The sequence below is a fragment of the Pistacia vera genome, unplaced genomic scaffold, assembly GCF_008641045.1.
Source record: "Pistacia vera cultivar Batoury unplaced genomic scaffold, PisVer_v2 Contig188, whole genome shotgun sequence".
In the NCBI taxonomy this organism is placed as follows: domain Eukaryota; kingdom Viridiplantae; phylum Streptophyta; class Magnoliopsida; order Sapindales; family Anacardiaceae; genus Pistacia; species Pistacia vera.
Window position 1 is genome coordinate 393,255 of NW_022195981.1, and position 141,926 is coordinate 535,180.

Below are 141,926 nucleotides of genomic sequence, written 5' to 3' on the forward strand. Positions count from 1 at the left end.
GTCTATTTGTATCAATTTTTGTTCAAGGAGCTTCAAGTTTCCAAAATAGCATCAAACTACTGTCCTTAATTTATGTAGTTTTCTTCCATTTGTTTAACTATTGTCACTGTGCTTAAATCTTACACTTATACTCACTTTATTACATGATTTGATATGTCAATATCTATCACAAAGTTCCGAAAATTAGTCCGAGCTCCTCGATGTTTTTTTGGGTAATCAACTGTTTACCCTGTTCAAAATACACTACTGTATTTGAATCAGTTCTTTTCTTACCTCTTTGAGGAGCAACTATTAATGTGGTGAGATATCTGATCCATGTGGGAAAGATTATTCATTGTTCTAAAAGCATGAGTCTCTGTTCTCATTTATGTGGGAATTTCTAAGTGGGGCTCACAAATGGCATCTGCATATATAATTATTTGGAACAGGTGTGGAGAATTTTCTTTGGTTTAACAAAGTAATGTATTCAATTTGATGTATATGGGCAGAGTTCAAGTTGAGTTTGAAAAGAAATGAGCAGTAGTACATCTTTTATGTGAAAGTACAAATCTCCCTTTCATTAAAGAATTTGGGTCAATTAAATTATTGGATAATGATGTGAAATTGAAGCACTTTTTTCTAATCATCCAAACAGCCTGGTCTTTTCAGAACCCTAAGGATTCCTAGAAAGAACTAGAACCCCTTTTGGCTTCAGGATACCTTGTTCAATTTGCTCCAAATTTGTGTTTGGAAATTGCTTTTGTCAAGGGTGTTTGTTCATTCTGTTTCCATTGATGATGATGAGGATGTGAAGTCATAAATGTGATGAAGCTCATTTATTTAAAGAAACAAAATTTAGGCTCAAGTCTTTTTGTGTGTATTTAATATGAGCCAAAATAGAGAAAAAAGCCTCACCCTTTCAATCTGTCATATATCTTCTCTTTCTGAATTCTTTCTGAGTAGAAAAGATTTGGGGCTTAAAAGCATGTGGTTTCCTTCTAATTCTCTTTTTTTTTCCTCCGCCAGGTCATTTTGGATGTTGTAGAGAACATATGTAGCAACAATGACTAAATCAACCTCAAGAGCCAGATTTGAAGCTTCATCAACAAATCCAGCTTCTTCAAATCAAAGCAATGCTCCACAACCTCACAGCATAGGTGGCAGCAAGTATATTAAGTTTTACGCTGTCATTAGGGCAAACATCTAACCTTAATTTTATCATTTAAACTGCAAGGTCACAGCCTCTTTAAATAGTGGAACTTTGAACCAGCAAAGTCAATTAATGAGAAGGTAATTCACTTTTTCGTAATTACCCTTTAATTTTTGTTAAGCTCTCAATCCTATTGTTCAATTGCCTGTCATTGTTTCCTATAGAATTGCATTTTACACTTGTTTTATTGTATTGCTGATGTCAACTCTTTTATGAGCCTCGGAATTTTGTAGTGATTATTTCATATGTATGTGAATGAATGTTGGGTAATTTCCCAATATCAGTTATCCTCAATCTTTGAGTTACACTCTTTGATAACATTTCTCTAATGGTTCAAAACCCTAGAAAAATGAAAATTTGTGTTTGCTTATTAGCTTGCCCGATACAAAGGTCTTACGTCTACCACAATGACATGGTCTATCATGTTTTTCTACAGACATCACTCCATCAGATCCAATGGCCTATATTTTTCACAACATCAAATTACATTTCATCGGTCTTATCTATATGATCTTGTCCATAATATATTTGACTATCCTACTGAGACTAAATCAATTTAAAAAATCATTTTTGAAAAAAATTAGATAATTCTAGTTGAAATATGGCCATCCTTTCGTGATGATGCTCTGTGGGAACTCTTTCCTTCAAACTACACTTTGAAATTACTCCAAGCTAAACAAACATGCATACGTTCCATCACTGCTCATTTCAATGCCACTTCAGATTATCCAGGATAGTGGTATCCAGACTCACGGCCAGATATTGCGCAAGAAGAAGAGCTTCAGCAGTCTCGTAATTACTATCTTCATAAATCTAGGCGACAACAGTACATGCATGCAGCAAGTACCTCTGCAAAGCGGACATCTCAGTTTCCAGACATTTCTTCAGATACTTATCCAGATACATCTCCTCGACAAATCCATGCTGACTGGATTCAATTAATGGGTTGTCTCGATTTCTAGGATAAAGACTCGTGGCACGTTACAAACCTTTCAAACGATTAAAGCTCTGTGTGTCTTAAAATAAAAGTTGTGTCTTTTATGTAAAATAGTCATGGACTAAATGGCAGTTTGCCAACTCAATGTAATATATTTCGTATGAATTGTATAAGTCAAGTATCGTAGGCAAATAGTTGTAACCAAAAAAAAAAAAAAGTCAAAAAGTCTAGTCATGTATTAAATGATTCATTTATGAGTCTTGCAAGCAATATATTATCAATAAAGCTACGGGCACCGAAAATTTTATACTAAAAATGTGTATTGGCCTACGTGTATGTGTGACTCACACCAACAGTCAGACGTCTGATTTTTTTATAAATATTTTTCTAGTGAACGCCCGTCCATGGTATATGGATGATCGTTCACTCACATGGACTCCCGTCCATATTATATGGACGAGGGTCCATATGTCATGGACAGGCGCCCCCATTTAAAGGACGTCTGTCCATAATTAAAATACAATAAAAAAATTTTATAAATATTAGGGACGGTCGTTCATCCGTTATGGACGGCCGTCCCATTATTTTGGACGGGCGCCTGCAAATAAGGGACGTCTGTCCTTAACAAAAATATGAAAATAAAAATAAAAATAAAAAACTTTGGGGACAACCGTCCATAAATTTTGGACGACCGTCCCTTACGTTAGGACGGCCCGTCCATACTTTTAAAAAAAAAAAAATTCTAAACCTTTTCTTCTTCGTCTTCATTCCCCATCTCTTCTCTTTTTCTTTGTCTTCATTCCCCATCTCCTCTCTTCTTCTTGTCCAGTCCAGTGTTATTGAGATGTTACAGATATATGTATAAATCTTTAACCAAAAAAATAAAAATAAAAATAAAAATAAAACCTCGTTCTGGTTCTGGGTACACTACACAGCAAAGTATCGAATTTGAAGAGAATAAAGTGAAGGAGAATAGCAAACTAATGAGACCTCTTGATAGTTTCTTTTAGTTTTTATCCCAAGTTCAACGCCAAATGCCAAAGGAAAAGGAACCCAATACAAATACAAAGCTTTGAGTTGAGCCTAAACATATTGAATGGACAATAAAAATGAAAACTTTCGTTTACTTAATATTACTGCTTCTTACCCACCCACACCCAACTCTGGATCCATGGGAAATGGAGTAAACACTAAAAAGCGACTGAGAAAGGAAAAGAAAAGGTTTTTGCTACTCAAAATATCAAAATTCACCATTTTTATACGTGCTCTTTATGGAAAAACAAGGAGCAGGAAGTGTTTTGCTGAAGAAAAGGCGACATGGAAAAACAAGGAGCAGGAAGTCTTGGCAGACTGCTCGTTCTTTCTTGAAGATGAAGACGCAGCAGTGGCTGCTGTAACAACTGCTATGGCAGTAGCCATTGCAGCCACTGAAACAGCAGCGTGGAGCTGCGCATTTTGGGCTCTGCTTTCTTCTTTCTTCTTCTCCTGAAACGCGCTTTTCATATTTTTTAAAAGAAGAAGAGGTTTAGAATTTTTTTTTTTTTTTTTTTTTTTTAAAAGTATGGACGTTAGTCCAAATGTAATATTTTTTTTTTAAGTTTTTATTTTCATATTTTGGTTAAGGACGGGCGTCCCTTATTTGCGGGCGTCCGTCCAAAATAAAGGGACGACCGTCCATAACGGATGAATGGCCGTCCCTAATGTTTATAAATTTTTTTTATTGTATTTTAATTATTGACGGGCGTCCTTTAAATAGGAGCGTCCGTCCATATAATATGGACGGCAGTCCATGTGAGTGAACGGTCATCCATATGCCATGGATGGGTATTCACTAGAAAAATATTTATAAAAAAATCAAGCGTCTGATTGTTGGTGTGAGTCACGCGTACACATAGACTGATACACATTTTCGGTATAAAATTTTTAGTGTCCGTAACTTTATTGATATATTATACTTCTCCGTAAATAAATGCTTTTACCTTCTCATAGGGAGGAGGGGGCATTGTGAAAAACTCTTATATATTTCTCTTGCTTTATTCTCTTATCAACAATCTCTCACTTCTTCCTTGCATATTTTCTTTGCACAACTTTACCATAGTTCTTCCCTATTTCTTTCATCCTTCAAAACCTTCCCGGGCATTCACAAGAGACAAAACTGTAGCCAATTATAATTTCTAGAATTTCACGAGCAAAGGCAGTAGTGGCTTGGTCCACATTCTTTTGTCTTTGTCAATAAAGTGCTTCTTTCAATTCTATAAAAATTTCTATTAGCAGACAACAAATATCAATCACTCATTAGAGCAGCTAATAAAAGCCAAAACATGAAGTAGATTGGATAGGATGGACTGGGTAACACATGTAACACATTATAATGTCAAATTGTCAATGAATGTACAAAAAGGCGATGATAAAAGTCCACTCTATCCAAAATTTTCACATATGATTCGGCCCCTGAGTTACAATCCCAGTCTGTAGCCTCACGAGATTAATTCAATGGCAAACCCAAATTTAAGGATGTGAAATCTTTTCACTTAATCAATAATGCATTTGATTTTTTAGTTATTTTATCAAATACTTTATATGCTGATTCATATTTTCAAAGTACTTCACATACAAAACATATATCTAAATCCCTTCATTTATTTTTTTCATAATTCATACAAACTTCAACTCTTTAAACTCTTCTAACTGCATCAATGGCAAGTATGCAACAACACAACAAGGCATAAAAATCTTATATATGACACACACAGGGCGAGTGACAGAAGAAAATCAAGTGAAGAAATATACGTTGTACCTTAGTGAAAGAAAAAGATGGAGTGAAGCCGTTGCCTTGTTCAAGTTTTTCAATTGAGAGAGAACGACAAAGATGAAGATAAACGATGGAAAATTTGTTTTCCCTATAATTTGATTGAAGTTTTTATATATGACAGCAAAATTACATAAACTCTCCACTCTTTAATGTCATTTTATATCAGTTTTTGTTCCGGACTTCAGTTCTGGTTCCTGCAAGAACCAGAACCGGAACCGCACAATATCGGTTCTAGTTTTTTTGAATTAGAACCTACCCATTGACAATCTGTTTCGAGAAGGAACTAGAACCAAACTCCGTGTCCTCGTCGGTTCCGGTTCTGATTGGTTTTTTTGAACACCCCTACCCACAAGTACCTATTATCTATTAATGTGAGAAAACAATCTCTTTCAAAGGGGATTGTCTCTTTCCAACTTCTATTCTCGATTTAGAATTTTTATATGCATAAATAAAAGGTATATTCGGTATTATCGATTTAATTTTAAGAGTAAGTTGTATTAGAACCCATTTTGAAACTATATAAAGCTCCACAAACACTTCATTTAAAAATTATAAAATTTATTTAGTTTTTACTTATTACAAGCATGCTTTCCATAAATATCCTTCATTTTAATTATTTTTTTAAAAGTAGATGTACATTTACTTATACTAAACAACTCGTAAATAAAATCACGATGTATTAAATGACATCAAATATCTGAATGAATAATATAATAAAATTCTCTATAGCCATGCTAGTGGGATCAGACTAATTTTATTATTATAAGAAGATTATAACTTAATAAAGGTGTAGTTACAAAAATTATTATTTTGACATAATTATCCTTAATGTAAGTGGTATAGAGGTAAAATATGCACAGAAATACAAAAAGTTTTGTATCAACAAGCTCTAAATATGATTGAAAACCTATAAATATTTTGACTTCAACAAAAAAGTGTCAATGCTAATAAGTTATTTTGTACTTGTACGTATATGAATGTGGAGGCAATATTTTTTGTAAGATATAGATAATTATTACTATATAAAGACAATTTCTTTAAAACTGAACTTAAAAAAATTATAACTTTATTATAATGTATAATTGGCTTAAATTGGGATCATAATTTTTTATAATTATATGCAGTAGCAGATCTAAAAATTTCTGTTAGGATGGACCAAAATAAAAACTAATTGCATATAATATTCATATTCTATTTTTCTAGTCGAAATTGTCACAAAAAGAAAAAAAAAATTGAGGGTAGACCACTAACTCTGCATCTGTCATTGACTATATAATAATTATTCTTATATAAAGTATGACTATAAAAATGTTTTATTGTTCATGATATTATATGTGTGTGATATTGCATTACAATGTAACAAAATCTGACTCCGTTTGGTTCATTATTATATAGTTTTTAAAATAATCTTTTGAAAAAGGTAAAATTGAGCGGGTATTACGATGTAGAATTTAAAAATTAATAAAAATATTCTCTATGTTTGTTTATTTACTAAACATGCCTATAATAAAATATTAAAAGTTAATAAAAACACTTCTAACTCATCTATTAAATACGGACAGTCGACCATCATTGTCAAAGGATGATCGGAGTGATTTTGTAATTTCTAAAAAAATATTTGAAAGTATTTAATTAAATTAATAAATTTAAGAGGTTTAAAAGAAATTAAAAAGTATAGAATAATATTTTAAAAATAATATTGGGTGCGTTTGGTTTAGTATTTTGGATAGAATTTTAGGGATAGTATTGAGTTATTGGATATGGGAGTATTACGAGGTAAATTTTAAAAATTTGTAAAAAAGCCCTTAGGTTTACTAATTTAACTAAAGACACTAACATATAAAATGACAAAAACACTCCCACCACCTGCAATGTCAGATTCCAGCCACCACCGCCGGAATCTGGCCGAAAAATTTCGTTACGGCACAGACTAGTCGGATCTGTGCCGTAACACGTCGTTATGGCCTTTTCCGGCCAGATCCATGGTGGATCTGGCCGGAAAAGGCCAGATCTACAGTTTGTTATGGCCGTTGACGGCCGAAAAAGGCCAAACGAGGGCCATCTTTGGCCGTCAGCGACGACCAAAGATGTGGCCGTCGTTTTCGGTCAACGACGGCCATTTCTTTGGCCGTCGCTGACGGCCAGATCTGGCCTTACCACGGATCTGGCCGGAAAAGGCCACAGCGGTGAACTTCTGGCCATTTCTGGTCGGAAGTTAGGCCGTTGTACAGATTTCGGCTATCACCGATGGTGGTTTCTGGAATCTGACAAGTTGGGTTGATGGGGGTGTTTTTGTTAATTTTTAAACTTTTTTTAGGGGGTATTTAGTGAAATTAATAACCTTATGGGGTTAAAATGTAATTAAAAAAAGATAATATTTTTAGAATATTATACTAAACATTATTTGGAGGATAGGATCCAGAATAGGGATAAAAATATTAAACCAAACATGCAGAATATTTTACTGTTTAACTACAAACAAGCCTAAATTGATAGGAGATAATGTGACGTGGATGAACCCCACATCCACGTTTATCGATGAACCCCACATCCACGTTTAATTAAATTATAGACCTAGTACTGATTGTAACTTGTGATTCTGTGAACGTACGAAAGGAAAAGACAGAGAAGACCCTTCATCATCCTTCAATCCTGAGAGGATCTCCTTCACTTAGCCTAATCAAACTCGCGGTTGTGATTTGTTAAAGAAATGAGCGTTAACTATCAATGCCAACAATCAACTTCCCCATAAAGTAAAATGACGACAGGGAAGACCACCCCAGCTTTTAATTTGTACTGTGGGAAACTGTTTTGCATGCCAAATAAGTGGAAATAAGTGCCAATAGCATAAAAATGCAAATTTTCAGAAATTGGAAACAGATTATTACAGTACAGGACTAACCAAGTTGTCATTTTTATGTATAAATTAGCGTTAAACATTTGAACATTGTCACATTGTGGCAGAAACTAAACTACAGTCACAAACTCAACTCTCTCCTGTCTTTGCTTTGTTCAGAGCTTGTTTTGAACAATTATGATGGCTCTCAAGTGGGGCTTTCCTCCTCCTGCTCATCATGCCACTGCAATGGCAAAGAAATCTGGGAGTTTAAGGGCTGGTCTTACGAAGGTGGTGGTGAGTGACGGTGGGGGTTGCGGTGGTGGTGGTGGGTTTCCGTCGTTTCTTCCGAAAGAGGTTGAGAAAATTAAAGACCCTTTTGCTAGAAGTTTGGCTCAGAGGATTCAGAGACTCCCTGTACAGGTTTACTGCTAGTCTAATCTTCAATTTTCCTTCTTTTGCTTCTGCATTTCACTGTGCTTGAAATGCATGTTATTGTTTATTTAATTTCTTTATGTGGGAGATGGAATTAAAGTTTTTAACGTTTGGAATGTGATTTATTCTTTTTTTAAATCTATTTTTTGTTGAAAGAAATTAGAGATGCCCTTCAATTGAAGGTGTAGAACTTGAAGATGACACGTGGGAGTGATGTACTATGAACAAGGGTGGATTTTAGGTCAAGCACATTGTGATTTCAAGATCCTTTGATAGTACAAACAATAGGAATGAGAAAATCCATTACGATTGTACATGCTTGTGAGTTTGGTCAGTTCTTTAAACATGGAAGTTCTGGTTCTGACTGTGTGCTTTAATTTTGCTGCCCTGTAATATTATTAGTCTCTTAGTCTACTTACTATGTGGTACTTATGTGGCTTGCTTGTGTACAGCAGACTGAATTTTCAGGAAGTTGCATAATGAGTAGTTGCGTGAAACCAAGGATAAAAAATGAAACAAGTCCGGTTATTCTCTTGCATTCTTTTGACAGGTTTGTGATATACACAACCTATACTATGATTACAATCATCTTATTTCCAGCTGAACCTGGTTCAATATGTTGTATCACTCAGCTCTTGTTTAGAATGGAGAAGCGCATACCCCTTGCTTGAGGAGGCTGGTTTGGAGGCTTGGGCTGTTGATGTTCTGGGATGGGGATTCTCTGACTTAGGTTCATCAACCTGTCTTGACTAGTTTCTGGATTCAACTATGTTAATATCTTTTAGGTCTATGTCGGAAGTGTGAAATGATGCTAATTTTTTTTTTCTTTGTGCTTTATTTTTTACCTTTCTTCCCCCAACAAGAGAGGCTTCCACCATGTGATGCTGCTTCAAAGCGCTGTCACCTCTATCAGGTATCTTGATTGATTCTTTATCCCAGCTTTAAGTTTGCCAAAAACAACTAGCCAATGTAATATGCCAGACTAAACTTTTCATGATTAATGGTGGCAGTTTGATTTCTTTTGTTAAGATTGGAGATTGATTTTTCCTTAATGAAATTTTAGCTCTGGAAGTCCTACATTAAAAGGCCAATTGTTCTAGTTGGACCCAGTCTTGGTGCTGCTGTAGCAATTGACTTTGCAGTGAACTATCCTGAAGCTGTAAGCGTTTCATCTTTTCAATTCATTTTCATGCCTATGTACATAAAAAGATTTAGACTTTAGACATTCTGATCTCTCAAAATTGCTGCTTTAATTCCAACTTATGTACTCACTTTTGCTTCCAGCTTTTTACCCTCAAGTACAGAGTACTTGGTCAATAATGTTTATGTTAAAAAGTTATTTCCTAATACAGGTTGAAAAGATGGTTTTGATTAACCCCAGTGTTTATGCAGAAGGCACGGGTAACCTTGCAAAATTACCTAAGATAGTGGCCTATGCTGGGGTAAGTCTCCACATTTAGTGATTCAATTAACTTTGACATTTTGGTTTATATAGTAGAACGGCGGGGTCAGAAAAAACACCTAATTGCAAAGCATATGTTACAAAAAGGAATAAGAAAAAAGTAAAATGAAAGAGGTTATAGAAACTGAAGCAAGGAACACCTAACTAACAGAGTGGCCTGACAGTAACATGATCTTTAAAATTAAACAAATACATAGAATATTGTACCTCCTAATAACCATTAAACTGTTTACAATTTATCGTTTCCTTATTTAATAGTCCACTTGCATGAATCAGATGTATAATGGTGATGCAGGATGCTTTTTAGGAAACACTGTATTTATACTAACACCAGGAGTTGCTGTTCTATCTTTAAATTTGGTAGACTTTGTTGTCACATTTTACATAACCAAGGTGGCACTAGTTATAGGACAAAGAAGGATGCTTCTGTACCAGAAGATGATGTTGCTCTGTCATATGTCCAGCATTTTTTTTGTGATTTATCAGATTTACTCATTATTGAACTTATGCCGCCTAACTGTTTTATTAAACTTTATGAATCAGGTTTCTTTGTTGAAGAGCATTCCACTGCGCCTTTATGCTAATATATTAACCTTCAATGGCATCCCATTATCTAAAGGGTTAGATTGGACTAATGTAAGTCAATTTTTTCTTGTCAAGACAGATGATTTTCTTTAAGGGTTGTGCTGAGAATTTCAATGCCAACAAGTTGAGCTAAGTCAAATACTTGGGCACATTTGAGGTTGGCTCAAACTGATTGCTTAGCTTTAAACTTGGCTCAAGTTTGATTGAGCTTGAAAAAGAAAGCTCAAGGTCAATTCATGTTAGGTTGGTGAAGTATTTGAGTCAATTTGGGCTCAACTTTGGGCTTCAATGATATATAGTTTCTGTTCAAATTTTTCACTGAGAAGATCTTTTTTATGGTTCATAACATAAATTTACTATATTAATATTTATACAATTTATGACATAAATCAACTTGCATGTAAAGTATTTATAATGCATATAATATATGTAGATATAAATTTGTTTTATGATATAAAGTACTCTTAACTTATGAGCTAAATGACTGATAGCTTCTAGAGTCTTTGAAGTTTAAGCTGAAAAACTGGATGAGCCTAATCCTGAGATTGGGTCTGGTTCAACTGTTGAACGAATAGAACCAAATCAAATTCTTATCAAACTAAACTCCAATCTTGGGATAGATACTTGGTTTAAGATTACACATTTTTGAATTTATTTTGGTTTAATCGAAAGTCTTTCTGCAAGGTTTCATGAGGTGAAATCTAATAGATGTTTTATTCTTGTATGAAATTCTAGGTAGGTCGCCTACATTGCCACCTCCCTTGGTGGAAAGATGCAACTGTTGACTTCATGATTAGTGGAGGCTATAACGTAGTTTCACAAATTAAACAGGTATGGAAATGCTATTTTTTTTTTCCAACTATGTAGACTGAAATGTCAAGGATGGAATCCCGCTCCCCGAGAGGCAGTATATAACATCAATTCCCTTTAATATAGTCACATGTGGATTCATGACAGTTGATTATATTTGACATTGTGTATTTGATAGTGTGTCTTCCATTTGGTACTTATCATCATTGGTCAGCGGTGTGCTCAGTCTTAGCTTCTTAGGTTGGACATCCAAGTAGCTGAGATGTTATGCATTTTGGAAGCCATGAAAAATTCTGGTCTAGTTTTTTCTTTTGACAATTTGGACAATGGAGGGCTAAATTTCTATAACACTAGTCCGCCAATGTTCAGTATAATTTGGATTTTGATAGACACCCGTCCTCAAAATTAGCATTGACAGAAAATATGTTTCGGAGTGGTATTTGGGTCTTTACATGTTATTTATATTTTGATTCTACAGGTAAGGCAGAAAGTACTTATCATATGCAGTGAGCAAGATCTGATTGTCGATAAACAGCTCGCAATGGTATGTTTCAAGCTTTTTGCTTCCTACTCATTCTATTCTAACTTCTATGATACTCTTCAAGACAAAAAGACCATACAACAAACCCCAAATCATTCTGTTCTAACATGCTCATTTTCCAAACAAAAGATCCCACTTCTATTCACTTGCACCGATACTAAATATATATTTGTTGAATATGCATATATAATCACTTGCGGAAACTTCAATTCTGGTTTGTCATGTGACCTCTCACTGATCTCATGTCCAAGTGAAAGATAAAGTAGAGGCTCATAGTCAACAAAAATACTCATTATAAAAGTTTAACTATAATGCATTTGCCCTTTCTAGATTGTGCTATAAGCTTGGTTTAAGCAGTTGATCAAACGTCTTCGTTGGCTAGGAGTGTGTATACGCTGAAACACATAATTTAGTTACAGTTTCTGATATGTTTCTTTAAACATGCTGTAGAGGCTGGAAAGTGAGCTGCCGAATGCAATTATACGGAAAATACCAGATTGCGGTCATCTCCCCCATGTTGAAAAGCCAAACCATGTCGCAAAGTTGATTGCAGCTTTTGCCAGGTGATTCGACTCTTGCTGACAGAGAAAGCATCCCAGATGTGCTAAACCTAAGGCTCCTAACTTGCTAAGTGCTAACAGGCCATTATAGGTATCAAATGCTGTTGTTGTTAACTTGTTACTAATGAGTAAAAGAAATGATCAGTAGACTCTGTATATATAAACGCATCAGGGTTTAGAGTGATCTGATTCTATCAACTATCAAATTAATGTAATTTATTTTATAATTAGGGTCTCTCTGCCACGATTACTTAACAAAAATAAAGTATCATATATGAAATCAACTTTTCTGTTTCTCCTCTCTCATACACTTTCTCGGGAAAATATTCAACTCTTTCTCAAATTCTCCCTTTCCGTAATTCAATTCAGAAGATTATAATGAACTTAAATGGATTAGACTGAATTTAGAATGTATAGTTGAGAGAGAGTGTTTTTAAGCTAATGGGTACACGGTAAAGATACTAAAATACAAAAGATTTATTTATTTAGATATATATTATGTATGAAAAGTTTTTAAAAAAGTAATTTTAATGTATTAAAATAAATTTTTTGTCTTATAATGTTTATAAGATATATGTTAAAGAAAATCGCGTTTTAAATAACCTGTAGAACAATATTATATTTATAATTGAATTATATAACTAAACAAGAAATAAAAGATAAAATAATTATTTTATATAATTTTTATTTGTATGATTTAGTTGTAAACTAACGTTATCATGTGTAACGTGTAGTATTACTTTTTATTATTAATATTTCTAAATCTTTTATTTTTGAGGCCTGCCCAAAATGATGATCCATTACGCCTGATTTTCTGGGCCAGGCCTTGCTTCGAACTAAAACCCTAGTTTCCCTTACATTTTCTTCTCCTTTCCAGTAAAACCCTAGCTCAGATTTTAGTACTTATTCTGCACATCAATTCAACGACAAGAAAAAAATAAAAAAATAAAAAAAATTAGCAAAGCAATGGAGCTGAACATAGCAACAGACGATCAAAATGAAGAAAATTTGAGGCGTGTTCAAGTTCGCTTCATAACAAAGCTAAAACCTTCACTGAAAGTACCTAACACTTCAGTTGCTATCCCTTCTAATCTCACTCGCTTCGGCCTCTCCTCTGTTGTAAACAACTTGCTTCAATCAGGTATTTTCGTGTTCCTATCCTTTAAAAACTTAGTGAGTTTTTTTAGTTTCTAATTGTTGTTTTTATGTCTTGTTCAGTGAATTCTGAGTGGCAATCTCAGCCCTTAGATTTTTTGATCAATGGCGAGCTCATTCGCATGTCGCTTGAACAGTTTCTTCTGGCCAAGGGCATTTCTGCGGTACTTTTTGATATATATATATGTTTAAATTTTAGTTTTGGTAATAGATGTTTTTTATTGATGCTTAGATGGTTTATTAATCATAATTGTCTGACATGATTAATAGACGGGTGTGGACTTCTGTGTCATTTTTAAAATTTAGACGAACAATTCTCCTTTAATGTTGTAAAGTGCTAAAGGTTTAGCATGTTAGACAATTATGACTAACAAAGCAATCTGGGGCGTAATATGTTCACAGTGCTACTAAATTTGATCTTCTTTATTCAAATTTTTAGACTTGTTGTTTGTGTCAAGTTACTTATTAAAATACCGATTTTTTTAAGTACTCTTATTAAAGCTTACAAGAACTTGAGGGTTTTGAAATTCTTCAAAAGTTTCTTGGAGGTATTCCTAGTTTTGGAATTAGAAGGGTTTGTCGATAAGAAGAGTAAACTTGAAGGAAGTGAATGTGATTTTCTGTGGTTACTATGATGAATGATTAATTAGAATCTATGACCAACTACAGGAGAAGATATTGGAAATTGAATACATAAAGGCGGTGGTTCCACAGAAGGAGGAAGGGCCTTCTTTACATGATGATTGGGTTAGTGCAGTTGATGGCTCTAATCCTGGGTATGTATGTGAATGTGTGCATTGTGCAATATATTTGCTGAGAGTTGAAAAAGTTTTGGGGTTACTGTATAGATGGATAGAAATTAGAGGAACTATGAATATTGGTTGCTTTTACTCTTATCTCTTTCATTTAATGATTTTGGTTCTACAAACTCAATATAATCCATGTTAGTGTTAGCTAAACATATTTCTTAGGAGAAATACTACCAAAAATATCATGAATTTGTTATAGTCTTAGTCATTGTGCTTGGTATTTATATTTTTACTGTTCAAACTACCAAAACGGACCCTGTTCTGGTCTTGTTTACATGGAGCCCTCCTTGAAAAAATGAAACCCAAATTATCAAGAGTTGTCTGACTTCAAAATGTTTTATTGGAGTTTCTATGAAGAACAGAGGTAGTTCCATGGTTTTATTATATCTCACTTGGCACGTAAATTAGATTTTGTTGAGACACTTTAATTATTTCCCTTTGTGTTGCTTCATTTTACCAATAAAACATATGTATCTGATAGCTGCACAAATTTGTCATTTTGCAGGTTCATCTTGACCGGTTCCTATGATTGTTTGGGAAGGTAAATGTTTTTGAAGTTTTTGCCTAAAACTTTTATCTACATCCGCACTTCAATATGCTTTATTGTATCTTATTTAGTTGTAAGGAAGTCAATGCCTGCTGGTATTTCAGCCATTTGATTTTTGAATTGTAATTCTTTATAGGGTATGGAAAAACACTGGATCATGTACACATATACTGGAAGGACACAGTGGTGCATTATCTTCCATTAGAATCATTAATTCAGATGGTATGACAGTATTGACCATCTTTAACATGCTTAATGCTTATTGTTTAATAGTCTGGCTATTTTTACCCTGAAAGATGACCACTATTGGGCTTTTGATTTTTAGCTATGCTTGCTGCCTACTTTAAACATCATTTATTTTTAAGTCCTGAAGCACCCATTTATGATGGCTATTCATATTTGACCTTTTATCTTATTCTTAAGTTAGCAGCTATTGTTTTTTCTTCCTAAATGTTTTTAACCTCAATATGTTTTGCCAGTCTCAAAAAAGGTATTTGGCAGATGTTGAACAGTAAAGTAATTTATATAACCTGTCAAAGGTGTCAAGAAGGGTGTAGAAAAGTACATTTTCGTAGGGTATTATGGAATAATTGGACTTTTCTCCCTAGTCATATAATTTTATTTTGTTGGGCAGTTTTGAGATTCCACACTTCGTAATTCATATCGTATAGATGTTGTACAGATGTTTGATCTGCTAAGCTAAATTACCTGAAAATTTCCAATGTTCAAAATGGTGTTTTAGTTGTAAAAAGACCAAATTAGAATACCTCTTCATCTTACCTAGTCCATGCTTTATTGTTGATTCTGTCTATGGTCATGTCCAAGTATTATAGGTGCATATGTAATTATCTTCATCTTTGTTTCTATATTGGTTAGTTTACTGTTGTAAATGCAGGTATGACAGATGTCACTGTTGCCACTGCTTCAAAAGATCGGACTGCGAGATTGTGGAAGGTAAGTGGAAGAAACTAGTGATTTTAAGTGAAAATTCAGTTCTCAGGCTGATTATTATATTCTCTTTCCTGTAAAAGTTTGATGCAGAGGAGGTTATTAATCATCCTAAGAAGATACAGGCATTCAAAATTTTGCGGGGGCATAAAGCATCTGTACAGAGCATCGCTCCAAAGACTTCAGGAGACATGGTCTGGCTGTTTTTGCTGAATTGTATTTTCATTGATGTAAGTTGCATGGTTGAATAGCCATTAAGCTGATTGCTTCCATCTCTTTTGTTTACATACGCTTAGGTTTGTTCAGGCTCCTGGGATTGTACAATCAATTTATGGCGGACAAATAAGTCCAATGCGGAAGGTGATCAAGTGTCAATCAAGAAAAGAAAAGTGAATAATCAAGCTGATGAATCTCAGTTGGAGGTATACATCATTTTCACTCCCTTTTGGGTGCATTTGAATTTATGAAGTCTCTGAAAAGTTTTTACCTTGTTGTTTCTCAAGGCTCATGGTGCACAATCCTCCTTTAGCAAGGTTCACTGAGAACATGGTTAAAGTTGTAGCACAAAACCAATGATAAATTCAAAGTTTCATTTTTATTAATTTCTTTAATCTCTTACTGCTTACATGAGGATTAGTTGATGATGTTGTACAAAAAATGAAATTTAACATGGATTCTGTGTAAGACAATGGACACTTTTTCAATTGATATGTCTAGCTGAAATTAAACATCTTGTTCTATGGGAAAGCCAAGTGCCCCTGTAACAATTGATAAATTAAAATTTTCAATTTCAAGAGCTATTAAGGATTTTTTAAGTTTCATCTCTTTTTTAAACCTTTTATCTTTTGGCTCTGTAATTTAGAGAGCTTATTTCTCTTCTTACATTCTTTTTTCAAGTCTTTGTGACCTTAAGTTGAGGCTTAATTATTGTATCTTTTTTCCCTAGTCATCTCTGTTGATATATAAATGAAATTTCATTTCATGTAGGCAGAAGCTGTGTCAACACTTGTGGGCCATACACAATGTGTATCATCTGTGGTTTGGCCAGAACATGAAACAATCTATTCTGCATCTTGGGATCATTCTGTTAGGAGATGGGATGTTGAGACGGGCAAAGATCTTTCAGATATAGTAAGTCAGAATTACCTTTTAACCTTATCATTGGATAGAGAATACATACAACCTTTTCAACAACACATGTTTTCTTCTTTATCTTCCATTCGAGAATGGAGTTCAAGTAGCTCATATTAAGGTTTAACTGTTAAGATTTTTTTTTTTTTCATGCTTCCATTCAAGACATGGAGCTAGAGTTATCCTTTCAAGTTTAAATGATAAATTCTCCTTCTTGCTCAGTTCTGTGGGAAAGTTCTTCATTGCATTGATGTTGGAGGTGAAGGTTCTGCCCTCATTGCTGCTGGTGGTTCTGACCCAATTCTTAGGATCTGGGATCCTCGTAAACCTGGTCTGATTCTCTCGTTCTCTCTAACACACTCTCTCTCTCTCATATATTTGCATCTTACATGTTCTTTGTTGTTTTGTAGGAACATCTGCTCCTGTGTTTCAGTTCTCATCTCACAGTTCTTGGATTTCTGCTTGCAAGTGGCACAATAAATCCTCGTTCCATTTAATTTCTGCATCCTATGATGGGAAAGTTATGTTGTGGGATCTGAGAACTGCGGTATGTATCATCCTGTCTTCAGGTATTCATTAATATATTCTAAATACTGTATAATATATGTATGTTTTTCTGTTGTAGTGGCCTCTCGCTGTCATTGATTCTCACAAAGACAAGGTATAATATTAACTTTCCATGTAGTTCTTTCTGGTTCTCATGTGAATACAAGCATGTATTGACTTAGCAGCCGTGCCGTGTTTTAGGTATTAAGTGCTGATTGGTGGAGAGGTGACAGTGTAGTCAGTGGTGGCGCAGACTCTAAGCTTTGCATTTCTTCCGGAATTTATATACAGTGAGGTAAAATATCTCTTAACAAATTCCTTTAAATTTGTTTTGAAGGTCAATTTCAGTTCCATCTCCTTCTAGGTATACTTACTTGAAATAAGCTGACATCTCTTTTGTTTTAGTTTTCAAGGGAAAAGTGAGATAATTGATCTTCACATGGAGGAGGGATAACTTTTACAGAATGTGAATGGTATTGCATATAGCATCTTTTTTGGTTAAGAAGATCGACATTCAGCATGTTCCATCTTAGCCGTGTTATTACCTCAAGGCATGATATGGAGATGGATGCATACTGTTCATGTATTAAGCGGGAGGTCAGTTGCAAGTCTATGTTGTATCAATTTTGTTCAAGGAGCTTCAAGTTTCCAAAATAGCATCAAACTACTGTCCTTAATTTATGTAGTTTTCTTCCATTTGTTTAACTATGATCACTGTGCTTAAATCTTACACTTATACCTCACTTTATTACATGATTTGATATGTCAATATCTATCACAAAGTTCCGAAAATTAGTCCGAGCTCCTCGATGTTTTCTTTGGGTAATCAACTGTTTACCCTGTTCAAAAATACACTACTGTATTTGAATCAGTTCTTGTTCTTACCTCTTTTGAGGAGCAACTATTAGATGGGGTGAGATATTCTGATCCATTGTGGGAAAGATTATTCATTGTTCTAAAAGCATGAAGTCTCTGTTCTCATTTATGTGGGAATTTCTAAGTGGGGCTCACAAATGGCATCTGCATATAAATAATATTTGGAACATGGTGTGGAGAATTTTCTTTTGGTTTAACAGGAAGATAAATGTACTTGAATGATGATGTATATGGGCAGAGTTCAAGTTGAGTTTGAAAAAGAAATGAAGCAGTAAGTACATCTTTTATGTGAAAGTACAAATCTCCCTTTCATTAAAGAATTTTGGGTCAATTAAATGATTGGGATAATGATGTGAAATTGAAGGCAACTTTTTTCTAATCATCCAAACATGACTGGTCTTTTCAGAACCCTAAGGATTCCTAGAAAAGGACTAGAACCCCTTTTGGCTTCAGGATACCTTGTTCAATTTGCATCCAAATTTGTGTTTGGAAATTGCTTTTGTCAAAGGGGGTTTTGTTCATTCTGTTTCCATTGATGATGATGATGATGATGATGGTGAAGTCATAAATGTGATGAAAGCTCATTTATTTAAAGAAACGAAAATTAGGCTCAAGTCTTTTTGTTGTATTTAATATGAGCCATAAATAAGAGAAAAAAGCCTCAAGCCTTTCAATCTGTCATATATGATATGTCTCTTCTGAATTCATTTCTGAGTAGAAAAAGATTTGGGGCTTTAAAAGCATGTGGTTTCCTTCTAAATTCTCTTCCCCAGGTCGTTATTTTTGTCACTTTCCAAAAAGACTTTTTGAGTCAAAGTTTTATAGCTCAAACACCAAAGTTCCTTCGCTTTCTTTCTCAATGTGTCATGTCATCTAGTGTTAGTTTCTGTGAATATTATATATATATAAAGTAACTGAAATTTGCAGTTTATGTCACCTTTGTAGTATTATACCAATGAGCGATCCTCTGGTTTTTTAGGTATATCCATAAAAAGGGCGAAGGATGTCACCCAAAAATCAAAATACAAAAAGAATCACCCTGAAGAAGAAAAGGTCATAAAAATCAAATTATTTCTTTTTTGTCAAACTTATACTTAATTCTAACTTTACCTTTCTCTTTTCCTTTCATTTCACTTTTATATGATAATAAAAATAGAAAGGCCATGATGGACTATATATATACACTCAAGTGTGGAAGTTTTGAAAATTTTGATATGTGAATAAAAAATCACCGATCTATCAACAACTTCACAAAAATATAACTCAAAGGCAACATCAGTTGTTAATCGTCAATTTGCAATTAAAAACTTTAGGATATCCAATGTTTGTGTATATATTCGTCTGCTTGTATGTGTGTGTGTGTATATATATATATATATATATATATATATATAAAACTGATGTATTTAAAAACATGCATGATAACTAGACATGCTTTCTGGTCAGCCTTGAACCTTAATAACTGATTGATTATATCATCAATAACTCCTTGTTCCATTTTCTTTAAAGAGTTGTAAAGTTGAAAATCCTATTTGATGAAAGAAGAAAATAATTTGGGTGTGTAGAGCTGACTAATAAAGAAACAATGAATGAAAGAGAATGGATACCCGCTTGTACCAAACTGAATTTTCGGTTCAGTTCAAAACAAGCTCAACCACCAAACGGTTCGATTTGGTTCAACTAATTGCTTGATTCGGATTTGGTTTGATTCAGAAAAACACCAAACCGTTTTGAGTACTTGGTTTTGCATACTCTAGTAATTACTTATAGAACTTTTGTAATAAAGTAATAAGTAGTGTCAACTTTAAATATTTTTTTCATTCTTTTACTTATAATTATTTTTTTTAAACAAAAGCTCACTAGAATTATTTAATATTTTTGAAAATATTTTTTAAACATATTTCTTGCTTTAAAAAGTAGGTAGGATATACAACTTCCTATTTCTATCCCTGTACTTGTTTTATTATGTGAAGTAAAAAAATACCAAATAAAATACAAAGTTATTTAGATCAAAATCCCAAAAATATTTAAAAAAATATAAAGAAATCCAGTTAAAAGACAAAAAACTCAAAATATATAAAAAAACCCCTCCAAAAAGTAACTTAAATTTAAAGTGTGCACAACCCCACGCGTAACCAAAAGCGCGTGGAATCCGCATATCCCCCATCTACTTTTGTTACCAAGCAAAGATAATAAACAACTACGTGTACATCCTCCTTAAATGCCAACTGTCCATTTAGACTTGACTTACTGTGTATTATAAAATACTTATTGGTAAAACATTTTCAAAATTTTTTTCCCTTTAAATATTTCTCATAAATAAATAATATTAAATACATAAAAATATTAATAAAAAATATTTCCAAAAACTTTCTGACAAATAATAATTTTTCACAAAAATATCTAACAAATACCTCTAAAACATAATATGAATCGACGGTTGTAGTTTCTACAATATACGGCATACCAACACTTGAGAAGCACTAAAACATTACCACTTTCCGGACCAAATCGGAGCTAACTCCCAGCCTGAGGTTGGTAGTAGTACTTTATTGATATTATATTTATTTTATAATTCTGAAAAAAACTCGTTGAAATAAAAATAAAAACAAACATATTTCCTTTTATGACAGTGAGTCGATCCCTTTATCTTCGGTTCTTGTCTGAAAATCTCATTTTGTTCACCTTAGAGAGAAACCAAACCAAGCCATTACTGGTATTATTATTCATTATTATATATTTAATTTATTTTTGATTTTGTGTATTAATTAGTTTTAATTAAACAAAAACAAGAACTCTAAGTAATTACAGTATTTATTTTTATTTTTCTTTCTTTTATTGTTTTGATCAAAAGGCCATCAAAACGACACGGCGTGTTAAGTGGTAGCTTGTGCTCTCCCTCTGCTCTAGCTCTTGAACAAAGACCCTAAAATTCTCTGTCTTCAGATCACACTCTCACCACTTTCTTGCTCGTGTGCTTGCTTTGGAGCTCCTGTTTTGTTGGTAAATTTCAAGTCTTGAGCTTGTCCCTGAGGTTAATTAGCTTGAAATGAGTGATGGTAGTGTAATTATGCGTGCTTGCTTTTAATTCTGCTTAAATAAGCTTCTGAGGTTTCTGTGAGAATGGGTTGGGTTTTTTTTTTTTTTGTCTTAAACTTGAGGTCTTGGTGGGTGGGTGAGTTAAATTTTGGTGCTTGTTTTAGGGTTTTGAAGGTAAGGATTTGGCCTGGTTTAGTGTGGAATTGTTTGTTATTTATGCACTGAATTGTTAGTTTGATGGGTTTTTCTTCTCCTTCTCTTTCTCCTTTTTTTTTCTTTTCTTTTTTGAATTGCTTATTTGTTCTCTTAAGCTTTGAAGCTCAGATGAGTGTTGGATGCCCTATTTTGTTTCTTTGTTTTTTCTAGTTTTGTATTTGTTTTTTGGTCCAATATTGAGGCAGGTTTTATTTTTGTTATTTGGGTATTCCTTGAACTGTAGATTTTTTTGCAGAGTGTTTGTCTAGGATTTAGTTGGAGATATTTTAGAAGTGTTGGTTAATTATGCATTGACTTGTTAGGTCGTGGGAATTGATTAAAGAAAATGAAATTTCCGAACTTGTAAAGTTTTTGTTTCAGATAATGCTGCCTAAATTGTTATAATGCACAACATTTCTAATTTGAAGAAAAAAATCAACACTAGTTTGGCAATTCATTTTTTGTTAAAGCTGCACAATATGTTGAACTCCTGTTGGTTGATTTTGTGGACTGCTAACCATACTTCAAGCATTTGCCATGACCTGCGTGTTTCTATTTGTTTCCATGCTTCTGCTTTTGTAGACTTCTTTTGTTAGTTAAGCCCTATGAAAGATTTACATACTTATTGTAGAACTTTTAAGACATTATTTATAGTCTTGTTCATCATTAAATCATTGTTGTGCGGGATGATATCTTGAGGAGTGGTACACTAAACTAAACCTATGTATTTTTCTTTTGCATATAAAGCTCCTTTTAGCGTAATGTAAAGCAGTGGTTCGACCCAGAATGATCTTATACATGGATAGGCCTGCTTTCCAAAAAACAAGTAGCTGAAATAACATTAGTGGGTGGTTATTTAATGCCTGGTGAAGAAGTTGAAGACGGGATCCGCAATCTATTCGAACTAGATAACTCTTCCCAGGGACAGCATTTTTCCCACGCTGTCAATGGAAACTGGTCAGTGCTTGATGATAATCTGTGGGTTGGAAAACAAAGGCATAGTGTGGCACCTCTGAACTTCAATCTGAAGAACTACGGAGTACAAAAATTAGGTATCAATGGTTTTCAGTTCATATATATATATATTTTTTACATTTTTGTATGCATCCTCTGTTGGCCTAGTGATAATTGCTCAGGTTCTTGTGCTAGTGCAGAGTGGGAATGTTCTCCCTTCTATCTTGAAATGGGCAGAGAGTTACCTGTCTTATCGTGAAACAGTAGTTGTTCATTGTATTTTGAAACAAACTTTTCAGGCTTTACGAAACTAATAGCAGGCTAATACTGTATATGTTATGGTATTTACAGATTCTGTGAGAGGACGCAGTGGTGAGTCAGTAAGTGTGCCGTATAAGCCGAATTATACAAAATTGACTCCAATACCTGAGAATAACCGAAGTCACTCCAGAAACTACCAGTTGAATACCAATGGATCCTTTCTTGGAAACCAGGGTTTCCAGACAGGGCAGAATCAACCTGTTTTTAATGATCAGCATAATTTAATTTTGAGGGGCTTGTCTATTGTTAAATCACAGCAAGAATATGAGTCTGGGACTGACAGTCCCACCCTAACAGCAAATTCTGAAAGGTCAGAGATTACTGAAGTTTCCACCGATTTTAACTTTCTTAGAGGGCAACAACAACTTGCAAAGGACCATCAACCAGGAACTGTACAGCCTGTTCCAATGCAGCAACCTGGTTTTAGTGACATGCAGTTATTGCAGCAGCACATGATGTTCAAGCAATTGCAAGAACTTCAAAGGCAGCAGCAACTTCAGCAGTTAGGAGATGTGCGGCAACAGAATCCATTAAACCAGCTTCCAGCAATTTCTAAACAGGTTGCTGGGGGTCAGTTCTCACCACTCAATGGAACACCTATTAATGATGCATCTCAAATGTTTATGAACTGGGTACAGAGTGGTGCATCCTCTGGTACGCAAGGAGTAGCTAATAGACTCATGTTTTCAGCTGAGCAAGGTCAATCTCTGCGTTCAATGGGCCTTGTCTCTCAGCCGGTTGAGGGATCTTTATATGGTACTCCTGTTGCTACCGCGAAAGGTAATATGGGTCAATATTCCCACATCCAAGGAATACCCCAAGCACAGAAGCCCACGGTGCAGTCATCAGGTTTCAGTAACTCCTTTTTGAGAGATCAATTTACTGTTTCTCCAGACCAGGCTTCCATGACACAAGGGGCTTTCATGTCCAACCAGGGGTTTTCAGGGAAAAACATGTTTGCACAAGTTCCCAATCCGGGTTTAAATAGTGGAATTTTGTCAGGAAACCTCCAGGAAGCTAATTCACCACAATCAAATTCATCAATGAAAGAACTTAATGGAAGGCAAGAGCAAACTGTTTGGCCTGCAATGCAGCAAAAAACAACACAACATGGTCCTAATCAGGGTTTGGTACCCCTAGACCCAATGGAAGAGAAGATATTGTACAATATGGATGAAAACATATGGGATGCTTCTTTTGGAAGACGCAGCGACATGGGTACTGCTGGTTTTGGCAATATGATGGAGAACACGGATTTATCAAATTCATTTCCATCATTGCAGAGTGGGAGCTGGAGTGCTCTTATGCAGTCTGCAGTAGCAGAAGCTTCAAGCAGTGATACTGGGATGCAGGAGGAGTGGAGTGGCTTGACTTTCCAGAATACGGAACAGTCAACTGATAATCAGCTTTCGAATTTCATGGAAGGTGACAACCAACAGACAGGTTGGGTTGATAACAACTTGCCGAGTGCCTCCTCCTTTACTTCAAAACCGTTGCACATGTTTAATGATTCCAATATGAGCTCTAGCTTCCCTGGCTTTCAGCATCAAGGCATCCAATTTTCAGGTGAACAGAGAGAGGGTTTGCGCCAGAATGGTGAATCCATGGAGAAGTCTCCTAAGGTCACTGGTGAATGGGTGGACTGTAATCCTCAACAGAAGCCATCTGTTGAAGGTAGTCAACAGGTCCAATCATTTATGCATTTAAATAATGCATGGGCAGGCCAGATTAATGAGCGCTCAGAAGGTGATGTGCAGCAGCAGAGAATGGCGTCACATATTAACTTATCTGCTGTACCAAATACTGTCAAGTCCCACCAGGCGACCAGTCAACAGATCTTGCAGAATAATCAATCTGATTACATGCGACATGCTGATATATCTGTTGCCAAAAGGGAAAAAGAGAGCATGGGAAAGGGCCCTCAACAAATAAGCAATGGCCCTCATGTCTATAGTAACTCCTATGATGGAGAAGCTGAAACTTATGAGAAGCAGAAGAGCTACTACCCTAGGGAGAATTCTAATGGCAGCTTCAACTCCAAAGGATTGAGTGGTAGTGAGCAAGGGCATGCGTCACAGTTCCAGTTTCTTGGTAATGTTTCCAGCAATGCCATGGGCTTGGAGCAGGTAAATATTTCTTTGGTGGACAGATCTATTAATTGTTTTNACTCAGGTTCTTGTGCTAGTGCAGAGTGGGAATGTTCTCCCTTCTATCTTGAAATGGGCAGAGAGTTACCTGTCTTATCGTGAAACAGTAGTTGTTCATTGTATTTTGAAACAAACTTTTCAGGCTTTACGAAACTAATAGCAGGCTAATACTGTATATGTTATGGTATTTACAGATTCTGTGAGAGGACGCAGTAGTGAGTCTGTAAGTGTGCCATATAAGCCGAATTATACAAAATTGACTCCAATACCTGAGAATAACCGAAGTCACTCCAGAAACTACCAGTTGAATACCAATGGATCCTTTCTTGGAAACCAGGGTTTCCAGACAGGGCAGAATCAACCAGTTTTTAATGATCAGCATAATTTAATTTTGAGGGGCTTGTCTATTGTTAAATCACAGCAAGAATATGAGTCTGGGACTGACAGTCCCACCCTAACAGCAAATTCTGAAAGGTCAGAGATTACTGAAGTTTCCACCGATTTTAACTTTCTTAGAGGGCAACAACAACTTGCAAAGGACCATCAACCAGGAACTGTACAGCCTGTTCCAATGCAGCAACCTGGTTTTAGTGACATGCAGTTATTGCAGCAGCACATGATGTTCAAGCAATTGCAAGAACTTCAAAGGCAGCAGCAACTTCAGCAGTTAGGAGATGTGCGGCAACAGAATCCATTAAACCAGCTTCCAGCAATTTCTAAACAGGTTGCTGGGGGTCAGTTCTCACCACTCAATGGAACACCTATTAATGATGCATCTCAAATGTTTATGAACTGGGTACAGAGTGGTGCATCCTCTGGTACGCAAGGAGTAGCTAATAGACTCATGTTTTCAGCTGAGCAAGGTCAATCTCTGCGTTCAATGGGCCTTGTCTCTCAGCCGGTTGAGGGATCTTTATATGGTACTCCTGTTGCTACCGCAAAAGGTAATATGGGTCAATATTCCCACATCCAAGGAATACCCCAAGCACAGAAGCCCACGGTACAGTCATCAGGTTTCAGTAACTCCTTTTTGAGAGATCAATTTACTGTTTCTCCAGACCAGGCTTCCATGACACAAGGGGCTTTCATGTCCAACCAGGGGTTTTCAGGGAAAAACATGTTTGAACAAGTTCCCAATCCGGGTTTAAATAGTGGAATTTTGTCAGGAAACCTCCAGGAAGCTAATTCACCACAATCAAATTCATCAATGAAAGAACTTAATGGAAGGCAAGAGCAAACTGTTTGGCCTGCAATGCAGCAAAAAACAACACAACATGGTCCTAATCAGGGTTTGGTACCCCTAGACCCAATGGAAGAGAAGATATTGTACAATATGGATGAAAACATATGGGATGCTTCTTTTGGAAGACGCAGCGACATGGGTACTGCTGGTTTTGGCAATATGATGGAGAACACGGATTTATCAAATTCATTTCCATCATTGCAGAGTGGGAGCTGGAGTGCTCTTATGCAGTCTGCAGTAGCAGAAGCTTCAAGCAGTGATACTGGGATGCAGGAGGAGTGGAGTGGCTTGACTTTCCAGAATACGGAACAGTCAACTGATAATCAGCTTTCGAATTTCATGGAAGGTGACAACCAACAGACAGGTTGGGTTGATAACAACTTGCCGAGTGCCTCCTCCTTTACTTCAAAACCGTTGCATATGTTTAATGATTCCAATATGAGCTCTAGCTTCCCTGGCTTTCAGCATCAAGGCATCCAATTTTCAGGTGAACAGAGAGAGGGTTTGCGCCAGAATGGTGAATCCATGGAGAAGTCTCCTAAGGTCACTGGTGAATGGGTGGACTGTAATCCTCAACAGAAGCCATCTGTTGAAGGTAGTCAACAGGTCCAATCATTTATGCATTTAAATAATGCATGGGCAGGCCAGATTAATGAGCGCTCAGAAGGTGATATGCAGCAGCAGAGAATGGCGTCACATATTAACTTATCTGCTGTACCAGATACTGTCAAGTCCCATCAGGCGACCAGTCAACAGATCTTGCAGAATAATCAATCTGATTACATGCGACATGCTGATATATCTGTTGCCAAAAGGGAAAAAGAGAGCATGGCAAAGGGCCCTCAACAAATAAGCAATGGCCCTCATGTCTATAGTAACTCCTATGATGGAGAAGCTGAAACTTATGAGAAGCAGAAGAGCTACTACCCTAGGGAGAATTCTAATGGCAGCTTCAACTCCAAAGGATTGAGTGGTAGTGAGCAAGGGCATGCGTCACAGTTCCAGTTTCTTGGTAATGTTTCCAGCAATGCCATGGGCTTGGAGCAGGTAAATATTTCTTTGGTGGACAGATCTATTAATTGTTTTCTTTTGAAGCATTATTGACTAGTAATTTAACTTGTCTACTTTTACAGGCGCATTTAGCTCATGTGCAAGGGAACTCAAGAGCGTCAGAGGAGTTACCTTCTGGAGGTGATCTTAGATCACTTGGCTCTGGTGGTTCAAATATTGCTGCTCAGGCAAGGTAGTCAATTATATTAAATTATGACAAAGTGAACCATACATCTGCTCTTAGTAATAGTTATGCATACCGTGTGTCATCTGGCTTTTTGTCTGAAAACCTTTGCTTTTTAGATCAGTCATCGCTTAGAAATCTATATAGGCCTTCGCTTAGAAATCTAAATAGGTATTAGCATTATTGTCTTCTTGTTTTTCAGCAGAACTTGTTAAGTGATCTTTTCAGTGTTTGTGGATAATAATGTTCATATATAACATTTATTTAACTGCATATTAACATTTATACTTTCTTGTAATTTTTGATAGACTTAACCATGAGAGTCAAAATATGCTTGAGCTTCTGAACAAGGTTGACCAATCAAGAGAAGATGGCACTACAACACATTTTGGTTCTGCTGATGGTAATTCAATGACCAAGGTACCTGAAAATGAAGTGCATACATCTGGTGCTCAACTGTATAATCTGTCCTCTACTTCTCAGGGGTTTGGTTTGAGGTTGGGCCCTCCTTCTCAAAGGCTGACCAACTCAAGCCATCTCCTCTCTGCTCATAGTTCACCTCAGGCAATAAGTTATCAAAATTTAAGGCAAGCCAATTCTGACTTAAAAGAGAAAAACCAGACCTGGGTAGCTTCCCCATCTTCCTTTCAGACTTTTCCTCCTACTCATGAATTGTCGCCAAGGGCACATTGGGAGGATAAAGCTAGTGCTTCGGGACAAACAGGAACCTCCTCGTATTTGACTATGCAAGGAAACTCTAATGCGGCGTATGCTTCCAGTCCTTCATATATGAGAAATCAGCCTCAGATGCAATTCATGTCTAGCGCAGCTGTATCATCCCAAGCTTCACAAGCAACATTGGCAAACACCACTAGCAGATACCAACTTCTTAACCGTGTTGCTTCTCATGATACCCCTCGACAGATTTACACCAATCCCTTGGGCCAGCAATTTCCAGTTTTGGAAGCTCTGCCTGTATCTCAGCCATCGGTTATGACTGGCATATCTCAGCAGGGCGAGAGTTCAGCAAGACCGCACAATGTATGGACAAATGTAACAATTCAGAGGCAGCCTCCTGTTCCTTCCTCCATGGATCCATCAAATAATAGCATGATTAGCTCCCCAAAAGGAGAATATGGATCACCTGAATTTGGTGCTTCCGAGCAGCAGGTATCATCTGAGACACTTGACGCTTCACAGGCAGCTGGTTCACTGCATGGGCTGAAGCCTTCACCAAAGCATGTCTCAGATTCAAATGCTCTTCTCTCTGGCTCTTTATTGGTTCGTTCTAACCAGCAGGCTTTTGACAGAGAAAAGAACGAAGATAGTCATGCCCTCACTGCTTCTGAAGGAAATTTGGTATCTGTTGGTCAATCTTTGGAATCATCCCCCCAAATTCCTCAGAAGTATTCCCTAATGGGCCAATTGCAGGCAGTGAAAAACATTGAGAATGATCCAAGTAGGAGGGTGGGACAATATGAGTATAATCCGAAGTTTGGAAATCTCGTGGATAGTGGACAGGGTGCAGGGGTACAACCAAATTCCTTTCCGTCTAGGGATACCAATATGATGAGCCTCCAAGATCGACCTTCTACCGAGATGGCAAAGCTCGGTCAAAGTGATTCTCAGAATCAACCTGGAAGCAATGTGGCATCTAATGTTACTGAACATAGCCAGGTTAATCTGCGTATGGCGCCCTCATGGTTTAATAAGTATGGAACTTTGCAGAATGGGCAGATGCTATCGCCGTATGATGCCAGACTTGCAAAAATGGCCGCAGGCCAGCTCTCTCTTGTAAAGCCTCCTCACAATATGCACATTCAAGCCTCTGTGCAGCGAGTAGATGCCACCGATGCTAGTCAAGGTGGTACCGTAATACCAAGTGCACATGCCACCTTGGTAGGAGCAGACCACTCCTTGGGTCCTTCTGTGTTGCCTTCAGACATCGCAAATCAAAGTATGGCTATTACAAGACCAAAGAAGCGCAAAATAGTGACACCTGAGGTTCTCCCATGGCACAAAGAAGTGACACAAGGTTCCCAGAGGCTTCAAAATATGAGGTATCTTCAATTTAATTGAAGTTATATCATTTAGTCTTCGGCTGCCAATGATGGATAGATAGGAAAGAAATTTTTAAGATTAAAAACTAATTTATGGCCGAAGTTTTAAATTACATATTAATTCCTTGATCTCCTAAGTGACTGAACTCAGCGATATGCTTTACTCTTCTGCCATTCTGTATCAAAATTTGAATGCAATAGAACTCGATCAACCATACACCTTTTCCTTGGTTTATTTTGTTTTTGCTTTTCCCCTTTAGATATTCAATCACTGCTTTCTTCTCTGTTCATCCAACCATTGCCTAAAACATATTTGCTTTGCAGCATGGCAGAAGAACACTGGGCGCAAGCCACAAATCGGTTGATTGAGAAGGTGTGTCTCTAGCATAAAGCAGCTTACCAAGAAAGTTATTCTTCAATACATTGCCGTAGATATTTGAGAAAGGGGTTCTAATTTGTCTTTTCTACTGGCAGATGCAAGATGAGGTAGATATTCTTGAAGATGTGCCACCAGTGTTTCGATCAAAGAGAAGGCTTGTCTTGACAACACAGCTTATGCAACAATTGCTTCGTCCTGCTCCAGAATCCATTCTCTCAGCAGATGTGGCTTCACACTATGATAGCGTAATATATTCTGTTTCAAGATTAGCCCTTGGGGATGCATGCAGTCTCACTTACTATCCAAGAAATGACTTGCTTGAGTTCATGGACGACAGTAGCATGTGAGTGTGGTTTTCCGGGAGCTGTTTTATCTTAAGATTTGATTCTTATCTAATAGGAAGATAATGTACAATGTGGACAATAGCATTCTATCACTTAATCTCTTATATTTATTCTAGAGATGGATAAATCTTGTTTCATTGATAAACTTTATGAAAATGATTTGTACCTGGGAATAGGTTATGGTTTCACTTAAGAAATATTTTGACTTTCTGAAAACTAATTTGTTTCATAAAAATTTGCTCAGGATTTCTGAGAAGCTTGATACATCTGAGGGAACTTTTGACCAGCAATTTTCAGAAGTCGTTGAAAAGTTAACTGCTAGAGTGAAGAAGCTTGAAAATGACTTCCAAAGGTATGAAACAAATTTTGGATTTCATTGAAAGATTTTATTATTTTTTTTGCTTCTCTTCATTGTTGCCCTACATTTTTGTTTCTCTTGCAAAAAAAGCAAAAGAAAAAAATAATAAATTGATTGTGAAATTATTGGCAATTGTCTAGTGTCTTTGTGATGACCAGAATTACGACTCTATATTATCTTCAATTTTATATCAATTTGTGTGGCTATGATCAAGTAAAAGATCACATGATGTAGACTTGCAGAAATCTATTTTCGTTTTTATATGGACATAAATTTTTATTTATAATTATATTTGCGTGTGTAATAAAACATGCATCCAAATAATCTTTCCACCTGCTCTCCCTTTTTCCTAAATGATAAATAAGTAATTAGTTGGTGAAAATCTTACTGAGGATGTTACAAACACCTTTGTTGTACCTGTGCCAATATTGACAAAGATGCAGTAAGTCAATGAAGTATTTGCCTGATGATGTTCTTTAGATTTATCCACTTGATGTTGATGCAGAGTGGAAAAGGCAGCATCTATAGTGGACATAAGAGTCGAATGTCAGGAGTTGGAGAGGTTTGCTGTCATCAACCGTTTTGCCAAGTTTCATATACGAGGACAAGCTGATATCTCTGGCACCTCATTATCCTCTGTCACACCAAAACCATTTCCCCAGAGATATGTCACTGCACTTCCGATGCCCAGAAAACTTCCCGAAGGCTTACAATGTGTTTCACTGTGATTATCAATTGCTTGATCTCCTTATATCAGTATTCCATATCCTCATCGACACATCTATGATCTCTCTGCACTAACCTATATACTGGCATCCAAGAAAGAAGAGGAATGAAAGATGGAAACTGGACAGGTCAACCTTATAAGTGAGGCATTCAATCATTTTGATTGAGGCCGATTGTGGTCATTTTTGGGAAAGTATATATTGTTTCTTGTATATTTTCATGAACTTCCAAGGAGAATAGGAGTTTTTTGAAGTATCTTTTGGAAAATGAAGAGGGTCATTAGCATGGATGTGTTTTTAGCTCTTTTAAGTTGTTACATAAATTAGTAAAATATTTAGCACAAGTAATTAATGGCTGTTTTCATGTACTTTTGGCTACCTTGCTTTCTCCATTTTGTTCTTTTTGTGCTAACCCCTTTTTCAGGTTTGAGCTATAAAAAACTGGAAACAGGAGAAGTGACTTCTTGCAGAATCATGAAAGGTACATATCTATTGTAATTTAATAATCTGGGTAATGTTTTAACAGGAGCTTCCACTGAGAGAACTAGAGGTCCTAAATGCTTCTCTGACTTGAGCATTTACATTAAAAAGATCTGTTTCTCCTCTCACGTGCTTGTGTCATTACCTTGACTTGCATTTTATTGGGGGATGCAAAAGATCTCTTTGAAAAGGAAGTGGAAGCTTCTATCTATTGACAACTCGTTAATCCTTTGTTTTGTCTGAAAAGTACAAGTGATTTGAGACATTGATTCTGTCGTCCCTCCATGTCACAAAAAGTGTAAGGGTATTTATTATTATTACATTATGAATGAGTACAGGACAAGAAAAGTCGTTTTATGGTTGGAAGGATTCTAAGCACTACCACTACTTGATTGTCCCTCAATTCTTTCCTTTTAAAAAAATTGACAGAAAACACCAGTGACACGTCACTTGTTTTGATACTCTTAATAACAAACCAAGCCAAAGCCAAACCTGCTTCTATTTTATTCTGTGGCTACCCTTGTCAGTATCAGTATCAGTATCAGTATCAGTATCTGTTCCATTATGATTGAGAAAGTGATGTGAGAACCAAAAGAAAGCTGAAAATTCCACCCTGAGAGTAGAATAAAGAAGAAAGAAACAAAATCAGTCAATTTATCATAAATAAATATGACTACTTTGTGGGGTTGGTTTGGCTATCTATACGAGGATATATGATTGGTGGGGGTGTGTTTGTTTTCATTATCTAGACTTTCCCAAGAAAATTTTATACAAATTCCAACTCACAAACTTTAACTTTCTTGTTTAATTCCAGCATCATCCCCACGTGGGGTTGCACTTTTTATTTTTGGGGGGTTTTGCTCATAAAAATTGGGTCCCAAAAGATCTCTAAAATCAACCTGGTTGTGGTGGTCAGCCCCATTGAAGAGGAGGGGCAGCCTTGCTGGTCTTTGATTTTGATATTATACTGTATTTTTGATAATTCTCTGGCTGTGGCCTGTGTGGTCCTATGATGACTACAATTTTTTTTCCCATGTAACTGAAAGAGGACTTTTCATCTTCTCAAAAGCCATACAGGAGATATCGGACCAATGGAGCCAAATTAGGGAAAAAGGGATATTCTTATTAGAATCTTTGCCTCTCTTTTAATGCTTTTCATTAAATAAGGAAAAACCAGCAAATTGAATTGGCATATTTACCATCTTTATCCCTTCTGAGTATCTGTCTTGTCAAATCCAACTTCATCTATTATTTTATTAAAAATTGAAAAAGGTGAATTTGATACACACAAGGACTCCAAACTCCCAATTGTCTCAGGACAATAAGTGGTCATTATAAATATGCCACCTTTCTAACCAAGGGGCTAAAAACGAAACCCTATCGATACAACACATCATCAAGATTCAAAGAATGGATTTTGATTACTGTTTTGAGTGCAAAAAGAACACTGACATTGTTATAGATCACAGGCAAGGAGACAGAGTTTGTACCGAATGTGGTTTAGTTCTTGAAGCTTGTGGCATTGACGAGACTGCAGAATGGAGAAACTTTAACGATGACAACAATGACAAAGATCCTAACCGTGTTGGCAGTGTAATGAGCCCGCTTCTAAATCATGGCAATCAGCTCGTTACACTTATCTCTAATCCCCACAAGATTGCTGATCATTCTGGGGATGTTTTGTTTTCCAAAAGGTTGCATAATCCGGATAAAAATTTGGTTAAAGGGTTAGACATCATTGCCTCAATGGCTGATAGTTTAGGTCTGGTTGCGACGATCAAGAACCGGGCTGATGAGATATATGTGAAAGTAGAGGAACATAAATTGTGCAGAGGAAAGAAGCTGAATGCAATCTTGGCTGCTTGTTTGTTCATTGCTTGCAGAGAAAGTAAGCTCTCGCGGACGCTGAAGGAATTGAGCACTGTGGCAGATGGAGTGAAAGTGAAGGAGATTAACAAGGCAATTGAGGTTATAAAGAAGCAGCTTGAGGTTCACATGGGTGGCGTGGCGACGGTGGAGCTTGTAAGGAGGTTTTGCAGCAATCTTGGGATGAAAAATCAGGGTGTTGTGGCAGTACAAGAAGCTGTGACAAATGCTGAGGAGTTTGATATAAGGAGGACTCCAAAATCTGTTCTTGCCGCAATTATTTACATGATTACACAGCTTTCAGGTGATAAAAAGTCTTTGAAAGATATCTCAGTGAGTGCTGAAGTTGCAGAATTGACAATCAAGAAATCTTATAACGATCTTTATCCTTATGCTACAAGGTTCATACCCCATTGGTATGCAAAGGAAGAAGACATTAAGAAGCTTTGTCTCCTTTGAGATTGTGCAGCAAATAATTGTAAATTGGTCAGGTTTAATTGGATTTGAGACTATATATTCATGTCATGAATATAAATAAGGCATCTTTTGTCTCTTCAGAAAATTGCGCAAGTCCCGAATAGGAGTCAGGGTAACCTAAGGCCTTAGCCCAAACTCAGAAGGCAATACATGAAAGGGCCCAGTTTTAGAAAAGTCCATACCCTAAAAGAACATGGATCTACAACTTTATTTATGGGTAGTTTTAGTAAACCCCCATGAGTGTAACGATATACAATGATCACTCTCAAATATCGAAAATAGGAGGGTAAACCCCCTTGTTTTTACGGATTGTTGTCAATGGTATAATTTATTCTAGGTTTATTTTGTGCATCAAGTGCAATTATAAACGATGCCCTCGATATTGACTACTTAACAAAACAATCTATCAATATTGGGGTTATTCAACTCCAAGTGGTTGGCTTGACAGTTAAGAAGGTTTGCTTCCTTAATTGATTTTTTGGATTCAAACTACCTTAGGGTCACCTACCATATTTGTGACTAATCTTAAAATATTAGGTTTGTAGAGTGTTCAATGGAGGGCTTGTAGAGTATTCAATAAGTCCTAAGGATTAGTTGAAGTGTACGCAAGTGACACAATGAGTTAGCGCAACAACAAGGCTAATACTCGACTATACTGTTAGAATTGATAAACAAATCTTAATCATAGAAACTTAAGTCTTAAAGTCTAAAATAAGGTCTGAATAATCATTGAATAATATCTAAAACAAATAATAAGTTTATATAGGATGACAACCAAACCCTAACAAGACTCCCCATAAAAAAGGGAAATAAAATCCAAATTAATTAAAACAAGAAAATCCTAAATAAAATAGGAAAAAACGCTTATAAAACTAAAACGGTGGATTTTGACCTCCAAAACGACCTTTAACTAGATAAAGCTGGTTGCAACATGGTCAGGCTTGAAACGAGCTTTTCGTTGATATATTACGACCCTTGTAACTCCTCGGGATCAAAAGTTATGGCCGTTTTAAGTTAACATGTCTATTTAGAACTTTTGGGTCTTACATTTGGGCTTTTGACGCGCAACCCTTTCCAAGAATTCTTTTGCTAGACGTTCTACGTCAACAAGTTAGCTCAGATACCTCGTTCATAAAAATTAAAAAAAAAAAAAAAATTAAAAAATTGGGGTTATTCTCCTATTTTTGATACTTAGGGTGATCCTATTAATTTCACAATACCTGTTGGGGTTCGCTAAAATTGCCCCAATATTTATAGTAGAAAATATTAAAATAATTCACTTGTTTGTGATGAATAAAAGATAAAATAAATAGATAAGGTTGAAATATTATTGCTCAAGTTTTTTATATTTTTTTGAGTTGTTTATCCTTGTTAATCCAATGTGTAAAACTTATTCAGGAATGGTTATAACTAATTTTAATGACGACTTTGAAACCTTATTAAATCAGTTCTGTACATCAAGACACTATGTAACCAAATAATAATAAGAACCCAGAAGAATATTGAAAGGCGTAAAATTGCTGCCCATATACAGACAACTGTCTGCTCACGTTCCATTCAAAATTCATGTATTTCATTATAAAATAAAGAACCGCATGGAAATGATCAGTGCAATCAGAAAAAATCAAGTTAGTTCACATTAACATCATTTATTATGTATCAAGACGATAAGTTTACATTAAAATAAGGTGAAAAGACCAGAATATTTAATCCTGAAGATATTTCAACCGTTGCATGAGTATGAGTGTATGACAGATAATATAATTTAAGCATATAGAAAGCTAGTAAATCCAAAAAGGGACCATCAATAAAACAATAGGAAAACTAGTTGATTCCAGCTTTAAGATTCCATCAAAATTGAACAAACATGAAGTGTGGATCATTCTTGTTGCAGAAATTGCATGGAAAATGAATGAAACTAGAATGGGAAATCCACATGTTCTGGTCATTCCTTATCCTGCACAAGGTCATGTAATTCCTCTAATGGAGCTTTCACAATGTCTGGCCAATCATGGCTTCAGAGTTACATTTGTGAACACAGAATATAATCACAAGCTCGTCAAGAATGCACTGTCAGCAAAGGAAGATATGTGGGGTCAAATTCATCTTGTTTCTGTCCCAGATGGGTTGGAATCATTGGAGGATAGGAATAAGCCTGGAAAGATTTCAGAGGCAATATTGAGAGTTATGCCAAGAAATGTAGAGAGGCTCATTGAGAAGATTCATGGATCAGCTATTGACAAAATCAGTTGTGTTCTTGCTGATCAAAGTATTGGTTGGGCCTTGGAAATTGCAGAGAAGATGGGAATCAAGAGAGCGGCTTTCTGTCCTGCTGCAGCTGCACTTTTGGTCTTGAGTTTGAGCATACCAAAGCTCATTGATGATGGAATTATTGATTGTGAAGGTGAGTACCTCCATCACTAAGTTTTCCAAAATCTGTGTATGAACTAGCTCACTTCATATAACTGCTATCTCTACATTTGAGTCAGTTTACATAAATCTCATATCCTATATCGTTAGCAAATGAGTTTAGGATTCAGTTTATAAAACTTAGATCCGCCCAATTAAGTAGATGCGTAAATGATGCTTGCATGAAACTAAGAAACAAATATGTGCGAGCATGACCCCAAAGAGGACAATATCTACTTATTTGAACCCAAAGTATTGTATGATAACATAGTAGACTCCTCACGAGAATGTGAGGTCCTAAGTTGTGAACCCCAATAGCCAAAACGAACCAATTCAGACCATATTGTAGTAGTTTTACGCACACAATCATTTATTTGGCCTTGGAAGAACCCCTTAGTACAATTTTGAAGATTTGATCTTTTCTTTGCAGGAACTCCCACAAAAAAGCAGATAATTAAGTTGTCACCAACCATGCCTGATATGAACACAGCAAACTTTGTATGGGCCAGCATTGGCAATAAGAATGCACAGAAGAATATTTTTGAACTCATGGTCAATAACAACAGGTCTTTGAAATTAACAGACTGGCTGCTTTGCAACTCAATTTATGAACTTGAGGCTGCAGCATTCTCCTTGGCTCCGGAGATCCTGCCCATAGGCCCCCTTTTGGTTAGTACCCGGCTTGGAGACACAGCAGGAAATTTCTGGCCTGAGGATTCCACTTGTTTGAAATGGCTGGATGAACAACCACCAAAATCAGTCATATACATTGCATTTGGTAGCATGACAGTTTTTGATCCAATCCAATTTCAGGAATTAGCTATGGGGCTTGAAATATGTAACAGGAAATTCCTGTGGGTTGTGAGGCCTGATGTTATAGAAAAAATAAATGATGCCTCCACAGAATCATTTCAGGAAAGAGCTGCCACTCATGGGAAGATAGTTAGTTGGGTACCTCAACAGAAGGTTTTGAGACATCCTTCAATTGCTTGCTTCATAAGTCACTGCGGATGGAACTCCACCATGGAAGGTGTAAGCAATGGTGTCCCTTTCTTGTGCTGGCCTTATTTCGCTGATCAGTTCCTCAACCGCAGCTACATTTGTGATGTGTGGAAGGTTGGATTGGGATTTACTCGAGACGCGAAAGGGATCATCACACGAGATGAAATCAAGAGTAAGGTGGAGCAACTACTAGAGAATGAAGAGTATAAAGAAAAGGCCTTGAAACTCAAGGAAATGGTGTTGAACAACATCGAGGAAGGGGGTGAATCTTATAAAAATTTTAAGAATTTCATTGAATGGTTAAAGACATAAGTGAATTCTCCACGTAAATTTTCAAACTTGAATTTGTACCTGACTTCTTTGAATAACCATTAAATGAAGAAAATAATGCGAACTGAAAAGGGTGTTCAAAATATTAGTTTCCATTGCTAAGCTAAGAAAGGTGCCCAAGATATATTCAATAAGTCAAAATTATCACATATGCAGAGATGAAAATAATTTAGAATATAAAGAAGCTGTTAAAGTTGTTGGAATATGACCATATGCCATGTATATTTTTTTTCATTGATTTAAGTCATGGTTGTAGGAATAAAAAAATAAGTGATGGACTACACCAAGGGCATTACTATAATGATTTAAATCTGGGATATCATCCATGGAAATGAGTTATGTAATTCTCTAAACCTCACTGAAGAAGGCGGTTAGGGGATATTACGATTACTTAGCTAACCAGTTTTTTCTGCCAGAGAACATGATGTTTGAAAGGTGAACTGAACTTGTACCCAACAGAAAAGTTATATATATAAACATTCATAAAAACATTCTCATTAGATTAAAACCAAAGCAGAATGCCATGAAACATGCTCAAAAACTTCACATGCTAAGTGATTTCAAATTAATTCTGCAGAATTCTAATTAATTGCTCTTCAAGGTTCTATGATTATGATGTACACCATGTATAAATATGTACATCGAAAAGTTCAAAATTTCTAGGAGCTCTTGGAGTTGGAGAGTAAACATATATAATAAAATTAGTAACTGTTATCAGTGTGGTGTCCCTGTTGGTTTGGAGTGCCGAATTGTGCAAAGAAAGAAAAACCAGAAGAGTACAAACTGCATACATTCCATTAAGGAAACCAAAAACATAATATAAAACTTCACCAGCTCACTGTTACAACTACTACAGCAGTGAACTTTTTACATGATTAAAGCTAAACCACACAATTTGAACAAATGTAATACAATTAAGAGACATAAAGACTCACATTCAGCTGCATTCACCTAAATACATCATAACACAAAAGGGTTATCCAGCTGCCCCTAAGCTACCGCTTCCAGCATAGCACAATGCACTTCTCTTCATTGGCGCCAAAAATTAACTTCAAACTTCAGTCCTTGAACATTGTATTTCTAGCAAAGCATCATGACTTCATCACTCCTCCTTGATGCTTTTGCTGGAAAAATCAAGTTTTAGCCTTAAGTCTTCAAACTTGGCTTTGGACAAGGCTTTATTCATAATGTCTGCAACTTGATTTTCTCCTCTGCAGTGCACCAAACTGACTTCCCCACATTGTTCAACTTCCCTCACGGCATGATACTTAATCTTAATGTGTTTGGTTCTGCCGTAGAGTACAAGATTTTTGGCTATGGCTACAGAAGACTGATTATCACACAAAATCAGTGTTGGACTTCCCTGAACTTGCTGCAAATCATTCAGAATTTTCCTTAGCCATACAGCTTGGTTTACTGCTACTGCTGCAGAGATGTACTCTGCTTCAGCAGTGGACTGAGCTACAATCTCTTGCTTCTTTGATAGCCAACAAACTGCACCTGTGTTTATGTAAAACACATAACTAGAGGTGCTCTTCAGGTCATCCAGGGAACCACCCCAGTCACTGTCAATATACCCCAGCAGCTTCAAGTTTTCTGATTTCTTAAACCAGATGCCCAACATGGTGCTTCCTCTCACATACCTCATGACTCTCTTGGATGCTTTAAAATGCAGCTCACTTGGGTTACTCATGAACCTGGAAAGGTAGCTTGCAGTGAACATGAGATCAGGCCTAGTGGTTGTGAGATACTGCAGACAACCTACCAGACTTCTGTATTTCCCTCATCCACTCTATCTACACCATCTTCTTTACTCAGTTTCAGGTTGGGAACCAGTGGGGTATCTACTGGTTTGCAACTTTCCATGCCAAATTTCATCAGTATCTTAGTTGCATACCTCCACTGGCACATGAAAATTCCATTTGGAGACTAACTTATCTCCATGCCAAGAAAGTAAGTCATCGGCCCCAAGTCTGTCATTTCAAACTCATTTTGCATGGCTGTCTTGAATTGATTCAGTTTTTTAGAATTGCTTCCACTAATCAGCAGGTCATCAACATATAAAGAAACCACAATCAATCCACTTTCAATCTTCCCAACATAGAGTGTGCGTTCATTATGACTCCTAGTGTATCCTAGATTGCATAAGTGGTCATTTATCCGGTTGTACCAGGCTCTAGGAGCCTTCTTTAGGCCATACAAAGCCTTTCTCAGTAGATACACTTGGTCCTCTTTTCTTTTAACCTTATAGCCTTCCGGCTGCTCCACATATATCTCCTCTATAATCCAGCCATTCAAGAATGCTGATTTAACATCCAACTAGAAAATTTTCCAGTCAAATTGAGCTGCAAGTGCAAGTAATAGTCTGATGGTGTCATGCCTGGCTACAGGAGCAAAAGTGTCAAAAAAATCAATCCCTTGCTACTGTGCAAAACCTTTAACCACAAGTCTTGCCTTATGTTTATGGACTGATCCATCAGGGTTAACTTTCAGCTTGTAAATCCATTTCACTTGGATCACCTTCCTTTTTTCTGGTCTGTCTACCAATTTCTAGGTGTTGTTCTTCTCTATCATGGAAAGCTCCTCCTGCATTGCAGCCTTCCATACTTCTGACTTTGCAACTTCATTGTAATTTTGGGGTTCAACCATAGCCACATTACATCTTTCATACACTTCAGCTAAGGATCTAGTTCCTCTCACTGAAGGTTCTTCCTCTTCATCAGAATTTGCCTCTCGGATCAGCTCCCCTCTTGTCTCTTCCTGCCTTGGCTTAATTCCCTCATCTATTCTCTTCTCTTCCCAATTCCAAATTGCAGTTTCATCCACCTTTACATCCCTTGTAATCACAATTTTCTTAGACTCAGGGATGTAAACTCTGTAACCTTTGGATTGACTACTCCAACTTAGTTCTCTTGCTTGCTGGAACCATGACATAACATATAATCCTAAATATCCTCAGGTTGCCTACTGCTGGTTTAATTCCACTCCAGGCTTCAACTGGAGTTTGGTTCTTGACTGCTTTAGTTGGCAGTCTGTTTAGGAGATAAACTCCTGTATTGATAGCCTCAACCCATAACTTCTTGGGGAGATTCTTCTTTGCCATCATACATCTTGCCATCTCTATGATGGTTCTGTTTCTCTTTTCCCTAACCCCATTCTGCTATAGGGTGTAAGGAGTAGTAAACTGGTGCTGAATTCCAGCTTCTTCGCAGATTGAACCGAATTAACTTGATGTGTATTCTGTCCTATTGTCACTCCTTATGGCTTTGATCATTGTCCCAGCTTGATTCTCCACCAGTAGCTTGAATTTTCTAAATATATCAACTACTTCATTTTTCTGCTTCAGGAAATATACACAGGCCATCCTGGATAAGTCATCAATAAATAGTATAAAGTACCTACTTCCATTCAGAGATTCAATCTTCATAGGACCACACACATCTGTGTGGATCAACTGCAATTTGTCATTGGCTCTCTAGGCTTGGTTTGATGGAAATGATGGTCTGCTGAGTTTGCCAAGTTGGCAGGCTGTGCAGAGATTCTTCTTTTCTTCTATTTCAGGTAAGTCTAGGACCATGTCTCTACTCCTAAGTTCTTTGAGACCTAAGTAGTGGAAATGGCCAAGTCTTTTGTGCCAAAGTTCAGACTCTTCAGACCTACTGGTCAGTGCATAATTTTCAGACTTTTTCCACTCTACCGGGAAGCTCTTTCCCAACATTCTCACATTCATCAGCTCATTTCCCTCACTGTCTAGTATGATGCATGATTGGTTTTGAAAATGCAAGGTATAATTCTTTTCTAGCATTTGTACTACACTCAATAAGTTTTGTGTAATTTCTGGTACATATAAAACACTTGAGATAACTTTGGTACCTGATTGTGTTAGGACAGCAACATCTCCAATTCCTTTGGCCTCCACATATTCTCCATTCCCAATTTTGACTCTGGAGCTGTAAGTCTTGTCTTACCTAATGAAATTCTGTAAATTGGCTGCCATGTGGTTGGTGCAGCCACTGTCTATCAAACACACTTCACTGCTGGTCTGAACTATATAACATGAAGCTACAAACAATTGTTCAGACTCACTGCCATGCTGTTGATCCTCTGCAGATTGAGCTTGCTGTGGTGGCTGTGTACTTTTGTTCTTGCACACCTTCTCAATGTGGCCAAATTGTTTGCAGACCCTACATTGGATCCCAGGCCTAAACCAATACCTGTTTTCTGAGTGACCCTTCTTCTTGTAGTGAGGACATGGTGGATAGCTCCTTGTTCCACTAGGTTTTCCCCATTGTCCACTGGTTTTTTCTTTCCCTTTCTTGTCTCCGGCATACCTTCTATTATTCCCCTGCACATTCCTTCCTTTTTGAGCTGCCATCATAGCACCTTCATTAGCATCCTCCTGCCTCATTAATCTTCTTGGTTCTTGAACCTGCAGTGCATGGACTAACTCAGTGAGGTTGATTTGTGACAGGTCCTTGGAGTCTTCTAGAGAGGAAATCTTGGATTCAAACCTCTCGGGTAAGCTTACTAGCACCTTCTCAACAATCACTTTATCACTCATTTCTACTCCAAGTAGCCCGATCTTATTAACCATCCTCATAAGCCTATCCACATATTCTTTCACTTTCTCAACTTCCTGCATTCTCAACATCTCAAATTCTTTCCTCAAGTTCATCACTTGCATGTTCCTTGTTGTATCACTTCCTGTGAACTCCTCTCTCAGCTTATCCCATGCTTTTTTTGCTGTTTCACATGCCATTATCCTTGTAAACACAAGTTCTATCACTGCCGAATGTACGTGAGATAGAGCCCTTGGAGCCTTTGACATTTCTTCTTCATACAACCTCATTTGATTCAGAGTGGGGTTTGGACCCAGCTGTGGAGGTTGTTTCTCTTCCTCAACATACTGCTAGAGCCCCTGCCCTCTTAGATAGACTTTCATTCTAACAGTCCAAATATGGTATTGCTCACCATTGAACACTGGCGATGAAAGGGAGGCCGACTGACCTGCCATGAACACAGGTTATAGTTTGGGACAGAGTTGTTCTTTAAGGAGGCTAGAGGTTGATGATGATTCAAGGTCAGTTTTTTTAGTTTATATGGAGGTTTGGTGAGATGGCTCTGATACCATTTTGTTGGTTTGGAGTGCCGAATTGTGCAAAGAAAGAAAAACCAGAAGAGTACAAACTACATACATTCCATTAAGCAAACCAAATACATAATATAATACTTCACCAGCTCACTGTTACAACTACTACAGCAGTGAACTTTTTACATGATTAAAGCTAAACCACACAATTTGAACAAATGTAATGCAATTAAGAGACATAAAGCCTCACATTCAGCTGCATTCACCTAAATACATCATAACACAAAAGGGTTATCCAGCTGCCCCTAAGCTACTGCTTCCAGCACAGTACAATGCACTTCTCTTCATTGGCACCAAAAATTAACTTCAAACTTCAGTCCTTGAACATTGCATTTCCAGCAAAGCATCATGACTTCATCAGTCCCAGTTAAAAGCTTATAAATGGCCTATTTTCCAAATTCAGACCTGAAACTGGAATGGATGTTCAGAATATTTTCATGGCTGAGTTCTAAAAGCTACAGAATCTGTATTAAGATATTCAACTTCCATATATATACATAACTGAAGGTTGTTTACAATATTAAAGTGTTTAACTAATTGCATTTTTTAAACATAGAATCTAATATGAATTAGCCTCCACTGCCAACAAGACAAAGCCTTTCTGTAAAAGCAAAAACCAACATATGGTATAATCCAACATAGATCAAGTACTGTAGTGTTTCACTTATTAGATTTTTTAGACAGAAAGAATCTAACATAAACTAGCCTCCACTGTCAACAAGACAAAATATTTCTTCCAAACATGAGCCGACATAAGAGATAAGTGAAGCTTACTTTGAATTTCGGTTAAAAAATTCAAGGTCTGTATCAGAGAAGTGTGTCTTTATAGACAACATTCAGGAGCAGGTAAGGTTATTATAGTTTCAAGCCTTTTAAAAACTAAGATGCTTTAGCAGATTGTATGAGAAAACGAAGAAAAAAGGTTCCTAGATTTTCATTGGAACACAATGGTCCCCTTGTCATTTATTATATTTTCTGTTTTTTATTGCTCATGTAACGTTCCTCCCTGATATCCCTATAAAAATTGGCAATAATCTCAAGAAAATAATGTGCATAGCAAAAGAGAGAGTCAAATGGGAAATCCACATGTTTTGGTTATACCCTATCCAGTACAAAGCCATATAATTCCTTTAATGGAGCTTGCACAATCCTTGGCCAAAGATGGCATCAGAATTACATTTGTAAACACTGAGTATACTCATAAGCAAGTCACAGAAGCATTGGTAAAGAACGAAGGTGTAGGGAATCAAGTTCATCTTGTTTCAATACAAGATGAACTTGAATCTCCGGAGGACAGGAATCAATTAGAGAAGCATGTCGAATCAGTCCTCTGGATCATGCCAAAGAAAGTCCGGGAGCTCATGGAGCAAATTGATTCATCTAACAGTGATAAGATCACTTGTATTGTTGCAGATCAAAATTTTGGATGGGCCATGGAAATTGCAGCCGAGAAGGGTCTAAAGCGAGCTTTCTTCTGTTCCACTGCAGCCACACACTTGGCTTTAAGATTTAGCATTAAAAAGTTGATCGATGAAGGAATAATAGAAAATGATGGTAAGATTATCCATCACCTAACTCTTGGAATGCTAGGCGTTGCTATTGAATCAAGTGAAACATCTATTGTCAATCTAGATTAGCATGCACTACTTTGACTACAATGTCATTGAATTATTCATTTAAATAATTCAAGAAATCATACTTTGCTAAATATGCACAAAACATTGATAGTTATGCATAAGCTGCATATTTCTAAAAATCATGCAAGTATTGGGAAAGTCAGATGATTTGCATATTAATTTAAAGAGTTCATAGTAATGATCCATATCTTGTGTCAACATCTAGCATAATAATAATAATAATCAATTCAAACTCAGATTAATGAAGCTTCAGTTTGAAAGTAGTTAGAGTTGGAGAATCTTATTCCTAGATCTGTCCCTCCATCCCACCAAATTTTTATACATAAATATTTTTGTGTTTGGTCCTAGAAGTTACTGAAAATCAACTAGAGCTAGATGCTATAAAAACTCTAGTGAATAAATTATACTAACAGTTGGCTGTTCATGGCATACTTACTTTTGATTGAGACTTTTTTTGCAGGAACTCCAACGAAGAAACAGATGTTTCAGTTGTCACCAACCATGCCTGCCATGAACACAGCACACTTTGGGTGGGCCTGCATTGGCAACAAGAAAGTACAGAAATTGTTTTTTGAAAATGTGATTAGAAATAAGAGAGCAATAAACTTATCAAACTGGGTGCTTTGCAATTCAACTTATGACCTTGAGCCTGCAGCATTTAACTTTGATCCTAAGTTCATACCAATAGGCCCACTTTTGGCAAGCAACCGCTGTGGAATCTCTGCAGCAAGCTTCAGGCAAGAAGACTTGACTTGTTTGAAATGGCTTGATAAACAACAACCGCAATCAGTCATATATGTTGCATTTGGTGGTACAACTATTTTTGATCGAACCCAGTTCCAAGAATTGGCCATGGGGCTTGAACTCTCCAATAGACCATTCCTCTGGGTTGTGCCTCCTGATTGCATAGATGGCATGAGTGATCCCTTTCCGGAAGGATTTCAAGACAGAGTCGCGACTCATGGGTATATAGTTAGTTGGGCGCCTCAACAGAAGGTTCTGGCACATCCTTCCATTGCTTGTTTTGTAAGCCACTGTGGATGGAACTCCACCATGGAAGGTCTAAGCAATGGTATCCCTTCCTTGTGTTGGCCTATGTATGGAGACCAGATGCACAATGAGAATTACATTTGCAATGTTTGGAAGGTTGGATTGGGGTTCAACCGAGAGGAAAATGGGATAATTATGCGAGAAGAAATTAAAAATAAAGTGCAGGAACTGCTTAACAAGGACATATACAAGGCAAATGCTTGGGACCTCAAGGAAAAGATGATGAATAACATCAAAGAAGGTGGAGCCTCCTACAATAATTTTAAGCATTTTGTTGAATGGCTGAAGGCCTAAGAAAAACCCTCATCATCATAATACTATAAAGTACCTACTTCCATTCAGAGATTCATCTTCATAGGACCACACACATCTGTGTGGATCAACTACATTTCTTGGCTTCCAGGCTGGTTGATAGAAATGATGGTCTGCTGATTTGCCAAGTTGGCAGGCTGTGCGAAAATTCTTCTTTTTTCTATTTCGAAGTCTAGGACCATGTCTCTACTCTCTAAGTTCTTTGAGACCTAAGTAGTGGAAATGGCCAAGTCTTTTGTGCCAAAGTTCAGACTCTTCAGACCTACTGGTCAGTGCTAATTTTCAGACTTTTTCCACTCTACCGGGAAGCTTTTCCCAACATTCTCACATTCATCACTCATTTCCCTCACTGTCTAGTATGATCATGATTGGTTTTGAAAATGCAAGGTATAATTCTTTCTAGCTTTGTCCTACACTCAATAAGTTTTGTGTAATTTCTGTACATATAAACACTTGAGATAACTTTGGTACCTGATTGTGTTAGGACAGCAACATCTCCATTTCCTTTGGCCCCCACATATTCTCCATTCCCAATTTTGACTCTGGATTGTAAGTCTTGTCAACCTATAAAGTTCAAATTGCTGCCATGTGTTGGTGCAGCCACTGTCTTCAACCACACTTCACGCTGGTCTGAACTTTACCATGAAGCTACAAACAATTGTTCAGACTCACTGCCTGCTGTTGATCCCTACGATTGAGCTTGCTTGGGGCTGTTACTTTGTTCTTGCACACCTTCTCAATGGGGCCAAATTGTTTGCAGACCCACATTGGATCCCAGGCCTAACCAACCCTTTCTGAGTGACCCTTCTTCTTGTAGTGAGGACATGGTGATAGCTCCTTGTTCCACTAGGTTTTCCCCAGGTCCACTGGTTTTTTCTTTCCCTTTCTGTTCCTCCGGCATACCTTCTATTATTCCCCTGCACATTCCTTCCTTTTTGAGCTGCCATCATAGCACCTTCATAAGCATCCTCCTGCCTCATTAATCTTCTTGTTCTTGACCTCATGCATGGACTAACTCAGTGAGGTTGATTTGTGACAGGTCCTTGGAGTCTTCTAGAGGGAAATCTTGGATTCAACCTCTCGGTAAGCTTACTACACCTTCTCAACAATCACTTTATCACTCATTTCTACTCCAAGTAGCCGATCTTATTAACCATCTCATAAGCCTATCCACATATTCTTTCACTTTCTCAACTTCCTGCATTCTCAACATCTCAATTCTTCCTCAAGTTCATCACTTGTATGTTCCTTGTTGTATCACTTCCGTGAACTCCTCCTCAGCTTATCCCATGCTTTTTTTTGTTTCACATGCCATTATCCTTGTAACAAGTTCTTCACTGCGAATGTAGTGAGATAGAGCCCTTGGAGCCTTTGACATTTCTTCTTCATACAACCTCATTTGATTCAGAGTGGGGTTTGGACCCAGCTGTGGAGGTTGTTTCTCTTCCTCAACATACTGCAGCCCCCCCTCTTAGATGACTTTCATTCTAAGCCCAATATGGTATTGCTCACCATTGAACACTGGCGGTGAAAGGGAGGCGACTGACTGCCATGAACAAGGTTATAGTTTGGGACAGAGTTGTTCTTTAAGGAGCTAGAGGTTGATGATGATTCAGTCAGTTTTTTTAGTTTATATGGAGGTTTGGTGAATGGCTCTGATACCATTTTGTTGGTTTGGAGTGCCGAATTGTGCAAAGAAAGAAAACCAGAGAGTACAAACTCATACATTCCATTAAGCAAACCAATACATAATATAATACTTCACCAGCTCACTGTTACAACTACTACAGCATTGAACTTTTTACATGATAAAGCTAAACCACACAATTTGAACAAATGTAATCAATTAAACATAAAGCCTCACATTCAGCTCATTCACCTAAATACATCATACACAAAGGGTTATCCAGCTGCCCCTAAGCTACTGCTTCCGCACAGTACAATGCACTTCTCTTCATTGGCACCAAAAATTAATTCAAACTTCAGTCCTTGAACATTGCATTTCCAGCAAAGCATCATGACTTCATCAGTCCCAGTTAAAAGCTTATATTGCGATTTTCCAATTCAGACCTGAAACTGAAATGGATGTCAGATATTTTCTGGCTGAGTTCTAAAAGCTACAGAATCTGTATTAAGATATTCAACTTCCATATTATGACATAAAGCCTCACATTCAGCTGCATTCACCTAAATACATCATAACACAAAAGGGTTATCCAGCTGCCCCTAAGCTACTGCTTCCAGCATAGCACAATGCACTTCTCTTCATTGGCGCCAAAAATTAACTTCAAACTTCAGTCCTTGAACATTGCATTTCTAGCAAAGCATCATGACTTCATCACTCCTCCTTGATGCTTTTGCTGGAAAAACCAAGTTTTAGCCTTAAGTCTTCAAACTTGGCTTTGGACAAGGCTTTATTCATAATGTCTGCAACTTGATTTTCTCCTCTGCAGTGCACCAAACTGACTTCCCCACATTGTTCAACTTCCCTCACGGCATGAAACTTAATCTTAATGTGTTTGGTTCTGCCGTAGAGTACAAGATTTTTGGCTATGGCTACAGCAGACTGATTATCACACAAAATCAGTGTTGGACTTCCCTGAACTTGCTGCAAATCATTCAGAATTTTCCTTAGCCATACAGCTTGGTTTACTGCTACTGCTGTAGAGATGTACTCTGCTTCAGCAGTGGACTGAGCCACAATCTCTTGCTTCTTTGAAAGCCAACAAACTGCACCTGTGTTTATGTAAAACACATAACCAGAGGTGCTCTTCAGGTCATCCAGAGAACCACCCCAGTCACTGTCAGTATACCCTAGCAGCTTCAAGTTTTCTGATTTCTTAAACCAGATGCCCAACATGGTGCTTCCTCTCACATACCTCATGACTCTCTTGGATGCTTTAAAATGCAGCTTACTTGGGTTACTCATGAACCTGGAAAGGTAGCTTGCAGTGAACATGAGATCAGGCCTAGTGGTTGTGAGATACAGCAGACAGCCTACCAGACTTCTGTATTTTCCCTCATCCACTCTCTCTGCACCATCTTCTTTACTCAGTTTCAGGTTGGGAACCAGTGCGGTATCTATTGGTTTGTAACTTTCCATGCCAAATTTCATCAGTATCTTAGTTGCATACCTCTGCTGGCACATGAAAATTCCATTTGGAGACTAACTTATCTCCATGCCAAGAAAGTAAGTCATTGGCCCCAAGTCTGTCATTTCAAACTCATTTTGCATGGCTGTCTTGAATTGATTCAGTTCTTTAGAATTGCTTCCAGTAATCAGCAGGTCATCAACATATAAAGAAACCACAATCAATCCACTTTCAGTCTTCCTAACATAGAGTGTGTGTTCATTAGGACTCCTAGTGTATCCTAGATTGCATAAGTGGTCATTTATCCGGTTGTACCAGGCTCTAAGAGCCTTCTTTAGGCCATACAAAGCCTTTCTCAGCAGATACACTTGGTCCTCTTTTCCTTTAACCTTATAGCCTTCCGGCTGCTCCACATATATCTCCTCTGTAATCCAACCATTCAAGAATGCTGATTTAACATCCAACTGGAAATTTTCCAATCAAATTGAGCTGCAAGTGCAAGTAATAGTCTGACGGTGTCATGCCTGGCTACAGGAGCAAAAGTGTCAAAAAAATCAATCCCTTGCTACTGTGCAAAACCTTTAACCATAAGTCTTGCCTTATGTTTATGGACTGATCCATCAGGGTTAACTTTTAGCTTGTAAATCCATTTCACTTGGATCACCTTCCTTTTTTCTGGTCTGTCTACCAATTTCTAGGTGTTGTTCTTCTCTATCATGGAAAGCTCCTCCTACATTGCAGCCTTCCATACTTCTGACTTTGCAGCTTCATTGTAATTTTGGGTTCAACTATAGCCACATTACATCTTTCATACACTTCAGCTAAGGATCTAGTTCCTCTCACTGAAGGTTCTTCCTCTTCATCAGAATTTGCCTCTCGGATCAGCTCCCCTCTTATCTCTTCCTGCCTTGGCTTAATTCCCTCATCTATTCTCTTCTCTTCCCAATTCCAAATTGCAGTTTCATCCACCTTTACATCCCTTGTAATCACAATTTTCTTAGACTTAGGGATGTAAACTCTGTAACCTTTGGATTGACTACTGTATCCTATGAAAATTACTACCTCAGCCTTGTCATCCAACTTAGTTCTCTTGCTTGCTGGAACCATGACATAACATATAATCCCAAATATCCTCAGGTTGCCCACTGCTGGTTTAATTCCACTCCAGGCTTCAACTGGAGTTTGGTTCTTGACTGCTTTAGTTGGCAGTCTGTTTGGGAGATAAACTCTTGTATTAACAGCCTCAACCCATAACTTCTTGGGGAGCTTCTTCTCTGCCATCATACATCTTGTCATCTTTATGATGGTTCTGTTTCTCCTTTCACTGACCCCATTCTGCTATAGGGTGTAAGGAGTAGTAAACTGGTGCTGAATTCCAACTTCTTGGCAGATTGAACTGAATTCACTTGATGTGTATTCTGTCCCATTGTCACTCCTTATGGCTTTGATCATTGTCCCAGCTTGATTCTCCACCAGCAGCTTGAATTTTCTAAATATAGCAGCTACTTCATTTTTCTGCTTCAAGAAATATACACAGGCCATCCTGGAGAAGTCATCAATAAATACTATAAAGTACCTACTTCCATTCAGAGATTCAGTCTTCATAGGACCACACACATCTGTGTGGATCAACTACAATTTGTCATTGGCTTTCCAGGCCTGGTCTGATAGAAATGATGGTCTGGTGAGTTTGCCAAGTTGGCAGGCTGTGTAAAGATTCTTCTTCTTTTCTATTTCAGGTAAGTCTAGGACCATGTCTCTACTTCTAAGTTCTTTGAGACCTAAGTAGTGGAAATGGCCAAGTCTTTTGTGCCAAAGTTCAGACTCTTCAGATCTACTGGTCAGTGCATAATTTTCAGACTTTTTCCACTCTACCGGGAAGCTATTTCCCAACATTCTCACATTCATCAGCTCATTTCCCTCACTGTCTAGTATGATGCATGATTGGTTTTGAAAATGCAAGGTATAATTCTTTTCTAGCATTTGTCCTACACTCAATAAGTTTTGTGTAATTTCTGGTACATATAAAACACTTGAGATAACTTTGGTACCTGATTGTGTTAGGACAGCAACATCTCCAATTCCTTTGGCCTCCACATATTCTCCATTCCCAATTTTGACTCTGGAGTTGTAAGTCTTGTCCAACCTAATGAAATTCTGCAAATTGACTGCCATGTGGTTGGTGCAGCCACTGTCTATCAACCACACTTCACTGCTGGTCTGAACTGTGTAACATGAAGCTACAAACAATTGTTCAGACTCACTGCCATGCTGTTGATCCTCTACAGATTGAGCTTGCTATGGCGGCTGTGTACCTTTGTTCTTGCACACCTTCTCAATGTGGCCAAATTGTTTGCAGGCCCCACATTGGATCCCAGGCCTAAACCAACACCTGTTCTCTGAGTGACCCTTCTTCTTGTAGTGAGGACATGGTGGATAGCTCCTTGTTCCACTAGGTTTTCCCCATTGTCCACTGGTTTTTTCTTTCCCTTTCTTGTTTCCGGCATACCTTCTATTATTCCCCTGCACATTCCTTCCTTTTTGAGCTGCCATCATAGCACCTTCATTAGCATCCTCCTGCCTCATTAATCTTCTTTGTTCTTGAGCCTACAGTGCATGGACTAACTCAGTGAGGTTGATTTGTGACAGGTCCTTGGAGTCTTCTAGAGAGGAAATCTTGGATTCAAACCTCTCGGGTAAGCTTACTAGCACCTTCTCAACAATCACTTTATCACTCATTTCTACTCCAAGTAGCCTGATCTTATTAACCATACTCATAAGCCTATCCACATATTCTTTCACTTTCTCAACTTCCTGCATTCTCAACATCTCAAATTCTCTCCTCAAGTTCATCACTTGTATGTTCCTTGTTGTATCACTTCCCGTGAACTCCTCTCTCAGCTTATCCCATGCTTCTTTTGTTGTTTCACATGCCATTATCCTTGTAAACACAAGTTCTGTCACTGCTGAATGTATGTGAGATAGAGCCCTTGGAGCCTTTGACATTTCTTCTTCATACAACCTCATTTGATTCAGAGTGGGGTTTGGACCCAGCTGTGGAGGTTGTTTCTCTTCCTCAACATACTGCCAGAGCCCCTGCCCTCTTAGATAGGCTTTCATTCTAATAGCCCAAATATGGTATTGCTCACCATTGAACACTGGCGGTGAAAGGGAGGCTGACTGAGCTGCCATGAACATAGGTTATAGTTTGGGACAGAGTTGTTCTTTAAGGAGGCTAGAGGTTGATGATGATTCAAGGTCAGTTTTTTTAGTTTATATGGAGGTTTGGTGAGATGGCTCTGATACCATTTTGTTGGTTTGGAGTGCCGAATTGTGCAAAGAAAGAAAAACCAGAAGAGTACAAACTGCATACATTCCATTAAGCAAACCAAATACATAATATAATACTTCACCAGCTCACTGTTACAACTACTACAGCAGTGAACTTTTTACATGATTAAAGCTAAACCACACAATTTGAACAAGTAATTACAATTAAGAGACATAAAGCCTCACATTCAGACTCTCACTAAATACATCATACACAAAAGGGTTATCCAGCTGCCCCTAAGCTACTGCTTCCAGCACAGTACAATGCACTTCTCTTCATGGCACCAAAAATTAATCAAACTTCAGTCCTTGAACATTGCATTTCCAGCAAAGCATCATGACTTCATCAGTCCCAGTAAAAGCTTATAAATGGCCTATTTTCCAAACTAGACCTGAAACTGAATGGATGTCAGAATATTTTCATGGCTAGTTCTAAAAGCTACAGAATCTGTATTAAGTATTCAACTTCCATATATATACATAACTGAAGGTTGTTTACAATATTAAAGTGTTTAACTAATGCATTTTTTAAACATAGAATCTAATATGAATTAGTCTAGACAAAGCCTTTCTGTAAAAGCAAAAACCAAATATGGTATAATCCAACATAGATCAAGTACTGTAGTGTTTCACTTATTAGATTTTTTAGACAGAAAGAATATACATAAACTAGCCCACTGTCAACAGACAAAATATTTCTTCCAAACATGAGCCGACATAAGAGATAAGTGAAGCTATTTGAATTTCGGTTAAAAAATTCAAGGTCTGTATCAGAGAAGTGTGTCTTTATAGACAACATTCAGGAGCAGGTAAGGTTATTATAGTTTCAAGCTTTTAAAAACTAAGATGCTTTAGCAGATTGTATGAGAAAACGAAGAAAAAGGTTCCTAGATTTTCATTGGAACACAATGGTCCCTTTCATTATTATATTTCTGTTTTTTATTGCTCATGTAACGTTCCTCCCTGATATCCCTATAAAAATTGGCATATCTCAAGAAAATAAGTGCATAGCAAAAGAGAGAGTCAAATGGGAAATCCACATGTTTTGGTTATACCCTATCCAGTACAAAGCCATATAATTCCTTTAATGAGCTTGCACAATCCTTGGCCAAAGATGGCATCAGAATTACATTTGTAAACACTGAGTATACTCATAAGCATGTACAGAAGTGGTAAGAACGAAGGTGTAGGGAATCAAGTTCATCTTGTTTCAATACAAGATGAACTTGAATCTCCGGAGGACAGGAATCAATAAGAAGCATGTGAATCCGTCCTCTGGATCATGCCAAAGAAAGTCCGGGAGCTCATGGAGCAAATTGATTCATCTAACAGTGATAAGATCCTTGTATTGTTGCAGATCAAAATTTGGATGGGCCATGGAAATTGCAGCCGAGAAGGGTCTAAAGCGAGCTTTCTTTGTTCCACTGCAGCCACACACTTGGCTTTAAGATTTAGCATTAAAAAGTTGATCGAGAAGGAATAATAGAAAATGAGGTAAGATTATCCATCACCTAACTCTTGGAAGCTAGGCTTGCTATTGAATCAAGGTGAAACATCTATTGTCAATCTAGATTAGCATGCACTACTTTGACTACAATGTCATTGAATTATCATTTAAATAATTCAAGAAATCATATCTGCTAAATATGCACAAAACATTGATAGTTATGCATAAGCTGCATATTCTAAAAATCATGAAGTATTGGGAAAGTCAGATGATTTGCATATTAATTTAAAGGTTCATAGTAATGATCATATCTGTGTCAACATCTAGCATAATAAATAAAATAATCATTCAAACTCAGATTAATGAAGCTTCAGTTGAAGTAGTTAGAGTTGGAGAATCTTATTCCTAGATCTGTCCCTCCATCCACCAAATTTTAAATAAATATTTTTGTGTTTGGTCCTAGAAGTTACTGAAAATCAACTAAGCTAGATGCTATAAAAACTCTGTGAAAAATTATACTAACAGTGGTGTGTTCATGGCATACTTATTTTGATTGAGACTTTTTTGCAGGAACTCAACGAAGAAACAGATGTTTCAGTTGTCACCAACCATGCCTGCCATGAACACAGCACACTTGGGTGGGCCTGCATTGGCAACAAGAAAGTACAGAAATTGTTTTTTGAAAATGTGATTAGAAATAAGAGAGCAATAACTTATCAAACTGGTGCTTTGCAATTCAATTATGACCTTGAGCCTGCAGCATTTAACTTGATCCTAAGTTCATCACAATAGGCCCACTTTTGGCAAGCAACCGCTGTGGAATCTCTGCAGCAAGCTTCAGGCAAGAAGACTTGACTGTTGAAATGGCTTGATAAACAACAACCGCAATCAGTATATATGTGCATTTGGTGGTACAACTATTTTTGATCGAACCCAGTTCCAAGAATTGGCCATGGGGTTGAATCTCAATAGACCATTCCTTGGGTTGTGCCCTGATTGCATAGATGGCATGAGTGATCCCTTTCCGGAAGGATTTCAGAGACAGAGTCGGACTCATGGGTATATAGTTAGTTGGCGCCTCAACAGAAGGTTCTGGCACATCCTTCCATTGCTGTTTTGTAAGCCACTGTGGATGGAACTCCACCATGGAAGGTCTAAGCAATGGTATCCTTCCTGTGTTGGCCTATGTATGGAGACCAGATGCACAATGAGAATTACATTTGCAATGTTTGGAAGGTTGGATTGGGTTCAACCGAGAGGAAAATGGGATAATTAGCGAGAAGAAATTAAAAATAAAGTGCAGGAATGCTTAACAAGGACATATACAAGGCACATGCTTGGGACCCCAAGGAAAAGATGATGAATAACATCAAAGAAGGTGGAGCCTCCTACAATAATTTTAAGCATTTTGTTGAATGGCTGAAGGCCTAAGAAAAACCCTCAATTGTTTGAACTTCAATAAGATTGTAACTGTGATACTCCTTCTTTCATTTGATGTTTTGGGCCTTTGGCACAAAACTCTTTACATAAGGAAAGAAGTTGTTCACACATTGTTCAAATCTCACAAGGCTGAATGATTTACATTTGGAAAAAAAAAGAGAGAAAAGGCTAATCAAAAGACCACGTAATCAGAAGACAGTATGTATTGTGGGAATCTGAAAAAAAATTTAAGAGTTTTGTTCAATGAATTAGGGTATAGAATTTGCAGGTAACTTTCAAACTTGAATCAACTTCTGCATCTGTGTTTACCAACAAAAAGATTTCATCTGTTGAGGAGCAAAAAATTAAGTAAAATTAATTAATTACCTCCACTTTTCAGAATTCTAACTATAATACTGGGCTGCATGCACATCATTTGAAAAACTTGACAACCTCACTGCATATTTATACAGATAGTCAAAAAAAAATTATAATGTCCATGTGGTTAGGTAGAAAGCTGAAGAACATATATTCAGAAGGTCAATTATTGTATATACCGAGACAAAAATTAATTTAGAATCCTGAGGAGCTTTGCAGTTGTTGAAATGGCTTTCACTACATATAGATTGAGTATTAAAAGCATTTTAATATGTATTTAATATTATTAATGTAACTTTCAAGCAAGTAAAACATGAGGCTTTAAAGAGATTGATAATCATCAGAAACTTGTATAAAATAGGTCCCATGTGAATCAACTTCCCGTGACAGAAACAAGCCATTCTGAAACTAAAAAAACAGTAAGAACCTCTTATTGCCACAGCTTTTAATATCAGGGGTGTGATATACCAGAAAAATATATATTTGTATATCAAGGAAAGAGTTATTTTACAATTTCCGGTTACACCCACCCACCCCCCCACACACACACACACACACACACACACACACAAAAAGGTTAGAAAACGATGTAAAGCAACTTGAAAGTGATAATTGATATGGTCAGACTTGAGAAAGTCAAACAACATGAGGAAAATGTGATAAACTTGGCTGTTAGCGTACCCAATCGCCATAAATGTTAGTCATCTGAAGTAAATGAAATGTATAGGAAAAAAATAATCAAAATCGAAATGGGAAATCCACATATTTTGGCTCTCCTTTCCCTGCACAAGGTCATGTAATTCCCTTAATGGAGCTTTCTCAATACTTAGCCAAACATGCATCAGAATTACATTTGTAAACACAGAGGGCATTCAAAAGCAAGGTAATCGATGCCTTGGCAACAAAGGATGGTATAGGGAATCAAATTCATCTTGTTTCGATCCAAGATGGACTTGAATCTCCAGAGGATAGGTATCAGTTAGAGAAGCACGCTGAATCGGTCTTAAAGTTATTTCCGAAGAAAGTTGAGGAGCTCATTGAACAAATTAATGCAACAGACAGTGATAAGATCACTTGTGTTGTAGCAGATCACATGCACGGATGGGCCATGGAAATTGCAGCAGCAAAGGGAATTGGGCGAGCTGCTTTCTGTGCTGCTGCAGCCACTCAATTGGCCATAAGATCTAGCATTCAAAAATTGATTGATGATGGAATAATTGATAATGATGGTGAGTCTACTCTTCATCCAGAGGCCTAGCAAGTTTTATACATACAATGGTTAATTTTGAATTGAGGCTTTCTTTGCAGGAACTCTAATAAAGGAACAGATGTTTCAGTTGTCAACAACCATGTCTCCCATGAACACTGCACACTTTGCGTGGATAAGCATTGGCAACAAGGAAGTACAGAAATTCTTCTTTGAAAATATAGTTAGAGACAATCGATCAATAAATTTATCAGAATGGTTGCTCTGCAATTCGACTTATGACCTCGAGCCTGGAGTGTTTAACTTGTTTCCAAAGATCATACCAATAGGCCCACTTTTAGCTAGCAATCGACTTGGAGACACAGCAGGAAGCTTCTGGCCAGAGGACTTCACTTGCTTGGAATGGCTTGATCAACAGCTACAGCAATCTGTCATATATGTAGCATTTGGTAGTATGACTATTTTTAACCAAACCCAGTTCCAAGAGTTGGCCATGGGGCTTGAACTCTCCAACAAACCATTCCTCGTAGTTGTGCGTCCTGATATTACAAAAGGAATAAATGATGCCTATTTGAAAGGATTTCAGGAAAGAATCACCACTCGTGGCTATATAGTTAGTTGGGCACCACAACAAAAGGTTTTGGAACATCCCTCCATTGCTTGCTTCTTGAGTCACTGTGGATGGAACTCTACCATGGAAGGTATAAGCAATGGAGTCCCTTTCTTGTGCTGGCCTTACTTCGGTGACCAGATGAACAATGAGAATTACATTTGCAATGTTTGGAAGGTTGGATTAGGATTCAACCGAGATGAAAGAGGAATAATTACACGAAAAGAAATTAAAACTAAAGTGGAGGAACTGCTGAACAATGAAAAGTGTAAGACAAATGCTTTGGATCTCAAGGAAAGATTGATGTGTAGTGTCAGAGAAGGTGGGCGCTCCTACAATAATTTGAAGCATTTTGTTGAATGGCTGAAGGCATAAGTAAATTTCTTTGAAAATTGTTCAAACTTCAAGAAGATTGTAGCTATGAGTTATTTCTTTCTTCATTATGATGTTTTGGCATGGAAGAATCTATGTAACAAAAACAAATAGTTCACAAAATTTTGTTCGAAAAAATTTTATGTACAAATTTCACAAATGTTATAATCCTAAAACATCTTTTACCTTGTAGTACATTGCATGATGCATAGTTGCAAAACCTTGATGGACCTCCCTACACAGATAAAAGCTTATATCTTCGTCCAACTTGCACCAGATAAGGTCGTAAAGCTTTGTGACTCGACTGACCAAAAAAGGCGTTCACTCACCAGAGAAGTGCGCAGAAAATTCATAAGGGGGGTGGGGATCCAAAGCTTAAAAGAACGTACATACACAAAAATGGTTTAAAATTTACTGCAGGTCTTGAAATTGCAGAATAAAATCTATTACAGTAAATAATTATTTGCATCAGAGAGTTGGGGCCCTAGTCATAAGCTTATGGAGGGTCTATGTGGTAAAATAAGACCTGAAAAGAAATATTTATAATTTTATAGTGTTCATGGCTAAGTTCTGAAAGCTACAAAATAAATATTCAGATAGTAAATTATTGTTTACTCAGAGATGAGGAAATATTATAACACTAAGGAGCAACAGAATTGTTAGGATGTGGCTTTCCCCACATATAGATCAAGTAGTAAAACATTTTGATTATTAAATATTTGGCCAACAAAGAATCAACCATGAATTAGACTCCAATGTATATAAGACAAAGCCTTTCTATCAAACATTGATAGCATTAAGGTAAAAACAAGACTTCTTAGTTTGAAAGTCTGGTTTTAAAACTCAAGGCCTCTATCATAAACTTATGTCTTTCCAGAAAACAAAAATTTTGGGATCCTGCCAAGCTAAAAGTTTTCTTTTATTAATTAGAATAGTGTAATGTAACTTTCATAATGTCTAGGCATATATGAAAAACACACAAAAATTTTCAGGAAGAGAGCCTTCACAGAAATCATACATCATTATAAAGTTATACTGGCCATGTGTGAATCAGCTTCTTAGCCAAGACAAAAAAAAAGCCATTCTGAAATTACAAATCAATAAGTACCTCTTACTGCCACAACTTTTTCGGCGTCAGGCTTGAGATAGTGTCACTGAGGAATTCTCCAATTTGCATACTGTCTAGACTCTATGCTGCAAGGTTCAAAAAGAAATGGAAGAGAATTACAGATCATAAATGTCTAAAACCAAACCTAGGGAAATAGTCACTGTGAAACCCAATAAGCCCAAACTGGGTAAGTCACCATGAAGTCCTGGCACTGAGGATACAAAAGCAGTTAGACAATTCTGAGGCAGATAAAACAGCATAAAGAAGACAAATCATAGGCTCAAGACTTGACTAACCGTCTCACAAATCAAGGAAAATGTGATGATGTCTTCAAAATTGGCTGTTTGTGCCCCCAGTCTCCTATAAAAGTTAAATTTATCTCAAGTAAAGAAACTGTACAGCAAAAGAATGATCAAAGAACCATATGGGAAATCCACATATTTTAGTTATTCCTTAACCAGCACAAGGTCATGTTATTCCCTTGATGGAGTTTTCACAGTCCTTGGCCAAACATGGCATAAGAATTACATTTGTCAATACTGAGCACATTCAGAAGCAGATAATGGATGCATGGCAACGAAGGATGGTATAGGGAATCAAATTCATCTTGTGTCGATCCAAGACGGAATTGAATCTGAGGAGGATAGGAAGAAAATCGAGAAGCAGGTTGAATCAGTCTTATAGTTTTTGCCAAAGAAAGTTGAGGAGCTTATTGAACAAATCAATGCATCAGAGTGCGATGAGATCACTGGTGTTGTAGCAGATCATATTCTTGGATGGACCATGGAAATTGCAGAACAGAAGGGAATGCGACGAGCTGCCTTCTGTGATTCTGCAGCAGCACAATTGGCCTTAAGATCTAACATCCAAAAGTTGATTGATGAAGGAATAATTGATAATGATGGTGAGATCATCCATTACCAACTACTGAAAGCTATGCGGTACCATTTCATTAAATTGAAACATCTACATCATTCTTAAACAGCTTGTGGTAGTTGGATTTTAATTCGAACAATCCTACTTTACTAAATATGCACAAACTACAGATAATTTTTCCATTAGCAGTGATGATTATAATAATTTTTTATATAATGCATCTATACAACACTATAAAGTTGAGGCAAAATAGACATTCCAAAAACATGTACGCTAGGGAGAGTTCATATATTTTATGCTGTTTAGTGCCATGTTTTTATAGACAAGATAAAGATCCTGGTGTGTAAAAACTAGGAGTCAACTACAAATGCAAGGCCTGATAGTTTTAGGTGCATATAATTATTTATTGGGCTTTAAAGTATTCTAAAATGAAACAGATGTTAAAATTTAAAGCAAAAATAGTAAGCAAAGTTATAATAACAGTTTACTGCAATGCCATTCTTAAGTTTGATTGAGATTTTCTTGACAGGAACTCCAATAAAGAAACAGATGTATCATTTATCACCAACCATGCCTGCCGTAAACACTGCAACTTAGGGTGGGACTTCATTGGCAACAAGACCATGCAGAAAATCTTTTTCGAAAGTACGGTTAGAAATAAGAGATTACTAAATTTGTCAGACTGGCTGCTCTGCAATTCAGCTTATGACCTTGAGCCAGCAGCATTTGACTTTGATCCAAAGATCAGACCTATAGGCCCACTATCGGTAAGCAATCAACTTGGGGACTCCGTGGGAAGCTTCTGGTCAGAAGACTTAAAATATTTGAACTGGCTTGATCAACAGCCACCACAATCAGTCATATATGCTGCATTTGGAAGTACAACTATTTTTGACCAAATCCAGTTCCATGAATTGGCCATGGGGCTTGAACTTTCCAACAGACCATTCCTCTTAGTTGTGCGTCCTGATATTAAAGGAATAAATGAAGCCTATCCAGAAGGATTTCTGGACAGAGTTGCCTCTTGTGGGTATATAATTAATTGGGCACCTCAACAAAAGGTTCTGGGACATCCTTCCATTGCTTGCTTCATGAGCCACTGTGTATAGAACTCCACCATGGAAGGTGTAAGCAATGGCATCCCATTCTTGTGTTGGCCTTATTTTGCTGATCAGTTCCTCAACCAGACCTATATTTCTGATGTTTGGAAGGTTGGATTAGGATTTACTGTAGATGATAAGGGATCATTGCACAAGATGAAATTAAAAGCAAAGTCCTAGACAATGGAAGGCATAAAGCAAATGCTATGGATCTCAAGGAAAAGGCAATGAATAGCATCAAAGAAGGTGGAGGGTCCTGCAATAATTTCAAGAATTTTGTTGAATGGCTGAAGGCCTAATTAAAGCGTTGACAAATGCTCAAAGTTCAATAATAGTGATTTCTTTTTGATCATTTATCATGAAATAATATCATATATAAGATAAAGAAATGTGCAATAGAAAACAGCTAGAAGATCCTGTTAAGTGGCATGATGCTTTTGCTATCTGAATAGCAGAATAGCATATCACATTTGCTACTTCTTTTATTTAATTTTATCATTGATATTTCAACAGTCAAGAAATTAGTTTAGAGAAAACCTAAAAAATTACGACAGTTTCCGAATTCATCTAAAATTTCACTAAAATCTAAATTGCACTGTATAATAAGGAAGAAAGAATGTTTATCTCTCAGTTTAAGGTTCTCAATATAAGCTGATGTAGCATCTATGTGGGATATTTAGAGCTGAAAGGGATGCTTTAAGTATTATAATTTTCTTGGCTTAAGTTTTGAAAGCTATGGAAAAGAGTTAAGAATCCTAGGGAGCCAATGGGGCAGCTAGAATGAGGCTTTCTCTACATATAGATAAAGAAGTAAAACGTTTTCACTTATTTAGTTTCCTTGGCCGATAAGGAATCAAACATGAAATAGCCAACAATGCAACCAGACAAAGCCTTTTAATCAAACGTGGATCAACATTAGGAATGAGACAAGGATTAAATTCAATTTGGTTAAAAAAATTCAAAGCTATCTAATTGTGTCTTTATAACTATGATTTTCAAAATCTCAATGGAGGGATGGCTAAACTGAAAGTTTGTTCATTGTTATTTAGAAAGTTGTAAAATACTTGGACACATGTGAATAAGCTGCTTGTGCTAGAACAAGCAATTCTGAATATGAATAAGCACCTGGTTGTTCCAAAGCCATATTTTTTCCCCACTATGCCCTATTATCCAAAGCCCTGCATCTGCAAGAATATACAAGTGAGATAAAATTTGCTGACATTTTGTGAACAGAATGTGAAAGTAAATTTTTAAAACTTGCTTCCCAGATGTGGCCTATACTTCACTACAGAGTTTGAGCCTCTTGTACAACATAAGAGATTCTCAACAAACTGAACTAATTAGTACTCACCAAAGAATGAGAATCTTTCTTTCAATAAAGGTCCAGCAACATGAAAAAAATGTGGCGGTGTCTTCAAAGTTGGCCTTACCTTTAGTCTCCCTATAAGAGGAACAATAATCTTGAGGAAAGAATCAGTGTAAGAAAAGAGAGAACCAAATGGGAAATCCACATGTTTTGGTTTTACCTTATCCAGCACAAGGTCATGTAATTCCTTTCATGGAGCTTTCACAATCCTTAGTCAAACATGGCATAAGAATTACATTTGTAAACACAGAGTACATTCATGCAAGGTAATGGATTCATTGGCAATGAAGGATGGAATAGGGGATCAAATTCATCTTGTTTCAATCCAAGATGGCCTTGAACCTCTAGAGGATAGGAAAAACCTGGAGAGGCATGGTGAATCAGTCCTATTGCTTATGCCAAAGAAATTTGAGGAGCTCATTGAAAAAATTAATTCGTCAGACACTGAAAAGATCACTTGCGTTATAGCAGATCACAATCTTGGATGGGCCATGGATATTGCAGCAGAGAAAGAAATCCGACGAGCTGCCTTCTCTTGTGCTGCAGCCACACATTTGGTCTTAAGATCTAGCCTTCGGAAATTGATTGATGACAGAATTATTGATAGTCATGGTGAGATCAATAATCACCTACTCTTTAAGAATATGCAGTACTTTCATCATGAAATTGATCTAGCTAATGCATGAAGCATCCTTAATCATTCATTTCTAAGAGTGGGAAGTAGTGCATGCTTGAGTGCATAAAGAAACACAATCGAATTCTAGCTCCTTGCAGTAATAAGAATTTCAGAAAAAAGATTTATCAATGACTCAAACATTCATTAGTAGAAGATATGCACAAAAATCGAGAATTGAGATCAATGAAAAGGGCTAGAAGTTCAAATTTAGATAAAAGCAGTTAAGAGGTGATAGTGCTATACTCATGTTGATTAGCATTTTCTTTTGCAGGAGCTCCAACAAAAAAACAGATGTTTCAGTTGTCACCAACCATGCCTGCCATGAACACAGCATACCTTGGGTGGGCCTGCATTAGCCACAAGAAAATACAGATAATGTTTTTCGAAAATATGGTCAGAAGCGACAGATCAATAAAATTGACAGACTGGGTGCTTTGCAATTCAACTTATGACTTTGAGCCTGCGGCATTTATCTTCGATCCAAAGATCACACCAATAAGTCCACTTTTGGCAAGCAACAGGCATGGAGACTCAGTAGGAAGCTTCTGGCAAGAAGACTTAACTTGTTTGAAATGGCTTGATCAACAACGACCACAATCAGTGATATACGTTGCCTTTGGCAGTACATCAATTCTTGACCAAACCCAATTCCATGAATTGGCCAAGGGCCTTGAACTTTCAAACAGACCATTCCTCTGGGTTGTTCGTCCAAATATTACTATTGACATGAATGATGCCTTCCCGGTGGGATTTCTCGACAGAGTTGCCACTCGAGGGCGTATAGTTAGTTGGGCACCTCAACAAAAAGTTCTGGAACATCCTTCCATTGCTTGCTTCATGAAACACTGTGGATGGAACTCCACTATGGAAGGTGTGAGCAATGGCATCCCTTTCTTGTGTTGGCCTTATTTCGCAGATCAGTTCCATAATGAGAACTTCATTTGGAACATTTGGAGGGTAGGATTGGGGTTCAACCGAGATGAAAGAGGGATAATTACAAGACAAGAAATCCAGTATAAAGTGGAGGAGCTACTGGACAGAGGGAATTATAAAGCAAATGCTTTGGATCTCAAGGAAAGGGCGATGAACAGTATCAAAGAAGGCGGAGACTCCTACAATAATTTCAAGCATTTTGTTGAATGGCTAAAGGCCTAAGTGAAGTCTTCACAAATTGTTCAAACTCCAATAATATTCGGGCTGTGAGTTTATTCTCCATAAAACACCTTACTTGACCAGAAAACGATGCACAAATTTATCAGGGGAAGTCAATGCTAAAGAGAGGAACAGGCTATATGGGTCATGAAAATAAAAAAAATTAATGTGAAGAAAATCTTAATTCTGCTAATTATCTTACTTCTGCATGGAAAAAACATAAGTATGTAGTGTTTGCAAGTGACGTTTGTGTTTAGCCGGGAAATATATCAAATACTTGATAAACAATTACTGTTGGGTTTATAAGCTGGAGAATTCAAAGGAAAGAATGCAAGAATATTATCAGAGACAAGTTTTTCAGGGAACGTTTGCTGAGAGTTTTTTTGTCTCAATTGTCTTGTCTTGTCTCGTTTTCATTAATCATAAACGAAGCTTATATACAGATGACATCATCCTATACAACACAGACACGCACAACTCACACGCTAACTATGCAAAGCATTAAATACTATCCTAATTGCAGAAGCATTTACACGCTATTATCACAGAGCTATACATTCTTACTTTGTGAATTTAGGTTTTATTCTGAATGCTCTCCTTGTGAGAGTTGCTCCCTTTATATAAAAGCTGTGGGGCTAATTACAAGGCTGAAAATCAACCATTACACAGGACTATGCAAGGTAAGAATAAACGCCTATCAATTCTATGCATATATATAATATACTCTTCTATATATAGCTAGACTAAAAAAGGATATAATATATGCTGCCTTTATAGACTAGGTCAGCACATATCCAACTGTTAATTCTGCTAACATCCCCCCTCAAATTGATGCTGGGCGATCGAGAAACATCAATTTGTCAATCAAGAATTGATGGCGAGGACGAGAGAGAGCCTTGGTGAAGACATCAGCAGTTTGGTGTTCAGTGGAAATGTGTGGAAGAGTAATCTCTTGGCGAGCAAAGGCTTCATGAATGGAATGACAATCCACTTCAATATGTTTGGTGTGCTCATGAAAAAAATGATTGGCAGCAATCTGAATAGCACTGGTATTATCAGCATGAAGAGGAGTAGGAGTAAGCTGTGGAACACTAAGTTCGCCTAACAACTCTCGAAGCCATACAATTTTAGAACAGGCAGACGACATAGCCCGATATTCAGACTTGGTGGATGACTTCGAGACACGAGTCTGCTTCTTACTCTTCCAAGAAATGAGGGCATCGCCAAGAAACATACACCAACCCGTAATAGAACGACGAGTATCTGCACAACCAGCCTAGTCGGCATCACTAAAACCTTTCAACTGTAAAGAATTCCCTGAGGGGAAAAAACAAGCCGTGACTAGATGTCCCTTTGAGATATCGAAGAAGACGACGGATAGCAACCAAATGTGTCTGGCATGGAGCCTGCATAAACTAACTGACCTACTGAACAACAAATGAGACATCAGGTCGAGAAATGGTCAAATAATTCAAATTGCCCACCAGCTGCAGATACATTGAAGGATTGGATAAGGGATCACCATCCGCCTGACGTAGCTTCAAATTGACCTCCATAGGTGTAAGAACCCTAGTTAGTAAATACGGGTACGGCAAAAAAACGGTACGGGAATTTTACGGGTATAATACGGCAAATGGTAAAAAATACGTTTGTAAAAATTCGGTCATAAAATTCGGATACGGAAAAAATACGATTCGGATATATACGGGTTTAATACGACACATTGTCAATAATACGTTTTGAAAAATACGGCAATAGCAATCTTGGTTTTAGCACTTTTCAAAACATCCCCATTTAAATAATCCATTGTGGTCGACCCTACAATTTATTTTCCTTTTAATTTAAAGTATATTTGAACAATAACTAAGACTAGTATTTTTATCCTTAATTTTATAGCTACGCATACAAAGTTTGGATTCCAATTAGTATAGTTGTTTTATTTTCTGAATTTAATTGGACAGTACATTCAAAGGTCAAATAATAATAGTGTTATGAAATCTAAAAACATGACAAAGTGCACATGGGTTTACAATTTGCAGTTGGCGTTGGTTGTAAACTGATGGTTTGTTGCTTTTTTCTTCTTCTTTAAGTATCTGCCAATTCCAAATCCAAGCCCGACAATATTATTTTTATGAATTCATGCTTTTCTTTTGCAGTTTTGCCTTTACCTTTTGCTTTCATAGATGATCTTTAGTCTTTTCATTTTGACCCATACAACACAAAACAACAGAACTAAATGAAATATTATGTTAAAACAGATACCAAATATAACTCTCACAAGCATTTCATCAAACATGTTTCAAACAAATCTATCAATCCACCAACATAACAAATCCATCAATCCACCAGCCCCTATTACTACTACTCACACACCAACACAAACACAAACAAATCACCAACATACAAGATTCAAAGAGAGTTAAAAAGAGAAGAGAAGAAGTGTGTAGCTTGAGGCTTGAAGAGTTGAAGTCTTGGACTTAAAGCTTGGAGAAGAGAGTTAAAATTTAAAAAGAGAAGAGAAGAAGAGATCAAGACTCAGAGTCAAGAGATGAAGAAAAAAGAGTTGAATTGTTGAAGATTTGAAGAAGAGATGAAGACTGTGGAAGAGAGAACCGAGAAAGAGGAGAAGGAGATTTTTTTTAATTTTAGTCAAACCCCACCAAAACGACGTCGTTTTGCCTTATCATGTAATTATTTTTTTGTCTGCAAAAATTCGGCAAAAATTCGGCAAAAATTCGGGTATAATTCGCGAATTATACGGATAGGGTATATAATTCGCGAATTATACGGCAGCCCTCATAACATACGTGAATTCGCGTTTTATACGGGAATTATACTGCTAGCCGTATAATTCGCGTATAAAACGCGAATTTACTAACTAGGACTAAGAACTGAATTTCCATCTTGAAGGCCTGCTAAAGAAAGAAGTTCTTGGGTGCACTCATGCTGATGTAAGAGCGTGCCATTTGGACAATGTTGAACCTCAAGTCTAAGAAAATATTGCAGTGGACCAAGATCTTTCATATGAAACAAAGATTTGAGGCGCTGTTGGAGTTGGTCAATTAACTGGAGATCAGATCATTAATCATAATATCATCGACATACACAAGAAGTATAACGATCCCAAGGGTAGTCTTGCGAAAGAAGAAAGAGGAGTCATACTGACTCTGAGTAAAAGTGAAATCCAGTAGAGTGGTACGAAACTTCTTAAACCATGACCGCGGTGCTTGCTTCAAACCACACAAAGATCGCTTTAAGCGACAAACCTCAACAGAAGAGGAAGGAAACAAGCCAAGAGGAGGAGACATAAATATTTCTTCCTTCATATCACCATGTAGAAACGCATTCTTCACATCCATCTGGCGAAGCGACCATCCTTTTGAAACAACAATGGCCATAACAATGCGGACAATAGTCATTTTGGCCACAAGAGTGAATGTTTCCTCATAATCAAGCCCATACTCCTGCCGATTCCCGAGTGCCACCAGACGAGCTTTATGTCATTCGATAGAGTCCTCAGCACGTAGCTTGATGGTGTAGACACATTTGCACCCAATAGGTTTAACTCCAGCAAGACAAGGGACGATGCCCCATGTGTGATTGTCCTGAAGAGCTTGAAGTTCGTCCTGCATAGCTTGGCGCCACCAGTCTTGAGTAGAAGCTTGAGAATAAGACTTAGGCACAAAAGAAGTATTAAGAGTAGCCTGAAGAGTAGAAGAAGAAAAACCATACCAATTTGGGGGCCGGGAAACCCTAGTAGATTGGCGGGGCTCATGCAAGACAGGATCAGGTGGCGGTTCAGAGGAAGGAAGAGACAGTGGGCGACATCATTGATACACAATACCTGGCTTAAAACAAGAAGGAGTACTAGACACATCATCAAAAACAGGAAGTGAAATAGAGGAGGAAACAAGATTAGTACGAGACACAAAGAAATATTGATTTTCAAAAAAAATCACATTACGAGAAATACGAAGTTTGTTAGCATCCGCATCATAACACACAAATCCTTTATGAGAATTACTATAGCCAAGAAAAGCACATTGAACAGATTGGGCAGCAAGCTTTTGACGTTCAATGGGAGGTAAGTGAACAAAACAAACGCAACCAAAAACATGCAAAGTATTGTAATCAGGAGGAACACCAAACAAACGAGAATATGGAGAATCAAGATGCAAGGTAGGAGAAGGCAGACGATTAATCAAATGTATAGTTGTAGATAATGCTTCTACCCAAAATCTAGGAGGGACAGAAGATTTAAGTATCAATGTACGAACAACATTTAAAAGATGTCTATTCTTACGCTCGGTGACGCCATTTTGTTGAGGGGTGTAAGGACACCAACGTTGAGAAAGAATACCCTTCTATTGGAGAAAAGATTGAAAAGCATGAGACATGTATTCTCCCCCAGAATCTGAGCTTAAGATCTTAATATAGGTAGAAAATTGGGTTTCTACATAGGCAACAAAAGTTTTAAAGGTTAAAAACACATCAACTTTAGAACGAAGAAAATAGACCCACGTGAAACGACTGTAATCATCAATAAATGTCACAAAATACATGTAATGAGCATGAGAAAGAACATGACTCATACCCCAAACATCAGAATGAATAATTTCAAAACATGTAGAAGCACGACTATCCTCCAAAGGAAAAGGTAAAGATTTGCTTTTTCTTAGTTTATAAGGAGCACAATCAAAAGACAAGGAAGAAAATTCATTTGTATTACTCAAATAACCATGTTTCATAAGATGTGTCAAAATGATAGAGTTGGGATGACCCAATTTCTTATGCCAAAGATGGCTATTATTATTAGCAATAGTAGAACAACCAGTAGAAATTGAACGAGGAACGAAAAACGACTAAAGAGGAAAAAGACGTCCCACTTTAGGCCCCTTCGCTATCTCTTGTCTCGACGCTTGATCCTGCACATGACAACCAGAACAATCAAAATGAATAGAACAATTATCTTCTACTAATTGTCCAACAGCAATGAGATTGGCAGATAAATCAAGAGACACAAAAACATTAGTAAAGGAAGACCCTAGATTTCCAACTGCAGTAATGGGAAGAGTACTATCATCTATGATCTAAATATGCTGCTCACCATCATACTTACGAACATCTTGTAAAGCTGCTGAACTGCCAGTCATGTGATTGGAAGCTGCAGAGTCAATTAACCAAGGAGAAGTAAGGAGATGTGTCTTACCTTAAAGACCAAGAGCAGAAAGGGCAGAAATAATCATTTGTTGAACCTGCTCAGGAGTAATGTTGGAAGAAGAACTTGGTACAGCGGGCGGAGTGGAAGATATAGGCACAAACACAGACTAAATAGTAGTATGAAAAGTAGGAGTGGATCGATTCTGAGGGCGTACATGACAATCCTTAATGACATGACCCTCCTTCTTGCAATAATTGCATAATTTCTTGCTGCAGTATTTGGCAATGTGCCTAATTTCCTTGCTACTATAACATTGTGGTGGAAATCTGGATCGTCCTCTGCCTTGAGCAGCGTATGCCATATTAACCATCTCAGAACCACCAGCGTCTTGATCAAGGCCAAGCTGTGAGGTGAGACGCTGTTCTTCACACAAGAGTTCACCCAAGCAAACCTCCAAAGAGGGGATACGTGTGCGATTGATTAACCTAGCTCGTGCACTTTCAAACTTGGGTTTGAGCTTAATCAAGAATTGATCCCGTTGGCTCTCAGAGTGAACCGCTTGTAATGTTGCCAAAGCTTCTTTGGGAACCTGAGAATGCGCCAACCTAGAATAATCACTCCATAAATTAATAAAACCAGAATAAAATTGCTCAATAGAGAGGTTCCCCTGGCGATCGTTTCCAATGTCTAACTCCAATTGAAACTTTCGGGCAGAATTATCTTGATAATAAATTCGCCGAAGGTAATCCCACATCGCCTTAACAGTAGTGAACCCACGAAGATTGTTGACCATATGAGGTTCAACAGAGCTGAGTAACCAGGAAGCAATTCTAGCATCCCTGCTTTCCCATAAACTAAGTTCCTTGGGATCAATTGGAGCCTTAGAAGACCCATCCAAATGACCCCATAACTCCTTCCCTTTCACAAACATCCTGACTGAAATTCCCAACTGGCATAGTTCTTGCCATTAAAGCGAACAATAGAATTTTCTCCAGACATAATAACCACAAAAAAAATTGATAGAGTAGAGAAATCACAACAGTTACTGGAACAAGAATTGCAACAGCCCAATAACACCAAAAAACAATTGCCGATAGTCACACACCTAAACTAGAATTGTGACAAAATTATAATCAGAAAGTATAAACCTGATTCACCAGGAATACCCCTCCATAATCTGTCAACATCCACCAAGAATTCGTCACAACCAAAAATACTCCAGCTGACAGCCACCAAGCAACAAAAAACCAAGAGCCGACAGCCACCAAGCAACACTCAAAAAATAAATTACCGAAAAGAAAACAAGAATTGCGAATTCAGACAAGCCGAGGGAAAACCACGAAAATAATTTGTGGCTCTGATACCATGTCAATTTAGGTTTTATTCTGAATGCTCTCCTTGTGAGAGTTGCTCCCTTTATATAGAAGCTGTAGGGCTAATTACAAGGCTGAAAATCAGCCATTACACAAGACTATGCAAGGTAAGAATAAACACCTATCAATTCTATGCATATATACAATATACTCTTCTATATATAGCTAGACTAAAAAATGATAGAATATATGCTACCTTTATAGACTAGGCCAACACATATCCAACTGTTATTTATGCTAACATACTTAACACAAAATCTGTCGGACTAAACATCCCTAGAAGTTAGCTAAACCACTCTGGGTAGTTAACCAACTCTGACACCTTCCAGATTGGCTTTGAATCATGACCTCTTTCAAGTCGCATAATGCTTCTGATCGCATGCTTATTTGGTCGCATGAATTCCTTCCTGCATCGCTTTTAGGTCATATTACCTCCTGGTCACTTCTTCTAGATTGCATGCTTATTACAACACATGCTCTTGAGATCGTTACGAATCACATCCACTTCAGCTTGCATCCATCTTGAGATCATTACAACACATGCACATTTGATCGCAAACTTCATATCGAGCAAGCCTTTAGATCACATCATCATGTTTCTAGCAAGATATCACTTGCTTTAACAATTACAAAAATACCTTTCCGATTCTTGTTAAAAAAGAAAAAAACATAATAAATACAAGTAATACACTATACAAAGAGGATAACCAAACACTACCAATCACAATTAGAGGCCAAGAAATTTTCACATGGTTCAATAAATTGGCCACATAGATCAAAGGTAAAGATTTTGCTATATAAAGAGAATGGTAAAGATACAAAAATCACATTGATCCAATATTCTAGGGATCTTTTTCTATTTCAATTTTTTCCTGAGAAGAATTTAACTATCTCAGAAGTGCATAGTTATACAGTTATGAAAAAGGAAATAGGAAACTGTAAAACTTCTTTATTAGAAACTACTTCTTTGAGACACCAGATCAAAACAAGAAAATAGATACAAGTAATCTGCTTGTTACAATTGTCACTTTGACAATGTACAATAATCAATAAATAAATACCTGAAAGAAGTTCAAAAGTTCTAGGGATCTTTTGGAGTTACAGAAAAAAAAAAAAAAAAAAAAAGAGGGGATGGAATTGGAATGGTTACTATTTTTCTGTTAGCAAATTGGTATTTATGAAGAGCATAAGAAGGAAATTAAGACCTTTGGATGCTCAAAATATTATAAAATCCAATGGAGCAATGCCAAGTTTTGAAGTCACAGAATTAATAAATATTTTAGTGACCAATTATTATATGTACAGAGATGAACAAAATTTAAATCCTGAGGATCTGTTTGAATGTAGCTTTCTTTACATATACACGGAGTAAGAAGTAATCAAACTTGAATATTTTAATAATCAATGCAACAAGTCTTTCTATCAAATCAACAACTTTTTAGGAACATGTAAGGTTAGCAAAATATAACCTTTCAAAACCTAAGATTCTAGTCAGCAAATTGCACAAAACAATAAAAATATCTTAAGGAAAAGACTAAAGTCAAACAGAAGCACATCTACGATGAACAAGCAAAAACTCAATAAAAGTCAAACAGAAAGAGAAGATTGGAACAAATTTTTTTACAAAAGTGACTGCTCTCAACATTGCCTATCAAAAGAAAGAACCAAATGGGAAATCCTCATGCTTTTGTTATACCTTATCCAGCACAAGGTCATGTTATTCCTTTAATGGAGTTCTCACAAAGCTTAGTCAAACATGGCTGCAAAGTTACATTTATAAACACATACTATAATCATAAGCGGCTTACCAGTGCATTGACAATGAAGGATGGTATAGGGAACCAAATTCATCTTGTTTCAGTTCCTCTAGGACAAGAACATCCAAAGATTATAATCAACTAGATAAGTGTTTTGAAGCAATCTTATGGTTCATGCCGCAGAAAGTTAAGGAGCTGATTGAAAGAATTAATGCAACAGAAAGTGATAAAATCACTTGTGTTGTTACGTATCACCTTCTGGGATGGGCCATGAAAATTGTAGTGGAGAAAGGTATCTGGGGATTTGTTAAAGAGTGTGATATTTTGCTGGAAACTGATTTGCAATTAAAGTTTGTATTTTTGGTGCCAAGTTAGGGTATGGTAAAGGCTGTCTGTCAATGCTAGATTTTGGTTGATTTTTTGAATGTATTATGTGATGTTTTTAGGTGATGACAGTCGGTAATTAAGGCCAATATATGTCATTGTAAATTTGTATTAGTTAGGGTTGTTTAGAATGCATTGTATTTGAAAAAATTTCTCACTGTAGAGTGGTTGTAACAGTGAAGAAACTTGTGTTTATATTCCCCTGTTAATGAACGAAAACAAAGCAGACATGAACTGAAAAATTTCTCTCTTTTCAACTCTCTCTTTCATGCATGTTAACCTTCTTTCTCTTAGTATAACCAGACTAAAAAACCTACAATTGGTATCAGAGCCAACATTGATCTTTCAGGACCCAAAAACAACTATACGTGAGATTTCTCATGGCATCAAACCTAACTCCATTTTCTTTACATATCTTCAATGGTGATCAGTTCCATGTTTGGGTTGTCAAGATGAAAAACTACTTGAGAAGCCATGGTTTGTGGCAATATGTGGAGAAGGAGAAGCAAGTTCCTCAGCTTGGACCAAACCTGACGTTGAACCAGATGAGAATCCATGAAGAAGAGGCAGCCAAAGCTCCAAGAGCTTTGTCATGTATACACTCGGTTGTCATTGACCAAGTCTTCTCCATAATCATGGCGTGTGAGACCCCTAAACAAGCTTAGGACATCCTCAAGGAGGAGTTTGGAGGGAGTAGCCAGACTCGCAACATGCAAGTCTTAAATTTAAGGAGAGAATTTGAGGTGCTCAAGATGTAGGAGGCTGAATCTGTCAAGGAGTATGTGGATCGACTTATGAATGTGGTGAACAAAATTAAGTTGCTTAGAGAAGAGCTGACTAATAAGATTATAGTGGAGAAGGTCCTGATTAGTTTGCCTGAAAGGTTTGAAGCAAAAATTTCATCTCTAAAAGACTCTAAAGACCTGTCCCAGACCAGCTTGGCTGAACTAGTTCACTCACTTCAAGCCCAAGAGCAGAGAAGGCTGCTGACGCAAGAAGAGTCAAATGAGGCAGCCATGGTTGCAAGTTAGAAAGGAAGATTATACCAAAGGGAAGCCAAGAAATATGTTGGTGAGAAGAAGGGAAAAGAGAAGAGTAAGTATCAAGGAGGAAAACGTGGTGGAATGAAGTCATTTCCTCCATGTTTGCACTACAAAAAAAGGAACCATCTAGAAAAAAGGTGCTAGTTCAGACCTGGCATACAATGCAGGTCATGCAAACAATTCGGTCACATAGAAAAAATGTGTAAAAATAAAAGAAATCAGCAGGACCAATAGGCTCAGGTGGTGGAGGTTTAACAGCCAAGTCCAGAAGCTGAGTAGCTCTTTATGGCCTCATGTTCGAACCAGATGATGTGTGGTGATGTCTGGCTGATTGACAGTGGTTGTACAAACCACATGACTCCAAATCTAGCAAGTTTCGTGTGACAAGTCCTAACAATCTAGAGTCAAGATTGGAAATGGAAGATTTGTAGAAGTCAAGGGAAGAGGTAAGGTTGCTATTCCAACTCCATCAGGTACAAAATACATTTCAAATGTCCTTTATGTGCCTGAAATTAATCAAAGTTTGCTGAGTGTGGGCCAAATGTTAGAGAACTACTCTTTGCATTTTCAAAACATGTCATGCATTTTAGTTGATAATCTTGGCAATGAATTGATGAAAGTGAGAATGTTAGGAAAAACTTTTCCAATTGAGTGGAGAAAATCAGTTTCACAAGCCTTGTCTAGCAAACTTGATTGTCACACCCGCGGCCCCACACAGGAGTTCCTCGCGGTGCCCACACAGGTATGTGACTCACTAGGTACCATTGGGCTAGCTAGCCCAATAGTACTCACCATGCTTTCCAATTGACTATAGCCCCTTGGTCTTGGGTTTAAGTGGTGGGGGAGGCGAAAGAAATCCCTTGGGGGGACAGTACCTAGTGAGTCATGTACCTGTGTGGGGCCGCGGGTGTGACATTGATAAAACTAAAATTTGGCATAAAAGGCTTGGTCATTTTCATTACATTGGCCTTAAGGAGATGAAGAGGAGATGCCTTGTTCAAAACATGCCTGAAATTGAGGAGAAAGAAGGAGTGTGTCAAATCTGTCAAATGGGCAAACTTAGTAGACAACCATTTCCAACAAGCCAAGGCTGGAAAGCTGCTGAAAAACTTCAGCTCATACACATAAATATGTGTGGTCCCATGCAAGTGTCTTCCTTAAATGGCAGTAAGTATTTCCTTCTGTTTACAGATGACTTTTCTAGGTTGTGTTGGGTGTATTTCTTGAAGCAAAAAGATGAAGTGGCAGTAATGTTCAAGAAGTTTAAGCAAATGGTGGAGAATCAAACTGGTCTAAGCTTGAAAACTGTTAGGAGTGATAATGGTGTAGAATACACCTCAAACCAGTTTAAAGAATTGTGAAAGAATTGTGTGTGGGAGCTGGAATAAAGCATCAACTGAGTAGTCCTTACACACCACATCAAAATGGTGTGAGTGAAAGGAAAAATAGGACCATAATGGAGATGGCAAGGTGTATGCTGTTTGAGAAAAAACTTCCTAAATTTTTCTTGGTAGAAGTTGTAAATACAGCAGTATATTTGTTAAATAGGCTGCCAACTAAAGCCCTTGACAACAAAACTCCATTTGAGGCTTGGTATGGAGTAAAGCCAAGCATTGACAACCTCAAAGTGTTTGAAAGTATTTGTTATGCGCACATACCAACTGGCAAGAGAAGAAAACTAGATGAGAGGGCTGAAACTTGAATACCTGTTGGGTACAACAACTTGTCTAAAACATATAGGATTTATAATCCTAAAACAAAAAACTTTCTGGTCAACCGAGATGTGAAGGTAGATGAAGGATCTCTGTGGAATTGGGAAATAAATGAAGTTGAGAAGAGTAAGATGCTGGAGTAAGAAAGAGATTTGACAGAAAACCCAGATGCTTCAGATTTCAACTCAGATTCTAAAGCAGATTCTCCAGTCAAGGGAATAAGGACTTTGGCAGAGATTTATGAGAAATGTAACATGGCTTTGATAGAGCCAACATGCTACTTTGAAGCAACCAGAGTAAAAGAGTGGAGGGCAGTAATGGAAGAGGAATTAGGCATGATTGAGAAAAATGTCACTTGGGAACTGGTGGACAGACCTGTTGGGAGGAAAGTTATTTAGGTGAAATGGATTTATAAGAAGAAATTGAATACAGATGGTTCAGTTAATAGGTATAAAGCAAGGCTTGTAGTAAAGGGTTATGCACAGCAGTTTGGGGTAGACTTTTCTGATACTTTCGCACCTGTTGCAAGGCATGACACAATCAGACTTCTACTTGCGCTTGCAGCCCAATTCAAGGGGAAAATTTCCCAACTTGATGTGAAGTCTACCCTTTTAAATGGGTGGCTTGATGAAGAAATCTTTGTAGAGCAACCTGAAGAGTATGAAGTTGAAGGACAAGAGGATAAGGTGTATCTCCTTAGAAAGGCCTTGTATGGCCTAAAATAGGCTCATATGGCCTAGTACAGTAGGATCAATGAATACCTAGTGAGTTTGGGGTTTGCAAGGAGTCCAAATGAGCATACACTATATGTTAGAGAGATTGGTGAAGATAGAACATTTGTATCTTCTTATGTATTCTGCTTCTGCTGTGGACTGAGCAATGGTGTCTTGCTTCTTGGAAAGCCAGCATATAGCTCCTGAATTCAAGAAGAAAACATAGCTTGATGTACTTCTTATATCATCAATGCATCCAGCCCAGTCACTGTCAGAGTACCTAACAAGCTGCAAATTTTCAGTCTTCTTAAACCATACACCAAGCTCAGCACTTCCCTTAATATACCTCAGCACCCTCTTGGCTGCCTTGAGATGGATTTCACTCGGGTTGTTCATGAATCTGGAGAGAATACTTCTTGCAAACATTAAGTCTAGTCTAGTGGTAGTCAAATATAGTAGGCACCCGATCAGACTTCTATACATTTTTTCATCAATCTTCACAGCCTCATCATCTTTGCTCAGCTTCAAATTTGCAACCAGAGGAGTGTCAACTGGTTTGCACCTGTCCATGTCAAACTTATGTAGAAATTCATTGGCAAATTTCCTTTAGCTAACAAATATCCCATGCTGACTTTGGTGGATCTCCATTCCAAGAAAATAAGACATTTCCCCAAGATCAGTCATTTCAAATTCATTGTGCATGGCCATCTTAAACTTCTCTAACTGAATTGAGCTGCTCCCCATGATGATTAAATCATCAACATATAATGACATTATAGTGAATTCCCCTTCCAACCTTCTCACATATAGTGTCTATTCATTTGGACTCCTTACATATCCCAAGTTAACCAAATGATAATTGATTCTACTATACCAGGCTCTAGGAGCCTGGTTTAGGCCATATAGAGCCTTCCTCAGCAAATAGACTTTGTTCTCCAGCCTTACCACTTCATATCCCTCCGGTTGCACCACATAAATTTCCTCATTGAGCCAACCATTTAGGAAACAGACTTGACCTCTAGTTGATAGATTCTCCACTCAAATTGGGCTGCCAAGGCAAGGAGAAGCCTAATTGTGTCATGCCTGGCCATGGGTGCAAATGTATTCGAGAAGTCTACTCCAAATTGTTAAGTAAACCCTTTAACAACCAACCTTGTTCTATGTTACACTGATCCATCAGGTTTTAGCTTCCTTTTGTAAATCCATTTGACTTGGATTACCTCCTAGTTGCAAGTCTATCTACCAATTCCTAGGTGCCATTCTTTTCAATCATGTTTATCTCCTCTTACATTGCATTCCTTCATACCTCTGACTTAGCAGCCTCCTTGTAGTTTGCAGGTTCAAGTAAGGCAACATTACACCTCTCATAAACTTCTGCCAGAGGCCTAGTACCACGAACTGGAAAATCATCATTAGAATCTGTCTCTTCTGGATCATCATGTCTGCCTACTGCTGTGTCTGTCAACTGCCCTCTTGAGTCTTCTTCAACCTCATTTTTCTCCCAGTTTCAGAACCCACTTTCATCTACTTTCACATCTCTAGTGATGTGAATTTTCTTGGTTGCTGGAACATAGACTCTATAAGCCTTGGACTGCTTACTATAGCCAATAAAGATCTCTATCATGGCTTTGTCATCTAGTTTGCTTCTCTTGACCACTGAAATGAGTGCATGTCATACACTGTAAAAAATTCTTAGATTTCCAACCGTAGGCATCACTCCATACCAAGCCTCATAAGGTGTTTGATTAGCTAAGACCTTGGTGTGAAGCCTATTAAGCAAATAGACCCTTGTGTTTACTACCTCTCCCCAAAAGGACTTGGGCAACTTCTTCTCAGCAACCATGCACCTAGCCATCTCCATAACAGTCATATTCTTCCTCTCACTAACTTCATTCTGCTGTGGAGTATAGGGACTGCTAAACTGATGCACAATTCCAGCCCGCCTGTAGATTATTTCAAACTCACTAGAGGTGTACTCACTCCCATTGTCACTTCTTATAGTTTTGATGCTAAGTCCAGTTTGGTTTTCAACTTGCAGCTTAAATCTTTCAAACATAGCTGCAACTTCATTTTTCAGTTTCAAAAAGTAAAGCCAGCACATCTTGGACCAGTCATTAATGAATAAAACAAAATATTTGCTTCCATTTAGTGATGGTGCCTACATAGGTCCACACACATTTGTGTGGATAAGTTGGAGCTTCTCAGTCGCTCTCCAGGCTTTGTTTACAGGGAATGGTTGTCTACTCATCTTGCCAAGCTGACAGGTAGCACATACAACCTTAGTCTCTACAATTTCTGGTAGACTGTAGACCAATTCTTTGGTTTGAATTTTCCTAAGAGCATGATAATTGAAATGGCCTAATTTTTTGTGCCATAATACTGACTCATTTACATCAGCAGTATAGGCTTTAGGTTCTGGTTTTTTCAACCTAATAGGGAAGCTTTTTCCCATCATTCTAACCCTTATTAACTCACTACCTTCATTGTCCAGGATTGTGCAGGACTGATCCTGGAAATGTAGGACATAATTCATTTCTAACATTTGTCCTACACTAAGCAAATTATGACTTATATCAAGTACATACAAAACATTAGGAATTAGTTTGATACCTAACCTTATTTGCACAACAACATCTCTTCTCCCTTTGATAGCTACAAACTCCCCATTTCTAACTTTAACTTTGGAATGGTATGACTTGTCCAAGTTTACAAAATCGTCTAAGTTTGCTGTCATATGATTAGTGCAACCATTGTCTATCAGCCATGCATCATTATAAACCTAAACTGCACAGCATGAAGCCACAAATAATTGCTCAGAATCTGAATTTGGCTGCTGATCCTCAACAATCTGTGCTGCCTGTGGTGGTTGGTTTGGCTTGTTCTTGCACACTTTTTCAATATGGCCATATTGCTTACATGCTTTACATTGGATATTAGGTTTGAACCAGTATCTCTTTTCAAAATGGCCCTTCTTCTTGCTGTGAGAACACAATGGAAACTCTCTCATTCCACTTGGTTTGCTCCATTGGTTGGCCATTTTCTCCTTTCCCTTCTTATCTCTGACAGGCCTTTTACTTCCTCCCTGACCAGGTCTGCCTTTAAATCCTGCCACCATTGCACCCTCACTTGAATCCTCTTGCCTCCACAATCTCCTTTGCTCTTGAGCTTGCAAAGCATGCACCAATTAAGTGAGTGTAATTTGAGACAAATCCTTAGAATCCTCAAGTGAAGAAATCTTGGATTCAAACCTCTCAGGTAGACTAACTAGAACTTTCTCCACTATCCTCTTATCTGTCATTTCCTCTCCCAACAACCTGATTTTATTCACTACATTCATCAACCTATCTACATACTCCTTTACTGATTCTGACTCTTGCATCTTCAGCATTTCAAACTCCCTCTTTAAGTTCAATACATGCATGTTTCTTGTTGTATCACTACCACCAAACTCCTCCTTGAGTTTATCCCATGCTTCCTTGGTTGTCTCATATGCCATGATTCTTGTAAACACAAGTTCAATTACAGCTGCATGGATATGTGACAAAGCTCTAGGAACCTTAGTAGCTTCCTCTTCATGAAGTTTGATCTGATTCAGAGTGGGGTTTGGCCCCAATACTGGTGGCTGTTTATTCTCTTCAACATACTGCCATAAACCTTTTCTCCCCAGAAAGGTTTTCATTTTGATAGCCCACATGTGATATTGCTCACCGTTGAAGATTGGAGGAGTAAGAGAGGTTGTGTGTTGTGCCATTGAATCAGGCTGTGTGGAGTTTGATAGGTGGTTTCACCGTGACAGAGGTTGAGAAATTGGATGAAAAGTGATGAGTGTATTAGGCCCTTAAGATCAGCTATGGCTTTGATACCAATTGTTGGTTCAGATTGTTAACCGGAGAGTGTGAAGAGAGTGTTTTGCAATGGATAGAGACGGCTTAAACTGGAAAATATGTGCATTGTTTCATTCATTGAACATGGGATACATTTATACAGAAACATCCCACTGTTCTTACCTAAAGCAAACTTGCAGTGGATTAATGTATTACATTTGAATTTTAAATAAAAACATACACCAAAACATGTCTTAATCTCAACTAAACATGTCATACAAATGTCACTCCACTGTACCAAAAATTTGCTGCATCAACTACTGCATCCTAACCAAAACAGAACAGTTGGCGCCAAAACACTTTTGAAACCTCAGCTGAATGATGTTGCATTTCCAGCAGGTTATCACCATCTTCATCAGTTGGAAGTTTTAGTTATGGTTTTCTGTCTTTACAAAAACCAAGACATATAAAATCTGCAGGTAGCCATGGATAACTTGAGATTTGTTGAATCTTATTATGCAATGTGCATATTCTGCAGAAAAAAATATTTAAAGTTTTCAGAAAAATAAAATAAAATCCGACTTGAATAGGCTTCATATGATAGAAGGAAAAGCCATTTAGAAACAACAAATTAGGTACCTGGTGCATCTACAACTTCTAATATCAGGTTTGAGATTGCATCAGAATTTATTAAATTAGTTCAAGAAAAAGATTGTTTTACAATTTTCAACCAAAATTAAATGGTTTCAATTCTTGTCATTTTTTCTAACTTGAGTTTACAAAAGCTATATATAAACTGTCTGTTATACAGTTGACATAAAATCTTGAGAAGCCACAGAACTTTGGTCCCATATTTTAGATAAAGTAAATCTCAGAGTGAAAAGTACAGTAAAGACGAATTGAATGGGGACAATGTAACAGTATCTTCAAAATATGCTTTTTTTTTTCTTCTTTACTTTATCCCTAAGAAAGTGATAACACTCCAGAAAAAGAATTTGCAGAGCAAAAGAAAAACCAACATGGGAAATCCTCATGTTTTGGCTATACCTTTTCCATCACAAGGCCATGTTAATACCTCTTATGGAGCTGTCACAAAGATTAGTGAAACATGGCATCAGAGTTACATTTGTAAACACAGATGATAATCGTAAGCGGATTGTGAATGCATTGGCGATGAAGGATGATAAAGGGAATCAGATTCATCTTGTTTCGGTTGCGCTGAGACTGGAATCTCCAGATATTATAGAGTCAACCAGAACAGCTTCTTGAAGCAGTCTCAAGGATTACGCAGAGAAAAGTTGAGGAGCTCATTGAGGAAATTAATGCGTCAGATAATGATAAAGTCACTTGTGTTCTGGCTGATCCCCTTCTTACTTGGTCCTGGAAATAGCAGAAGAGAAGAAAATCAGGCGAGCCATTGTGCTGCAGCCACACAACTGGTCTAAAGACCTAGCATCCAAAATTTGATTGATGAAGGAATTATTGATGATGATGGTAAGATAATCTGTTACTCACTCTTGCAAGTTGTGCAATAGTATTATATCAAATTTCACTAATATATCAGACTTCCTTAATCATATTTATTTAGGTTAAGTAAAATTAAACAATAGGAATTTCCCAAAAGATTTTGCAGAAATTCAAAAAATGAGAATTAGAAATTCTGTATCTTTTAAGGACTTCCAGCTGAATTATAAAGGCTTTAGTTTCCACCTAGTTCATTGAAGTCAGCTGCAAAAGTCTTTTGCCACCATTCTATTCTTTCCAAGAACCATAAGATATATTTTCTTTGGACTTAAACATGTGAACAGTTGGTAGTGCCTTGATTGATTCTGATTTTGATTTCCTTTCCAGGAACTCCAAAGAAAGAGATGTTTCAGTTGTCACCAACCATGCCTGTCATGAGCACAGCGCACATAGGATTTATCATGCTTGAGAATATTGTAAGAAACAACCCATCAATAAAATTGGCAGAGTGGGTGCTCTGCAATTTAACTCATGACCTTGAGCCTGCAGCATTTAATTTTTCTATCATATACTTCTGGTTGCAAAAATCTGCAACAAATAATCTGTATCTGACGTAGAACGTCTGGCAGATGAATTTATAGAGCGGGCTGAACATCAGAAGTCCATGCGTAAAGCCCAAAGGGCTAAAATGAACATGCCTCATTCAAACGACCATAACTTTTGATCCGGGAAGAGTTACGAGGCCTGTAAGATACCGTTGAAAAACTTATTTCGAGCCCGTCGACGAAATTTAGTTAGTCGGAGGTCATTTTCGAGGTCAAAATCTACCGTTTTGGTGTGTTTCGGGGCTGTTTTAGTTATTTGCACGTTTTTTCCTATTTTATTTCGGATTTTCTTGTTCTAATTGATTTAGTTTTTGTTTCCTTTTATTATTAGGAGTCTTATTAGGGTTAGTTGTCACCTTATATAAACTTATTTTTCGTTTTGGAGACCATTCAATGCATTATTAAGATTTTTCTTCAGATTTCACAATTTAAGTTTCTGGATTAAGACTTGTTTATTAGTTCTAAAAGTGTAGTCAAGTGTTATCCTTGTTTATTCACGTTAACTCACTGCGTCAGTATCCTCGTACTCTTTATTTTATTAGTGATGGTACAATGTTCACAAAATGAAAAAAAGAAACATCACTTAGAAGAACCCATAAAAGAAGAATACTATAATAGCAAACAATATGCAAGACACTTCACATGTTTGGACTTTGTGTCAAAGTTCATCCTTTGTCTTCATTCCTGATATTTTAAATGCTTGAATTATCATTTATCTCCATGTCTTTTTTTGCAAGTTGTAATAATAAATTCCCATGTGAAGCAGGATTTTTCTTTTAATAAACTCCTAGCTTGATTCCAAGGATCGGGCCCACGTGAAAGCCACTATGAAGCTACAAATTATTGAGTAAATGCTCCGGCAAGCTGCCCTATAACTATAATAGAGCAAAGTATTCTTGAATCTCCAGAAAAGAACCAAATGGGAAATCCACATGTTTTGGCTATACCTTTTCCAGCACAAGGCCATGTAATTCCTTTAATGGAGCTGTCTCAATGCTTAGTGAAACACGGCATTAGAATTACATTTGTAAACACAGATGATAAACATAAGCAGCTAATGGATGCATTGGCAATGAAGGATGGTGTAGGGAATCAGATTCAACTCGTTTCGGTTCCACTAGGACTACATTCTCCAGAGATTTCAGGTCAAGTAACAGAGAAACTTGTTGAAGTAGTCTCAAGGGTTATGCCGAAAAAAGTTGAGGAGCTGATGGAACAGATTAATGCATCAGATGGTGATAAAATCACCTGTGTTCTGGCAGATCCCCTTCTTAAATGGGCCATGGAAATTGCAATGGAGAAAAGAATCAAGCGAGCCGCCTTCTATTGTGCTTCAGCCACACAACTGGTCTTCAGAGCCCGCAACCAAAAGTTGATTGATGACGGAATTATTGATAATGATGGTAAGATCATCTGTCACTTACTCTTGTAAGTTAATAGCAGTATAATTTGATTTGATGCTAATAGATGAAACTTCCTTGATTATTTTCATCCAAGGGAAAATTAATGCATAACTGAATATATAAACAAACAAATGTTATATAGTTCTAGATCATATGCAGTTAGAGGAATTTCACAAGATGAACTTGGCACAGTAGATCCAGCAACATTAAATTAAGACATCACACAGGATTTGTTAATAAAGCATGTAAATACAAGATGAATATTAGTTTGGAATCAAGGGCAAAGATGTTAACAGCTGATAGAGCCATTCTTGATTGTGATTTGGTTTCCTTTCCAGGAACTCCAAAGAAAGAGATGTTTCAGTTGTCACCAACCATGCCAGCCATGAAAACAGCACACATAGCATTTGTTGGCCTTGGCAGCACGAAATTGCAGAAACTCTTCTTTCAAACTTCGGTGAGAAACAGCCAATCATTTGAATTGGCAGAATGGGTGCTTTGCAATTCAACTTATGACCTTGAGCCTGCAACATTTAAGTTTGATCCAAAAGTGTTACCTATAGGCCCACTTTTGGCAAGCAATCGATTGGGAGACACAGCAGGAAGCTTCTGGCAAGAGGACTTAACTTGTTTGAAATGGCTTGATCAACAGCAACCACAGTCAGTCATATATGTTGCATTTGGCAGTACAACTCTTCTTGACAGAACCCAGTTCCAAGAATTAGGCATGGCACTTGAACTCTCCAACAGACCATTCCTCTTGGTGGTGCGTCCTGATATTACAGATAAAATAAATGATGCCTATCAGAAAGGATTTCAAGACAGAATTGCAACTCGAGGGCATATAGTTAGTTGGGCGCCTCAACAGAAGATTTTGGCACATCCTTCCATTGCCTGCTTCATAAGTCACTGCGGATGGAACTCCACAATGGAAGGTATTAGCAATGGGGTCCCGTTCTTATGTTGGCCTTACTTCGGTGACCAGATGCACAATGAAAACTACATCTGTAACATTTGGAGGATTGGATTGGGGTTTAGGCTATATGGGTCATGAAAATAAAAAAAATTAATGTGAAGAAAATCTTAATTCTGCTAATTATCCTACTTCTGCATGGAAAAAACATAAGTATGCAGTGTTTGCAAGTGACGTTTGTGTTTAGCCGGGAAATGTATCAAATACTTGATGAACAATTACTGTTGGGTTTATAAGCTAGAGAATACAAAGGAAAGAATGCAAGAGTATTATCAGAGAAGTTTTTCAGGGACGTTTGCTAAGAGTTTTTTGTCTCAATTGTCTTGTCTTGTCTCGTTTTCATTAATCATAAACAAAGCTTATATACAGATAGACATCATCCTATACAACAGAGACACGCTAACTATGCAAAACATTAAATGCTATCCTATTTGTAGAGGTTTTTACACGCTATTATCACATAGCTATACATTCTTACTTAACCCAAAATATGTTAGACTAAACATCCCTAAAAGTCAGCTAAACCACTTTGGGTAGTTGACCAACTCTGACACTTTCTAGATCGGCTTTGAATCATCGATCTCTTTCAAGTCGCATAATGCTTCTGATTGCATGCTCCTTTGGTTGCATGGATTCCTTCTTGCATCGCTTCTAGGTCACATTACCTCCTGGTCGCTTCTTCCAGATCGTATGCTCATTACGATGCATGCCCTTGAGATCGTTACCAATCTCATCTACTTTAGCTTGCATCCATCTCACCTTGCACATTTGATCACAAGCTTCATATCGGGCAAGCCTTCATGGCATCATCACGTTTCTAGCAAGATATCACTTGCTTTAACAATTACAAAAACACCTTTCAGATTCTTTTTAGAAAAAGAAAGAAAAAAACCTAATAAATACAAGTCATACACTATACAAAGAGGATAACCAAACACTACCAATCACAATTGGAGGCCAAGAAATTTTCACATGGTTCCATAAATTGGGTACATAGATCAAAGGTAAAGATTTTGCTATATAAAGAGAATGGTAAAGATACAAAAATCACATTGATCCAATATTCCAGGGATCTTTTTCTATTTTAATTTTTTCCTGAGAAGAATTTAACTATCTCAGAAGTGCATAGTTACACAGTTATGAAAAAGGAAAAAGGAAACTGTAAAACTTCTTTATTAGAAACCACTTTGAGACACCAGATCAAAACAAGAAAATAGGTATAATTAATCTGCCTGTTACAATTGTCATTTTGACAATGTACAATAATCAATAAACATATACCTGAAAGAAGTTCAAAAGTTCTAGGGATCTTTTGGAGTTGCAGAAAAAAAGAAAAAAAAAAAAAGAGGGGATGGAATTGGAATGGTTACTATTTTTCTGTTAGCAAATTGGTATTTATGGAGAGCATATGAAGCAAATTAAGACCTTTGGATGCTCAAAATATTATAAAATCCAATGGAGCAATGCCAAGTTTTGAAGTCACAGAATTAATAAATATTTTAGTGACCAATTATTATATGTACAGAGATGAACAAAATTTAAATCCTGAGGATTTGTTTGAATGTAGCTTTCTTTACATATACACCGAGTAAGAAGTAATCAAACTTGAATATTTTAATAATCAATGCAACAAGTCTTTCTATCAAATCAACAAATTTTCAGGAACAGGTAAGGTTAGTGAAATATAACATTTCAAAACCTAAGATTCTGTCAGCAAATTGCACAAAACAATAAAAATATCTTAAGGAAAAGATTAAAGTCAAACAGAAGCACATGTACGATGAACAAGCAAAAACTCAATAAAAGTCAAACAGAAAGAGAAGATTGGAACAATTTTTTTTTACAAAAGTGACGGCTCTCAACATTGCCTAGCAAAAGAAAGAACCAAATGGGAAATCCTCATGTTTTTGTTATACCTTATCCAGCACAAGGTCATGTTATTTCTTTAATGGAGTTCTCACAAAGCTTAGTCAAACATGGCTGCAAAGTTACATTTGTAAACACAGACTATAATCATAAGCGGCTTACCAGTGCATTGACAATGATGGATGGTATAGGGAACCAAATTCATCTTGTTTCAGTTCCTCTAGAACAAGAACATCCAGAGATTATGACTCAACCAGATAAGCGTTTTGAAGCAATCTTATGGTTCATGCCGCAGAAAGTTAAGGAGCTGATTGAAAGAATTAATGCAACAGAAAGTGATAAAATCACTTGTGTTGTTGCGGATCACCTTCTGGGATGGGCCATGAAAATTGCAGTGGAGAAAGGCATCCAGGGATCATCCTTTGGTGCTGTTGCAGCCACACATCTGGTCTTAGGATCAAGCTTCCCGAAGTTGCTTGATGAAGGAATTATCAATGATGAAGGTAAGATTATTTATCACCAACTCTTGCAAGTTATGCAGTGCTATATATTTGATCATTTTGTTAGTGTTTTTACTAATGCCGGGTGTGCTAAGAAAAGAGAATGGAAGGAAAAAACTGATCTTTTTTCATTAGGCAACAAAACCTGCATATAACATACTTTGGCTTACTGTTTCAACTACTGTCAGTAAGCTTTTACTTAATCTCAGCTAAACCACTCAAGTCTAACAACTTCATTACAAATTGGTGAAAGTAAGCTGAGTCATCAAATTCAAAAATTAACATACAAGATGACAAAATAAACTTAAACTACTGAACTTAAAACAGCACCATGCACGTCCATCTTGCAGCAGCAAGATAACTTCAAACTTTCAGCAACAGCAAAAACATACTTCCAGCACAGCATCAACCTTCATCACTCCACCTTGATGCTTTGGCTGGAAACACCAAGTTTTAGTCGTAAGGCTTCAAACTTGGATTTGCACACTGCCTTTGTCATAATGTCAGCAACTTGATCTTCCCCTCTGCAGTGCTGCAAGCTCACTTCTCCACTCTGTTCAGCTTCCCTAACAGCATGATACTTAATCTTGATATGCCTAGTCCTGCCGTGGAGTACATGGTTCTTTGCCATTGCCACAGCCGACTGGTTATCACATAGGATTAAAGTAGGACCACCCTGCACTTGGTGCAAATCAGCCAGCATATTTCTAAGCCACACAGCCTGGTTCATGGATGCTGCAGCAGAAACATATTCAGCTTCAGCAGTAGATTGTGCCACAGTTTCCTGTTTCCTTGACAACCAGCATATTGCACCCTTGTTCAGATAAAACACATAACCAGAGGTGCTTCTAGCATCATCCAGGGATCCACCCCAGTCGCTGTCAGTGTATCCCAACAACCTTAGACTTTCGGATTTCCTAAACCAGATGCCTAACATGCTGGTTCCTTTCACATACCTCAGCACACGTTTGGCAGCTTTAAAATGCAATTCACTTGGTTCGCTCATAAACCTTGAGAGGTAACTTGCAGTAAACATTAGATCAGGTCTGGTGGCTGTGTAATACAACAAACTTCCCACTAAGCTTCCGTATTTCCTTTCATCTACCTTCTCTGCACCATCTGTTTTGCTCAACTTCAGGTTGGGAACTAGTGGAGTATTCACTAGTTTACAATTCTCCATTCCAAACCTCATGAGAAGCTCGGTTGCATACCTTTTTTGACACACAAAAATCTCACCAGCAGCTTGACTTATCTCCATGCCTAGGAAGTACTTCATCAATCCCAAATCTGTCATTTCAAATTCAGCTTGTATGGCTAACTTAAACTGGTCCAATTCTTCAAGATTACTCCCTATCACTAATAAGTCATCAACATGGAGAGAAACCACAGCCACTCCTCTTTCAGTTTTCCTAATGTAGAGAGTGTGTTCATTAGGACTTCTAGTGTAACCAAGGCTGCACAAATGGTCATTTATTCGGCTGTACCAAGCTCTAGGGGCCTGCTTCAAGCCATACAAGGCTTTCCTCAGTAGGTACACATAATCCTCCTTTCCTTCAACCTTGTAGCCTTCGGGTTGCTCTACATAAAGCTCCTCTGAAATCCATCCATTCAGGAATGCTGACTTGACATCCAGCTGAAAAATTTTCCAGTTGAACTAAACTGCAAGTGCTAACAGCAACCTGATTGTGTCTTGCCTAGCTACCAGAGCAAAAGTTTCTGAAAAATCAATACCTGGTTGCTGTGCATAGCCCTTCACCACCAGCCTTGCTTTTATGTTTGTAAATTGAGCCATCAGGATTCATTTTCAATTTGAAGATCCATTTCACCTGAATTACTTTTCTTTTTTCAGGCCTTGATACTAGTCTCCAGGTTTGGTTTTTATCAATCATGTTGAGTTCCTCTTGCATTGCAGACCTCCACAACTCAGACTTTGCAGCTTCAAGGTAACATCTTGGTTCCACCACTGCCATATTGCACCTTTCATACACTTCAGTCAGTGATCTTGTTCCTCTAACAGCATGTTCTTCTTCCTCATCTGAATCTGCCTCTTGAATCAGCCTCTCATTCATCTCATCTTGTCTTATTCAGCTTGCACATCAGACTCCACCTTCATCAACCTTTATGTCTCTTGTGATTACAATCTTCCTAGACTCAGGAATATATACTCTATAAGCTTTAGAGTTGCTGCTGTAGCCTATAAATATCCCAATTTCTGCCTTATCATCCAATTTGGACCTTTTGCTGGCTGGGATCATAACATAGGCTATGCTTCCAAATACGTTCAAGCTCCCTACAGTGGCTTGACTCCACTTCATGCCTCAATTGGTGTTTGGTATTTGACTACTTTGGTGGGTAGCCTGTTTAGGAGAAAAACAGCTGTATTAACAGCTTCTGCCCAGAACACTTTAGGAAGGTTCTTTTCAGCCATCATACACCTGACCATTTCCATAATGGTTCGGTTTCTTCTTTCACAAACACCATTCTGTTGAGGGGTGTATGGTGCTGTGAACTGCTGCTGTATTCCAGCTAGACTGTAGATTGTTCTAAATTCATTTGAAGAGTACTCTGTCCCATTGTCACTCCTTACTGTTTTGATCAAGGTTCCAGCTTCATTCTCCACCAGCAACTTGAATTTCTTAAACACAACAGCCACCTCATTTTTCAGCTTCAAGAAATACACCCAAACCACCCTTGAGTAATCATCAATGAAGAGTACAAAGTACCTGCTGCCATTTAAGGATTCAATCTTCATTGGACCACACACATCCGTGTGGATCAATTGCAGCTTGTGACTTGCCTTTCAGGCTTGATCCGAAGGGAATGATGGCCTGCTGAGTTTGCCAAGTTGGCAGGCTGTGCACAAGGTTCTCTTCTCCTCTATCTCGGGCAGGTCTAACACCATGTCCCTTGACTTGAGTTCTTTAATTCCTAGGTAGTGAAAGTGCCTAAGCCTTTTATGCCATAACTCAGACTCTTCAACCTTGCTGGTTAATGCTGAATTTACTAGTTTTTTCTAGTCTAGTGGAAAGCTTTTACCCAACATCTTAACACTCATCAATTCATTTTCCTCACTATCCTTTATAATGCATGCATGGTTTTGAAAATGCAAGGTATAATTCTTCTCTAACATTTGACCTACACTTAACAAATTTTGTGCAATTTCAGGTACAAACAGAACATTAGAAATAACCTTAGTCCCTGCCTGAGTTTGGACTACCACATCTCCAATCCCTTTTGCTTCCACATAGTCACCATTTCCAACCTTGACTTTGGAGTTGTAGGTCATGTCCAGCCTAACAAAATTCTCCAAATTTGCTGCCATGTGGTTAGTACACCCACTGTCTATCAACCAAACATCACTGCTGGTTTGCATTGAGTAGCATGAAGCTACAAACAGCTGTTCTGGTTCACTGCTCTGCTGTTGGTCCTCTGCACTTTGTGCTTGCTGTGGTGGCTGTGCATTTTTATTCCTGCATACTTTTTCAATGTGCTCAAACTGTTTGCACCTTCTGCATTGGATCCCAGGCCTGAACCAGCACTTACTGTCTGGATGTCCCTTCTTTTTGCAGTGGGAACATGGTGGATAATTTCTTCCTCCACTCTGCCTTCCCCACTGTCCACCAGTTCTCTCTTTTCTTATCTTATCTCCAGCATATTTTCTATTACTTCCCTGCACATTCACTCCCTTTTGAGCAGCCATCATAACACCTTCATTTGAGTCATCTTGCCTCATCAACCTTCTTTGTTCTTGGGCCTGCAGAGCATGAACTAATTCAGTGAGGCTGATTTGGGAGAGATCCTTTGAATCCTCTAAGGAAGATATCTTGGACTCAAATCTTTCCTGTAGGCTAACTAACACTTTCTCAACTATCATCTTGTCACTCATCTCAACTCCCAACAATCTGATTTTGTTCACCACACTCATAAGCCTATCTACATACTCTTTAACTTTCTCTACCTCCTGCATTCTCAGCATTTCGAACTCTCTCTGCAGATTCATAACTTGCATGTTTCGGGTTGTATCACTTCCCATGAACTCTTCTCTCAATCTATCCTAAGCTTCTTTTGCAGTTTCACACGCCATTATCCTTGTAAATACAAGGTCTGTTACTGCAGAATGTATGTGAGAAAGGGCTGTTGGAGCTTTGGACATTTCCTCCTCATACATCCTTATTTGATTCAAAGTTGGGTTTGGACCAAGCTGCGGTGGCTGTTTCTCCTCTTCCAGATACTGCCACAGCCCTTGCCCTTTTAGGTAGGCTCTCGTTCTAACAGCCCAGATGTGATACTGGTCCCCATTGAACACTAGAGGTGAGAGAGAAGCCGATTGAGTTGCCATGCAAAAACAGATTTCAGTTTTTCTGAAAAGAGTTGTTCTTGCGGGAGGTTGAAGTTTGATGGTGATTTTGGATGCAGTTTTTTTGTGTGAATTTGTCAGATGATAGTTTGTTAATGCGGCTCTGATACCATGTTAGTGTTTTTACTAATGCCGGATGTGCTAAGAAAAGAGAATGGAAGGAAAAAACTGATCTTTTTTCATTAGGCAACAAAACCTGCATATAACATACTTTGGCTTACTGTTTCAACTTTTTACCATGTCAGTAAGCTTTTACTTATCTCAGCTAAACCACTCAAGTCTAACAACTTCATTACAAAATTGGGTGAAAGTAAGCTGAGTCATCAAATTCAAAAATTAACATACAAGATGACAAAATAAACTTAAACTACTGAACTTAAAACAGCACCATGCACGTCCATCTTGCAGCAGCAAGATAACTTCAAAATTCAGCAACAGCAAAAACATACTTCCAGCACAGCATCACCTCATCACATTTTTACCAAAGTGCAACTGCAGAAAATAAATAAACTTGAAAAGTTAAACCTTAAGTGAATGATGTTAATCGTTCATAGCATCATGCGGTAAGCTTATGAGTTTCTTTGCAGGATTCAACAAAGAAGCAAGTATTTCAGTTGTTACCAACCATGCCTGCCATGAGCACAGCACACCATAGGGTGGACCTGCCTTGGCAGCCTGAAAGTGCAGAAACTGTATTGAAAATGTGGTACAAACAACCCAGCAACAAAATGGCAGATGGGTGCTTGCAATTCGCTTATGACCTAAAGCCCGCAGCTTTTGACTTTGATCCAAAGTCACTCCAATAGGCCCACTTTTGACAAGCAACCAATTTGGAGACGTGGCAGGAAGCTTCTTGCCAGAAGACTTCACTTGTTTGGAATGGCTTGTCAACAGCCATCACAATCAGTCATATACATAGCATTTGGCAGATCAACTACTTTTGACAGAACTCAATTCTTGAATTGGCCATGGCTGTACGTCCTGGTATTACAGAAGGGTATAAATGAGCCTATCTAAAAGGATTTCAAGAAGGGTTTCAACTCGTGGGCGGATAATCAGTTGGGCACCACAACAAAAGGTTCTGGGGCATCCTTCCATTGCTTTGTTCTTAAGGCACTGTGGATGGAACTCCCCAATGGAAGGTGTAAGCAATGGAATCCTTTCTTGTGTTGGCCTTATTAGCAGACCAGTTCCACAATGAGAACTATATTTGCAAGTTTGGAAGTCGGATTGGGGTTCAACCAAAACGAAAAAGGGGAAAATTACACATGAAGAAATTAAAAATAAAGTGGAGGAACTGCTGGACAATGGAGAGTAAAAGCAAATGCTATAAATCTCAAGGAAAGGGTGATGAATAGCATCAAAGAAGGTGGGGGCTCTTACATAATTTTAAGCATTTCGTTGAATGGCTTAAGCATAAGTAAGGTCATCATGAATTGTTCAAACTTCAATAACAGTCTGGCTACGAGGAACCTTTCCTTTGATTTTCTGTTATGAAAGATTTCTTATCCGAATAGGTAATGTTCAGTATAGCTCAAATTCACACCTCTTTGGAGGTAAGTGAATGTTACCCCTAATAAAGCTAATCAAAAGGATCCGAAAATTGTAGTTCAGGATTAGATAATCATTAAGGCGGTAATTTCGAAATATTCTAGGGTCATGCCATGATTAATGTTAAAAAGCTACATAATGAATATTAGTTCTGATAGTTAATTATGTGTGCAGCTATGTACATGGAGTGATGAAAATAATTTAGTGTCCCAGTTAAGGAGCTGTTGGAAGTTTTTGTTATGGTTTTCTGTCTTTACAAAAACCAAGACATAATAAATCTGGATGGTAGCCATGGCTAACTTGAGATTTGTTGAATCTTATTATGCAATGCCATATTCTGCCGAAAAAAACTATTTAAAGTTTTAAAAAAAAAAATAAAATCCGACTTGAATAGGCTTATATGATAGAAGGGAAAGCCATTTAGAAACAACAAATAGGTACCTGGTGCATCTACAACTTCTAATATCAGGTTTGAGATTGCATCAGAATTTATTAAATTAGTTCAAGAAAAGGTGTTTACAATTTTCAACCAAAATTAAATGTTTTCAATTCTTGTCATTTTTTCTAACTTGAGTTACAAAAGCATATATAAAATGTTTGTTATACAGTTGACATAAAATCTTGAGAAGCCACAGAACTTTGGTCCCATATTTTAGAGATGAAGTAAATCTCAGAGTGAAAAGTACAGTAAAGATGAATGAATGGGGACAATGTAACAGTATCTTCAAAATATGCTTTTTTTTTCTTTAATTTATCCCTAAGAAAGTGATAACCCTCCAGAAAAAGAATTTGCAGAGCAAAAGAAAAACCAACATGGGAAATCCTCATGTTTGGCTATACCTTTTCCATCACAAGGCCATGTTAATCCTCCTATGGAGCTGTCACAAAGATTAGTGGAACATGGCATAGAGTTACAATGTAAACAGATGATAACCGTAAGCGATTGTGATGCATGGCGATGAAGGATGATAAACGGAATCAGATTCATCTTGTTTCGGTTGCGCTGAGACTGGAATCTCCAGATATTATAGAGTCAACCAGAACAGCTTCTTGAAGCAGTCTCAAGGATTACGCAGAGAAAGTTAAGCAGGAGCATCCGGCAGAAATTAATGCATCAGATAATGATAAAGTCACTTGTGTTCTGGCTGACCCTTCTTACTTGGTCTGGAAATAGCAGAAGAGAAGAAAATCAGGCGAACCATTGGCTGCCCACACAACTGGTCCAAAGACCTAGCATCCAAAATTTGATGAGAAGGAATTATGATGATGATGTAGAAATCTGTTCTCACTCTTGCAAATGTAGTAATTATATTAATTACAATACCAGACTTCCTAATCATATATTTAGGTTAAATAAATAAACTATAGGAATTTCCAAAAGATTTTGCAGAAATTCAAAAATGTAAATTAGAAATTCTGTATCTTTAAGGACTTCAGGAATTATAAGGCTTTAGTTTCCACCTAGTTCATTGAAGTCAGCTGCAAAAGTCTTTTGCCACCATTCTATTCTTTCCAAGAACCATAAGTATATTTTCTTTGGACTTAAACATGTGAACAGTTGGTAGTGCTTTGATTGATTTGATTTTGATTTCTTTCCAGGAACTTCAAAGAAAGAGATGTTTCAGTTGTCACCAACCATGCCTGTCATGAGCACAGCTCACATAGGATTATCTGCTTGAGAATATTGTAAGAAACAACCCATCAATAAATTTGGCAGAGTGGGTGCTCTGCAATTTAACTCATGACCTTGAGCCTGCAGCATTTAATTTTTCTATCATACTTCTGGTTGCAAAAATCTGCAACAAATATCGTTTCTGACGTAGAATGTCTGGCAGATGAATTTATAGAGCGGGCTGAACATTAGAAGTCCATGCGTAAAGCCCAAGGGCTTAAATGAATATGCCTCATTCAAACGGCCATAACTTTGATCGGGAAGAGTTACAGAGCCTGTAAGATATCGTTGAAAAACTTATTTGAGCCGGTGACGAAATTAGTCAGTGGAGGTCATTTTCGAGGTCAAATCTACCGTTTTGCGTGTGTTTCGGGGCTGTTTTAGTTTTTGCACATTTTTTCTATTATTTCGGATTTTCTTGTTCTAATTGATAGTTTTTGTTCCTTTATATTAGGAGTATATAGGGTTAGTGGCACTATATAAACTTATTTTCGTTTTGGAGACCATCAATGCATTATTAAGATTTTTTTCAGATTTCACAATTAAGTTTTGGATTAGAATTGTTTATAGTTCTAATGTGTAGTCAAGTGTTATCCTGTTATTCACGTTAACTCACGCGTCAGTATCCTCGTATTTATTTTATTAGTGATGGTACAATGTTCACAAAATGAAAAAAGAAACATCACTTAGAAGAACCCATAAAAGAAGAATACTATAATAGCAAACAATATGCAAGACACTTCACATGTTTGGACTTTGTGTCAAAGTTCATCTGTCTTCATTCCTGATATTTTAAATGCTGGATTATCATTTATCTCCATGTCTTTTTTTGCAAGTTGTAATAATAAATTCACAGTGAAGCAGGATTTTTTTAATAAACTCCTAGCTTGATTCCAAGGATCGGGCCCACGTGAAAGCACTATGAAGCTACAAATATTGAGTAAATGCTCCGGCAGCTGCCATAACTATAATAGAGCAAAGTATTCTTGAATCTCCAGAAAAGAACCAAATGGGAACACCATGTTTTGGCTATACCTTTCCAGCAAAGGCCATGTAATTCCTTTATGGAGCTGCTCAATGCTTAGTGAAACACGGCATAGAATTACATTTGTAAACACAGATGATAAACATAAGCAGCTAATGAGCATTGGCAATGAAGGATGTGTAGGGAATCAGATTCAACTTCGTTTCGGTTCCACTAGGACTACATTCTCCAGAGATTTCAGGTCAAGGAACAGAGAAACTTGTTGAAGTAGTCTCAAGGGTTATGCCGAAAAAGTTGAGGAGCTGATGGAACAGATTAATGCATCAGATGGTGATAAAATCACTGTGTTCTGGCAGATCCCCTTCTTAAGGGGGCATGGAAATTGCAATGGAGAAAGAATCAAGCGCGAGCCGCCTTCTATTGTGCTTCAGCCACACAACTGGTCTTCAGAGCCCGCAACCAAAAGTTGATTGATGACGGAATTATTGATAATGATGGTAAGACATCTGTCACTTACTCTTGTAAGTTATAGCAGTATAATTTGATGGATGCAATAGATGAAACTTCCTGATATTTTCATCCAAGGGAAAATTAATGCATAACTGAAATATAAACAAACAAATGTTTATAGTTCTAGATCATATGCAGTTAGAGGAATTTCACAAGATGAACTTGGCCACAGTAGATCCAAACATAAATTAAGACATCACACAGGATTTGTTAATAAGCAGTGAATACAAGATGAATATTAGTTTGGAATCAAGGGCAAAGATGTTAACAGCTGATAGAGCCATTCTTGATTGTGATTTGGTTTCCTTTCAGGAACTCCAAAGAAAGAGATGTTTCAGTTGTCACCAACCATGCCAGTCATGAAAACAGCACACATAGCATTTGGGCCTTGGCACACGAAATTGCAGAAACTCTCTTTCAAACTTCGGTGAGAAACAGCCAATCATTGAATTGGCAGAATGGGTGCTTTGCAATTCAACTTATGACCCTGAGCCTGCAGTATTTGAGTTTGATCCAAAGTTCATACCTATAGGCCCACTTTTGGCAAGCAATCGATTGGGAGAAACAGCAGGAAGCTTCTGGCAAGAGGACTTAACTTGTTGAAATGGCTTGATCAACAGCAACCACAGTCGTATCTATATGTTGCATTGGCAGTACAACTTTCTTGACAGAACCCAGTTCAAGAATTAGCCATGGCACTTGAACTCTCCAACAGACCATTCCTCTTGGTGGTGCGTCCTGATATTAAAGATAAAATAAATGATGCCTATCAGAAAGGATTTCAAGACAGAATTGCAACTCGAGGGCATATAGTTAGTTGGGGCCTCAACAGAAGTTTTGGCACATCCTCATTGCCTGCTTCATAAGTCACTGCGGATGGAACTCCACCATGGAAGGTATTAGCAATGGGGTCCCGTTCTTATGTTGGCTACTTCGGTGACCCGATGCACAATGAAAACTACATCTGTAACATTTGGAGGATTGGATGGGGGTCAACCGAGATGGAAGTGGGATAATACAAGTGAAGAAATTAAAAGCAAACTGCAGGAACTGTGGACAAGGTAAGTATAAAGCAAATGCTCTGATCTCAAGGAAGGGTGATGAATAGCATCAAAGAAGATGGGAGCTCCTATAACAATTTCAATCATTTTGTTGAATGGCTGAAGGAGAATGAGGTAATTACAAACTATTAAATATAATATTTTCTTTTTGTTTGTAGTAAATATTTATATTAATGATTGTACAATGCTCCAAAATATAGCAAGAAGCATCACTTAGAAGTACATAAATATAAAGCATACTAGAAAAGCAAAACAGTATGAGAGATACTTCACAAGGTTGATTTTAATGCTTGAATTGTCATTTATCTCCCTGTCTTTTTTAGCAAGTTGTAATAAAAATTCCCATGTGAAGGAGGGTTTTCTTTTAATAAAGTCCTAGCTTGATTCCAAGGATCGGGCCCACGTGAAAGCCACTATGAGGCTACATTATTGAGTAAACGTAAGGCAGATTGCCCTAACTATAATAGAGCAACAGTAATCTTGAGTCTCCGGAAAAGATTGAACCAAATGGAAATTGTTGAGTAAATGATAAGGCAGATTGCCCTATAACTATAATAGAGCAACAGTAATCTGAGTCTCCGGAAAAGATTGAACCAAATGGGAAACCCACATGTTTTGGTTATACCTTTTCAGCACAAGGCATGTAATTCCTTTAATGGAGCTGTCCAATGCTTGGTGAAACACGGCATCAGAATTACATTTGTAAACAAGATGATAAACATAAGCAGGTTACGGATGCATTGGCAATGAAGGATGGTGTAGGGAATCAGATTCATCTTGTATCGGTTCCACTAGGACTCGATCTCCAGAGATTTCAGGTCAATTAACAGAGAAACTTGTAGAAGTAGTCTCATGGCTTATGCGCAAGAAAAGTTGGAGAGCTGATCGAAAAGATTAATGCATCAGATGGTGATAAGATCACCTGTATTCTGGCAGATCCCATTCTTAAATGGGCCATGGAAATTGCAGTGGAGAAAGAAATCAAGCCAGCCGCCTTCTATGTGCTTCAGCCACACAAATGGTATTAAGATCTGGCATCGAAAAGTTGATTGATGAGGAATATATGATGAAGATGGTAAGATCATGTGTCACTTTTGCAAGTTAATAGCAGTATAATTTGATATGATGCAAGAGATGAAACATCATTTCATCCAACAGAAAAACTGATGCATAATTGAAAATATAGTTATAGTTCTAGATCATAGCAGTCATAAGAATTTCACAAGAGATTTGGCACAATACAGGGTAGGTCTGAAAAACGACAGTTTCTGATTGCTTGACACAGCAGTACTACACCATAAAATTAAGGCATCACACAGGATTTGGTATAAAGCATGTAAAGACAAGGGCTTGAATGATATGCTTTAGATTATAATCCAAGAATTTTTATTATGTTCTGTGTCTTCTTTGAAATTCCAGCTGAATCATAAACAATGTAAGTCAAACTAATTAAGGGTTTATAGCTTTCATCTAGTTGAAGTAGGCTTACAAGTCTTTTTCAACCATTCTGCTCGATCCAATGACTGAAAATATGAATATAGTTTGGACTTGAAACAAGATGTTAACAATTGATAGAGCCATGCTTGATTGTGATTTGATTTCCTTTCCAGGAACTCCAAAGAAAGAGATGTTTCAGTTGTCACCAACCATGCGGTCACCATAACAGCACACATAGCATTATCAGACTTGGAAAGAAAAAAATGCAGAAACTCTTATTTCAAAATTTGGTTAGAAACAACGATCATCAGAACTAGCAGTGAAGGTGCTTTGCAATTCAACTTATGACCTTGAGCCTGCAACATTTAAGTTTGATCCAAAAGTGTTCCTATAGGCCCACTTTTGGCAAGCAATCGATTGGGAGACACAGCAGGAAGCTTCTGGCAAGAGGACATAAATTTTTGAAATGGCTTGATCAACAGCAACCACAGTCAGTCATATATGTTGCATTTGGCAGTACAACTCTTCTTGACAGAACCCAGTTCCAAGAATTAGGCATGGCACTTGAACTCTCCAACAGACCATTCCTTTTGGTGGTGCGTCCTGATATTACAGATAAAATAAATGATGCCTATCAGAAAGGATTTCAAGACAGAATTGCAACTCGAGGGCATATAGTTAGTTGGGCGCCTCAACAGAAGGTTTTGGCACATCCTTCCATTGCCTGCTTCATAAGTCACTGCGGATGGAACTCCACTATGGAAGGTATTAGCAATGGGGTCCCGTTCTTATGTTGGCCTTACTTCGGTGACCAGATGCACAATGAAAACTACATCTGTAACATTTGGAGGATTGGATTGGGGTTAAGCAAAGATGAAAGTGGGATAATTACACGGGAAGAAATCAAAACTAAACTGGAAGAACTCCTGGATAATAGTAAGTATAAAGCAAATGTTTTGGATCTCAAGGAAAGGGTGCTGAATAGCATCAAAGAAGGTGGAAGCTCCTACAATAATTTCAAGAATTTTGTTGAATGGCTGAAGGCATAAATAAGGTCATCACACATTGTTCAACCATATTCTTCGTGTTGCGAAAATCTGTAATAATCACACATGTCTATATTGCTCTACGATTTAACATTTTATTACTGTTTTATTATTTTAGTAAATTTTGTTTAGGGTTTAGAGTATGACGTGTGCCAACCAAACAAATAAGAAACTGTAGCACAACCTGGTTTATTGCAGCCATTGCTTATTCCGACTCATGTATGGACAAATATATCAGTGGACTTTTTGAATGTTAACCAAATTCCTATAGGAAGGAAGTTATCTTTGTGGTGGTAGATAGATTCACTAAATATGCTCACTTCTTTCGATTATCACATCCTTATATGGCCATTGGTGTAGCTAGATTATCTTTTAATAATATCTTTAAGTTACATAGGTTGCCAGCTTCAATTGTTAGTGACAGGGATAAGAGGTTCACTAGTGGGTTTTGGCAAGAACTTTTCAGATTACAAGGGACTAAGCTTCAATTAAGTTCTGTATACTATCCTCAAACTGATGGCCAGACAGAAGTGGTAAATCGCTGCCTTGAAAATTACTTACAGTGCATGACTGTAGACAAACCCAAGCAATGGGCCAAATGGCTCGCACTTGCGGAATGGTGGTATAATACCACTTATCATTCAGCCATTAAGACCACTCCTTATGAAGTATTATATGGGAAGCCACCTTCTTCTCAAATTCATTACTTGTAGGTGACTCCTCGATTGCAAAACTTGATCAAGGCTTAAGGCAGCGAGATGCGATCGATGATTCAAGTACTGAAAGAAAATTTGCAGCAAGCTCAACATCGAATGAAGCAGCTAGCTTATGACCACCATACGGATCGTGAGTTTCAAGAGGGAGATAGGGTTTATTTGCGGCTTCGAAGAAATTTAAAATTGGCACCACAGTATTTTGGTCCATTTCAATTTGTTCATGGAGTAGGGAAGGTGGCCTCTAAACTGGAAGTGCCGTCATCTTCACGCATTCATCCGGTTTTTCACGTTTCTTTATTGAAGAAAAATATGGGTGATAATGTTGTTGTCTAGAGAGAATTGTCATCAGTAACTGAAGAAGGATAAACTAAACTTGAACCAGTAGCCATTTTGGATTGAAGGATGGTACAACGCAACCACCATGCTGTCACTCAAGTTCTCATACAATGATCCAGCTCTTTCCCTGATGATGTTACATGAGAAGATTTGGGCATGATTCAAAATCAATTTCCTTCTTTTCAACCCTGAGGACAAGTTTGATTTCAGGCAGGGAGAAATTATAGGAACCTGCTTAATTGGGGGATATTATCCTAACAATCAAGGGAGAGATCAGGCGAATGAATGAGAATGATAATCAGATTCATCTTGTGTCTGTTTCACTACTAGAGTCGTCGGAGATTACAGTTCAGCAGCGCCTATCCTCTCTCGCACAGTCGCACTACCATTGTCAAGACAGCAAGCGTCAATTCCGCGCTGGCGCTCTCATGACAGTGGTAAAGTCTATTTCACACTGGCGCTGTTATAGCAGCGACAGTGTGTATTTCGCGCTAGTGCTGTCATGACAGTAACAGAGTAATTTACGTGCTGGCACTGTCGCCACAGCGACAGGGTTGATTAGCCGCTGGCCCTGTCATGACAGTTACAGAATAATTATCTGCTGGCACTGTTAAGACAGAGACAGTGATTATTTTTTTGCTGGAACTGTCCTGACAGTTACAGTGTTAAATACTTGCTGGTACTGTTACGACAGCGACAGTGTCAATTTGTGACTCTGGGCACCGTCATGACAGTTACAACATCAATTGCATACTGGCACTGTCACCACAGCGACAGCGTCGATTGACCGCTGGCCCTGTGATGACAGTTACAGCGTTATTACGACAGCGACAGTGTCTGTCATGACAGTTACAGTGTTAATTGCGTACTGGCACTGTAAAGATATCGATAATGTCTCTCATTTTAAGGTATTTATGCAGATATGAGGTTGGCAATAACTTGTCATGAATGATTAGGCAGTACTTACCGTCTGCTTTTATAGTAGTATATATTAAAAAAATTATTTAAATTATTTTGTTTTTTTTGTTTTTTAAATACAAAATCATTAATTAAATTTTTGTATTTTAAGTTTAAAAATCAAATCTTTTATTCTTTTTCTATCAATAATATAGATAAATTATCTAATATTTCTTGTGATATTGTTGAACGTAAATAAAATTTTATTAACTTTAATTTTGAAAAACTTCTAAAACTATAATAAGAAGAATAGTTAATAGTATTCTATAAGTTATCCATGCCTTTGAAAAAGAATTCATCTTTTTTTATAATATCTAGTATTGTATTTTAATTTTCACGTTTATAATTTCTATTAAAACTTTTAATTCTAAATATAAATCTAAACCATCAATATCAAAGAACATGTCGTATTTTAAAAAAATTTCAAGATTTAAATTTTTTTTCCTCAAATTATCATCATCATACAATTTTAACTTTTCTATATTATAAAGAAACTAAAATTATCATTATATATTTCAAATTATTGAAACCAACTTTGAAGTGAGGAAATGACATGATCAACTAAATATGTGAAATAATTTATTCTAAAAGATTCTTCAACTAACAATTTTATCTTTTCGTTTTCATTCTCATCAAATTGTTTTTTTCTCTTTATTGTATGTTTTTCACAAAATTTTGATTTTATATTCATTTGCTTTGCAATTTCTTTAATAGAAATCATAGAAAATGTAAACCCATTTTCTTTAAATTTTTCAAAAAATAAAACAAGACCTTTCAATTGATCTATTACGACAACAATGTCCATATTTTTATATTGTAAATATTTACTAAGCATATTAACAGTAAATAACATTTCATACTAAATAATCATGCTGAATAAAAATTCAAAATTTTCAATCTTATATGTTACGAAAGAAATAGAGCTCACTTTTTGTTTATAATAAATTTAGGTTTTTTAGGCTTTTTTTTTAAGGCCCCTTGGGCAGCTTGAATAAGAAATTATACATTATTTTTATTTTTGTAATATATTAAAAAAAAATTGGGTCATTTTCGACCTTATTTTTATGGGCCGCAGGTGCCTCACGTACCTACCTCTTGGGCCGGCCCTGTCTTGATGATCTGGGTCATGATACTGAGACTTGATGGGTTTGTAAAAATCTGGACGATGAGAGGTATTCAGTATTCACCCCTCGCAAGTAGGTGAGCTGGTCAAACGGTGACTGATACTGTGAACTGAAACGGCCGTACAGTTAGCTGGGGCAAAAGGTTCTGGTGCATCCTCCCATTGCTTGCTTCATATCATAAATAAATAAAGAATCCCTTCACAAGTTCAGATGTGATGATGAAGGAATTATGATGATGATGGTAAGATAATCTGTTACTCACTCTTGCAAATGTAACGTAGTATTATATTAAATTTTACTAATACATCAGACTTCCTTACTATATTATTTAGGTTAATAAAATAAACTATAGGAATTTCCAAAAGATTTTGCAGAAATTCAAAAAATGATAATTAGAAATTCTGTATCTTTAAGGACTTCCAGCGAATATAAAGCTTTAGTTCACACTAGTTCATTGAAGTCAGCTGCAAAAGTTTTGCCACCATTCTATTCTTTCCAAGAACCATAAGATATTTTTCTTGGACTTAAACATGTGAACAGTTGGTGTGCTTTGATTGATTCTGATTTTGTTTCCTTTCCAGGAACTTCAAAGAAGAGATGTTCATTGTCACCACCATGCTGTCATGGCACAGCTCACATAGGATTTATCATGCTTGAGAAATTGTAAGAAACAACCCATCAATAAATTGGCAGAGTGGGTGCTCTGCAATTTAATCATGACCTGAGCCTGCAGCATTTAATTTTTCTATCAACCTTGGTTGCAAAATTGCAACAAATAATCTGTTTCGACGTAGAATGTCTGGCAGATGAATTTATAGAGCGGGCTGAACATAGAAGTCCTGCGTAAAGCCCAAAGGGTAAATGATATGTCCATTCAAACGGCCAAACTTTGATTCGGAAGAGTACAGAGCCTGTAAGAATCGTTGAAAAACTTATTCGAGCCGGTTGACGAAATTAGTCAGTTGGAGGCATTTTCGAGGTAAAATCTACCGTTTGGCGTGTTTCGGGGCTGTTTGTATTTGCACATTTTTCCTATTTTATTTCGGATTTTCTTGTTCTAATTGATTTAGTTTTGTTTCCTTTATTATAGATTGCTATTAGGGTTAGTTGTCACCTTATATAAATTATTTTCGTTTTGGAGACCATTCAATGCATTATTAAGTTTTTTCTCAGATTTCACAATTAAGTTTCTGGATTAAGCTTGTTTAAGTTCTAAATGTGTAGTCAAGTGTATCCTTGTTTATTCACGTTAACTCACTGCGTCAGTATCCTCGTACTCTTTTTTATTAGTGATGGTACAATGTTCACAAAATGAAAAAAAGAAACATCACTTAGAAGCCCATAAAAGAGAATACTATAATAGCAAACAATATGCAAGACACTCACATGTTGGACTTGTGTCAAAGTTCATCTTTGTTCATTCCTGATATTTAAATGCTTGAATTATCATTTATCTCCCTGTCTTTTTTGCAAGTTGTAATAATAAATCCATGTGAAGCAGGATTTTTCTTTTAAAAACTCCTAGCTTGATCCAAGGTCGGGCCACGTGAAAGCCACTATGAGCTACAAATATTGAGTAAATGCTCCGGCAAGCTGCCCTATAACTATAATAGAGCAAATATTCTTGAATCTCGAAAAAGACCAAATGGGAAATCCACATGTTTGGCTATACCTTTTCGCACAAGCCATGTAATTCCTTAATGGAGCTGTCTCCTGCTTAGTGAAACACGGCATTAGAATACATTTGTAAACACAGATGATAAACAGCAGCTAATGGATGCATTGGCAATGAAGGATGGTGTAGGGAATCAGATTCAACTCGTTTCGGTTCCACTAGGACACATTCTCCAGAGATTTCAGGTCAAGTAACAGAGAAACTTGTTGAAGTAGTCTCAAGGGTTATGCCGAAAAAAAGTTGAGGAGCTGATGGAACAGATTAATGCATCAGATGGTGATAAAATCACTGTGTTCTGGCAGACCCCTTCTTAAATGGGCCATGGAAATTGCATGGAGAAAGAATCAAGCGAGCGCCTTCTATTGTGCTTCAGCACACAACTGGTCTCATAGCGCAACCAAAGTTGATTGATGACGGAATTATTGATAATGATGGTAAGATCATCTGTCACTTACTCTTGTAAGTTAATAGCAGTATAATTTGATGGATGCTAATAGATGAAACTTCTTGATTATTTCATCCAAGGGAAAATTAATGCCATAACTGAATATATAACACAAAAATGTTTATAGTTCTAGATCATATGCAGTTAGAGGATTTCACAAGATGAACTTGGCACAGTAGATCCAGCAACATAAATTAAGACATCACCAGGATTTGTTAATAAGCATGTAAACAAGATGAATATTAGTTTGGAATCAAGGCCAAGATGTTAACAGCTGATAGAGCCATTCTTGATTGTGATTTGGTTTCCTTTCCAGAACTCCAAAGAAAGAGATGTTCAGTTGTCACCAACCATGCCAGTCATGAAACACACAAATAGCATTTTTGGCCTGGCAACACGAAATTGCGAAACTCTTCTTTCAAACTTCGGTGAGAAACAGCCAATCATTTGAATTGGCAGAATGGGTGCTTTGCAATTAACTTATGACCTTGAGCCTGCAGTATTTGAGGTTTGATCCGAAGTTCATACCTATAGGCCCTTTTGGCAAGCAATCGATTGGGAGACACAGCAGGAAGCTTTGGCAAGAGGACTTAATTGTTTGAAATGCTTGATCAACAGCAACCACAGTCAGTATTATATGTTGCATTTGGCAGTACAACTCTTCTTGACAGAACCCGTTCAAGAATTAGCCATGGCACTTGAACTCTCCAACAGAACATTCTCTGGTGGTGCGTCCGATATTACAGATAAAATAAATGATGCCTATCAGAAAGGATTTCAAGACAGAATTGCAACTCGAGGGCATATAGTTAGTTGGGCGCCTCAAACAGAAGCTTTTGGCACATCCTTCCATTGCCTGCTTCATAAGTCACTGCGGATGGAACTCCACCATGGAAGGTATTAGCAAGGGGTCCCGTTCTTATGTTGGCCTACTTCGGTGACCAGATGCACCATGAAAACTACATCTGTAACATTTGGAGGATTGGATGGGGTCAACCGAGATGGAAGTGGATAATAAAAGTGAAGAAATAAAAGCAAACTGCAGGACACTGCTGGCAATGGTAAGTATAAAGCAAATGCCTGAATCTCAAGGAAAGGGTGATGAATAGCATCAAAGAAGATGGGGCTCCTATAAACATTTCAACTTGTTGAATGGCTGAAGGCAGAATGAGGTAATTACAAACTATTAAATATAATATTTTCTTTTGTTTGTAGAAATCTATTATATTAATGATGTACAATGCTCCAAAATATAGCAGAAGCATACTTAGAAGTAATAATAAATAAGCATACTAGAAAAGCAAACAGTATGAGAGATACTTCACAAGGTTGATTTTAGCTGAATTGTCATTTATTCCATGTCTTTTTAGCAAGTTGTAATAATAAATTCCCATGTGAAGGAGGGTTTTCTTTTAATAAAGTCCTAGCTTGATTCCAAGGATCGGGCCACGTGAAAGCCACTATGAGGCTACAATTATTGAGTAAACGTTAAGGCAGATTGCCCTAAACTATAATAGAGCAACAGTAATCTTGAGTCTCCGGAAAGATTGAACCAAATGGAAATTGTGAGTAAATGATAAGGCAGATTGCCCTATAACTATAATAGAGCAACAGTAATCTTGAGTCTCCGGAAAAGATGAACCAAAGGGAAACCCACATGTTTTGGTTATACCTTTTCCAGCACAAGGCCATGTAATTCCTTTAATGGAGCTGTCTCAATGCTTGGTGAAAACACGGCACAGAATTACATTGTAAACACAGATGATAAACATAAGCAGGTACGGATGCATTGGCAAGAAGGATGGTGTAGGGAATCAGATTCATCTTGGATCGGTTCCACTAGGACTCGAGTCTCAGAGATTTCAGGTCAATTAACAGAGAAACTTGTAGAGTAGTCTCATGGCTTATGCCAAGAAAAGTTGGAGAGTGATCGAAAAGATAATGCATCAGATGGTGATAAGATTACCTGTATTCTGGCAGATCCCATTCTTAAATGGGCCATGGAAATTGCAGTTGAGAAAAAGAACAAGCCAGCCGCCTTCTATTGTGTCAGCCACACAAATGGTATAAGATCTGGCATCGAAAAGTTGATTGATGACGGAATTATGATGAAGATGGTAAGATCATGTGTCACTTTGCAAGTTAATAGCAGTATAATTTGATATGATGCCAGAGATGAAACTTCATTTTCATCCAACAGAAAACTGATGCATAATTGAAATATATGTTATAGTCTAGTCATATGCAGTCATAAGAATTCACAAGAGATTTGGCACAAATACAGGGTAGGTCTGAAAAACTGACAGTTTCTGATTGCTTGACACAGCAGATACACACCATAAAATTAAGGCTCACACAGGATTTGGTAAAAGCATGTAAAGACAAGGGCTGAATGATATGCTTTAGATTATAATCCAAGAATTTATTATATGTTCTGTGTCTTCTTTGAACTTCCAGCGAATCATAACAATGTAAGTCAAACTCAATAAGGATTTATAGCTCATCTAGTTGAAGTAGGCTATACAAGTCTTTTTAACATATTGTCGATCCAATGACTGAAAATAGAATATTAGTTTGGACTTGAACAAAGATGTTAACAATTGATAGAGCCATGCTGATTGTGATTGATTTCCTTTCCGGAACTCCAAGAAAGAGATGTTTCAGTTGTCACCAACCATGCCGGTCACCATAACAACACACAAGCATGTATCAGACTTGGAAAGAAAAAAATGCGAAGAAACTCTTATTTCAAATTTGGTTAGAAACAACCGATCATCAGAAACTAGCAGAATGGGCTTTGCAATTCAACTTATGACCTTGAGCCTGCAACATTTAAGTTTGATCCAAAAGTTACCTATAGGCCCACTTTTGGCAAGCAATCGATTGGGAGACACAGCAGGAAGCTTTGGCAAAGAGGAAACTTGTGAAATGGCTTGATCAACAGCAACCACAGTCAGTCATATATGCATTTGGCAGTACAACTTCTTGACAGACCCAGTTCCAAGAATTAGGCATGGCACTTGAACTCTCCAACAGACCATCTCTTGGTGTGCGTCCTGATATTACCGATAAAATAAGATGATAGCAAAAGGATTTCAAGACAGTTGACTCGAGGGCATATAGTTAGGGGGGCCTCACAGAAGGTTTTGGCACATCCTTCCATTGCCTGCTTCATAAGTCACTGCGGATGGAACTCCACTATGGAAGGTATTAGCAAGGGGTCCGTTCTTTATGTTGCCTTACTTCGGTGACAGATCACATGAAAAATACATCTGTAACATTTGGAGGATTGGATTGGGTTAAGCAAAGATGAAAGTGGGATAATTACACGGGAAGAATCAAAACTAAACTGGAAGAACCTGGATAATAGTAAGTATAAAGCAAATGTTTTGGATCTCAAGGAAAGGGGCTGAAAGCACAAGAAGGTGGAAGCTCCTACAATAATTTCAGAATTTGGGAATGGCTGAAGGCATAAAAAAGGTCATACACAGTTTAACCATATTCTTCGTGTTGCGAAAATCTGTAATAATCACACGTCTATATTGCTCTACGATTTAACATTTTATTACTGTTTTATTATTTTAGTAAATTTGTTTAGGGTTTAGAGTAGACTGTGCCAACCAAACAAATAAGAAACTTGAGCACACCTGGTTTATTGCAGCCATTGCTTATCCGACTCTGTATGGACAATATATAGTGGACTTTTTGAATGTAACCAAATTCCTATAGGAAGGAAGTTATCTTTGTGGTGGTAGATAGATTCACTAAATATGCTCACTTCTTTCGATTATCAATCCTTATATGGCCATTGTGTAGCTAGATTATCTTTTAATAATATCTTTAAGTTACATAGGTTGCCAGCTTCAATTGTTAGTGACAGGGATAAGAGGATCACTAGTGCGTTTTGGCAAGAACTTTTCAGATTACAAGGGACTAAGCTTCAATAAGTTCTGATACTATCCTCAAACTGATGGCCGACAGAAGTGGAAATCGCTGCCTTGAAAATTACTTACAGTGCATGACTGTAGACAAACCCAAGCAATGGGCCAAATGGCTCGCACTTGCGGAATGGTGGATAATACCACTTATCATTCAGCACTTAAGACCATCCTTATGAAGTATTATATGGGAAGCCACCTTCTTCTCAAATTCATTACGTGTGGTGATCTCTCGATTGCAAAACTTGATCAAGGCTTAAGGCAGCGAGATGCGATCGATGATTCAAGTACTGAAAGAAAAATTTGCAGCAAGCTCAACATCGAATGAAGCAGCTAGCTTATGACCACCATAGGATTCGTGGATTTTCAGAGGGAGGCACCATGCACGTCCATCTTGCAGCAGCAAGATAACTTCAAACTTTCAGCAACAGCAAAAACATACTTCCAGCACAGCATCAACCTTCATCACATTTTTACCAAAGTGCAACTGCAGAAAAATAAATAAATACTTGAAAAGTTAAACCTTAAGTGAATGATGTTAATCGTTCATAGCATCATGCTTGGTAATGCTTATGAGTTTCTTTGCAGGAATTCCAACAAAGAAGCAAGTATTTCAGTTGTTACCAACCATGCCTGCCATGAGCACAGCACACATAGGGTGGACCTGCCTTGGCAGCCTGAAAGTGCAGAAACTGTATTTTGAAAATGTGGTTACAAACAACCCAGCAACAAAATTGGCAGATTGGGTGCTTTGCAATTCAGCTTATGACCTAAAGCCCGCAGCTTTTGACTTTGATCCAAAGTTCACTCCAATAGGCCCACTTTTGACAAGCAACCAATTTGGAGACGTGGCAGGAAGCTTCTTGCCAGAAGACTTCACTTGTTTGGAATGGCTTGATCAACAGCCATCACAATCAGTCATATACATAGCATTTGGCAGATCAACTACTTTTGACAGAACTCAATTCTTGAATTGGCCATGGCTGTACGTCCTGGTATTACAGAAGGGATAAATGAAGCCTATCTAAAAGGATTTCAAGAAAGGGTTTCAACTCGTGGGCGGATAATCAGTTGGGCACCACAACAAAAGGTTCTGGGGCATCCTTCCATTGCTTGTTTCTTAAGTCACTGTGGATGGAACTCCACAATGGAAGGTGTAAGCAATGGAATCCCTTTCTTGTGTTGGCCTTATTATGCAGACCAGTTCCACAATGAGAACTATATTTGCAATGTTTGGAAGGTCGGATTGGGGTTCAACCAAAACGAAAAAGGGAAAATTACACATGAAGAAATTAAAAATAAAGTGGAGGAACTGCTGGACAATGGAGAGTATAAAGCAAATGCTATAAATCTCAAGGAAAGGGTGATGAATAGCATCAAAGAAGGTGGGGGCTCTTACAATAATTTTAAGCATTTCGTTGAATGGCTTAAGGCATAAGTAAGGTCATCATGAATTGTTCAAACTTCAATAACAGTCTGGCTACGAGGAACCTTTTCCTTTGATTTTCTGTTATGAAAGATTTCTTATCCGAATAGGTAATTGTTCAGTATATGCTCAAATTCAACCCTCTTTGGAGGTAAGTGAATGTTACCCATAATAAAGCTTAATCAAAAGGATCCGAAAATTGTAGTTCAGGATTATGATAATCATTAAGTCGGTAATTTCGAAATATTCTAGGGTCCATGTCCATGATTAATGTTTAAAAAGCTACATAATGAATATTATGTTCTGATAGTTAATTATGTGTGCAGCTATGTACATGGAGTGATGAAAATAATTTAGTGTCCCAGTTAAGGAGCTGTTGGAAGTTTTAGTTATGGTTTTCTGTCTTTACAAAAACCAAGACATATAAAATCTGCAGGTAGCCATGGATAACTTGAGATTTGTTGAATCTTATTATGCAATGTGCATATTCTGCAGAAAAAAATATTTAAAGTTTTCAGAAAAATAAAATAAAATCCGACTTGAATAGGCTTCATATGATAGAAGGAAAAGCCATTTAGAAACAACAAATTAGGTACCTGGTGCATCTACAACTTCTAATGTCAGGTTTGAGATTGCATCAGAATTTATTAAATTAGTTCAAGAAAAAGATTGTTTTACAATTTTCAACCAAAATTAAATGTTTTCAATTCTTGTCATTTTTTCTAACTTGAGTTACAAAAGCTATATATAAAATGTTTGTTATACAGTTGACATAAAATCTTGAGAAGCCACAGAACTTTGGTCCCATATTTTAGATGAAGTAAATCTCAGAGTGAAAAGTACAGTAAAGATGAATTGAATGGGGACAATGTAACAGTATCTTCAAAATATGCTTTTTTTTTTCTTTACTTTATCCCTAAGAAAGTGATAACACTCCAGAAAAAGAATTTGCAGAGCAAAAGAAAAACCAACATGGGAAATCCTCATGTTTTGGCTATACCTTTTCCATCACAAGGCCATGTTAATACCTCTTATGGAGCTGTCACAAAGATTAGTGGAACATGGCATAAGAGTTACATTTGTAAACACAGATGATAACCGTAAGCGGATTGTGAATGCATTGGCGATGAAGGATGATAAACGGAATCAGATTCATCTTGTTTCGGTTGCGCTGAGACTGGAATCTCCAGATATTATAGAGTCAACCAGAACAGCTTCTTGAAGCAGTCTCAAGGATTACGCAGAGAAAAGTTGAGGAGCTCATTGAGGAAATTAATGCATCAGATAATGATAAAGTCACTTGTGTTCTGGCTGATCCCCTTCTTACTTGGTCCTGGAAATAGCAGAAGAGAAGAAAATCAGGCGAACCATTGTGCTGCAGCCACACAACTGGTCTAAAGACCTAGCATCCAAAATTTGATTGATGAAGGAATTATTGATGATGATGGTAAGATAATCTGTTACTCACTCTTGCAAATTGTACAGTAGTATTATATTAAATTTTACTAATACATCAGACTTCCTTAATCATATTTATTTAGGTTAAATAAAATTAAACTATAGGAATTTCCCAAAAGATTTTGCAGAAATTCAAAAAATGATAATTAGAAATTCTGTATCTTTTAAGGACTTCCAGCTGAATTATAAAGGCTTTAGTTTCCACCTAGTTCATTGAAGTCAGCTGCAAAAGTCTTTTGCCACCATTCTATTCTTTCCAAGAACCATAAGATATATTTTCTTTGGACTTAAACATGTGAACAGTTGGTAGTGCTTTGATTGATTCTGATTTTGATTTCCTTTCCAGGAACTTCAAAGAAAGAGATGTTTCAGTTGTCACCAACCATGCCTGTCATGAGCACAGCTCACATAGGATTTATCATGCTTGAGAATATTGTAAGAAACAACCCATCAATAAATTTGGCAGAGTGGGTGCTCTGCAATTTAACTCATGACCTTGAGCCTGCAGCATTTAATTTTTCTATCATATCCTTCTGGTTGCAAAAATCTGCAACAAATAATCTGTTTCTGACGTAGAATGTCTGGCAGATGAATTTATAGAGCGGGCTGAACATTAGAAGTCCATGCGTAAAGCCCAAAGGGCTTAAATGAATATGCTCCATTCAAACGGCCATAACTTTTGATTCGGGAAGAGTTACAGAGCCTGTAAGATATCGTTGAAAAACTTATTTCGAGCCGGTTGACGAAATTTAGTCAGTTGGAGGTCATTTTCGAGGTCAAAATCTACCGTTTTGGCGTGTTTCGGGGCTGTTTTAGTTATTTGCACATTTTTTCCTATTTTATTTCGGATTTTCTTGTTCTAATTGATTTAGTTTTTGTTTCCTTTTATTATTAGGAGTCTTATTAGGGTTAGTTGTCACCTTATATAAACTTATTTTTCGTTTTGGAGACCATTCAATGCATTATTAAGATTTTTCTTCAGATTTCACAATTTAAGTTTCTGGATTAAGACTTGTTTATTAGTTCTAAAGGTGTAGTCGAGTGTTATCCTTGTTTATTCACGTTAACTCGCTGCGTCAGTATCCTCGTACTCTTTATTTTATTAGTGATGGTACAATGTTCACAAAATGAAAAAAAGAAACATCACTTGGAAGAACCCATAAAAGAAGAATACTACGATAGCAAACAATATGCAAGACACTTCACATGTTTGGACTTTGTGTCAAAGTTCATCCTTTGTCTTCATTCCTGATATTTTAAATGCTTGAATTATCATTTATCTCCATGTCTTTTTTTGCAAGTTGTAATAATAAATTCCCATGTGAAGCAGGATTTTTCTTTTAATAAACTCCTAGCTTGATTCCAAGGATCGGGCCCACGTGAAAGCCACTATGAAGCTACAAATTATTGAGTAAATGCTCCGGCAAGCTGCCCTATAACTATAATAGAGCAAAGTATTCTTGAATCTCCAGAAAAGAAAGAACCAAATGGGAAATCCACATGTTTTGGCTATACCTTTTCCAGCACAAGGCCATGTAATTCCTTTAATGGAGCTGTCTCAATGCTTAGTGAAACACGGCATTAGAATTACATTTGTAAACCCAGATGATAAACATAAGCAGCTAATGGATGCATTGGCAATGAAGGATGGTGTAGGGAATCAGATTCAACTTGTTTCGGTTCCACTAGGACTACATTCTCCAGAGATTTCAGGTCAAGTAACAGAGAAACTTGTTGAAGTAGTCTCAAGGGTTATGCCGAAAAAAGTTGAGGAGCTGATGGAACAGATTAATGCATCAGATGGTGATAAAATCACCTGTGTTCTGGCAGATCCCCTTCTTAAATGGGCCATGGAAATTGCAATGGAGAAAAGAATCAAGCGAGCCGCCTTCTATTGTGCTTCAGCCACACAACTGGTCTTCAGAGCCCGCAACCAAAAGTTGATTGATGACGGAATTATTGATAATGATGGTAAGATCATCTGTCACTTACTCTTGTAAGTTAATAGCAGTATAATTTGATTGGATGCTAATAGATGAAACTTCCTTGATTATTTTCATCCAAGGGAAAATTAATGCATAACTGAATATATAAACAAACAAATGTTTTATAGTTCTAGATCATATGCTGTTAGAGGAATTTCACAAGATGAACTTGGCACAGTAGATCCAGCAACATTAAATTAAGACATCACACAGGATTTGTTAATAAAGCATGTAAATACAAGATGAATATTAGTTTGGAATCAAGGGCAAAGATGTTAACAGCTGATAGAGCCATTCTTGATTGTGATTTGGTTTCCTTTCCAGGAACTCCAAAGAAAGAGATGTTTCAGTTGTCACCAACCATGCCAGTCATGAAAACAGCACACATAGCATTTGTTGGCCTTGGCAACACGAAATTGCAGAAACTCTTCTTTCAAACTTCGGTGAGAAACAGCCAATCATTTGAATTGGCAGAATGGGTGCTTTGCAATTCAACTTATGACCTTGAGCCTGCAGTATTTGAGTTTGATCCAAAGTTCATACCTATAGGCCCACTTTTGGCAAGCAATCGATTGGGAGACACAGCAGGAAGCTTCTGGCAAGAGGACTTAACTTGTTTGAAATGGCTTGATCAACAGCAACCACAGTCAGTCATATATGTTGCATTTGGCAGTACAACTCTTCTTGACAGAACCCAGTTCCAAGAATTAGCCATGGCACTTGAACTCTCCAACAGACCATTCCTTTTGGTGGTGCGTCCTGATATTACAGATAAAATAAATGATGCCTATCAGAAAGGATTTCAAGACAGAATTGCAACTCGAGGGCATATAGTTAGTTGGGCGCCTCAACAGAAGCTTTTGGCACATCCTTCCATTGCCTGCTTCATAAGTCACTGCGGATGGAACTCCACCATGGAAGGTATTAGCAATGGGGTCCCGTTCTTATGTTGGCCTTACTTCGGTGACCAGATGCACAATGAAAACTACATCTGTAACATTTGGAGGATTGGATTGGGGTTAAGCAAAGATGAAAGTGGGATAATTACACGGGAAGAAATCAAAACTAAACTGGAAGAACTCCTGGATAATAGTAAGTATAAAGCAAATGTTTTGGATCTCAAGGAAAGGGTGCTGAATAGCATCAAAGAAGGTGGAAGCTCCTACAATAATTTCAAGAATTTTGTTGAATGGCTGAAGGCAGAAAGAGGTAATTCCAAACTATTAAATATAATATTTTCTTTTTGTTGTAGTAATCTATTATATTAATGATTGTACAATGCTCCAAAATATACAAAGCATCACTTAGAGTACTAATAAATAAAGCATACTAGAAAAGCAAACAGTATGAGAGATACTTCACAAGGTTGATTTTAATGCTTGAATTGTCATTTATCTCCATGTCTTTTTTAGCAAGTTGTAATAATAAATTCCCATGTGAAGGGGTTTTTCTTTTAATAAAGTCCTAGCTTGATTCCAAGGATCGGGCCCACTTGAAAGCCACTATGAGGCTACAAATTATTGAGTAAGTTAAGGCAGATTGCCCTATAACTATAATAGAGCAACAGTAATCTTGAGTCTCCGGAAAGATTGAACCAAATGGAAATTGTTGAGTAAATGATAAGGCAGATTGCCCTATAACTATAATAGAGCAACAGTAATCTTAGTCTCCGGAAAAGATTGAAAAAACATGGAAACCCACATGTTTTGGTTATACCTTTTCCAGCACAAGGCCATGTAATTCCTTTAATGGAGCTGTCTCAATGCTTGGGTGAACCACGGCTCAGAATTACATTTGTAAACACAGATGATAAACATAAGCAGGTTACGGATGCATTGGCAATGAAGGATGGTGTAGGGAATCAATTCATCTTGTATCGGTTCCCACTAGGACTCGAGTCTCCAGAGATTTCAGGTCAATAACAGAGAAACTTGTAGAAGTAGTCTCTGGCTTATGCCAAGAAAAGTTGGAGAGCTGATCGAAAAGATTAATGCATCAGATGGTGATAAGATTACCTGTATTCGGGCAGATCCCATTCTTAAATGGGCCATGGAAATTGCAGTGGAGAAAAGAATCAGCGCCCGCCTTCTATTTGCTTCAGCCACCACAATGGTTAAGATCTGGCATCGAAAAGTTGATTGATGACGAATTATTGATGAAGATGGTAATCATGTGTCACTTTGCAAGTTAATAGCAGTATAATTTGATATGATCCAAGAGTATGAAACTATCATTTTCATCCACAGAAAACTGATGCCATATTGAAAATATATGTTTATAGTTCTAGATCATATGCAGTCATAAGAATTTCCAAGAGATTTGGCACAAATACAGGTAGGTCTGAAAAACTGACAGTTTCTGATTGCTTGACACAGCAGATACACACCATAAATTAGGCATCACACAGGATTTGGTAAAAGCATGTAAAGACAAGGCTTGAATGATATGCTTTAGATTTAATCCAAGAATTTATTATGTTCTGTGTCTTCTTTGAACTTCCAGCTGAATCATAAACATGTAATTCAAACTCAATTAGGATTTATAGCTTTCATCTAGTTGAAGTAGGCTATACAGTCTTTTTCAACCATTCTGCTCGATCCAAGACTGAAAATATGAATATTAGTTTGGACTTGAAACAAGATGTTAACAATTGATAGAGCCATGCTGATGTGATTTGATTTCCTTTCCAGGAACTCCAAAGAAAGAGATGTTTCACAGTTGTCACAACCATGCCGGTCACCATAACAGCACACATAGCATGTACAGACTTAAAGAAAAAAATGCAGAAACTCTTATTTCAAAATTTGGTTAGAAAACAACCGATCATCAGACTACCAGAATGGATGCTTTGCAATTCAACTTATGACCTTGAGCCTGCAACATTTAAGTTTGACAAAAGTGTCCTATAGGCCCACTTTTGGCAACAATCGATTGGGAGACACAGCAGGAAGCTTCTGGCAAGAGGACATAACTTGTTTGAAATGGCTTGATCAACAGCAACCACAGTCAGTCATATATGTTGCATTTGGCATACAACTCTTCTTGACAGAACCCAGTTCCAAGAATTAGGCATGGCACTTGAACTCTCCAACAGACCATCCTCTTGTGGTGCGTCCTGATATTACAGATCAATAAATGATGCTATCAAAGGATTTCAAGACAGAATTGCAACTCGAGGGCATATAGTTAGTTGGCGCCTCAACGAAGGTTTTGGCACATCCTTCCATTGCCTGCTTCATAAGTCCCTGCGGATGGAACTCCACTATGGAAGGTATTAGCAATGGGGTCCCGTTCTTAGTTGGCCTTACTTCGGTGACCAGATGCACAATGAAACTACATCTGTACATTTGAGGATTGATTGGGGTTAAGCAAAGATGAAAGTGGGATAATTACACGGGAAGAATCAAAACTAAACTGGAAGAACTCCTGGATAATAGTAGTATAAAGCAAATTTTTTGGATCTCAAGAAAGTGCTGAATAGCTCAAAGAAGGTGGAAGCTCCTACAATAATTTCAAGATTTTTGTTGAATGGCTGAAGGCATAAATAAGTCATCACACATTGTTCAACCATATTCTTCGTGTTGCGAAAATCTGTAATATCACACGTCTATATTGCTCTACGATTTAACATTTTATTACTGTTTTATTATTTTAGTAATTTTGTTAGGGTTTAGAGTAGACGTGTGCCAACCAAACAAATAAGAAACTGTAGCACAACGCTGGTTATTGCAGCCATTGCTTATTCCGACTCATTGTATGGCAAATATATCAGTGGACTTTTTGTAATGTTAACCAAATTCCATAGAAGGAAGTTATCTTTGTGGTGGTAGATAGATTCACTAATATGCTCACTTCTCGTTCGATTATCACATCCTTATATGGCCATTGGTGTAGCAGATTATCTTTTAATATATCTTTAAGTTACATAGGTTGCCATCTCAATTGTTAGTGCAGGATAAGAGGATCACTAGTGCGTTTTGGCAAGAACTTTCATCGATTACAAGGGACTAAGCTTCAATTAAGTTCTGCATACTATCCCAAACTGATGCCCAGACAGAAGTGGTAAATCGCTGCACTTGAAATTACTTAAGTGCAGGACTGTAACAAACCCAAGCAATGGGCCAAAGGCTCCACTTGCGAATGGTGTATAATACCCTTATCATTCAGCCATTAAGACCACTCCTTATGAAGTATTATATGGGAAGCCACCTTCTTCTCAAATTCATTACTTTAGGTGACTCCTCGATTGCAAAACTTGATCAGGCTAAGGCAGCGGAGATGCGATCGATGATTCAAGTACTGAAAGAAAATTTGCAGCAAGCTCAACATCGAATGAAGCAGCTAGCTTATGACACCATACGGATCGTGAGTTCAAGAGGGAGATAGGGTTTATTTGCGGCTTCGAAGAAATTTAAAATGTGGCACCACAGTATTTGGTCCATTTCAATTTGTTCATGGAGTAGGAAGGTGGCCCTAACTGAATGCCGTCATCTTCACGCATTCATCCGGTTTTCACGTTTCTTTATGAAGAAATATGGGTGATAATGTTGTTGTCTAGAGAATTGTCATCAGTAACTGAAGAAGGATAACTAAACTTGAACCAGTAGCCATTTTGGATTGAAGGATGGTACAACGCAACCACCATGCTATCACTCAAGTTCTCATACAATGATCCAGCTTTTCCCTGATGATGTTACAAGAGAAGATTTGGGAATGATTCCAAAATCATTTCCCTTTTCCACCTTGAGGACAAGCTTGATTTCAGGCAGGGAGAAATTATAGGAACCTGCTTAATTGGGGGATCTTACATAACATCAAGGGAGAGATCAGGCGAATGAATGAGAATGATAATCAGATTCATCTTGTGTCTGTTTCACTACTAGAGTCGTCGGAGATTACGTCAGCAGCGCCCTATCCTCTCTCGCACAGTCGCACTACCACTGTCAAGACAGCAAGCATCAATTCCGCGCTGCGCTCTCCATGACAACGGTAAAGTCTATTTCACACTGGCGCTGTTTAGCAGCGACAGTGTGTATTTCGCGCTAGTGCTGTCATGACAGTAACAGAGTATTTACGTGCTGGCACTGTCGCCACAGCGACAGGGTTGATTAGCCGCTGGCCCTGTCATGACAGTTACAGAATAATTATCTGCTGGCACTGTTAAGACAGAGACAGTGATTATTTTTTGTGCTGGAACTGTCCTGGCAGTTACAGTGTTAAATACTTGCTGGTACTGTTAACGAGCGACAGTGTCAATTTGTGACTCTGGGCACTGTCATGACAGTTACAGCGTCAATTGTTACTGGCACTGTCACCACAGCGACAGCGTCGATTGACGCTGGCCCTGTGATGACAGTTACAGCGTTATTACGACAGCGCAGTGTCTGTCATGACAGTTACAGTGTTAATGCGTACTGGCACTGTAAAGATATCGATAATGTTCTCATTTTAAGGTATTTATGCAAGATATAGGTTGGCCAATAACTTGTCATGAATGATTAGGCGTACTTACCGTCTGCTTTTATAGTAGTATATAATTAAAAATTATTCAATTATTTTGTTTTTTTTTGTTTTTAAATACAAAATCATTAATTAAATTTTTGTATTTAGTTTAAAAATCAAATCTTTTATTCTTTTTCTATCAATAATTAGATAAATTATCTAATATTTCTTGTGATATTGTTGAACGTAATAAAATTTTTAACTTTTTTGAAAAACTTCTAAAACTATAATAAGAAGAATAGTTATAGTATTCGTAAGTTATCCATGCCTTTGAAAAAGAATTCCTCTTTTTTATATATCTAGTATTGTATTTAATTTTCACGTTTAATTTCTATTAAACTTTTAATTCTAAATATAAATCTAAACCATCAATATCAAAGAACATGTCGTATTTTAAAAAATTTCAAGATTTAAATTTTTTTAAATACCTCAAATTAATCATCAACAATTTTAACTTTTCTATATTATAGAAACTAAATTATCTTATATATTTCAAATTATTGAAACCAACTTTGAAGTGAGGAAATGACATGATCAACTAAATATGTGAAATAATTTTTCTAAAAAGATCTTCAACTAACAATTTTATCTTTTCGTTTTCATTCTCATCAAATTGTTTTTTTTCTCTTATTGTATTTTTTCACAAATTTTGATTTTATATTCATTTGCTTTGCAATTCTTTAATAGAAATCATAGAAAATGTAAACCCCATTTTTCTTATTTTCAAAAAATAAAACAAGACCTTTCAATTGATATTACACAACAATGTCCATATTTTTATATTGTAAATATTTACTAAGCATATTAACAGAAATACATTCATACTAAACATGCTGAATAAAATTCAAAATTTTCAATCTTATATGTTACGAAAGAAATAAGCTCACTTTTTGTTTATAATAAATTTAGGTTTTTTGGCTTTTTTTTTAAGGCCCTTGGGCAGCTTGAATAAGAATTATAACATTATTTTTATTTTTGTAATATATTAAAAAAAAATTGGTCATTTTCGACCTTATTTTTATGGGCCGCATGCCTCACTACCTACCTCTTGGGCCGCCCGTCTTGATGATCTGGGTCATGATACTGAGACTTGATGGGTTTGTAAAAATCTGGACGATGAAGGTATTCGTATTCCCCCCCGCAAGTAGGTGAGCTGGTCAACGGTGACTGATACTGTGAACTGAAACGGCCGTACAGTTAGCTGGGGCAAAAGGTTCTGGGCATCCTCCCATTTGCTGCTTCATATCATAAATAATAAAGAATCCCTTCACAAGTTCATTTTTCTGGATTCACTAAATTTATCTCCATGTCTTTAGCAAATCTAAGAATGAAATGACCATTGAACAACGATTTAGTTACAAAAAACTCCTTGCTAGTGCCAGGTCGCCGTCCATATGTAGCCAATATGAAACTACAAAGACTATGAGTATTTTCTAGCAGTTTGTGCTGATGTGGCATTGATTTAAGTTTGTAATTTCATTTGGGATATGTTGTGCTTATCTCGACACTTTCATTTTGCTCTCTGGATTGTTCTCTTCTTGTTACAAAGAGAGAAGTTGTTTAGGGAATCATTAAGTGGAGCCTTGGTATTCGCAGGATGAGATCAACGATGGTGATGAGTTTCTTTGAGCTGATTTTATTCCTTTTTTCCTCTTGTATAAATTCTGATTATTCTATGTATTTTTGGTGCGTGAGAGGTGTGAGAACACTGGGAGCAATCTAGGTGATTTACAGAGGGGAGTTGTCACTGGGTGGTGTAAAACTGACTCCACAACTCTGTAAGATTTCTCTTCATAGTGTATGTTTCTATACTGCCTGAAGAGTGGATGTAGGTAATCAATCTGATTACCGAACCACTAAAATCTGTGTGTATGCTCTTTATTGTTTATGCTTTTATTTTTCTTTATATCTCTATCTTGCTTGAATGTTTGGTTCTTTAGAACTTAGATTTTCTAAATTGGACAATCTGTTTGATCAACAGACCCTAATAATATACTTCAGCAGTATTCTTGAATTGTGAAGAAAAGAGAGAACCAAATGGGAAATCCTCATGTATTGGTTATACCTTTTCCGGCACAAGGCCATGTACTTCCTTTAATGGAGCTATCTCAATGCTTAGTGAATCATGGCATCAGAGTCACATTTGTAAACACACAAGAGAATCATAAAAGAGTTATGGATGCATTAGTGATGAAGGATGGTATGGGGGATCAGTTTCATCTTGTTTCGATTCCACTGGTACAGGAGTCTTCTGAGAATACAGGTCAATTAGCAGAGAAGCTTGTTGAAGCAATCCTCTGGCTAATGCCAAAAAAAGTTGAGGAGCTGATTGAACAGATTAATGCATCAGATAGTGATAAGATCACTTGTGTTCTGGCAGATCCAGTTCTCAACTGGGCCATGGAAATTGCAGCGAAGAAGGGAATTAGGCGAGCCGTCTTCTATTGTGCAGCAGCCACACAGCTTGTCTTAAGATCTAGAATCCAAAAGTTGATTGATGATGGAATTGTTGATGATGATGGTAAGATCATTTATCACTAAGTCTGGCAAGTTAAGAGTAGTATAATTTGATATTATGCTAATAAATGAAACTTATTTAATCATTTTTATCCAAGTGAGAAAAAACTAATGCATACCTGCACATATAGACACACCCAAGTTAGATATTTCCACATCAGTATGCAGTGATAGGAATGTCAAAAAAGATTACGCACTAATTCAAAGTTTTCTTGAAAAACTGATAGTTGTGCTTAATGAAAACAGATAGATTTTGATTGTTGAGGTATCACACTTGATTTCTCAATAGAGCAAGTAAGAACAGGGAAAGTAGACTAGATCCAAAAGAGATGTTTTGCATAATAATTCAAGGTGTTTGTAATATTTTTCTGTATCTTGTGTGAACTTCCAGCTGAATTATGAGCAATTTAAAGTAAAACGGTTTCCATCTAGTTGAAGTCAGCTACATGTGTCTTTTCAATCGTATCACTCTATTCGAGAACTAACAAGATATATACTTGTTTGGACCTAAGGCAAAGATGTTAAAAGGGGATAGCTTCATGGTTTATTTTGATGTTGATTTTAATTTCCTTTCCAGGAATTCCAAAGAAAGAAATGTTTCAGTTGTCATCAACCATGCCTGTCATGAGCACAGCTCACATAGGATTTCTCTGGCTTGGCACATCGAAAATGCAGAGACTGTTTTTTGAAAACACTGTTAAAAACAACCCATCAATACAATTGGCAGAGTGGGTGCTTTGCAATTCAACTCATGACCTTGAGCCTGCAGCTTTTAACACTGATCCAAAGTTCAAACAAATTGGTCCACTTTTAGCAAGAAACCGATTTGGAGACTCGGCAGGGAGCTTCTGGCCAGAAGACTTAACTTGTCTGAAATGGCTTGATCAACAACCAGCACAGTCAGTCGTATATATTGCATTTGGCAGTACAACTATTTTTGACCAAACTCAGTTCCAAGAATTGGCTATGGGACTTGAACTCTCCAACAGACCATTCCTTTGGGTTGTGCGTTCTGATATTGCAGCGAAAATAAATGATGCCTATCTGAAAGGATTACAAGACAGAATCGCGCCTCGAGGGCATATAGTTAGTTGGGCGCCTCAACAGAAGGTTCTGGCACATCCTTCCATTGCTTGCTTCATAAGCCACTGTGGATGGAACTCCACCATGGAAGGCATAAGCAATGGGGTCCCGTTCTTGTGTTGGCCTTACTTTGCAGATCAGAAACACAATGAGAATTACATTTGTAATGTTTGGAATGTTGGATTGGGGTTCAGCAAAGATGAAAGTGGAATAATTACAAGAGAAGAAATCAAAAGTAAACTGGAGGAACTGCTAGATAATGGCAAGTATAAAGGTAATGCTTTGGATCTCAAGGAAAGTTTGATGAATAACATCAAAGAAGGTGGTTGCTCCTACAATAATTTCAAGAATTTTGTGGAATGGCTCAAGACATAAGTAAGGTCTTCCGAAATCGTTAAAACTTCATTATATAAGATTCTGGGTATCAGTTGTTTCTATAAAGTTTTTATTTGTCATGTAGTTCAGGAGTGCTCAATACTTGTTCAAGAAATTATGATACTTGGACTATGAGGAAGAACGGTATCTTCGCTTTGGATAAACCTACCCGTTTCTACTTGTTTTTGAAGAACATTTATATCTCTAATCAGATAATGTGAAATTTCGACATCTTTTTTCGCCTTATTGTAAGAAACTTTGATTGTTAGGTATGTTACAATTCTACTCCTATATTTCTTCAGGGAAAAAGCCTACCTGATCTTGGTTATTGTGATGGATGGTATATGTCCCTCAAACAGAGGTTTCAAGTTACTTTTCTATTGGTTTCAGGCATAGAAAGTTAAATCCTGTTCTGACCTTACTTTGATGACGCCATTATTTCAACTGAGCTTCATTTGTTAAACTATGAAAGTCCAACTAGCTGAACTCACTTTTTTTTTTTTTAATAAATATTTTAATGAGTAATAATTTTTTTTTTGAAATTAAAATGAATGTTTAAAAATTACCGAATTGTCAATCCACACATATCGTGTTTTGGAGCTTGAAATAGCAGCTGATTGAAGCTGGAAGAAGTAGGCGATTAGAGCTGAAAACAATGCAGTTTAAGTCGGCCCTTTTTGTTAACTGCAGCAATCAATGCAACTGCATTTTATGTTTGTTGGAGTTGTCGACCACTTCAGTATTAATGGGTCACGCAGACGCATTTGGAAGTGTTACTGCCCGGTTAGTGGTCAGAGTCTCTGCTCCCCGATGAGCGGGTGGCATGCAAGGGGCAGTGCCCTCGGCCCGTAGGTGGTTTGGGCCTTTTCCATGAAGAATCGCTAAAAGATTTCTTTAAATTATTAATTTTTTATTGAGTTTGAGCTTAAGAATAGTTGTAATACTAGGTTTAGTCTTTCAAACCTAGTATATAAATATATTTTCTCTTGTAACGGGTGATAGCAAACAATAAGGTAAACTACATTCATTGCAAAAGAGAGAAGTGAGGTAGTATAACAATAATATTGACTTAATTGAACGTAGCATGTTAAGTGTTAATTGGGTGAACCAATGTAAAATTGCGTGTATTTCTTTTTTCTTTTTATTGTTTGTGGATTGTATGTTTATTGTTATTTTGGTTTTCATTACTCTCTATACGTTTAGTATTTAGTTACAATTGTGTGGTGCTGATGTAATCCTTACAAAAATCACTGTAAAATTAGGTGTAATAGTTGATAATTTGATGTAAACCTTTTGTATATATTTTAGTTTTAAAGTAATGAAAAGTGTGAGAAAACACATGGCTCTTCAGCAATTTTTCTTTGCTGTTCAACTTCTTCTTTCCTTTACATCCCAGCTAAAACCAACAGACATCAATTTCAAGAAAGGAAAGTGAAGAACGAAATGGGAAATCCTTGTGTTTTGGTTATACCTTTTCCAGCACAAGGCCATGTAATTCCTTTAATGGAGCTATCTCAATGGTTGGTGAAACACGGCATCAGAATTACATTTGTAAACACAGATGACAAACATAAGCATGTTACGGATGCATTGGCAATGAAGGATGGTGTAGGGAATCAGATTCACCTTGTTTCGGTTCCACAAGGACCGGAGTTTCCAGAGATTTCAGGTCAATTAACAGAGAAACTTGTTGAAGTAGTCTCATGTCTTAGGCCAAGAAAAGTTGGAGAGCTGATTGAAAAGATTAATGCATCAGATGGTGATAAGATCACATGTATTCTCTCAGATCCCATTCTTAAATGGGCCATGGAAATTGCGGTGGAGAAAAGAATCAAGCCAGCCGCCTTCTATTGTGCTTCAGCCACACAAATGCTCTTAAGATCTGGCATCCAAAAGTTGATTGATGATGGAATTGTTGATGAAGATGGTAAGATCATCTGTCACTTTTGTAAGTTAGTAGCAGTATAATTTGATATGATGCCAAGAGATGAAACTTAACATTTTCATCTAACGGAAAACTGATGCTTAATTGAATATATATTGCAGTTCTAGATCATATGCAATTATAGGAATTTCACAAGAGATTTGGCACAAATACAGGGTACGTCTGAAAAACTGACGGTTTCCGAGTGCCTGACACAGCAGATACAGCACCATAAAATTAAGGCATCACACAGGATTTGGTCATAAAGCATGTAAAGACAAGGGATTGAATGATTATGCCTCAGATTATAATCCAAAGGGTTTATTGTTATGTTCTGTGTCTTCTTTGAACTTCCAGCTGAATCATAAACAATGTAAGTCAAACTCAATTAAGGATTTATAGTTTTCATCTAGTTGAAGTAGGCTATACAAGTCTTTTTCAACCATTCTACTCGATCCAATGACCGAAAAGATGAATGTTAGTTTGGACTTGAAGCAACGATGTTAATAATTGATAGAGCCATGCTTGATTGTGATTTGATTTCCTTTCCAGGAACTCCAAAGAAAGAGATGTTTCGGTTGTCACCAACCATGCCGGTCATGAAAACAGCACACATAGCATCTATCGGACTTGGCAAGACAAAAATGTAGAGACTCTTCTTTCAAAATTCAGTTAGAAACAACCGATCATCAGAACTAGCAGAATGGGTGCTTTGCAATTCAACTTATGACCTTGAGCCTGCAACATTTAAGTTTGATCCAAAAGTATTACCTATAGGCCCACTTTTGGCGAGCAACCGATTTGGAGATGCAGCAGGAAGCTTCTAGAAAGAGGACTTAATTTGTTTGAAATGGCTTGATCAACAGCAACCACAGTCGGTCTTATATTTTTCCTTTGGCAGTATAACTATTTTTGACAAAACCCAGTTCCAAGAATTAGCTATGGGACTTCAACTCTCCAACAGACCATTCCTTTGGGTCGTGCGCCCTGATATCACAGATAAAATAAATGATGCCTATCCGGAAGTATTTACAAACAGAGTAGTGAGTCGAGGGCATATAGTTAGTTGGGCGCCTCAACATAAGGTTTTGGCACATCCTTCCATTGCTTGCTTCATAAGCCACTGTGGATGGAACTCCACCATTGAAGCTATAAGCAATGGTGTCCTGTTCTTGTGTTGGCCTTACTTTACAGACCAGATGCACAATGAGAATTACATTTGTATTGTTTGAAAGGTAGGATTGGAGTTAAGCAAAGACGATAGTGGGATAATTACACGGGAAGAATTTGTTGGAATGTGAACACTTTTTGGTAATTAAAAAAAAAAAAAAGAAAAAACGCAAGAAAAAAGAAAATGCAAACAAGAAGAAAAATGAATTTAAGTTTTAGGTAAATTTATAGTTTAGGAATTTGTAATTATGAATAATTGTTTTCCTTTTCTTTTTCTATTGTGAGATATATTAGGAGAGAAGAATTGATTTAAGACTTTATTTAAATTAAAATAGAAGAATGATTTAAATTAGATGAGTTTTATTAAGAATATAAATATGAATCCTAGTAGAATAAGAATGTCATATTTTACTTATAAATAGGAGAGTTAAAACCAATTCAAAATTATGAGAGAGAAAAGTAAAGAAAGAGTATTTTCCCAATACCTTGAGGTGTCCTTACATCAAAACCCCTTGTATTATCCTTACATTAAAACCCCTTGTATTATCCTTACATCAAAACCCTTTGTATTCAAGGTTATGTGAGAATACAAAGGGTTTTGATGTAAGGATACCACAGGGTATCAGGAAAATACCGTAGGGGTATTAAACATTATAGAAACATGATGTCCGCCTAAGTAAAGGTACTAGATTGATGGTGTGATGAAACATTTGTATCGTATTATATCAGTATAATGAAAACCCTCTCATCTGTGGATGTAGATGAGTTATACTGAACCACGTAAAATATCGTGTGCCTTTTGTGTGTTGTTATTGCTGTTCTTTATTTATATATATATATATATATATATATATATGTTTTACTCTTTCGATTTTTAACAGAATTCAAAACTAAACTGGAAGAACTGCTGGGTAATGGTAAGCATAAAGCAAATGTTTTGGATCTCAAGGAAAGGGTGCTGAATAGCATCAAAGAAGTTGGAAGCTCCTATAATAATTTCAAGAATTTTGTTGAATGGCTGAAGGCATAAATAAGGTCATCACACATTGTTCAACCATATTCTTCGTGTTGCGAAAATCTATGATGAATAATGTTTCCTTGCAGTGAATAGAACCGGTGTTATGGCTGAAGGAACTAGATCTCAAGAAGCCAAGCGCATTTTAGAGGTTTCAAGTTACTTTTCTATTGGTCTCAGGCATATAAGTTTAAACTACTTAACGGGTACCTTACCTATTCTGGCCTTACTTTGATGACGCCGTTATCTCAACAGATCTTCATTTGTTAAACTATGAAAAGTCCAGCTAGCTCAACTCACTCTTTTTTTTATAATATTTTAATGAGTAATAGTGAGAAAAAAGAGAAGAGCAGAGGCAGAGAGAGACAATGAATATTAAGCTTGACTGGAAGATGCTTTTCATTATTGTAAACAATTAATTTATACACATTTACATAACAATCAGGAAACTTCCTGATCAATTTACAAAACTTGGTGGGCAAGAATATAATGAGAGAATGACGCCTCTTGGTCAATTTACAAAACTTAGTGGGCAAGAATAGTAATGAGAGAATGACGCTTCCTGGTCAATTTACAAAACTTGGTGGACAAGAATAGTAATGAGAGATGACAGCACAACAATCATAACCACAAATATCAATTTGTTAGAGAGCTGTAGGATGGAGACACGTCATCAGTGTTGTCTCCCTGGTGTCTTGCAATCGGTCTACTGTGCATCTTCTTCACAGTTAATAAAATAATTTTTTTTGAAATTAAAATGAATGTTTGTAATTACTGAATTCTCAATCCACATGTATCATGTTTGTAGAGAGGACATCCATGTCAGGACACGCTTTGTAGTTTTCACTAACTATATGTTTATATCTGTCGGCGTCATTACAATATCATAAAGTAACTTTCATAATGGGTAGGCACAATTGAAATATCCCACGTGAATCAGGAGGTTTGAAGCATTAGATATGATGAAAGCAAACAATTAGATACTAATAATTAATGCAAAGTCAAAAGAAAATATGGAAACGTAATACTCTCTTCAAATTTTGTTTGTTTTGTTTTTTTTTTTTTTTTTTTTTTTTAAGCCTAATGATCTTAATATGATGAAATCAATTTCAAGAAAGAAAAGTGAAGAACGAATGGAAATCCACATGTTTTGGTTATACCTTGTCCACGCAGGGTCATGTGTCCTTTAATGGAGCTTTCACAATGCTTAGTCAAACATGGAATCAGAATTACGTTTGTGAATACAGACAATAAAATCGTGAATGTGCCATCAACAAAGAATGGTGAAAACAATCAAATTCATCTTGTTTCGGTTTTTGTAGGACTGGATTCTCCAGAACCTGAGAAGTTGGTTGAAGAGTATTAAAGTTTATGCCAGGAAAGTTGAGGAGCTCATTGAAAATATTGATTTATCGAACAGTGATAAGATCACTTGTGTTCTAACAGATGACTTACATAGCTGGCCCATGGAAATTGCAGTGCAAAGGAATCAGGGAGCTGTCTTCTATCCTTCAGCAGCCACACAATTGGTCTTCGGATCTAACTCCAGAAGTTGATAGATGATGGAGTTATCAATAATGATGGTAAGATCACTTCACAAACTCTTGCAAGCAATACACTAGTATTGGTCATTCTTGAGAACAATATTCGGTGATAACAGTTTAGATTTAGGAACAATCCCAATTTTCAGTCTTCAACTCAATTTTTTTCTATCTATATATATCAGGAGTCTTGGTTCAAAAATTTTGCAACATAAATTCAGTTGTTTGGCCTTGAAGAACTATAAGCAGAACTAGGAGTTACCAAAGATGTTACAGTTGAATGTTTTCTGCTATGCTTAATTCATTTGATATTTTCTTTTGCAGGAACAACAAAGAAACAAGTGTTTCAGTTGTCACCAACCATGCCTACCTATACAGACCATTTGTGGTGGACCAGCTATAAGAACACGAAATTGACAAAAATGGTATTTGATAATATGGTTAGATGCAACAGATCAAGAAAATTGGCAGACAGATACTCTGCAATTCAACTTATGACCTGGAAGCGGCAGCATTTGACATGAATCCAATATATACCAATAGGCCCACTTTGGCAAGCAGCAGATGTGAAGACACAGGAGGAAGCTTCTGGCAAGAAGACTTCAATTGTTTCAAATGGCTTGACCAACAGCAACCACAATCAGTGATATACATTGCATTGGCAGTTCAACTACTTGATCGAACACGTTCATGAATTGGCCTTGGGACTTGAACTCTCCAACAGACCATTCCTCTGGGTGTGCGTCCTAATATTATTGTGACATGAGTGATGCCTACCCGAAGGATTCTTAGATAGAGTGGCTAGTCGTGGGCATATAGTTAGTTGGCACCCTCAACAGAAATTCTTGCGCATACTTCCATTTCTTGCTTCTTAAGCCACTGTGGCTGGAACTCCACTATGGAAGGTGTAAGCAATGGATTACCTTTCTTGTGCTGGCCTTATTTTGCTGACCAGTTCCTCAACCGGACTTACATTTGTGATATTTGGAAGGTCGGATTGGCATTTCTAAAGATGAAAAAAGAATCATCAGAAGAGAAGAAATCCGAAGTAAAGTGGATCACTGTTAGATAATGCGGAGTACAGAACAAGGGTTTTGCATCTCAAGGAAATAGTCATCAATAACATCAAAGAAGGCGGTTGCTCTTACAAAAATTTTATGAATTTCATTGAATGGATAAAGGAATAAGTAAGTACTCCAACTTTCTTGTCAGATTGCATATAGTAATTTGTCTAAGGTTATTTTGCAATTTTCAACAAATAAAATGGTTTCCTTTTGGTCTGCTTGCATTTGCATCCAAAAGCTATCAGTAAATTTCTTTTCTGATGATGAAAGCATTGAAAATAACTTTTAAACTGGGAATTAATCAATGTCCGGCAACCATGTTGAAAACATCAGACAATGACAAAAGCTAAACATTAAAATTTATGAGCAACAAGGAATTTGAAGGATGGGACCAAAGATTGAGATTTATTTTTACTCGGTCATCTCCCTATATAAATTGATAATCTTAAGAAGAATATGCAAAGAACCAAATGGAGACCCACATGTTTTGGCTATATCTTGTGTAAAGCAGGGTCATGTGATTCCTTTGATAGAGCTTTCACAGTGCCCGTGATACATGGCACTAAAATTACTTGTAATTACAGACTATAACCATAGCAGATAATGAATGCATTTGCGACGAAGAATTGTACTGGGAATCAGATTCATCATGTTTTGGTTCATCTAGGATGGAATCTCTAGAGATGAGTGTTAAGATTCTTATTTACTAAGCACGTTCAAGCTAATAGGTTTATAAGAGTGGAATATCCTTCCACTCAATAGATATTTTGGGTAAGGAGTTAAGACCCAAACTAACAAGTGATATCAAAGCCAGCCCCATTTGAGCTGAGTGATTGACCAACGGTGGCTGCCAACTACCTCCTTCATAGGCAAATGGACTATATGGGCTTACTATGAGGGAGAGTGTTGGAGATCCCCATCGACTAGTACGCTCAACCAATAGGTTTATAAGGTGGACAATCCTCCCACCAATAAGGGCAAGTAGACCTATGGGCTTGACCGTGAGGGTGACTGTTGGAGATCCCACATCGACTAAGCATCCCCAGCCAATGGGTTTATAAGAGTGGTAATCTCCCACTCAATAAAACCTTGTGGGTGAGGAGTTAGGCCCAAAACACCACAGAGGATCAACCAGAGCCGTTGAAGCTGTCTTACAGATTTATGCCCAGAAGTTGAGGACCTCATTGAGATATTAATGGCTCAGATAATATAAGATCACTTGTATTCTAGCAGACCACCTAATCGGATGGCCATGGGCATTGCGGTGGAGAAGGGAATTAGGGGGGCATCTTCTACCCTGCTGCAGCTGCGTGCCTAGTCTTAAGATCTAGCATCCAGAAGTTGATTGGAGAAAATTATAGATAATCACTGTGAGATATATTCCTGTTGGCTGTCATAAGAGATTTCTGAGTATTTAAAAGCATATGGAGCACCATAAAAGTGAGGCATCAACCGGTTTTCTTCCTAAATATAGGGAATTTTAGACGGTTTCAGTTAATCCAGAGATGCAAAAAATGTTTTTAATACAAAATACTGATTTTACATTTTGATGCCTTCAGAAAAATTCTAAGTAGAACTAGGACTTGAAACTGGAGTGAACCTATAAAGATTTTTGACAGTTGGTAGCCTGTTCTGTACTTCATTTGGGTTGAGATTTTCTTCTGCAGGCACTCCAACAAAAACAGATGTTTCAGTTTTCACCAAACATGCCTGCCATGAGTACAGAACATCCAGGTGGGCCTACCCTGGAAACATGAAAGTGCAGAAAATGTTGTTTGAAGATATGGTTAGAAGCAACAGATCAAAAAAAATAATTCTCAATTCAACTTATGACCTCGAGCCTGCGCGTTTATATGGATCCGAAGATCATACCAATAGGCCTCTTTGCCCAGCAATATGCTTGGAGATTCGACAGGAAGCACCCAGCCAGAAGACTTACTTGTTTGAATGGCTTGATTACAACCACTTCAGTCTCTCGTATATATTGCATTTGGCAGTTTAATGATTTTGACCAAATCCAGTTCAAGAATTAGCCTTGGAGTTGAACTCTCCAATAGACCATTCCCCTGGGTTGTGCGCCCGGATATTACTAATGACACGAATGGTGCCTATCCCGAGGGATTCTGAGACAGAATTGCCACTCCTGGAACAGAGTTAGTTAGGCACCTCAGAAAAATTCTAGGACATCCTCTATTGCTTGTTTCATAAGCCACAGTGGTTGGAACTGCAATATGGATGGTGTAAGCAATGGGATACCTTCCTGAACTGGCCTTACTTTGCTGATCAGTTCCTCAACTGAAGCTATATTTGTGAAATTTGGAGTGTTGGTTTGGGATTAAATCAGGATGAGAAAGGGATCATTAGCGACAAGAATCAAGAGCAAGGTTGATCAACTGTTGGATAATGAAATGCACAAAGCAAAGGCTCTAACTCTCAAGAAATGGTCTCGAATTACATCAAAGAAGGTGGTGGCTCTTACAAAAATTTAAGAATTTCATTGAATGGATAAAGGAATAGTTTATTACTTTGTTTCACTAAGAACTTCTGCAAGAAAGAATTGCAGCAAAGAATGCCAATTTGAAAGTCTCCTGTCAAATTATTGATGATGTGAACAATTTTACGTAACATGTGCTCTAAAATACTAATTAATCCCAAGGCTTAATCAAAGGTCTAACGACATTGTGGAGGCGCACTAGATAAACGCTGATGAACTTCTTATGATTTCAAAGCATGTTTTCGGGAAGTTTTAATCGATTTGAGGTTCATTGATTTCATTTTTTCAGTGCATGAACAAAATGTTCATTATTCTTGGAAGCTCTAGGAATGCAGAGCAAAACCTTCTATTCCTTTAAATGCTGCACAACTTTGAAATCTTTGCTTCAAACTTTAATCACATTCTAAGAGATTTCAAAACTTTATTCAATTATCTCTCAGTAAGAGTGGCAAATTGCATAGAAAAGAAAGAACCAAATGGAAATCCTCATGTTTTGGTTCTACCTTATCCAGCACGAGGTCATGTTATGCTTTAATGGAGTTTCTCACAATGCTTAGTCAATCATGGCATTAAAATTACATTTTCAAACTCTGAGTAAAATCACAGCACCTATGAGTGAACGGCAAGCAGCGGGTGGAATCGGAGTCAGATTCATCTGTTCAGTTTCTTTGTTTGGGACTGGAATCTCCAGAGAGTGTTGAACCAAGAAGCATTTTGAAGCTATCTGCAGGTTTGAAGCTATCTGCAGGTTTCTGCCAAGAAAAGTTGAGGAGCTTATCACAAAATTAATGCATTGGATGGTTCTCATCGCAAAAATAAACCAAGAGAAGCATTTTTCAAACCAGGCTTGAGGTGCTTGTTTTACCAACAGACAAGCTTACTTAGAACTATGCAAATGTTGGTAAAAATTGGAACAATTTATATATTTCTATTTATCTGGACTCAGAAGAAATTTTTTATTTCCTTTGCAGGAACACCCGCAAAAGCAGATGATTAAGTTATCACCAAAAATGCTTGCCATGAAACACGCAATTTCATGTGGACTTGTACTGGAAAGTAGAAACATGAACTTGCAGAAAATTATTTTCAAAAATACATGAGAAACACCAAAGCAATGAACTGACAAACTGGCTCTTTGCAACTCAGCTTATAATCTTGAACCTGCAGCATTTACCAAGGCTCTAGATATACCAAATAGGCCCACTTTTTGCGAGCACCTCACAGAGGCTCAGTAGGAAATTTCTGGCCAGAGTACTTAATTTGCTCGAAATGGCTTGACCAGCAGCCACCTCAATCAGTCATATATGTTGCATTTGGCAGTTCCACCTTTTCATACCAAACCCAATTCCATGAATTAGCATTGGGGCTTGAACTCTCCAACAGACCTTTCCTGTGGGTTGTTCGCCCGGTATTACATATGCAGTAGATGATGCCTACCAAAAGGATTTCAACACAGAGTCAGTGCCTGTGGGAAGATGTTGGGCACCTCAGCTGAACCTGGATCATCCTTCAGTTGCTTGCTTTAAATCATTGTGGCTGGAACTCCACCATGGAAGCTTTAGCGTGGACCTCTCCTGTGCTGGCGTTACATTGTTGATCAGTTCCACATGAGAGCTACATTTGCGATACGTGGAAGGTAGGATTACGGTTAAACAGAGAAGAAAGAAGGATCATTACACCAGAAGAAATTAAAAATAAAGTTGGGAACTGTGGAAATGGAAATATAAACACAGTGCTTTTTAGGTCTCAAGGAAATGGTCATAGTAGAAGAGGTGGAGCTCTACAAAATTTCAAGACTTCCATCATGAATGGTTGAATCAAGATCATTATATTGGTTACACTATTATTCCTTAAGAACTACTACCTGCCAATTTCAGAGCAGATATAATTTATTTGTGTTTTTTCCTCTCTTTTTTGATAAGTCAAAGTAAGGTTTCATTTGCATGGAGGATTAATCCTTTACGTCCTTGACCATGTCACTCTGCAATGACACTTATAATATCTATCTTCGATTACAGAAAAGAATGAATGAAAACATACAAAAACTCAATTCAATTGATGTTTGATAATGAGAATTGTTGATGTTTGAATTTTGACACCAAAGATTCGCACGTGTAAAGTACTAAGTTAACTTAGAAATTACACGTGAATAGGAAATGAAGTAAAAAATGGATGTTAAGATTTTTGTTCTAAATTATCATAGATTGCAGATCTAAGGCTAACAAATCAACTGTGTATCAAGATGAAAAATCACAGATTCTATTCTCTAGGTAACATCCAATCGTTCCACCCCAAAGTTATCACAGATTGAAGTAGTGAATCATCAAGCATTAATCAACAGCAGATCAAGCAAATAACTTAAAGATCAACACAAGAATTTATAGTGGTTCGGCTGGGTAGCCTACATCCACTCTTCAAGGCGCAAATAGGATATCATTACTATCACAGTCAAGGAGACAATTACAGGGTATTTAGAAAGAAAGAAACAGATTGAGCAAGAAGAAACAACCCGAAGAAACCCTAGCTTTCTTCCCTTTTTCCCCTTGCTGCCAATCCTATCAATGAATCAATTATACATCACGCCACCTTCCAGATCATCCTCCACTTGGTACCTCAAGAAGATCCAGCCGTAGACAAGCAACAAATTTCGTCTCCCATTAGAACATTTTGGAACAAGACAGTTAGAGAGAAGAAATCTGTGCAAAAGAAGAGGGCTGGATCGAATGAGTAGACAAAGTCATTTTAGCTCATCTTAAAATGATGTCGATTGGACCCTTTCGACTCTCCCAATTTTTAATTGACTCCACCGTGGCACAAACACAAGCCACATCATCACAATTCTCCACCTTGACTTTTGTTTTGACACCCTATTTGGCCTTGGAAAATAGGCTTCTGCTCAGGTAACACTAAGAAGGCTCATACAGAGCCTTTGTTTGTCACCAGTGACAAGTTTTGTAAGCATATCTGCTGGGTTGTGAGAACCGTCCACCTTTTCAACCTTAATTTCACCTCTATCAATCATCTCTCTAATGAAGTGGAGTCGAACATCAATGTGTTTAGTCCATTCGTGAAATACTTGATTTTTACAAAGATGTATGACACTTTGACTATTGCTGTAAACTGTTACAACCCTCTGTTGTAAACCTAACTCAGTCACAAAACCCTTCAGCCACTTTGCTTCTTTTGCTGCCTCTGTTAGTGCCACATACTCGGATTCAGTTGAAGATAATGTAACCATGTGTTGGAGTTTAGACTTCTAACTAACAATGTTTCCCCATATTGTAAAGACAAAACCTGAAGTTGATTTCCTTCTATCAACATCACCAGCATAGTCTGCATTAACAAATCCTTCAACACAACAGTTTTCTTTCTAATTCCTCCTATACACTATACCTACTGAACTAGTCCCCTTTATGTACCTCAAGATCCATTTTAATGCAGACCAATGGATCTTCCCTGGATTACTCATGAATTTGTTCACAATGCTTACTGAATAGGCCAAGTTAGGTCTTGAACATATCATCAAATACATTAGACTACCCAATACATTAGCATAAGGGACTGATGACATCTCAAGTTTTTCCTCTTCAGTTTGGGGACTTTGATCTTGAGACAGCTTAAAATGCTGACCAAGGGGAGTTTGGACAGCCTTTGCATCCTTCATATTGAACTTCTGCAGGATCTTTTCAGCATAATCTTCCTGAACCATCTTTAAACTTTCATGAACTCTGTCTTTAATGATTGATATCCCAAGAATCTTTTGAGCCTGACCCAGCTCTTTCATCTCAAATTTGGTGTTAAGAATCTTTTTCAACCGAGACAGCTCAGATTGTTCATGACAAGCCACAAGCATATCATCCACATACAATAGAAGGAAAATGTAAGTCAGTTCAGAAACTCTTTTAAAATAGAAACAACTATCATAATTGCATCTATTAAAACCTATCTCAATCATGAATGAATCAAACTTTTTATATGTAACGCCCCACTTGAGGTACGTAGCTAATGTCTCTCCTTTTGCTCTTATTTGAGTCGGTTTATTAGTATTATTTGTTTGGTTGGCCTTTGTTTGAGTGGTATGTTGAATACTTGCCTTGAAATTGGTTAAAAATAGAAGAAGTTTGGTGTTCCAGGCTTCACCGGGGCGAAGAGGTGTTTAAGCCGGGGAAGCTGCTGGACAGTTTCGCCGTGGCGATAGAAGCTTTTTTGCCGCGGCAACGGGTCGACCAAAATGTTGGTTAAGTTTTAGATATTTTCTTCCCTAAGGGCAATTTGACCATTCTACCCCTAATTAGTAGGAAAAGTGGGGAGTAAAATGTAAGGATTTTGCTTAGAGAATATGTTAATATGGGGATGTGTTTGTAATGAATCAAAGGGTATAGATGGAATTCCCAAGGAAGAGTAAGGGCAAAATGGGAATGCTTGTGCATAAATTGTATTAAAAGGAATTAAGTCATTGCAAAACCCTTCATTCTTCTTCTCCACTGCCACTCTCCTTTTTACTTCCTCTCAATTTCTCTTCCAATTGTTCAAGGGTTTTTAGAGGGCTTTTGGAGTGATTTGGGGTAGAAGATCAATCTAAGGCATCCTAAGGTAGAGAAAAATCAAGCAAACCAAGAGAAAGGAAGAGCTAGTAAGATCTCTCCATCACAAGGTAAGTAAACCCCAACCCAAGTAGAGATTTGAGAACTTTCTTGAATAGAGAGTTAATTGTAATTATGTGTGTATGTATATACATGTGATATGCTATGTTATTAAGATTTAAATGGAGATAATTATTGCTTTATGGTTGTTCATACACTTTGATTATGAGAAGTGAGATGTCGGGTTGGGAATGTAGTTTGAGATGGAATTGAAGGATATGAGAAATCCTTTTTAGAAGTGTTATTCTATGGGGATTTATGACTATGTGAGGGAGTTCTCTCCATTTTGGATGGTTAGAGAAAGACAAGAATTATTGTTATAGTAGAGTTTTGTTATGCACATTGAGTTGTTTAATGAATGCCTAGTAGAGGTTTGAGTATGAGTAGTGAACTTAATCGTGCAACATTGCTTGTCGGCATTCATAAGTGCATTAGTGGAGATGAACCATCCATAGCATTATTTGGGCATTGAGAAGTGACTTAAGAAGAGTAGAAAACTTTGTGTATACACTTGCTTTATGAGTAGAGAACTTTGTGAATGCAACTACTCTACGGGTAGAGAGAATGAGAAGTGCTAGAGTAGAGAAAGTTATTAGAAATGGGTTGATGCTTCGTGATCGTCACCCGATATTTAGTAGAAATGGGTTGATGCTTTGTGATCGTCACCCGATTTTAGTAGAAATGGGTTGATAATTTGATCGTCACCCGATATTTAGTAGAAATGGGTTGAGCTTTGTGATCGTCACCGATAGTATTAGAAAAGGAGTGATGCTTTGTGACGTCACCCAATAGTTATTAGAAAAGGAGTGTGCTTGTGATCATACAGATAGTTATTAGAAAAGGAGTGATGCTTGTGATCGTCACCCGATAGGTTTAGAAAAGGATTGAGCTTTGTGATCGTCACCCAAAGTCATGAGAAACGGGTAGGTGCTTTGTGGTCTCCACCCGATAGTTATGAAAACTGTGTAGATGCTTTGTGATCCCCACTCGGTAGTCACTAAGAGCGGGTTGTGCTGTGTGAACTCCACCCAACAGTCATGAAGAGTGAGATGGTGTTGTGTGAACGCCATCCGGCCGTACCTCCGGTAAGATAAGGCCATAACGTTAATAGAAACATTAGAAAGAAAGTGTGAGATGAGACACTTGTATCGTATTCATATTTTATAATGAAAACGTCTCATCTGTAGATATAGACGAGTTATACCGAATCACGCAAATATCATGTGCTTTTGTGTGGTTGTTATTGCTGTTCTTTATTTTATGGTTTTTTTTTTTTTTTTTTTTTTTTTTTTTTTTTTAACTCTCTCGATTTTTAAAGGAATTCAAAACTAAACTGGAAGAACTGCTGGGTAATGGAAGCATAAAGCAAATGTTTTGGATCTCAAGGAAGGGTGCTGAATAGCATCCAAGAAGGTGGAGCTCAGATAATAATTTCAAGAATTTTGTTGAATGGCTGAAGGCATAAATAAGGTCATCACACATTGTTCAACCATATTCTTCGTGTTGCGAAAATCTATGATGAATAATGTTTCCTTGCAGTGAATAGAACCGGTGTTATGGCTGAAGGAACTAGATCTCAAGAAGCCAAGCGCATTTTAGAGGTTTCAAGTTACTTTTCTATTGGTCTCAGGCATAGAAAGTTAAACTACTTACCGAGGTACCTTTCCTATTCTGGCCTTACTTTGATGACGCCGTTATCTCAACAGATCTTCATTTGTTAAACTATGAAAAGTCCAGCTAGCTCAACTCACTTTTTTTTATAAATATTTTAATGAGTAATAGTGAGAAAAAAGAGAAAGAGCAGAGCCAGAGAGAGACACTGAATATTAAGCTTGACTGGAAGATGCTTTTCATTATTGTAAAACAATTAATTTATACTCATTTACCTAACAAATTCAGGAAGCTTCCTATCAATTTACAAAACTTGGTGGGCAAGAATAATAATGAGAGAATGACGCTTCTTGGTCAATTTACAAAACTTGGTGGGCAAGAATAGTAATGAGAGAATAACGCTTCCTGGTCAATTTACAAAACTTGGTGGATAAGAATAGTAATGAGAGAATGACAGCACAACAATCATAGGACCACAAGAATATCAATTTGTTAGAGAGTTGTAGGATGGAGACACGTCATTAGTGTTGTCTCCCTGGTGTCTTGCCATCGGTCCACTGTGTATCTTTTTCACAGTAATAAAATAATTTTTTTTGAAATTAAAATGAATGTTTGTAAATTACTGAATTCTCAATCCACATGTATCATGTTTGTAGAGAGGACATCCATATCAGGACCACGCTTTGTAGGTTTTACTAATTATATGTTATAACGAAAATGATAGAGCCACCACCGAAAGTTATGCACCGAATATGTGCATTGAATGACGTGACAAAATCTTGATCATTGATTAATATTAATTGATAATAAATAAACGGTTAGGATTTTGTCACGTCATTCGGTGTACAGATTCAGTATACAACTTTCGGTGACTGTAGCATTACTCATGTTATAATCTGTCGGCATTATTACAATATCATAAAGTAACTTTCATAATGGGTAGGCACAATTGAAATATCCCACGTGAATCAGGAGGTTTGAAGCTGTTAGATAATGATGAAAGCAAACAATTAGATACTAAATAATTAATGCAAAGTCAAAAGAAAATATGGGAAACGTAATACTCTCTTCAAAATTTTGTTTTGTTTTGTTTTTTTTTTTTTTTTTTTTTTTTTAAGCCTAATGATCTTATATATAGATGAAATCAATTTCAAGAAAGAAAAGTGAAGAACGAAATGGGAAATCCACATGTTTTGGTTATACCTTGTCCAGCGCAGGGTCATGTGATTCCTTTAATGGAGCTTTCACAATGCTTAGTCAAACATGGAATCAGAATTACGTTTGTGAATACAGACAATAAAATCGTGAATGTGCCATCAACAAAGAATGGTGAAAACAATCAAATTCATCTTGTTTCGGTTTTTGTAGGACTGGATTCTCCAGAACCTGAGAAGTTGGTTGAAGGAGTATTAAAGTTTATGCCAAGGAAAGTTGAGGAGCTCATTGAAAATATTGATTTATCAGACAGTGATAAGATCACTTGTGTTCTAACAGATGACTTACATAGCTGGCCCATGGAAATTGCAGTGCAGAAGGGAATCAAGGGAGCTGTCTTCTATCCTTCAGCAGCCACACAATTGGTCTTCGGATCTAACGTCCAGAAGTTGATAGATGATGGAGTTATCAATAATGATGGTAAGATCATCTTCACAAACTCTTGCAAGCAATACAGTAGTATTAGGTCATTCTTGAGAACAATATTCGGTGATAACAGTTTAGATTTAGGAACAATCCCAATTATTCAGTCTTCAACTCAATGTGTTTTCTATCTATATATATCAGGAGTCTTGGTTCAAAAATTTTGCAACATAAATTCAGTTGTTTGGCCTTGAAGAACTATAAGCAGAACTAGGAGTTAACACAAAGATGTTAACAGTTGAATGTTTCTGCTATGCTTAATTCATTTGATATTTTCTTTTGCAGGAACAACAAAGAAACAAGTGTTTCAGTTGTCACCAACCATGCCTACCATGAGTACAGACCATTTGTGGTGGACCAGCTATAAGAACACGAAATTGACAAAAATGGTATTTGATAATATGGTTAGATGCAACAGATCAAGAAAATTGGCAGACAAGATACTCTGCAATTCAACTTATGACCTGGAAGCGGCAGCATTTGACATGAATCCAAATATCATACCAATAGGCCCACTTTTGGCAAGCAGCAGATGTGAAGACACAGGAGGAAGCTTCTGGCAAGAAGACTTCAATTGTTTCAAATGGCTTGACCAACAGCAACCACAATCAGTGATATACATTGCATTTGGCAGTTCAACTATTCTTGATCGAAAACAGTTCCATGAATTGGCCTTGGGACTTGAACTCTCCAACAGACCATTCCTCTGGGTTGTGCGTCCTAATATTATTGATGACATGAGTGATGCCTATCCAGAAGGATTCTTAGATAGAGTGGCTAGTCGTGGGCATATAGTTAGTTGGGCACCTCAACAGAAAGTCCTTGCGCATACTTCCATTTCTTGCTTCTTAAGCCACTGTGGCTGGAACTCCACTATGGAAGGTGTAAGCAATGGATTACCTTTCTTGTGCTGGCCTTATTTTGCTGACCAGTTCCTCAACCGGACCTACATTTGTGATATTTGGAAGGTCGGATTGGCATTTACTAAAGATGAAAAAGAAGTCATCAGAAGAGAAGAAATCCGAAGTAAAGTGGATCAGCTGTTAGATAATGCGGAGTACAGAACAAGGGTTTTGCATCTCAAGGAAATAGTCATGAACAACATCAAAGAAGGCGGTTGCTCTTACAAAAATTTTATGAATTTCATTGAATGGATAAAGGAATAAGTAATGTACTACAGCTTTCTTGTCAGATTGCATATAGTAATTTGTCTAAGGTTATTTTGCAATTTTCATACAAATAAAATGGTTTCCTTTTGGTCTGCTTGCATTTGCATCCAAAAGCTATCAGTAAATTTCTTTTCTGATGATGAAAGCATTGAAAATAACTTTTAAACTGGAATTAATCAATGTGCCGGCAAACATGTTTGAAAGCAGTCAGACAATGACAAAAGTTAACAATTCAAATTTATCGAGCAACAAGGATTTTGAAAGGATGGGACCACAGATTGAGATTTATTTTTACTCGGTCATCTCCCTATATAAATTGATAATCTTAAGGAAGAATATGCAAAGAACCAAATGGGAGACCCACATGTTTTGGCTATATCTTGTGTAAAGCAGGGTCATGTGATTCCTTTGATAGAGCTTTCACAGTGCCCAGTGATACATGGCATTAAAATTACATTTGTAATTACAGACTATAACCATAAGCAGATAATGAATGCATTTGCGACGAAGAATTGTACTGGGAATCAGATTCATCATGTTTTGGTTCATCTAGGACTGGAATCTTTGGCGATGAGGGACCAACCAGAGAAGCTGGTTGAAGCAGTCTTACAGATTATGCCCAGGAAAGTTGAGGAGCTTATTAAAGATATTAATGCATCAGATAATAATAAGATCACTTGTATTCTAGCAGATCACCTAA

The 141,926-nt window shown here is 37.2% G+C and overlaps 15 protein-coding genes, 1 long non-coding RNA gene and 2 pseudogenes across 19 annotated transcripts; 15 read left to right on the top strand and 3 right to left on the bottom strand.

The window, feature by feature from the left end:
• The first annotated feature begins 7,975 nt into the window (after window positions 1–7,975).
• On the top strand, window positions 7,976–12,174 carry LOC116126966. The gene is made up of 10 exons (XM_031412635.1): window positions 7,976–8,197; window positions 8,665–8,759; window positions 8,842–8,939; window positions 9,073–9,122; window positions 9,273–9,368; window positions 9,562–9,651; window positions 10,215–10,307; window positions 10,992–11,087; window positions 11,545–11,610; window positions 12,058–12,174. The coding sequence occupies exons 1-10, from the start codon at window positions 7,976–7,978 to the stop codon at window positions 12,172–12,174; spliced, it is 1,023 nt and encodes a 340-aa protein (XP_031268495.1).
• A 930-nt stretch (window positions 12,175–13,104) lies between these two features.
• On the top strand, window positions 13,105–18,293 carry LOC116126947 (ribosome biogenesis protein WDR12 homolog). The gene is made up of 14 exons (XM_031412619.1): window positions 13,105–13,308; window positions 13,386–13,486; window positions 13,992–14,098; window positions 14,637–14,672; window positions 14,815–14,900; window positions 15,574–15,632; window positions 15,710–15,820; window positions 15,923–16,048; window positions 16,614–16,757; window positions 16,980–17,088; window positions 17,168–17,304; window positions 17,383–17,418; window positions 17,505–17,598; window positions 17,709–18,293. Exons 1-13 carry the CDS (start codon window positions 13,134–13,136, stop codon window positions 17,595–17,597), a joined length of 1,320 nt encoding a protein of 439 aa, XP_031268479.1. The 5' UTR covers window positions 13,105–13,133; the 3' UTR covers window position 17,598; window positions 17,709–18,293.
• A 2,496-nt stretch (window positions 18,294–20,789) lies between these two features.
• Window positions 20,790–24,873, top strand: LOC116126967. The gene is made up of 5 exons (XM_031412636.1): window positions 20,790–20,895; window positions 21,034–21,182; window positions 22,161–22,465; window positions 22,719–24,771; window positions 24,861–24,873. The coding sequence occupies exons 3-5, from the start codon at window positions 22,273–22,275 to the stop codon at window positions 24,871–24,873; spliced, it is 2,259 nt and encodes a 752-aa protein (XP_031268496.1). The 5' UTR covers window positions 20,790–20,895; window positions 21,034–21,182; window positions 22,161–22,272.
• A 911-nt stretch (window positions 24,874–25,784) lies between these two features.
• LOC116126968 lies at window positions 25,785–31,507 on the top strand. Its single transcript, XM_031412637.1, has 7 exons — window positions 25,785–27,125; window positions 27,212–27,321; window positions 27,621–29,372; window positions 29,697–29,745; window positions 29,847–30,094; window positions 30,340–30,447; window positions 30,959–31,507. Exons 1-7 carry the CDS (start codon window positions 25,785–25,787, stop codon window positions 31,179–31,181), a joined length of 3,831 nt encoding a protein of 1,276 aa, XP_031268497.1. The 3' UTR covers window positions 31,182–31,507.
• On the top strand, window positions 31,505–34,333 carry LOC116127026 (transcription initiation factor IIB-like). Of its 2 annotated transcripts, XM_031412691.1 has the most exons (2): window positions 31,505–31,659; window positions 33,121–34,333. In XM_031412691.1, exons 1-2 carry the CDS (start codon window positions 31,530–31,532, stop codon window positions 33,981–33,983), a joined length of 993 nt encoding a protein of 330 aa, XP_031268551.1. In that variant the 5' UTR covers window positions 31,505–31,529; the 3' UTR covers window positions 33,984–34,333. The 2 variants fall into 2 exon arrangements, with proteins under 2 accessions (XP_031268551.1, XP_031268553.1); XM_031412693.1 differs by lacking the exon at window positions 31,505–31,659 and having other exon boundaries at window positions 32,612–34,333.
• Window positions 34,334–35,873: 1,540 nt separating this feature from the next.
• LOC116127046 (UDP-glycosyltransferase 83A1-like) lies at window positions 35,874–37,787 on the top strand. Its single transcript, XM_031412718.1, has 2 exons — window positions 35,874–36,405; window positions 36,841–37,787. The coding sequence occupies exons 1-2, from the start codon at window positions 35,910–35,912 to the stop codon at window positions 37,722–37,724; spliced, it is 1,380 nt and encodes a 459-aa protein (XP_031268578.1). The 5' UTR covers window positions 35,874–35,909; the 3' UTR covers window positions 37,725–37,787.
• A 3,178-nt stretch (window positions 37,788–40,965) lies between these two features.
• LOC116126970 lies at window positions 40,966–42,501 on the bottom strand. The gene is made up of 2 exons (XM_031412638.1): window positions 41,711–42,501; window positions 40,966–41,107 (listed from the first exon to the last, which is right to left on the bottom strand). The coding sequence occupies exons 1-2, from the start codon at window positions 42,499–42,501 to the stop codon at window positions 40,966–40,968; spliced, it is 933 nt and encodes a 310-aa protein (XP_031268498.1).
• Window positions 42,502–43,777: 1,276 nt separating this feature from the next.
• On the top strand, window positions 43,778–45,877 carry LOC116126931 (UDP-glycosyltransferase 83A1-like). Its single transcript, XM_031412604.1, has 2 exons — window positions 43,778–44,445; window positions 44,989–45,877. Exons 1-2 carry the CDS (start codon window positions 43,965–43,967, stop codon window positions 45,870–45,872), a joined length of 1,365 nt encoding a protein of 454 aa, XP_031268464.1. The 5' UTR covers window positions 43,778–43,964; the 3' UTR covers window positions 45,873–45,877.
• A 9,581-nt stretch (window positions 45,878–55,458) lies between these two features.
• LOC116126929 lies at window positions 55,459–64,162 on the bottom strand. 2 transcript variants are annotated; one of them, XR_004127559.1, is made up of 7 exons: window positions 63,115–64,162; window positions 62,356–62,735; window positions 62,181–62,270; window positions 61,955–62,013; window positions 59,150–59,213; window positions 58,854–58,939; window positions 55,459–55,525 (listed from the first exon to the last, which is right to left on the bottom strand). It is a non-coding gene; the product is annotated as an uncharacterized LOC116126929 (long non-coding RNA). The 2 variants fall into 2 exon arrangements; XR_004127558.1 differs by having other exon boundaries at window positions 58,854–59,058.
• Window positions 56,306–57,858, top strand: LOC116126927 (annotated as a pseudogene).
• LOC116126928 lies at window positions 59,278–61,128 on the top strand (annotated as a pseudogene).
• Window positions 64,163–79,350: 15,188 nt separating the features above from the next.
• LOC116126972 lies at window positions 79,351–79,917 on the bottom strand. Its single transcript, XM_031412640.1, has one exon. The coding sequence runs from the start codon at window positions 79,915–79,917 to the stop codon at window positions 79,351–79,353; it is 567 nt and encodes a 188-aa protein (XP_031268500.1).
• A 3,061-nt stretch (window positions 79,918–82,978) lies between these two features.
• On the top strand, window positions 82,979–97,129 carry LOC116126973 (UDP-glycosyltransferase 83A1-like). Its single transcript, XM_031412641.1, has 3 exons — window positions 82,979–83,462; window positions 83,801–84,496; window positions 96,869–97,129. Exons 1-3 carry the CDS (start codon window positions 82,979–82,981, stop codon window positions 96,982–96,984), a joined length of 1,296 nt encoding a protein of 431 aa, XP_031268501.1. The 3' UTR covers window positions 96,985–97,129.
• Window positions 97,130–97,893: 764 nt separating this feature from the next.
• Window positions 97,894–99,423, top strand: LOC116126974 (UDP-glycosyltransferase 83A1-like). Its single transcript, XM_031412642.1, has 2 exons — window positions 97,894–97,958; window positions 98,769–99,423. Exons 1-2 carry the CDS (start codon window positions 97,894–97,896, stop codon window positions 99,421–99,423), a joined length of 720 nt encoding a protein of 239 aa, XP_031268502.1.
• A 13,471-nt stretch (window positions 99,424–112,894) lies between these two features.
• LOC116126934 (UDP-glycosyltransferase 83A1-like) lies at window positions 112,895–127,242 on the top strand. The gene is made up of 3 exons (XM_031412605.1): window positions 112,895–113,466; window positions 113,805–114,679; window positions 127,076–127,242. The coding sequence occupies exons 1-3, from the start codon at window positions 112,983–112,985 to the stop codon at window positions 127,079–127,081; spliced, it is 1,365 nt and encodes a 454-aa protein (XP_031268465.1). The 5' UTR covers window positions 112,895–112,982; the 3' UTR covers window positions 127,082–127,242.
• LOC116126935 (UDP-glycosyltransferase 83A1-like) lies at window positions 120,997–123,195 on the top strand. The gene is made up of 2 exons (XM_031412606.1): window positions 120,997–121,503; window positions 122,077–123,195. Exons 1-2 carry the CDS (start codon window positions 121,020–121,022, stop codon window positions 122,955–122,957), a joined length of 1,365 nt encoding a protein of 454 aa, XP_031268466.1. The 5' UTR covers window positions 120,997–121,019; the 3' UTR covers window positions 122,958–123,195.
• LOC116126937 (UDP-glycosyltransferase 83A1-like) lies at window positions 124,343–126,097 on the top strand. Of its 2 annotated transcripts, XR_004127560.1 has the most exons (3): window positions 124,343–124,884; window positions 125,103–125,254; window positions 125,434–126,097. XR_004127560.1 is itself a non-coding variant. In XM_031412608.1 (2 exons), the coding sequence occupies exons 1-2, from the start codon at window positions 124,401–124,403 to the stop codon at window positions 125,114–125,116; spliced, it is 498 nt and encodes a 165-aa protein (XP_031268468.1). In that variant the 5' UTR covers window positions 124,343–124,400; the 3' UTR covers window positions 125,117–125,424. The 2 variants fall into 2 exon arrangements, 1 of the variants encoding a protein (XP_031268468.1); XM_031412608.1 differs by lacking the exon at window positions 125,434–126,097 and having other exon boundaries at window positions 125,103–125,424.
• Window positions 127,243–139,562: 12,320 nt separating the features above from the next.
• Window positions 139,563–141,326, top strand: LOC116126936 (UDP-glycosyltransferase 83A1-like). Its single transcript, XM_031412607.1, has 2 exons — window positions 139,563–140,054; window positions 140,343–141,326. Exons 1-2 carry the CDS (start codon window positions 139,595–139,597, stop codon window positions 141,221–141,223), a joined length of 1,341 nt encoding a protein of 446 aa, XP_031268467.1. The 5' UTR covers window positions 139,563–139,594; the 3' UTR covers window positions 141,224–141,326.
• Window positions 141,327–141,926: the final 600 nt, after the last annotated feature.

Bases quoted from the DNA above. Each gene is read 5' to 3' on its own strand.
- LOC116126966 (XM_031412635.1), top strand. From the start codon at position 7,976: ATGGCTCTCAAGTGGGGCTTTCCTCCTCCTGCTCATCATGCCACTGCA. The intron at 8,198-8,664 runs GTTTACTGCTAG...TGTGTACAGCAG, and splicing joins TTCAGAGACTCCCTGTACAG to ACTGAATTTTCAGGAAGTTG. The intron at 8,940-9,072 runs GTTCATCAACCT...TCCCCCAACAAG, and splicing joins ATGGGGATTCTCTGACTTAG to AGAGGCTTCCACCATGTGAT.
- LOC116126947 (XM_031412619.1), top strand. From the start codon at position 13,134: ATGGAGCTGAACATAGCAACAGACGATCAAAATGAAGAAAATTTGAGG. The intron at 15,821-15,922 runs GTCTGGCTGTTT...ACATACGCTTAG, and splicing joins CAAAGACTTCAGGAGACATG to GTTTGTTCAGGCTCCTGGGA. The intron at 17,419-17,504 runs GTATAATATTAA...GCCGTGTTTTAG, and splicing joins TTGATTCTCACAAAGACAAG to GTATTAAGTGCTGATTGGTG.
- LOC116126967 (XM_031412636.1), top strand. From the start codon at position 22,273: ATGCCTGGTGAAGAAGTTGAAGACGGGATCCGCAATCTATTCGAACTA. The intron at 22,466-22,718 runs GTATCAATGGTT...TGGTATTTACAG, and splicing joins CTACGGAGTACAAAAATTAG to ATTCTGTGAGAGGACGCAGT.
- LOC116126968 (XM_031412637.1), top strand. From the start codon at position 25,785: ATGGGTCAATATTCCCACATCCAAGGAATACCCCAAGCACAGAAGCCC. The intron at 29,373-29,696 runs GTATCTTCAATT...TTTGCTTTGCAG, and splicing joins CAGAGGCTTCAAAATATGAG to CATGGCAGAAGAACACTGGG. The intron at 30,448-30,958 runs GTATGAAACAAA...ATGTTGATGCAG, and splicing joins CTTGAAAATGACTTCCAAAG to AGTGGAAAAGGCAGCATCTA.
- LOC116127026 (XM_031412691.1), top strand. From the start codon at position 31,530: ATGGCTGTTTTCATGTACTTTTGGCTACCTTGCTTTCTCCATTTTGTT. The intron at 31,660-33,120 runs GTACATATCTAT...ACATTGTTATAG, and splicing joins TTCTTGCAGAATCATGAAAG to ATCACAGGCAAGGAGACAGA.
- LOC116127046 (XM_031412718.1), top strand. From the start codon at position 35,910: ATGAATGAAACTAGAATGGGAAATCCACATGTTCTGGTCATTCCTTAT. The intron at 36,406-36,840 runs GTGAGTACCTCC...TTTTCTTTGCAG, and splicing joins TGGAATTATTGATTGTGAAG to GAACTCCCACAAAAAAGCAG.
- LOC116126970 (XM_031412638.1), bottom strand. From the start codon at position 42,501: ATGGCATGTGAAACAGCAAAAAAAGCATGGGATAAGCTGAGAGAGGAG. The intron at 41,108-41,710 runs GTAAGACAAGAC...TGACTTATCCAG, and splicing joins AATTTACAGAATTTCATTAG to GATGGCCTGTGTATATTTCC.
- LOC116126931 (XM_031412604.1), top strand. From the start codon at position 43,965: ATGGGAAATCCACATGTTTTGGTTATACCCTATCCAGTACAAAGCCAT. The intron at 44,446-44,988 runs GTAAGATTATCC...CTTTTTTTGCAG, and splicing joins AGGAATAATAGAAAATGATG to GAACTCCAACGAAGAAACAG.
- LOC116126972 (XM_031412640.1), bottom strand. From the start codon at position 79,917: ATGGCACAACACACAACCTCTCTTACTCCTCCAATCTTCAACGGTGAG.
- LOC116126973 (XM_031412641.1), top strand. From the start codon at position 82,979: ATGGGAAATCCACATGTTTTGGCTATACCTTTTCCAGCACAAGGCCAT. The intron at 83,463-83,800 runs GTAAGATCATCT...TTTCCTTTCCAG, and splicing joins CGGAATTATTGATAATGATG to GAACTCCAAAGAAAGAGATG. The intron at 84,497-96,868 runs TTAGGCTATATG...ATTGGATGGGGG, and splicing joins TTGGAGGATTGGATTGGGGT to TCAACCGAGATGGAAGTGGG.
- LOC116126974 (XM_031412642.1), top strand. From the start codon at position 97,894: ATGGAAATTGCAGTGGAGAAAGAAATCAAGCCAGCCGCCTTCTATGTG. The intron at 97,959-98,768 runs GTATTAAGATCT...GTGTTCCTATAG, and splicing joins GTGCTTCAGCCACACAAATG to GCCCACTTTTGGCAAGCAAT.
- LOC116126934 (XM_031412605.1), top strand. From the start codon at position 112,983: ATGGGAAATCCACATGTTTTGGCTATACCTTTTCCAGCACAAGGCCAT. The intron at 113,467-113,804 runs GTAAGATCATCT...TTTCCTTTCCAG, and splicing joins CGGAATTATTGATAATGATG to GAACTCCAAAGAAAGAGATG.
- LOC116126935 (XM_031412606.1), top strand. From the start codon at position 121,020: ATGGGAAATCCTCATGTATTGGTTATACCTTTTCCGGCACAAGGCCAT. The intron at 121,504-122,076 runs GTAAGATCATTT...TTTCCTTTCCAG, and splicing joins TGGAATTGTTGATGATGATG to GAATTCCAAAGAAAGAAATG.
- LOC116126937 (XM_031412608.1), top strand. From the start codon at position 124,401: ATGGGAAATCCTTGTGTTTTGGTTATACCTTTTCCAGCACAAGGCCAT.
- LOC116126936 (XM_031412607.1), top strand. From the start codon at position 139,595: ATGGGAAATCCACATGTTTTGGTTATACCTTGTCCAGCGCAGGGTCAT. The intron at 140,055-140,342 runs GTAAGATCATCT...TTTCTTTTGCAG, and splicing joins TGGAGTTATCAATAATGATG to GAACAACAAAGAAACAAGTG.